This window comes from Lacerta agilis, chromosome 14 (genome assembly GCF_009819535.1).
Source record: "Lacerta agilis isolate rLacAgi1 chromosome 14, rLacAgi1.pri, whole genome shotgun sequence".
NCBI classification, from domain to species: Eukaryota; Metazoa; Chordata; class Lepidosauria; order Squamata; family Lacertidae; genus Lacerta; species Lacerta agilis.
The window spans coordinates 14497673-14637227 of record NC_046325.1 but is presented as its reverse complement, the minus strand read 5'-3'; the positions used below and the strand labels follow the sequence as shown (position 1 = coordinate 14637227).

The 139555-nt window shown below is 46.9% G+C and overlaps 9 protein-coding genes across 11 annotated transcripts; 4 read left to right on the top strand and 5 right to left on the bottom strand.

The window, feature by feature from the left end:
- Nucleotides 1–24424: 24424 nt before the first annotated feature.
- Nucleotides 24425–25224, bottom strand: LOC117059197. Its single transcript, XM_033170755.1, is given in 4 exon segments — nt 24425–24585; nt 24587–24781; nt 24783–25118; nt 25120–25224. Coding segments are annotated over 4 exon segments (714 nt in total). The 5' UTR covers nt 25215–25224; the 3' UTR covers nt 24425–24497.
- Nucleotides 25225–28178: 2954 nt separating this feature from the next.
- LOC117059198 (coiled-coil domain-containing protein 167-like) lies at nt 28179–28478 on the bottom strand. Its single transcript, XM_033170756.1, is given in 2 exon segments — nt 28179–28305; nt 28308–28478. Coding segments are annotated over 2 exon segments (291 nt in total). The 5' UTR covers nt 28474–28478; the 3' UTR covers nt 28179–28180.
- A 17400-nt stretch (nt 28479–45878) lies between these two features.
- On the top strand, nt 45879–51003 carry TNFRSF12A (TNF receptor superfamily member 12A). Its single transcript, XM_033170501.1, has 5 exons — nt 45879–46044; nt 48393–48494; nt 49405–49539; nt 49673–49727; nt 50925–51003. The coding sequence occupies exons 1-4, from the start codon at nt 45969–45971 to the stop codon at nt 49723–49725; spliced, it is 366 nt and encodes a 121-aa protein (XP_033026392.1). The 5' UTR covers nt 45879–45968; the 3' UTR covers nt 49726–49727; nt 50925–51003.
- Nucleotides 51004–63603: 12600 nt separating this feature from the next.
- On the top strand, nt 63604–69902 carry LOC117059317 (zymogen granule membrane protein 16-like). Its single transcript, XM_033170950.1, has 4 exons — nt 63604–63822; nt 67556–67640; nt 68172–68304; nt 69149–69902. Exons 2-4 carry the CDS (start codon nt 67580–67582, stop codon nt 69507–69509), a joined length of 555 nt encoding a protein of 184 aa, XP_033026841.1. The 5' UTR covers nt 63604–63822; nt 67556–67579; the 3' UTR covers nt 69510–69902.
- Nucleotides 69903–70825: 923 nt separating this feature from the next.
- Nucleotides 70826–75258, top strand: LOC117059316. The gene is made up of 7 exons (XM_033170949.1): nt 70826–71562; nt 72188–72269; nt 72724–72747; nt 72891–72953; nt 73679–73943; nt 74342–74492; nt 74814–75258. The coding sequence occupies exons 1-7, from the start codon at nt 71041–71043 to the stop codon at nt 75225–75227; spliced, it is 1521 nt and encodes a 506-aa protein (XP_033026840.1). The 5' UTR covers nt 70826–71040; the 3' UTR covers nt 75228–75258.
- Nucleotides 75259–75870: 612 nt separating this feature from the next.
- THOC6 (THO complex 6) lies at nt 75871–83972 on the bottom strand. Its single transcript, XM_033170948.1, has 12 exons — nt 83857–83972; nt 83696–83760; nt 82057–82160; nt 81925–81962; nt 81780–81828; nt 81615–81686; nt 81121–81223; nt 79615–79664; nt 78793–78855; nt 78143–78253; nt 77764–77892; nt 75871–76123 (listed from the first exon to the last, which is right to left on the bottom strand). Exons 1-12 carry the CDS (start codon nt 83970–83972, stop codon nt 76040–76042), a joined length of 984 nt encoding a protein of 327 aa, XP_033026839.1. The 3' UTR covers nt 75871–76039.
- Nucleotides 83973–85260: 1288 nt separating this feature from the next.
- HCFC1R1 (host cell factor C1 regulator 1) lies at nt 85261–90070 on the top strand. 3 transcript variants are annotated; one of them, XM_033170946.1, is made up of 6 exons: nt 85261–85426; nt 87133–87323; nt 88383–88433; nt 88845–89009; nt 89084–89243; nt 89346–90070. In XM_033170946.1, the coding sequence occupies exons 2-6, from the start codon at nt 87133–87135 to the stop codon at nt 89382–89384; spliced, it is 606 nt and encodes a 201-aa protein (XP_033026837.1). In that variant the 5' UTR covers nt 85261–85426; the 3' UTR covers nt 89385–90070. The 3 variants fall into 3 exon arrangements, with proteins under 3 accessions (XP_033026837.1, XP_033026834.1, XP_033026835.1); XM_033170943.1 differs by having other exon boundaries at nt 85270–85426; nt 89084–89257; XM_033170944.1 differs by lacking the exon at nt 85261–85426 and adding an exon at nt 85769–86027 and having other exon boundaries at nt 89084–89257.
- Nucleotides 90071–90132: 62 nt separating this feature from the next.
- LOC117059314 (ras-related protein Rab-35-like) lies at nt 90133–104135 on the bottom strand. The gene is made up of 6 exons (XM_033170947.1): nt 103451–104135; nt 96252–96302; nt 94857–94980; nt 94442–94566; nt 92142–92266; nt 90133–91529 (listed from the first exon to the last, which is right to left on the bottom strand). The coding sequence occupies exons 1-6, from the start codon at nt 103503–103505 to the stop codon at nt 91401–91403; spliced, it is 609 nt and encodes a 202-aa protein (XP_033026838.1). The 5' UTR covers nt 103506–104135; the 3' UTR covers nt 90133–91400.
- Nucleotides 104136–110494: 6359 nt separating this feature from the next.
- BICDL2 (BICD family like cargo adaptor 2) lies at nt 110495–126604 on the bottom strand. Its single transcript, XM_033170643.1, has 9 exons — nt 126263–126604; nt 121975–122190; nt 118505–118621; nt 117478–117624; nt 116778–116960; nt 114993–115169; nt 114759–114889; nt 112192–112312; nt 110495–111274 (listed from the first exon to the last, which is right to left on the bottom strand). The coding sequence occupies exons 1-9, from the start codon at nt 126569–126571 to the stop codon at nt 111101–111103; spliced, it is 1575 nt and encodes a 524-aa protein (XP_033026534.1). The 5' UTR covers nt 126572–126604; the 3' UTR covers nt 110495–111100.
- Nucleotides 126605–139555: the final 12951 nt, after the last annotated feature.

The following is a 139555-nucleotide window of genomic DNA, read 5'->3' as shown; positions in this document are numbered from 1 at the left end:
GGGGGTGCAGGGTGTATGGTTCGCCCCAGGTGTCATCACTGAGTGTGTGACAAAATGAGTTGTTGTTGTTGTTTTTTAATGGACTCACGAAACTTTTTAGGAGTGATGTGGTAGCTTAGGCGCCTGCAGATTCCGTACTGCCTGAAACGGCAACGTGGGACTTGTGCCTGCCTACTGCCTCTCCCTCAGCCACCCTACAGCTCAGGGGGAGGCGGCGGAGAGGCTCCAAGTGTCAAAGTCTCGCCCCGCCCCCACGGGCAGATCACCCTGCCCCCCACTGCAGGACACGCCCCACACCAGGCACCCCAGCAGCTAGCTACGCCGCTGCCCAGATGAACCACAACCATCTACTATTGTTTTTAATTTTGGAGGGGCCTGGTGTTTTAAGTCTAGGCGTGCTCCCCTAGAATAATTTGGTCAACATAATTACTTTTCAAACGTGGATTGTCTTTGTCTTAGTCCATAGCAGGGTATACAAATATGTCCTGTTGCTTTGCCTGTTTCTTTGCCAAGTGAGAACACATTTCTTTGTTTTCCTTTTTTATGTCGTTGGTGGTGTGATTTGTATCGTGTGTATAATAATGTACCATTGTTGTTTGCTTTGATGGTATTATAAAATTTAATTAGACAAAACTCAAAGCCACACCCATGGAAGATGCGATCCTCCGGGAAGTTTGTAAAAGAAGAGGAGGAGGAGATGTGAGGCAGGAAATGCATGACGAGATGAAAGGGAATCTGCTGATTCAATGACATGAAGTAATTACAATCAAGATTCGGGCACCAATGACCAAAGAGTGTATGGAATCTTGGAAAACGGGTGATCTTTCAACAATCGGAATATTGTTGTTGTTGTTCAGTCGCTCAGTCGTGTCCGACTCTTCGTGACCCCATGGACCAGAGAGCACGCCAGGCACGCCTATCCTTCACTGCCTCTCGCAGTTTGGCCAAACTCATGTTAGTAGCTTCGAGAACACTGTCCAACCATCTCATCCTCTGTCGTCCCCTTCTCCTTGTGCCCTCCATCTTTCCCAACATCAGGGTCTTTTCTAGGGAGTCTTCTCTTCTCATGAGGTGGCCAAAGTACTGGAGCCTCAACTTCAGGATCTGTCCTTCTAGTGAGCACTCAGGGCTGATTTCTTTGAGAATGGATAGGTTTGATCTTCTTGCAGTCCATGGGACTCTCAAGAGTCTCCTCCAGCACCATAATTCAAAAGCATCAATTCTTCGGCGATCAGCCTTCTTTATGGTCCAGCTCTCACTTCCGTACATTACTACTGGGAAAACCATAGCTTTAACTATACGGACCTTTGTCGGCAAGGTGATGTCTTGCTTTTTAAGATGCTGTCTAGGTTTGTCATTGCTTTTTTCCCAAGAAGCAGGCGTCTTCTAATTTTGTGACTGCTGTCACCATCTGCAGTGATCATGGAACCCAAGAAAGTGAAATCTCTCACTGCCTCCATTTCTTCCCTTCTATTTGCCAGGAGGTGATGGGACCAGTGGCCATGATCTTAGTTTTTTTGATGTTTAGCTTCAGACCATATTTTGCGCTCTCTTCTTTCACCCTCATTAAAAGGTTCTTTAATTCTTCCGGAATATTACTAATCCTTAAAAATATATTAAAAAATGACACTAATTGATCTATATAAAGTTCATTTTAACTGAGTAAGTATACCTGACATTAGAACCCTTAATATTGAGACCCTGCCATGGGAGCAGAGGGTCTTTAACCTTGATCTGGAGCCTGCCATTTGCATTGTCAAAAAGGATCCATTTAAACCATCTGGATCACGATTCCAATGGGACAGAGAAGTTTTTTAAAATTATTTTTATTTTAGTATTTTTATTTTATAAAAGCCATCTAATATTCATAGCTGTCAACTTTTCCCTTTTTTAAGGGAAATTCCCTTATTCCGAATAGGATTCCTCGCAAGAAAAGGGAAAAGTTGACAGCTATGATATTGTTATGAGTGCCAGACTCCCCATAATTCCTGGGTCCAGTGGGTGTTAGAAATTAATTAAGGCTTGGGATGCTAAGCTGTGTGCTAGACATTTCTAATCCCTGGAATTAGCAAGTATTTGAAATAAATTAAGGCTTGGGGTGCTAAGCTGCATCCCATTCAGCACGCAGTCATATGCACCCCACACGCCCATTTCCGGCCTATGGCAGGGGTGTTTGTGTATGTGCACACACACACTCACTCACACACAGTGATGACAAATAAGACTCCCTCTGGCATCTACACACCTCTCCTCTTCCAGCTGTTAAAGGCCATCTACCTCCTGCCCCATGTTGGGGTTCCAACCCAGTTTGGAGGGACCATCTCTTACAATGTCTTGTTTTCTCCCCCCACCCTCCTGTAGCCAGCATGGGATTTGAAGAGCAGTGAGAGGGACCAAGGAGGGAAGACCCTTGGAAAGGCTCCAAAGGCCACATCCAGCCCCAGGGTCAGGATGCTCCCTGCTCCCTGAATTAAAAGAATGCTTGGTTGCAAGAAATAAATCTCCCAGATTTCACAGCCTACAATTCTGTATCCGAATTCTGCAAATGGCGGGAGATACCCCCCAAAAATCTGTAATTCCCAACACTACGCTTCCCATTATTCTTCAGGGAAATCCATGTGCTTTCAACATATTGCATGGAGTATGCAGCCTCCGTCTCGTGGTTCCCAGTCTGGCCAGTATAATAACCAGTTACCAACCCATAACCCGGAGCAGGTACGGCTTCTGATTGGCTGCAGGAAACTCCTGCAGGCAATCGGAAGCCGCGGAAGCCCCACCGGACGTTCAGCTGCCAAAAGAACATTCGAAAACCGGAACAGTCACTTCCAGGTTTGCGGTGTCCAAGAGCCAAAACGTTCGAGAACTAAGCTGTTCAAAAATCAAGGTACGACTGTACTTGATGCATTGTGACTTGCAGTTCTTTTTATTGATCAAAGTTTAAGTAATTATTTATTGTAATTGTTAAGAGTGAATTTCTGTTTTTATTATTTGCTGGTGTTCTGAGTTAATTTTATTGTGTGCTGTATATTTAATACTATTTTATTTGATATAAATCCTTCCATTTTAAAGCTATGTTTTATTAGGACGTTTTGTATGGGATCAGATTGTTACATGATGTGTGTTCTTCGTTGTATATTTTGTTGCTGTAAATCACCTTGTGTATAGGTGATATAGAAAGGCAGTATACAAAAGTGAAGTGAAGTGAAGTGAAGTGAAGTGAAGTGAAGTGAAGAAAGAAACCTGCTCCCACCCAGTTGCAAGATCAGCCCTGAGTTCAAAGCATACTCCTTGTACAGACCTTCCAAGTGTCCCGATTTTCCAGGGACAGTCCTGGAATTACAGAAATCTCACTCAAAACAGATGCAATGCAGACAAAAATCGGTGCCAATGGTGGCACCACTTCTCTGCCGCTGGCAGAGATGGTGGGGCAGGCGGAGCACTTGCGGGAGTGCTGCCTGTGGGTTTCTGCCACCTGAGGCAGTGACCCTACTCTGCCTAAAGACTGGGCCGGCTCTGCTGTTTGGTCCAATTCAGTGGGAAACTGTGGGTTTTCCCTGGGGAAAGCAGCGGAGAAAGCAGAGGTGAGAACGAACCTCAGATAACAGGACTTCAGCTCAGTGGCAGAGCTTCATGCTAGGGCACCGGGGGTGGGAAGCAGGAGGGGGGCGGGGCTGACACGCGTTCTGGGGGTGGGGCGCACTGCCCACGGGGCGTGGTACATTCAGGGGGCGAGGGGTGCATTCTGGGGGCAGGGCGCGCTGAGATGGAACTCTATTGGGATCCCACTCCCCGGGGCGCCCCGCCCCCTATGCCCCGCCCTACCGCCAGTGCTTCAACTGGAAATGTTTTTGAGGGAAATAATTATGCCCATGGACTCATTGCATAATTATTGGCACAGAAAAAGATGCTGCACCTGATATCGCGGCAGTCATGTACGGCTAATAGTACCCAGTTTGACCTTCAGCTCAGTAATTGGCACAGGATGGATGCCAGATCGATAGGAATCTTTAAAAGAATGGCGTCCTTGTTCCTCCCAACCTTTAAACTGTTAGACGTCATTATTGTTATATTTTGACAAGGATGATTTTGAAAAGGGGGCCATATGGAAGAAACCTTTGGCGTGAAACATTTTGTCTGTGGTTTAGTTATCACCTTTCACAACAAGACTCATGTTTTTCAGATGAACGACATAACAACAAAGCTTCAAATTAGGAAAACCCAACTCCATCGTTTCTATATACGAGTCAATTTTGCAGTCACCTTCTTTTTTTAAGAAGGTGTCTTCCCCAGCCAGGATAACTGCATCTTCCTTCAACTGGGTTAAAAAAAAAATCTTATAAGGAATAAAGGATAAATAAATATAGAAACAACGTGGAAGAATGGTTTAAGATTTAGTACTTACACTTTATTTAAATCATGGGGTATTATCATACCCAGGTATTTCAAGAATTCTAAATAATTAGTTAATTAGTTTGTTAGTCCACCCCAAGCTTCCACAGAATCACCAAGTTGGAAGGGATCTTGAGGGTCATATAGCTCAATCTGGGGTCATTCTAGGAAGCGAAATGTTAGAAGGTTTCAGGAGACGTAAGGTAGAACTTCTCCACACGTCACACAGTTAAGCTATTGAACTGCCTCCCACAGGAGGCAATGATGACCACCAACTTAGGTGGCTTAGATAGGATTAGACTAGATTGTAGAATCTAGAATCGTCAAGTTGGAAAGAATCCCAAGGGTCCTCTGGTTCTGCAATGCAGAAATCTCAACTCAGGCATCCATGACAGATGTCCATCCAACCTCTACTTCAAAGCCTCCATTGAAGGAGCGTTCACAAACTTCAATCCCATGGTCAAAGAACTCCTCGAAAGATTCCATCACTGGTGTCTCTGACAATTTTTACACATCACTTGGGAAGGCATGCGAATGAACTGGAAGAAGCAAAGATTACTAATGATTCTTCAACATCAACTTCGTTGGGCTGGTCATGTTGTGCGGATGCCTGATTATCGTCTTCCAAAGCAACTACTCTATTCCAAACTTAAAAATGGAAAGCGTAGTGCTGGTGGCCGACAAAAGAGGTTTAAATACTCTCTCAAGGCAAATCTTAAAAATGTAGTATAAACACTGACAAATGGGAAACACTAGCCTGCAGTGCTCCAATGGGTGAACAGCCTTTACCAAAGGTGTCATGGGCTTTGAAGATGCTCAAACTCAGGACGAAAGGGAGAAACGTGATAAGAGGAAGGCATGCTTGGCAAAACCCATCCGGAAACCTATGTCCCCAGTGTGGAAGGATGTGTGGATCCAGAATTGGCCTCCTCAGTCACTTACGGACTCACTGTTAAAACCATGTTCATGGAATCTTACTTGGCTACGAATTATCACCAAAGAAAAAGACTGTCAGAAAGTTCGGAATCACCTTTCTTGTAACTTGAACCCATTGGGCGTTTACGCCCTGATTCTGTGTTGAAGAGCCAGTTTTCCTTGGGGGGAAGTGGCGGTCAAGTAGAAGTTGTGGGTGAACCCATGGCTCTACTCATTGATTTCAATGGGTCTAACCTGCGTACAGTAGCACTAGCATTGAATACAATCCTGGCGTTTAAACTTGGAGTTCCCTTCCCAGTGGCCAACTTGGGGCTCTCCAGTTTCAGTGGTGCTAAAATTTGGTGCTTCTTGCAGTCTGTTCTACAGCGTTATTTCTGCGCGATGCCCGGTGCACCTCCCCACCCTCTTAAACCACCTCGGCCCTTCTGGCACATACAGACAAATAAAGCTGCTGTTTCTTGATCTATTTATTGAGAGCAAGAGGAGTCTTCTGCCCCAGGAGTTTAGCAAAGCCCGCAAGGGATTGCGCAGGAAAAGCAGCGGTGGCATCGTCTGATCTGCTGTCCCATTGGCTTTTGTTACCTAAAAGACAATAACGGTTGTGAAACAAGAGCATTAAGTTGGCCTAATGCAGTCCACTCTAAAAGGCTGCAGCCTCTCTCTCCCTTTCCAGCACACCACCTTTTGGACGAGCCACAAACACCCATTTTGACTTCCAAACCGAGCAAACTTCCATCGGGTTTCTCCCAATGGATGTTTGCTCCAATTCAGCGGTCAATAGAGCGTTTCCCCCAGGGAAAGCGGTGGGGCAAATGAAAAACTGCTCGGCTCCGTGCTTTATAGACGTGGGATAAGCCAAGTGTGGACAAGCCCTGACTTCCTCAGTGCTTGACCCCTAAGTCAGGGGCTGGAAATGCGCTCCCCTCTGGTTGTTGCTGGACTCTAGCTCCCACCAGCCCCTGCTAGCACGAGGTGAGGGCAGCTGGAAAAAGAACATCTGGAGGGTGACAGATTCCACCTTCCACACTTTTTAAAATATTTATAATTTTATTGAGATTGTTCTAGTAGATTAAAGCAAATAAAAAGGGGGGGGGTAGAATAGAAAAAAGAGGCGGAAAGAATATATTATAAACCTTTTAAAAAGCAGAGGAAAACAGCAATGGGGGAAGCATAAAATACAATTAGGCACAAAACTAGATAGTATATATGTAGATGGTAAACCTATTGTATATGTTAATCCATGTGTCACTGTGGTTTCGACAAATACATTCCAAATATCAGTAAATTTGTCCATGCATCTTCCTCGCCCATAGGCTTGCAAGAGTCCATTGCTTGCAAGAGTTGTCATATCATCTGTCCTTTGGTCGACGAGGGCCATATTTTTGCCCTTAAAGGTAAAGGGTAACCACCATTGGTCCAGTTGCGGACAACTCTGGGGTTGCGGCACTCATCTCTCTTTACTGGATGAGGGAGCCGCATACAGCTTCCGGGTCATGTGGCCAGCATGACAAAGCCGCTGCTGGACAAGTAGAGTTGGATTTGGATTTGATATCCTGCTTTATCACTACCTGAAGGAGTCTCAAAGCGGCTAACATTCTCCTTTCCCTTCCTCCCCCAACAAACACTCTGTGAGGTGAGTGGGGCTGAGAGACTTCAGAGAAGTGTGACTAGCCCAAGGTCACCCAGCAGCTGCATGTGGAGGAGCAGGGACACGAACCCGGTTCCCAGATTACGAGTCTACCGCTCTTAACCACTACACCACGCTGGGCTGGATTTAGAAGGTGATTGGGCCAGATCCGGCCCTGGGCCTTAGTTTTCCTATCCATGGAGTAAACAAACAAACAACAACAACCCTCGTTCTCTAAGATGTGGATCAAAGGATTGGGCTCTGCCTGCCCCCAAATATCACTTTTTAGGGGCATTTATTTAAAGTGATATATGTCCATTTATTTCTTGCCCATATTCTGCCACCACACAAACACAAACCACATTGAGTTGCAAAAGGGCCTGTTCCTTTTTATGCCTTGGCCCTAAATGGAATCGATGCCTTAAAGAAATCTCACCTATTGTCTTTATTCTCTACAGGCCACTGTGGAAACAAACCAACAAACAAGATTATTGCACCCGTCAAAAATTACTGGTGGTCCAAAGTGGGGGAACATCCTTTGCTTATTGCTGGATATTCCGGTGCCTTCGTAGCTTAGAAGGCAGCTTGTGTGTGACTCACCCAGCCCAGCCCCAACCCAATGGCCTCCAGCTGGACTCCCATCATCCCTGAGAGTTGGCCAGGTTGACTCCAATGGCTGATGGAGGTAACACCTGGAGGACACCTGTCTCGGGAAGGCGGAAACAGGGCGACATGACAGTGAATGAACTGGCGAGTTCTTTGTGCAAGAAAAAGGGCAAAGAGATGCAGGAATTCTCCCCATGCACAAAATCACATTTTTACACCAGTCTTCACTTCCACAGTTCTTGAATCTGATATCTCCCTTCCCCAAAACTGAGGCCCCCCTGGAAGTTTTTTTTAATTTCTAACCCAGTGGAGTTCTGTTCCTTAGTACCTGACAACGGATGTTCTCCACCTCACTGGGACATACAAGAACAACTTCTCTTAGGTCTTACCTTGTGGGGGAAATTGTACCAAAGATTTCTCTTCCAAGCCCATTTTTGCAAACTGGTTTGCAAAGACCTTCTTGGACTCTGCTGTGGGAATTTTTTCAATACCTGGAAAAGAGACAGACCTGAACCCTACATGCGTTTCATACCTCCCATCGCTAGAAGGCAGCATTTTGTGCAGCTAAAAAAAATGCATGAAAAATATTGGAAGGGGGAGAGGAACAAGTGTGAATTTCTGGCCAAGTCTTCCAAATAAGGAACGTGAGGTCATGTTCAGGGCACAATTCCATCCTCTCCCAACATCGCTCCAATGAAAATAGGGACATCCTGTTCTACATCAGGAAGCTTCTGCCGCACAAATAGCTGTCACGGACACGTCAACATCGGTCACCTTGAGCCAATTGCAACCTTTCCACCTCACCTACATCACAGGAGTGTGGTAAAAAAAAGTGTGAGGGAAGGGATGTGTATAAGACTTTCCACAGATGGGAATGAAATAAAAATTTGCGTAAGGATTTAAAGCAGATTGGTGACATTTTCCTTCAACGTTATAGGAATAGCTTTGTATTCCAGCTTCACCATTTCTTCATTTGGTGTGGAATTTATTTTCAGGGTGAACAGGATTCTGTTTTTGCACCTATACACACCACTTTGAACTGTTCCCCAAGGCGAGGAGGAAAAAGGAAGACGGGACATTTGGGATCCAAACAGAGACCAGTACGGCTTCTGTAACTCTGGGGCTGTCCCTGGAAATTCGAGGTACTTGGAGGGTATGGGAAAAGGACAAGCGCGACAGTCTGGGATCAAATCAGAAACTGGGGCAGCTTCTGTATTCCGGGGCTGTCCTTGGAAAATCGGGACACTTGGAAGTTTGCTAGCTAGGGTTGGTGGGTGTTGTCATCTGAAGCCTCTGGAGAGGACCGAGCTGACACAGGCTGTCATACACCATTATTTTGAATTGTAGATTTACAATCCCCTTGACTACATGGGCAGAATGGTGATATGTATAAATGTGATGACTTAATAAATGTTCTCTCTCTTCTCTCTTCAAGGTGAGGGTGAGAGTCTCATTGGGTACATACCATAAAGTGTCAAAAAAATGGACTTGGTGCCATCCCGTGTGTGTGCAGCCGTGACAATACAGTAGGTCTTACAATCTGTCTTCCCATCTAGGACGATGCCTTTACCCCATTCTGGAGGGGGGGGGAGAGAGAGGAAGGCATGCGCAATGAATTGGGGGCTCTCCAATCGGTGAGAAACTTAGCACAAACGGGAATGTTTCCCTTAAAAGTAAATAAATAAACTTGACTCATCCGTCCTCTGGGCTGTAAGCTGTTAAAAGCGCACTAAATCGTCAAACCATTAAAAAAAGAAAAGAATGGATAATACTTGATATACAGGTAAGTGCGTGTGTGTGTGATTGAATAGTTCGTGTGACATCACACGCACAACGTCTTGCATGTGACATCACACGCACAATGTTGTGCGTGTGACGTCACACCCATTACGTGCAGCCCTGTGCGTGTGACATTGTATGTGTTGCAGCTGTGGGAGAGAGAGAGAAAGTTCAGCTCTAGTCTCCACCGCCAGCAAGGCACCCTGTTCCATAGGGAGGAAGGGTCCCCCCCAGAAAGGTTGATTCTCTGGCTGTCTGCGAGGGAAGCTGAACTGCTTCTCTCCCGTAAGCAGCACCGCAGAGGCCAGCTGGCTGCCTCTATTTGTCCATTGACTTTTTGGGTGCCCAGCCCCCACAATTATGGAGTTGGCTCCTATGGGCTCTGGCGTGGGTGGCTCAGGGTCGGCAGTGGCAGAGGGGCTATTGGGCGATTGCCCTTAAAAAGCTCAACAACTTTTTGTGAGCAGTTTTTTTACTTCTTAGAATATGGTAACCCTAGGGGAATAAGGTCTCATAAAGATGGCTGCCTGTCACCACTGCTTGTGGTGATCAATCTGTTTGGCTGCTGTGGAAACTGGGATGCTGTGCTCAATGGATGTTTGGTCTAATCCAGCAACGAAGCTCCTCCGTATGTTCCTAAGACTAAAGAGGATTTGGGGGCCTCTTTTGGTGCAGTCCTCTATTGGAGCCCCACGTTGCGCAAAGGGTTTCTGCATTGCAGGGGGTTGGACCAGATGACCCTTGGGGCTCTTCCACCTCCTATGGTTCTGTGGTTCCAGGATTCTATGGAAGGTGTCCTTGTTTGATGGGCCGTCTAGTCCAAGTCTGGCTCAAAGATAACCCTAAACAATTCCTCGGTTTGCATCTACACATTTCCTTTGGCTGTGCCAATTGGCGGGTGGCGCTGTGGGTTAAACCACAGAGCCTAGGGCTTGCCGATCAGAAGGTCAGTGGTTCGAATCCCCGCAACGGGGTGTGCTGCTGTTGCTCAGTCCCTGCTCCTGCTAACCTAGCAGTTCAAAGCATGTCAAGTGCAAGTAGATAAATAGGTACCACTGCGGAAGGTAAACGGTGTTTCCATGCGCTGCTCTGGTTCGCTAGAAGCGCTTAGTCATGCTGGCCACATGACCCAAGCTGTCTGCGGACAAACGCTGGCTCCCTCGCTAATAAAGCGAGATGAGCGCCGCAACCCCAGAGTTGTCTGCAACTGCACCTAATGGCCAGGGGTCCCTTTACCCTTTACCTTTAACTGGCCCATCTGCCCTATAGGAGGGAATCCATTTTCCTGCCACGGGAAACATCAAGCTGCTGCTGAAGACCACAACCACATTTAACTAGTAAACGTGGAAATTGACTTAAATTACAGAAACGCCTTCCGTTTCCCGCCTCTTCCCTTCCAAAGTGAACCCAACTTCGGTATGCCCCTGGGGCTTCTCACACTGCTGAGGGAAGCAGGCCGAATGGCTGTAACAGGTTAAAACTGAGCGAGATTTCGCTCATACAGACCGTTATAGCAGGTATACATTCCATCTTCCCCTTTGGTAAAGGCCACATCCATGTTGAGACAGCCGTAGGGCCTGTGAAAGGAGACAAGGGGGAAAGGGGTCAGAGGAGCAGTGGTGCAGCTGCAAATCTGAGGCTTCGGACTTAGTAAGGACATCAGAAAAGTCTGGCTGAATCGGGCCAGCCTCAGGCCCTCCAAACGTCCCAATTTTCTAGAGGCAGTCCTGAAATTACAGAAGTCGTCGAGGTTTCTGATTTGACCCCGGAATGTCCCACTTTTCCTTTCAATAGGATGTCCCTAGGTCATCAGAGAAATGTTGAAGGGGATGGAAGAAACAGGAAATAAGAAATGTTGGAAGTGTAAGATGAAAGATGGGGACTTTTTCCATATGTGGTGGGGGTGCGAGAAAGTAAAGCAATATTGGGAAGCAATACACAATGAGCTAAAAAAGATGTTGCAATATACTTTTCACAAAATACCTGAAGCCTTTTTATTAGGATTAATGGGAAGTGACATCATAAAGAATGACCAAAAGATATTTCTTTATGCTACCACGGCGGCAAGAATTTTGCTGGCCCAAAAATGGAAAACGCCGGACCTACCTACAATTGAAGATTGGCGGAATAAATTAATAGAATATCTGGAATTGGCTAGACTAACAGGAAGGATAAGAAACCAGAGAGACCAAAAGGTCACAACAGATTGGAGTAAATTTATTGAGTATCTAAAAAAGTCTGGTAATAAAATGATAACACCAACAGGTTTTAACAAAATACTTGCAATGTGAGAATATTCGATAACAGATGTAGATATGAACAAATTAAGAATGTACATATGGTGAATGGACAATAATTAAAGCGAGAGAATGATGAGAAGACTGAAACCCAGGGATGGAAGGGAGGGAAGTCACAATACTCGGCAGAGTATAGGGATACACAAAGAAAATGTTTGAATACACAATTGTTTGTAATAAGTCATGGAATTATCTTTATTATTATGTGAATTCGTTGATGTAATTAATAAAAGCAATAAAAAAAACTAAAAAAAAGAAGGGGATGGAAGAGGATGTCCTATTTCCCCAGGGAAAAATCTCGGAGGGAATGTAACAGAGGTTTCGTCACCTTTGGCTCAGAAAGTGGCCGCCCAACTCAAGGTTATCGCAAATCCGAATTTGCATTGCAGGGGGTTAGACTAGATGACCCTTGGTCCCCTTCCAACGCTACAATTCTTTGATTCTAACATATAAGGACGTGAAAAGAGCCTTCTGGATCAGGTCAATGGCCCATCTAGTCCAGTGTCCTGTTCTCACAGTGGCCGACCAGATGCCCATGTGAAACCAGCGAGCAGGATTCAAGCCCGAGAGCAACTTTCTCTCCTGTGATTTCCTGCAATTGGTATTTGGAAGCCTAATTAGCAGCCATCAGTAGCCCTCATCTCCATGGTCAGTAGGTGCATAACCGCAGATTCAAATTAAAACTTGCTCAGTGGATACATAGTGCTGCTCTAATTCCGTCTCATCTCTCAAAATCACAACGGGGAAATCTTCAAATTCACACGTTCAAATTCAGAATTTCTACCTGGTGGTGAGCAAAAGAACTCGCCAGAGCAACCACACCCCCCAGGGTTTTCTTCTGTCTGTAGGCGAAGAATCATCAAACAACCATCAGCAAACAACAGGCAAACTTACGTTGGCAAAGTGGAAGACATTGAAGTTTCCATCCTTCGTGATTGTTATGTTGGCAGCCACCATGCTCATGCCATCTAAATAGTCGGAAAGCATGGTGCTGTTAGTGGCAAAGATCTGTGTGTACCAGGTCTTGGGGAACTGCTGTAGACAAAAGACGGGTGGCCCTTTAAGAAGGTGCAGCAAAACACTGGGGCTCCAAGCAGAAATTGCTGACTGCCTACCTGGTACAAGTGTTCCCTTCCAATAATGGGATTTATCTGAGGATCATGAGGAGTTCCTGTCCATGCAGATGGTAAGCAGAAATGGCCAAGTGTACACATCACAGTGCACACCCTCCAAAGACCCTAATGGACCCGGAACATTTTCTATTTGTACAGAAACAAGTGTCCATTGAGGAATGGGCCATCTGACATTGCAAAATTCTTCCCCAAATGGTGTCTCCCCTCCCTGGGGTTGCCCCGCTAGGTTGGAGCTTGACAGAAGACCAGAGCTGGTCGTTACCTTATTTGGGTCACACTTTTCAAAGTCATAAAGCGTAGCATGGGCAGCGTAGAGGAAGGCAAGACCCAAACCAGTCACCCAGAACTTCATCTTGAGTCTCTGCTTTCTCGCTTCTCGGTGAGAGAATATTCTGAGACAAGTGAGGTCAAGGTATGCACGCTTCCTGGCTTTTGTAGAGCTTTACTCTCTCCCTGCCAGCCACACCCTCTGAAAAGCTTGCATCAAGTCCATCCGCCGTCCTTTCTTGCCCACCAGCCACGTTTGCAGCTGCAGATACAACAAGGTTGTTGTTGGCATGGGAACAGCTGCCCCAATGGCTCCTTGTGCAACACAACGAGGTATTGCGGTTGTCCAAACAGAGGAGGCATTTGCCTTGGCCCACGATCCAACTGGCATTTGGACAACACCACCCGGAAAGGTCACACTCCTCTTATCTAAAGCAGGGGAAGAAGAGTTTGGAGTGGGTGACCCAAGGTCAATATGTTGCTTGGAGTGCAATAAATAAATGAAGGAATGATGTCCCATGTCAGGAGGGATGATGGGGCCCTCATGGCATAACATCCAAGTGTCCCAATTTTCCAGGGACAGTCCCGGAAGCCATCCGAGTTTCGGATTTGATCCCTGAATGTCCCTCTCATCCTTTTCCTTCTGCATCTCAGAGAGCAATTAAAAGTGGTGTGTGTAGGTGCAAAAAATGGAGTATGGTTTATGCTGCAAAATAAAATCCCTGCGACAAATGAAGGAAACAGTGAAGCTGGCATACAAAGCCATTCCTGTAATGTTGAAGGGGAAAGTGACCAGTCCACTTTAAATCCTTTCATGGCAATGTTTCCACAGCCAGCCATTTCTTAGGAAACACGGGTGTGAGGGATCCTATTCCCTCCCTTTCAATACTTCCCCAACAGTGACTCTCCCTAAGTTTCACTGACAACTAGGATGAATCCTTCAGTGTTCATATGGGAGTTGTCTCTGGGGTACCTCAGGGCTCTACGGTTGAAAAACTTTTGCCACCTATGGGATCTCCCTACCAGGGTTCCCAACTACTGCAGTTTGCCTCCCCTTTAGGCAAATAAGTGGCACACTTGGCTTCACTGTCCAGCCCTCTGTATGACAGGAGAATAAGCAAACAGGAAAGCTTTGTTCTCTCCTCTTAGTCACACCTCTTAAGGTACTGATACACTGCCAGAGTTAACGAACGTTTAAGCACATTTAACTTTATTAGGTAACTTGAAAACATGGATGTCTCAGGTTATTACTGGTACAAATTCTTCTCATGTAATTCAGCTTTGTTATAATATTTCCTGCATCCCTTTAGCAATGGTAATGACCTTTCCTCCCATTCCCCAAAGCCTAACCTCGCATTTTCCCTCTCTAATCCTCCACCCCCACTGCCAAAACCCCCAACTGCCTTTTAATGGTTGTTCCCCCTCCTTTTAGAATGCCAACTACCCTGTTTCTCCTAAAATAAGACATAGCCATAAAATAAGCCATAGCAGGATTTCTATGCATTTGCGAAATATAAGCCGTTCCCCAAAAATAAGCCATACCCCGAAAATAAGCCATAGTGACGTGGTACCTCCCATTAAAACAGCCTGGAGAGGCGTGGCTATGCAGTGTACCGATGTGACGCAGTTAAAATAAGACATCCCCTGAAAATAAGCCATACTGTGTTTTGTTGGGTGAAAAAAAATATAAGACGGTGTCTTATTTTAGGAGAAACACGGTAGCTCCGCCTCCCAGGGAACACCTACCTAAAATGGGAGTGATAGGTTAGCCCATGATGAACCTGAAACATCAGCAGGCATTATTCCGCCACAACGGGGATGTTGATTCCTTTACAGTCAAACCTCGGTTCTCGAATGGCTCCGTTTTCGAACATTTTGGCTCCCGAATGCCAAAAACCCGGTAGTGAATGATCCGGTTTCTGAACGTTTTTCAGAACCTGAACGTCCGACACGGCTTCTGCTTGAGTGCAAGAAGCTCTTGGAACGTTGTCGGACGTTTCGGAAGTCAAAACAGTCTTCCAGAATGGATTATGTTCAACAACTGAGGTTTGACTGTATGGTAAATGGAGCCTGACACTGTCTACTCAGAAGTAGGCCCCTTTATTCAATGGAGCTGACTCCCAGGGAACTGGGTCAAGACTGGGCAGCCTTACACTGCAATCTGAAGCATTTTGACTCAGAACTAAGTCACACCGAGTTCAACAGGATTTTCTCCCTGTTCTGATCATTCTCACAGTTTCCTATTATTAATATTTATTCTTTTTCCCTCAGGGGGCTCAAGGCAGCTTACAACTACAATTGTATTTCATTGCCTTGCACATTTTTTATTTACACAATTCTGCAAGGTAGGCTTGGCAGAGAGGTTGCAATAGGCTCGAGGTGACCGGTGTCAATGCGTATATGATGTCTATGTGTACAGGAGATCCACACATGATAGGATTCCTGATGGGGAAGAGGATGTCACTATTTTCATCAGAGGACTGTTGGAGGGCCTAAGAGCTGGAGTGGACCATAGGAAGGATCTTTCTTCCCCCTGCCCAGGAGGATGAAGAGCCAAGCCTGGTCTGGGAATTCAGAACATCAGAGGACATGGCTGTCTTTGAATCCCTCTAGCAATTCTCAATCCTCGTTTCATCCCAGGTCCCGCTGGAGCAAATGCTTGCTGTCCCTTGGGCATTTCCAGAGATTGGGTGTTAAGTATTGGCAAGGATATCTTGAGCACTTATCTGGGAGAGAACAATGGGATTCCGTTGAGGGATATTAGCCCAGTGGCTTCCTGAAGCACCCAGAGATTACCTGCTGAGGCATTTCCCTGTGTACATGGTTTCTTGCCTACTGGATCATGGCAGAGAGTTGGGTTCCCTTAAGGGCAGCACTCCGTACCCCAATGAGTTTACTCGGAAGAGACTTTGCTTAGGTGACCCCCCCCTGTAATTTCCGTAACAGCAGAGAGCCTGGACAGCATCTCCAGCAGTGGTCCGCAGCCCAGAGGCAGACGAAGTGAAGTTCTGCTAGGACAACCATGAACTCAACTCATCCCAAGGCAGGGGTGCCAACTAGAATAAAATATTGGGTAGGCCCCACCCTGCATCATCAACCACAAGACACCATTTGAAGGGCAATGCCCAACAACTGGAGTGTTGGTGGTGGTGGTGGTGGTGGAGGAAGCGACCTGGTCCCTAGGAGTTGGCGCCTAGGCCACAAGGTGCAAGTGATCTCCCAAGGGTGTTGGGCAAAATAACTCCCTTGGCAGCTCTTACCACAAGAAAGAGCAACAAACAGGTTTAGCTGCTCCCAGCCAGCCCCTCCCCTTCTTGATGTTGCCCATTTGAATGGAGGAATTTTTAAATGATCAGTGTGCTCACATCAAGTCCTTCCTTGAATTCTCCCTGTCATGCTTCTCAGTATGACCTCTATATCTTTCTCTTATTAATTACCCTGGCTACGATTACGATTTTGAATTTATTACTGTACATCACACCCTTCCTCCCGAAGGAGCCCAGAGAGATGAACCACACGAACAATAAAACATCTTAAAAATGATTCCGATGTGGATGCAAACTGGGAAAGGTCTTGTTGGAAGAGGGCCATCTTCAACAGGGTGTCCCTGTTTGAGGTCCTGGAGGTACCCAGTTCCGTGGGTAAGTACACTGCTAGCCATTTGGGCAGGAATAACGACAGCAATGAAACCAGAAAACGAAGCTACTCCAGGCTTTGTCAGCTCACGCGCTGGGTTCGAAACCTGCCCTTTCAGCACATCCCGGGACACCTGCCCCAGCCCCAGAGCTGCGTTCAGAGGGAGCACCTGACAGGGTGCAAACAACATGGGTGGAAGGTGAAGCCAGCTTTTAAAAACATTTTTTTCCAGCGTACAGATCCAAGGAACCCTCGGCCAGACTATAATTTTTAAAAAGGAACAATCACCAAGGTCCTCCTCTGGACTGTGAAAAGATCAACCAATGCCGACGGAAAGAACCTGTTGTGACTTAGGATGTTTTCTTTGCCGTCCAGTCATTAGGGTTGCCATTTTAATTGTGTTCTCGGTAAGCAATTTACAGTGTTTCAGAATAACAAGCAGTCATAGCAGTTTTTGCTATTTCTAATTAGTCACCTAAGTGATAGAATCTGACTGACAGGTTGACTTTGCCGGCTAATTAGAATCAGGCTGGTAATGTAAAAGTTTTGGGATTGTTTGCGTGTGTTCTTTTAAGACGAAAAATAAAAATAAATAAATGCAGAACATTAGAAAATGTCGGAAATTGGGTCTGTGTCAAGCTAGCTGCTGTTATTCCATCAGGTTGCAGAAAAGAAGAGAGAATTGTGGCGGCAGGACTGCCCTGCACCAGCTCAGCTGAGAGACCAGCTGCTGTTTCGCTCCTTCTCTCCCTCAACTGTTTCTGTTAACTCTGGCCATCATGAGAACTATGCAGCTTTTAAACATATGAAGCCTGACTCTGCTCATTTTCCACTTCCCTTCCCACCCTTTTCTTTTTGTGCCATGTCTTTTGCAATGCAGCTCTGTTTTTGATCTGGGTTTGTTTAGACATCATAATTCATGGACAGAATAGCCACATGAGTGTTCATAATAGCCTAATGATTCAGTTCAATAATGCATAATAATTCAAGCGTACAGGAAGACGTGAGAACTATTAAGGGAAATAGGATTGTTAAAGCAGGGGGTGTGGAGGAAGGCATAGAAACATCTCCCTGCCAGACACAACAACTACTGGAAATTTGCATGTAATGAAAGCACTGAAGAAATATTTACTGGAAAGCCATGTGCAGTACACCCTGTTGCATAAATGAGCGCTGTTAACAAGGCTTAAACCACTGAGCCTAGGGTTTGCCAATCGGAAGGTCGGCGGTTCGAATCCCTGTGATGGGGTGAGCTCCCGTTGCTCGGTCCCAGCTCCTGCCCACCTAGCAGTTCGAAAGCATGTCAAGTACAAGTAGATAAATAGGTACCGCGGGAAGGTAAACGGCGTTTCCGTGCACTGCTCTGGTTCGCCAGAAGCGGCTTAGTCATGCTGGCCACATGACCCGGAAGCTGTCTGCGGACAAACACCGGCTCCCTTGACCTATAGAGCGAGATGAGCACACAACCCCAGAGTCGTCCGCGACTGGACCTAACGGTCAGGGGTACCTATCTAAAATGAGAATGTTGTTGCATTTTATTGCCATCACAGTTTATTGCAGGGATCAGGCAACAGGGATTCTGCAGCCAAATCTGGGGCCCTAGAGGAATACCACCCATCCACTCCAAAGCAGGCATTGGCAAACTCCGGCCCTCCAGATGTTCGGGACTACAATTCCCATCATCCCTGACCACTGGTCCTGTTAGCTAGGGATGGTGGGATTGTAATCCCGAACATCTGGAGGGCCAGAGTTTGCCTATGCCTGCTCCAAAGCACAAGAGAGGTACATAGGGAACTGCCTTATACTTGGACCAATAAGCCATCTTGTTCAGTATTTAGCTGCACCTGACTAACAGCAGGCTCTCCAGGAATTCTGGCTGTTGGCTTTCGTCTGTCTTGAGACGAAGGTGCCGCCCAACCACTACATTAGCAGTCAAAGGATATTTCCATTCCTACCTGTGTTGGTACAGGGGGGAAATGTATAAAAGGAGAATTCCTGGGTGCCAAGATCCAAGTTTGGGGCAAGCACACTTTGGTGAGAGAACCCCAGCAAAGCATAGAATATGTGTGCCCGCCTGCCCACGGCTATCCTGGATGCCCCCGCACCAGTGCAGGCTGCCTCATTAGGGCAGGTGGGGCTTTGCCCTACCAACTTCAGCCTTGCCTTGGCCAGTACTGTACCACCTGCCTGCCCTCTTAATTGCAACCAGCCCGGAGGGTAGGACCAGCTGTCTTCTTCCTCCCGCTCAGTCTCCGCAGTGCCGCAACAGAACTCAGTTAGGGAGGAATAGGAAGAAGGAGGCAACATGAGAATTAATTGACCTCTGCCTGCACTTGCTTTAGCGCCACCTACTGTTGACCTCCCTGCCCTCTGCCCTACCAATCCCAATGGGTACCAGGCACCGCTCCAAATAAAAGGCACACGACACACACTTTTTTGATCTTAAGATGTCTGTGCATTTACGGCCGCGCCAAAAACCCAATAAACAATAAACAATAATTGCAGGCAGGAGGGAGGGTGCCTGGGAGTATTTATCTTGGGGTTGAAATATCTACCAGCTGCAGGCCATCACGCTTCAAGCCAAGGCAAGAGCTGCCAGCCGCCAGTCCCTAGGAGGACTTCTCCTCCTTCGCCATAGTGGCAAAAACCGCTTGGGGTTTGATGATATACATGGCAAAGCAGTGGAACCTGGCACAAATGGGAAATGCCCCACAAGCCTCTGTTGCCCCTCCCGGCCTGCTTTCTTGCTTACAGCCAGTCCAGGGGGTGGGGGTAGTGGCTGCCAGCTTCTTCCTCCTAAGTCTCAGTGTTGCCTCTTGTAGAACTCATCCAGGGAGCGCATGGGGACAAAGCTGGAATAGGCCTGCGGCGCAGGTGCATCAACTTGGGCCCCACATTAGGGGGGCTGTCGCGCATGTATGACATCACACATGCAACGCCCCGCCCCCGGCGGGCCACACCTGCTGGGATGCTCTGGTGATCGCAACAGGTGGCACAGAGAGTGAGAAATGCCCTCCCCCAAGCAGGGATGGCAGCCCCTTTAATATTGGGGTGCGATCGGCGTCCCCTGCCTCAAATATTGAGGGGGCCGAAGCCCCTTGTGCCTCATATACCTGGCACAGCTGCTCCGGTGGCGCAATGGGTCAGTGTGTCTGGCTGTGAACCAGAAGGTTGGTGGTTTGAGTCCACCCAGGGACGGCTGTGGGCATTGCAGGGAGCTGAACTAGGGTCCCTTCCAACTTACAATTCTTTGAGAAATCTACAAGGTTGGCCCTGACAGTCATAGGCTTACCAGTCCCAAAGAGCACCCACCGCCTGCTTAGATCTCTCCCCACAATGCCTCGATCTCTGAGGAAGGCCACATACAACGTTGCTCCGAGAAGAGCACTGTGAGGTGGCTTCTGAGGCAGCCCCAGCTAGGCATTACCACAGTAGGAAAAACCACTACCATCATCATGTTGCCGTAGGTGGAAAAACTGGTTTTTTAATGCTGTGTCTGCAGAAGGAAGCAAAATAGAATGGGCCGGCCCCGGCTGGCAAAGACTGATGATGGTGAAGGTGATGGTGAAGGTGACAGCACCTTGAAAGGATTTTGTATTTATTGCACTGTACGTGCTGCTTTCAGACTTCTTACCAAGCCTTGCAAGTGGAAAGGCTGCCCAGCCCAGTATCTATCTGATCATCTTATGATATAAACCTGTTTTCAGAAGGAGGTGGGAGGGAAAAAAAAAAAAACCTTGTATACATCAGGATGTGTTTCGGCAAGCTTTTGTTAGGTTTGATTGAAGATATAATATGCATGATATGAAGGAACTGTGACCACAGATAGCAAAAAAAAAAAAAGAGAGGCAGCACTCCTGGGACTGCGTTGCAGTGCTGCTTTGACAGCTCTCTGTCAAGAAGAGGTGTAAGGTGTCTAACTGTATGCACAGATTGAGGCTTTTCCTAAGATTCCCTAAATGTTTCCTCTTCCCTGCCGAGGTCTGTGATGAAGGAGGAGGAAGCTGATAGGCAGTACCTGCTGCAAATCTCAGGGGAGATACCCCCACGGTGATAGTTTCTCTCAGTGCCGGTCACCACCCAGAAACAGAGAAAGTTCAGTGAGTTCACTGTTGCAGAAGATAAGGCTCAACAAACCAGTGTGGATATAGATACATACAGCTTGTAGGCTTTTGCAGATACAGATATATGCAGTGTCGGGGACTGGTTGGATGCAAAGGAATGGGGGAAGAACCGGCTGGGGAGCCCCCAAGGGAAGAAGGCCCACCCAGAGCCCAGGGTGGTGGTGGGACGACCATGAGTGGTCAGAGGGAGCAGACTGGGGGGGAGAGGTGTCAGAAGCGAAGAGGTAGCAGGACTTAGTGAGCTGGGAGAGAGTCTGTGGCAAAAAAAGCCCAGAAGCTGAAGCAGAAGAGGAGGAAGGCCTAGAGGCAGAGATGAGTCAGGCTGGTGAAGAGTCACAAGGGTCTCCCCTCCTACTGCAGCAAGCTCCCCTCCCCTCTGCTCTCCTAGGACCAGGAGAGGCATGAAGTGGGAGGAACAAAGGTAGACATGCAGGTACAGTCTCAGTTTGCAGCAATACAAGCCTAATGGAGTGCTTGTAAGTAAGAAGACAGGCGGGGCTGGCTGGCTGGGGGACGGACTTTAGGTTGCTGGGGCAACACCCTATTCACCCTGAAAACGGAATTCAGTAAACCTGTTTCTCTGCCTGTAGGAGGCTTACCGGGAAACCCATATAAGAATCTAAAAGGTAACCTATCAGTCAGAGGAAGCAAACTCTATCAACCATGATCAAGTCGGAGCAAAGTGGCTATTAAACCTGATCTTTATTGCTGCTGTTGCAACAGGGCACTCGCTCACCCCACGCAGGAGGGAGGAGGAACCCAGAACAAAGGTGCGCAAGCCCTTATATAGACTTTTTAAACTGCCCACTCTGTAGCTCAAGACCACCCCCAAAAACATCATACATACATAACAGAAGGCAGAAATCCTGTTTGCCAGGATATCTGTTAATGGTCACTGATAGCTTTACCTGGGCAGCCTGGCCATTCTTTTGTGATGGTAAATACTTTAATTCCTGAAACCTGGTCACAGGCTCATCCTATTCCTGAACAAATATGCCCTTAAGACAGGCAAGCAAAAGACAATGGAGAGGTTTTCCCTTTTCTTCCTCCTTGCAGAGAAACATTTGAGGTCAATTTGGGAGAGTCAAAACAGTTTCAGGATTGCGCTCCTGTACTATTTCAGACATGTGGTTTATATACATATGCATGTGTTTTGCCTTTTAAATTTATGAACATTAAATTTATATGCAGGTAGGTAGCCGTGTTGGTCTGACGCAGTCGAAATAAATAAATAAAATTAACAAATTGTCCAGTAGCACCTTAGAGACCAACTAAGTTTGTTCTGGGTATAAGCTTTTGTGTGCATGCACACTTCTGCAACAGTCGTCCACAGGTTTACCATACCCATTGAGTCAATCACCCATCTCCTACTACCCTTCTGAGAAAAACCCCACCCCACCCTCCCACTATATATATAAGGGTCTGGCGACTACTGTTTCAGTGTATCTGAGGAAGTGTGCATGCACACGAAAGCTTATACCCAGAACAAACTTAGTCGGTCTCTAAGGTGCTACTAGACTTTTTTTAATTTTTTAATTTAATTTATATATTTGAGACCTTAAATTCTTATAACAACCCCTTAACACACCAGGCTCTGCTGTTCCTACAGCAGCAGTTGTGTGCATAACCCTCCTCACTTTATCTTTCCCCTGGATGCCTGCAGAGGCATCCAAGGTTCACAATTAATTAAGACTGAGTGGGGCATTGTAATTCATCACTTTTAAAATATAAAAATAGCCCGTCTAGTCCAGCATCCTGTTCTCACAGTGGCCTACTGAATTTTGCCATGTGCGCAGAGAGCACTTATTCTGGTCCCCAGACAAGAGCCAGTTTCCCAGGTCGTGTCACATTCTGGCACTACCAAGGAATGGAAAACAAGGCCATGAAACTGGCAGGAGTGATGCCATCAGGTCTGGAGCAGGTGAGATTCTTAGGAGCTTTACCTCTGAAGAAGAAAGCACTCAAGACAGCTCCAGACTGTTGGTGTTTGACAGGGAGGATTAAAGTGCTTTCTACGAAATGTTGGTTTGTGCAGTTAAAATGGATTATGTCGGAGAAGGAGGATTAAATCTGTAGATTAAAATGTAAGCCTCCTATCCCATGCGAGAAAATACAAAAAGTAAGCAGGGTGTGAAGCCTTTTTAGCAGGGTAAAACACTTAAAACCTTTGCAGCTTACTAAATTTTAGGAATAAAGCAATTACCTTTTAATCCCTTTTCTATGTGGTCGGCTGACCTCCCCCTCTTCATCCCGTTGCAGAGAACGAACCGCACGTTTTAGAAAGATAAACAAAATGGTCAACTGACACGTCAATGCAAGCAGCAAATATAATCACAGCAAAGAAAAATTATCAGGTACAAAATACAACAGTTGGCTTCAAAATGGGAGGCAGGGGAAGAGGCCACACAGAGGGTCCTCTCTAGGAAATTTAAGAACTCTCTGTGTACTAGCCCTGTGCTTGTCTAGCAAAGCATGCATTTGTGATTTGGCTGCAAACCCCACAGATGAAAGGGTTTTGTCACCTCGATGTAACAAATCCACTTCAGAAAAGAAGCAAACTTATTGCAATTAGGAGGGTAACAGGGCGATAATAAAATAGGAAAAGCCTGCTGGCTCAGGCCAGTGATCCGTCTAGACCAGCATCATTTCCTTACAGCGGCTGACTAGACATCTGTCAGAAGCCTGAAAGCAGGACCTGAGTGCAAGAGTAGGCAAACTAAGGCCCGGGGGCTGGATCCGGCCCAATTGCCTTCTAAATCTGGCCCGCGGACGGTCGTGTTTTTACATGAGTAGGATGTGTTCATTTTTTAAAATGCATCTCTGGGTTATTTGTGGGGCATTGGATTTCGTTCATTTTTATTTTTTTCAAAATATAGTCTGCCCCCCCCCCCACAAGGTCTGAGGGACAGTGGACCGGCCCCCTGCTGAAAAAGTTGCTGACCCTGTGCAAAAGCAACTCTCCTCACTTGCGATTCACAGCAACTGGCATTCAGAGGCATCCCACTGAGGCTGGAAGGAGAGCATAGTCATTGTAGCTGTAAGATGCTGATAGCTTTACACTATCGATGTCCACCACTAAGGAGGGGGGGGATTATATTCAGATTTAAAGGCAAGCCTATGAAATGTGCGCTTTCCATAACAACATGAGAAGTGAAAGACAGCCAACCTTTGAAAATAACACTGTCCATATTTTAGGATGTAGTAAACAAATGGTTACCAAAATGCATTACAAAAATGAACATGTTAGTGAAAATGGCATACAGACATGCATAGTTGACCTTGGAAAAACGTGTGCATAAGTCAAACTGCATACAAATGTATGTTTACTGGTAGAAATTCAGACTAAAATGCTGATAAAAGTTCCCCGACATGTTAATAATCCACGTGGATGGGCAGTTCCAGAATATGTCATTGGTCTCCTTCACAGCCCCCTTTCTTGCATTCTCTTCTGCAGGGCCAGCTCAATAAATTTTGTCACCCAAGGCAAATCACAAAATGGTGCTCCCATCCCCCCAGGGAAAAATGAGTGAAGATCTACCTCAGGAACATGGGGGAATAAAGAACTTCATCGGACCTGCTGCCCCTGTGGATCCTGCTGTCTGTCTGAGGCAATCACCTCACTTTGCCACATGGGTGGGCTGGCCCTGCTCTCTTCTTTTGCTCTGTCATTTTCCTCTGTGGCATCGGGAAGCCCTCCCCAGAGTCAGGAGAGGTAGGCCAGGCAAGCCGCCATGTTGACAAAAGCTGTGAAAGCCAATGCCCACAGTGCCATGTGCTTGTCGGCTTGGCCCCAGGGCACATTCTAGTGCCTTGGGACAGGAGTGTGCTCCTGGAAGGCATAAGAAGGTTGTGCGAAGCACCAACGGGATCTGCAGAGATATCACAACCCAGAAGAAGCCCAGTTCCATGGCCAGGAGGAGAAACACGCAGAAAACGAAGGCCACCAAGGGCCAGGTGCAACGGGGGGACATTGGGTTCCGACGGAACCATGTTGGGCAAAGGAGCCATGCTGGATCCGGCGGCCATGTCGTGGCTCACACTAGTGATGTCAGTGAGCTCCTCGTCTCCTCCCTTTGCTGCCTTTCTCCGGTGCTTGGATCCAGTCCTTATGAGCCCCATTAGCCCCACTGGGAGCAGGGCAGCCAAAAAGGCAAAACCCCACGCAGAGGAGACGGGGGCAGGAAAGTGGCGGTTGAAGCAGAGCGCGCTGCAGAAAGGCCGACTGTCCGCTTCCACCATGGTCCAGTTGCAGACCAGGTCGGGGTTGGGAGAGGACCAGGGCCCGTCGGCAATGAAAAGGGCCACCAGCCGTAGCCCCAAAAGGATACCAGGGGGCCAGGCCTCGGCAGCCAGGCTCACCTCCAGGGAACATCATGGCTGGCTGTAGGAGCCGAGCCAGGCCAGCGACCACAGCAGCCATCTGCTGAGAGAAGGGAAGAGATGAGAGAGAGAAAGATGAGTTTCCTTTCTAAACTTTATTGTGCAAAAGTTGGTTGCTCTGTGGTCTTCAGAGGCATGAGAGAGTTAAGAATGGCAAACAGGCTTTTTTTTTTTTTTTGGTTTTGAATGAAGGGAACTGCTTCTTCTTTTTTTACCTTTTTTTTTACACGTACATTTTTTTTTAAAAAACTGGTTTTTAGGACCTTTGTTCATTTAACAAATACATAATACCGAAATTCATCAAATGACGTTTCCCCCATTACGGCATCTTTATGCTAGGAAAGGCCTAACCTGTTGAGTTTGTGCCTGTAACACACCTATAAGAGACACGGGGGGGGGAGGTGGCAGGTATTTTTCCTTTAGAAAAATAAATTTTCTTTTCTTTTTCTACTATTATACATCACATATCCATAGCATTCATATTACAATCCCCCTCCCCTCCTCTATATGTTGTCCCTCCCCCCCCAATGTTTTAAGTGACAATGCTTCAATAGGTGATAACCACCAAGGTGTCTTAGATTCTAATGGTATATCTTTATATTTTTTCCATACTTTCCTTATTATGTGATTGTGGAATCCTTTGTGTATTTTTGCTTTTCCATACCATAAATGGCATGCCATCCGAACCTGGTGGCAGGTATTTTTCCAGCCATATTGGGGTGGTGGGTCTACAGAATTTGGTCCAGCTCCTTTCCAGCATCATCCACTCCCACCCTTTACTGAAATTTTAGTGCCCCGGTCCTTTTAAGTACCTGTACTTAAAAGTTCTGTGACAGGTGTGGGAGCCATTGGCCCGCCACATATTGGGGAAGTACAGCTCCCGCAACCTCAGCAAACATGGCCAATGGGAAGGGTGATGGGAGTTGTAGTTCAGCAACAAATGGAAGACCAAACGTTTCCCACACCTGCTCTATGGCTTTTAGATGATAAATTATTATCAAGGCATCACTTTAAAATGAAGGATTTCCAACAAGATTAACCCTGCATCTCACCTGTAGGTTGGGCTATTATTATCTTACTGTTATTAATCATAATCTACGTGTTAAATCTCTGTTTTACCTTCCTCTGGACTCTGCCCTGTTTCTCCCGCCTGTATCTACACCAGCCAGATATCCTCCAAATATTATTCAAAGCGCTTCGGTTCGTGAGTCAACCTGAACTTATTCTGTGGTTTAGATCAGGCTTCCTCAACCTTGACCCTCCACATGTTTTTGGCCTACAACTCCCATGATCCCTAGCTAGCAGAACCAGTGGTCAGGGATGATGGGAATTGTAGTCTCAAACACCTGGAGGGCGGAGGTTGAGGAAGTCTGGTTTAGGTCACGGCACAGGCAATAAAACTGACATCACTCTAAAATGACAGGAGACCCTCCATCATGAACTTTTGTGACCCTGGTACCAGCCTGGTCTCAAACCATGTCCTGAAGGCACTCAGGAAACATATTGTGTTCCTCACACCTTGCATAAAGGTGAACACATGTAATTTAGTTGCCAGTGTAGTCTATTTACCACCTGAATGGGGCCATCAAGATAAAGGTTAGATGATTTGAAGGCAGCAAACAAACAAAGGATGCCCGGTTTAGCCAACACCCACCAGGTGGTTTTATTTAACACAATTAATTTGCAAGATGGGAGAGATGAAAGGCAATAGAATTGCTCATCTTAAGGGCCCCTTCCTTTCTCCATGAAGAAAAGGGTATAAAAGAACCCTAAGATTTGTAGTCAGTGGCATTTCTTAACTTTTATTAAGAAGTGTGAGTTCTGGGACAAATTTTTCATGCTCACTGCTGTAGGCTTTTTTTTCCCCCCAAGCGGGAATATGGTATTTATTCAAATTGTGGAATTAGTTTATTTTCCCTTTGCCAACCCCAGGAAATTATTCTGCCCTGTACTATTCCCAGATGCTCCACCTATGCTCCTCAGTGGGAAAGGAAGGAATTGAGAACCTTGGAAATAGAAAGAGAGGGAGAGGGAGAGGCTTGGTGTCTATTGAATGGGGGGACTGGGAGAAAAGCTTTGTAGTGGCAAAGGTTTCATTTTCAAATTGCTTGAGCTACTGAAACAATCTGAGGGACAGGTGGCTCTTAAGAACAGGAAATGGCAGCAACATTACTGATTATTCACCAGAATAACGGGACGGCTCCAACCATACTTTAGCCTCTTCTCCAAAATAGCTTCTGCTGTGCTAATTTTCCTCAGACTTCAACAGCAGGGATTGCCAAGGCCATTATGATTTGGAGGTGTCTTGAGAGCACTGGCTTGGAAAGCCGATCACGCCCTCGTGATAGTGTGGTGAGGGAAAGAAGAGGTTATTACAGTCACGTCATGAGGGGATCTCTGCAAAAGGGCCATTCCGTGAAAAATGAGCCTGATAAGAATGCTAGATGAGCACAGCACTTTGGTGAGGAAGATTCCAAACGTGCAGTCTAACCATTTTTTTAAAAGCTAAAGACAAAAGAAGTTTATTTTATGGACCTTCTTTTCAAAAGTCCACCCACGTAGTCTTCACAGAAGTGTTCAAGTTTAAAGTTTTCTGATGATTGTCCCACCCGTGACAGCATTTTTTCCTTAATTTTGTATCGTTAAATTTCTTAAACTTAATTCCTGATTGCATAGTTGTAACCAATAAACATTGATTTAAACAGATATGCTGAGTTTATCATTGATTCACCTCCCAACTCACAGAGTTTTTCCATAAATCAAACTTATCTCAAGCTCCATGTCCTTTTTTTGTCCCACCCGTGACAACACTTTTAACATTTAATAAAATTGTCAAAAATATCCATAAAAATAATAAAAAATTAATAAATGTTCAGTATCTTATTAAGAACATAGTTTAAATTTTGGTTGTTAATTTTTATGTATATTACATTGTTACACATGTGTCAATACCAAAAAACATGGTCAAAGTGTCCCACCCGTGACAATGGAATGGCCCAAAAGCTGCTACATCGTCCAGCAAGTGTAAATAACGACAAGCAGCAGCACGAGGGCCACTGAGAGGGCTGCGTTCTTGGGGTTTTCATGGCGAAGCGCTTTCAGTTCTTCCTCATAATTTTCAGCTTGGTTGCTAGCAGATTTCTCTCTCTTTCCAGTGACTTTCTTCCCTCAGGAGTCAGTTGTTCTCTCCGTAGCTTAAAATCCAACTCTTCCAAGTTCTCTCTGCACTGGGACAGCTTCTCCTCCAGGGTGTCTATCTCCTGAGCTACGCCCACGCGCTCTCCCTGCTTCTTAGGCATTTCCCCCTCCCACGCTGTAGGCTTTTTGAGAATGTAGGGATTCTCCCACTCTTTAGTTCAAGGTTTTTGTGTCTGTCTCTGTGTGTGTGGTGTGTGTGTGTGTGGTGGGCTGCCTGCTTAAATTGTAATTTTTCTGTTATTCTGTTGCTTTCATTTCATAGAATAAACCAAGCTTTCTTTGCTCCTTTGTATAAGAACTTCTTGTGGGCGTACGGTTAAGGGTGACACATATTCAAAAAACAGATGCCATTATAATTCCAACAAAGTATCGAAAATCTCTTTGGTAGTGTGATGTACACATATGTGGGTTCAGATACATACTTCCAACAATTCTGTTATGTTATGTAAGACACACAGACCCTTATCTCGGAATGGAATCCAGTAAACTGGTTCCAAATATCTCTCTGGTTTTACCCTATAAAACAAGACCCAGAAAACTCCAGAGTCTTAAACAAAATCATCACCTGCAACGAACACTCCAGCTCTTCCCCACTCATCCTAATGCAGGCTGCCAGGAGTCTAGCTGCAGTTATTGAGGGGGAGTAAAAAGCACTCAACACATGCTCAGAAACACACACACATTCATTTTGTTCCAGGACTTAAGCCCTCGCACTGAACACGGAGAGGTGGGGTGGGTGCGAATAGGTTCTTCTGGGGCTGAACCTAGGCTAAAATTAAGCCATGCCTGTGTCTTTTCAGAATTGGGTTCTGTCTTCAGATTCCTGAAGTCTGTATGAGGGTGGAGTTAAAGCAGAAAGCCGGACTCCTGGGTTCTCTAGGAAGAAGGAAGCAGGGCTGCAAAGGACTGAGGATTTGGCCGTGGGGCTGAGGGGTTGCAGCAGGCAAGTTAGCAAGACCAGTCCTGCAAGAGCCTCCCTGACAGTCGCCATTTGGGAGGGCTACACTCACTTCCCTGTGTTGCCCTTTGAGGATGGTCCCTAACAGTCCCTGTTTAAACAAAATAAAAAAATAAAAAATTCCTTCCAGTAGCACCTTAGAGACCCACTGAGTTTGTTATTGGTATGAGCTTTCAGATACACTGTTTAAGCAACCGCTCATCATTTTCAGGCCCCCCCCCCCCCGTGTTCAACCACCTTCCTCTGACAGCCTTTTCATTCCCCTGCCTGCACTCACTCCCCCCATGTGTGCAGAGAGGAAACATTCACTTTTGTGTCCAATGATAAAAAGACCCCTTGAGAAGCATAAACTATAACTCCAATGCTGTCTGTTTTAATTTTACCTTCTCCTTTAGAGTCGCCTTGACACTTCAGTTCTTCTGTTTGTCCACCCTCTTCTCCTTAGTCCTCTTGAATCTGTTCTGCCTCTTGTGTTCTGCTTTAGGGGGGGGGAAGGGTTTTTATTTTTTTGTTTCACATTATCAGGAACTCCCCTGCACGGAACAGGCCGGCCGCAGCCAAACAGAAAGCTGAAATGAAACTCCCAAGAGAGATGGGAATATCTGCCAGAGCTAACGCCTCCACACAGCTGCATGGACATCCCCCTGATGGACCACCCTTCTCTCCCCCCCTCTGGCTTTACTTCCTCTGCTTTCTCAAAACGGACTGATGACGTCTTCTCTGCATCAGCCAACCTTGTGCCCTCCAGATGTTTTGGACTCCAGTTCCCATTAGCCCCTGCTGATGGGAGTCGTAGTCCTCCATGTGGAGGAGACGAAGTCGACAAATGCATGGAGCAGAGGTGGGAAACTTGGGGCAAAACGGGGGCCCCCAGCCCTCTCTATGTGGCCCTCAGAACTCTCCCAAGCTACATCCTTATTGGCCCTGCCTAGCACCCTTCCTTGATTGTTGTTTTGCCCGACTGGAGGCAAAATTTACATTTGCTGCTCCGTCTGGGTTTAACTCTGACGTGTGGCCCTCAAAAGGCTTCCCAGAAGGAAACGTGGCCCTCGGACTGGAAAAATGGTTCCCCACCTCAACCTAGAAGCTGTGGCAGCAATTCTAAGTACAGTTGCCTGCTCCAGCACCAGGAGCGGCGTACATCTGGGGGCATGGCTGGTGCACGTCCCAGGGGGCGTGACGCGCCACGTGCGTGTTGCACGTTGGGTGTGTGTGCAGCAAGCAGCACGTCCCGGGGTGCGCAGCGAGCGCCGAGAGGGAGACCAGTTCAGGAAGGGCCTAGAGCAGTGGTTTTCAACCAGTGTGCCGAGGCACCCTGGGGTGCCTTGCATGATGGTCAGGGGTGCTGTAGGCAACACTGGCCTCTGTCCCTCTTTCCTTCCCTCCCTCCTCTGATGCCCTCTCAAGTCTCTGCCTCCCAAAGGCTTGCACAGCTGTTTGTTGCAGCAGCGGCAGCTGCCAGAGGACTCCCAAGGAGAGAAGAGAGAGGGGAGGCGGACCACAAGGGAGGGTGTTCGAAAAGAGGCTGCCAGCTCTGCAGGCAAGGGGTGACACAACTGGGCTCTGAGCCCCCACCAGAAAGTATATGCAATGGTCAAGGGAGCTTCTGGGCCTTTTGGAAAAACGGTACATAGGAAGCTGCCTTAAACTCTGTCAGGCCACTGGTCCAGCTATACAATGATGGCTCTCCAGGGTTCATGCAGGGGCATTCCCAGCTTTAAATGGAGATTGAACCTGGGACGTTCTGCATACAAGTCAGATGCTCTTCTGATGGAGCTGCAGCCCTTCCCCAAAAGGGAAAGTAAAAATGTGAGGAGAGATCCACCCGTCAGGCTGGAACGTTACTTTTCACAGTAGGCTGCAAATGAGCAAAAGAAATCTGCCCAGAACAGAGGCTCTTGTGTTGTTCCAACAAAGGCGAGGATTCAAGAAACTAGGAATGCATGGTGCTGCCTTACCCTGAGTCAGACCAAGATGGTCGACTCTGATGCTGTACCTCCAGGGCAGCAGTCAGTCTTTCCCATCACAGGAACTTCCTGCATAAAAATGAGGTGCTCTGCTAAGCGGTGCTGTGATCCTTTCACAAACCCACATATTAACTGCACTCATTTGATTGCATTGCTATAGAGCGGGAGGTAGTGATGATTTGGGGTGATATTTGTGGGTCCCATCCAAGCCTGTGGGACCAGTCTCATGGTGAAGTTAATGGCCCCAGCTAAGCCTGTCAACCCCGCTTTTTTTAACATGTCTAAAGAGTTGGGGCAAAATGTGTTGCCATAGAAACAACCAGCTAGCAATGCCTTCAGGAGGAGTGGGCAGGCCTCCCTCCGCACTAAGTTGGATGCCACATTATTCTAGGGGAAGGAGAGCAATAGGCCGGGGCCTAGTTCAGGCTAGTCACATCCAGAGTAGGGAAGACTGTTAAGTACACAGCTAGGATAAGAGGCAGAGTCAGCATTGGTTCCAAATGTCCTTTATTATTAACAACGGAACTAGAACTCAAGAACAACCCATACTGCGTGTGAGCCTGCCCGAGCCAGACTGACTCGCTCCCGCCTAAAACTGTGTACAGAGAAAAGAGTCCTAGTTAGCTTGTTTCTGATAGGAGTGTTCGCCCACCTAACTCTTCTGTAATTGGCTAGGTCGCGCCAGGAGGTGGACCCTGTAAGGGGTTGAACAGCTCCTATTGGTTCCCATACATAACACCCCTTCCCCAAATTCCAAACATTATGAACAATCAAAATCTTTAAGGTGTGTTGGCCCATTTACGTTCTCGTTGGGACCGTCGCGGTTCCTGGGTCTGCACCTGCGACTGGGGAACATTTCCAAGTCCCTGTTGCTAATTGGTGCGATCAACGGAGGCGGCTCTGCAGGTGTTGCTGGTTGTGGGGCTGCTGTGGGCCCAATATCACTCTGTTGAGGTGTCTCAGTTGGCGTCGCACCTCCGTTTCCCCACTTGTTCCAGTTGCCAAGTCGCCAGCTGTGTCTGTCGCACTTACCATACATAACAAAGACAGAGAGGCTTGAGCTGCTCTCTTTGCTACAACCAAAAGTATAGCTTGGGGAGGATCTCCCTGAAAACTTTACAGGAAAGCAAGATTTATTGGAGTGTCAATGCTATGAGCCCTTCCTTTTTATGTTCAGGCTGTATAGATGTGTGATATGCCACTTGACAAAAGCCATTTCCCCAGGTCCTGTCACACTCTGGCGTTACAAGAAATTGAACTCAAGATGGCCTATACAGATAACAGGGAGGAGCAGGTGAAACTTTAAAAAGCTTTCATCAAGGAACGAGGCATGCAGGTGTCTCTAGACAGATGGTGTTTCATGGGAAGGAAGCACATTGCAGGAAACATGGGGCTGTGCAATTAAAGGGAATTAAAGGTTTCTGCCACTGTGATGCAGCAGAACTGCTTCTAAAAGAAGCAAACCTGAATCCAATTGCTTGTTCTCCTGCCTTGTCAGTCGAAGAACAGGATTTTAGAGCTGGACCAGTCTTTGGAGATCATCTAGTCAGTGATGGAGGAACCCTCTCCGGCACCCAGCCCGTACAGCCTGCGCATGTGCGGCACCCCCCCCGCGCGCACACTCCGTATGGAATGCCACACATGCGCAGTCCATACGGGATGCTGCTTGTGAGCAGCATCCTGCACAGACGCCTGTACAGACAGCGTGCGCGAGCGGCGGCAGCCTGTACAGACTCTGTGCAAGCACGCGCCCTCGACCACTCTACAGCTGGGGGGAGGCAGGAGCCATCTTGTCACCCCTCCCAGAGTGGAACCCGGGGCGGCCCGCCCCCTCCGCCCCTCCCTTTCTACGCCCCTGCATCTAGTGACCCCCTGCTGGTGGAGAAAGAGTCTGATCCGCTGTCCAACAGCTCTTGCCTTTGGACCACTTTTTAATTTCTTAGTCACTTTTTCTGGTATGGCAGCTCAAAGCTACTTAGAAAATGGCTTGCCCAAAAATAATAACGCATAGGTTAAAATTGAGGAGGATACACTGAAACATTCCACCCATAGGCCATAGATAGTTAAAAGCCAAAGGCCTGGTTAAAAAAGGAATATTTTTGTCTGATGGCTGAAGATATGTTTCAATGGCACCAGGCAAGTCTCCCTGGAGAGAGCATTCCACAAATGGAGAGCCATCGCTGGAGCAACCGAGAACAAGTCTGCCCCGTCTTCTGTGTGATGACCCTTTCAAATATTTGAAGGATGCTGTTGCGCCTCCTCTTCATTTTGTCTTCACCTGGCTAAACTGTCCTGCTCTTTCAGCTGTTTCTCACAGGACTTGGTTTCCAGGCTAATCGCAGCTAGACTTCAAGGACATGTTAAAACAATGCTAGTAGCCGAATAGGGACAAGAGAAAATGTTAGACAGAGAAGCCTTGCGTCTCTAACACGGGTGGGATTGGGATCCCAAGTTGTTCCAGTGGCATTTTCCCTAACGGTGAAATCTGTTTCTTGAAGTGCTAAGTACCGATCAGCAGATTGGAAACCTCCAGGGCTCCAGTTTTGCTCCACGAAATTGGATTACACATTAAGCTGGTTTTCTACCTGCCTAATCTGCTTATTCTGAGTCAGAACTCAGTCCTCTGTGCTATAGTATAGGGTTTCTGGCATTAGTGCCAACTTCCGCAACTCAGAAGTTCTGAACGTAGCAGAATTTCCTGCCGCAACTTAGAAGCAGCTACAACAGCAGTGTGGACTTCCAGGGGTGATCAAACACACAGGTTGCTTTGGCTGCAATGTGTTCACATTTCCCTGTGAGTAGATACATATACAGCCTTGGAATCACACCTGCTTTCTCTATCACGTCTACCCTTAACCTTCTCTTGGTAGCTCGGTCGGTAGAGCATGAGACTGAAATCTAGTGGGTAAATCTCCCTCTGATGACAAACAGTGATTTCTTTAAAGGGGGACAGACAGATCCACAGAGGGCAGGGCTGTTTCCAACTGATATTAATTTATTTTACTTATTGGGTGCATTTATATACCGCTAAGCACACCCCAATCTCAAAGCAGGATGAGATCACCAAGGTCTTGGTGCAAAGCAGAATTTTGGTCTCCTTGGAATTAAGGTCACTGGAGGCTTTGGCATTTTCTGCCATAAAATATTTATTTTCACGTATATACAAGCTGGAGGAGACTCTTGAGAGTCCCATGGACTGCAAGAAGATCAAAGCTATCCATTCTGAAGGAAATCAGCCCTGAGTGCTCACTGGAAGGACAGATCCTGAAGCTGAGGCTCCAATACTTTGGCCACCTCATGAGAAGAGAAGACTCCCTGGAAAAGACCCTGATGTTGGGAAAGATGGAGGGCAAAAGGAGAAGGGGACGACAGAGGATGAGATGGTTGGACAGTGTTCTCGAAGCTACTGACATGAGTTTGGCCAAACTGCAAGAGGCAGTGAAGGATAGGCGTGCCTGGCGTGCTCTGGTCCATGGGGTCACAAAGAATCAGACACAACTAAACAACTAAACAACAACATATACAGGCTGAATGGCAGGTGGAAGGTTCACGCAGCATTAACACCCCAACAGATCCTTCTCCTCCATTAGCTTTCTAGGAAGGGACCCCCCCAAGCCATAGATTTGCACTCTCACAGAGAGCAAGTCTGGTCTCCGTGTCTCTTTCTGGTCCAGTTCCAAGACTGACATGCTAACAGTTCACCTTCTGGTCAACCTGTGTGTTGAGCATTTGTTCTGATTTGGTTGTGGAGAGATTAGATAACTGTTGTCTTTTGAATGAGCATCCATCCTGAACTGCTTGCAGGGAGTTTAATTAGACAAGTTGCATCGAGCAAGTGGCGCCCCACACTTTCCAATGAATCTCCATGTCACTTTTCTCATAGGAAAAAGTTCGGGTTTTCAAGGAGCAAGATTGTTTCACCAGAGCTCCAAATCAGCTTTCATTGCATCCTCCCTGAATTTGCCGGTTAATTTCCAGCATGCCGGTTGAAAACAGTTTGGAAGCATCGAAGACACAGATACCTTGATGACATGACCTCCAACCAGAGGAAAGGTAAACAAAGGACACTTCCAGGCTGCCATTACTTTGAGGCTGGCAAATTTAGGTTCTGCAATTAGAGTTGATTGGCAGGTCTTGTGCAATGAAGCCGCTTCTCTGAAATGATGCACCTTTTGCAATATGGAAAGTGACAGGGCAGTGAGGGATTACATTCGCAGTGAAGCAAGGGTAATCTAACTTCCCCACAAACAAATAAGAATACTGTAAGTGCTCATTAAATTGCCTTTAATGAACAGGATGAACGCTCAGTAACGCTCAGTAAAGACGCAGGATGCATGACGTCTCTGACGGAGCCATCCTTTTCCTTTGGAATGAGGCACAGCAGAGACGGTGATGTCTTTACGATATCTGGTTTCTTTATGCATACATACAACCTGAGCCTACGCTTCCCAGCATGCTGCTTCCAGCTTCCAGCTTATATCCTTTCACTCTGGCCTTTCTCTTGCCAGAGAGTTGAGGGACAGAAGGGGGGCACCCTTTGTTCCCTTAATGGCCCATTGCCTCACCAGGAATCTCGCCTGGCTATTCCAGAAATTTGAATCCTTAAATTTTAACACTTGCTGGATCCAAATACTGGTAGGAAACCGGAAGGGCCTCAGCTTACAGCCTGCCCTCCCTAAACTCATAACAGAAGTAATGAGTGGCACCCTCACAACTCGGTAGTGGTGCCCACCCTGTGGAATGGCCTCCCATCAGATATTTCTTACAACCAGTCAGGAATAGGCCTGGGCGATATATCATTGCAGACCGCAATGTCAGCTTCACTCGGTGGTATATCGCTGGCAAACCCTCCACTGCTCCTGAGTGCCTCTTCTGACACTGCTGAAGGGAGTCAAGATTCTTGACTCCCTCCAGCGGGCGCTGCTAGCAGGGGGACTCAGGAGCAGACACGGTTTCACCAGCGATATACCACTGAGTGAAACCGCCACCCCACTCTGCCCTCATACCATGGGCATACCCAGGGGGGGCAGGTGCCCCCCCCAGAAGCAAAAATAATAATAATTAAATGGTTATCGGCAGCCTAAAAGAAAAAAAAAAAGCTCAAGACTGGTCTTTCTCCCCCTCCCAAAATCTCAATAACAATTGAGCTCTTCCGCTCTTGCCGAGGCAGTTGGCCACTGTGTGTGTGTGTGTGTGTGTGTGTGTGTGTGTGTGTGTGTGTGTGTTGCGCCGGCTGTTTCCCCCTCCCTCACGCTGACAAAGAGCTGGTGTGCCTATCAGAGACCGGATCCTAGCCTGCACCCTGCTTGGTCAAATGGGGATGCAGGCTGAGACTTGGGCAGTGTCAGGGGGCGAATTCATCGTTGCCGGGATTCATCGTTGCAAGGGAGCTTGGCAAACTGAGTTCCCTTGCATGGTGAGTAGTTCCTTTGCGAGGAATGAGGATCCTGGGAAACTGAGTTTTTCAGCCATTTGGGGCTTTCTGTTGGGGGGGGGAGTTTTTCTGTTTTTGAAGCTGTTTTTGTTTTTGAACCTGAACGACCATGGCTTGCCCCCCTCTAGTTTTGATCCTGGGTACACTCCTGCCTCATACTGCATCTGTTCCTCCCTCTGCATCTTTAAACTGCTCAGCTGAGGAGTGTGCCGCTCTCCTCAGCTGAGCAGTTGAAGGATTCCCCAGCCCAGATCTGGCTTCCACGCCTTCGCTGGGGACGGCTCCCCCATCTCTAGCAGAGCCACAAAACAGCCCTATAGTGCGCAGCAGCACTATAGTGCACAACGACTCAATTAAGTCATATACTTAGGTGGGAAGCAGTAAAGTCATATACTTAGGTGGGAAGCAGTAAAGTGGTTCTGAACTCCTTGAAAACATTTCCCTTCCTCAGAAATGGAAAATGAGTGAGGACCCAACTAAAGAAGAATGGCAACTTAAGCTGATGGGATATGCGCAGCTTGCGGACTGAACATATAGAATAAGAGGACAAGAAGGACATACATTCAGATTAAGATTGGAAAATGTTTATTGAATATGGGGGAAAATTGTGTACACTTGAAAATGTGGGCAGCATTAAGATAAATTCCAGAGTGTAAATAAGTTTTGATGGGTGTAATAATGGAATACTGAATGGTTTGGTTTATGTAAAATATGCAGGGATTTATGATATGTAAAATGAACCATGGAAAGAGAAGGAGGGAAGTCACTGATATTTTAAGGGTGTTTAAATGAGCATTCTAAATTGTAAAACATAAATTTACATACTGGTATACTGTATATGAGAAAACATTTTCCTTCCTGAGGTTGAGCACCAAATCCTCTGGTCACTGAAGCCAATGTTTTAAAGAGTTTCACTGCACCATTCTGAATTCAGTTTCTTGCTACCTTCATCCATTCCACTAAATTTAATCTCACTGCATGGTACAGCTGGCCCTGCATTGAAAGCCAGATGTTTGGAGGAACACCATCAACACGGGTTGCCATTTTCAAGGCACAGGTGTAGCAATTTGATTTTATTAGCTATTGTGTAAAACCCAATGTTTGTTTGTATTTTAATGTTGGTGACTGTTGATGACAATCTTTTACAAATTTGTTTTCTGAGCCGCTAGGCCATCTTCATTTGAACTGATTTTCACACGTTGGTCATCACTAAGTCCTCCCACACTTGCCTATTATTATTATTATTATTATTATTATTATTATTATTATTATTATTATTATTATTACCAGCACATCTTGGGTTAACTCTGCACTCCACACTGGAGTCTACAGGTGTGGAAGCAACAAGGAGCAATTGAAATATTAATCAGCAGGTGGCGCCAAAACACTTCTCAACGGCAGGGTGGGTGGATGGGGGAAGCCTGTGAATGGGGATCGCAAGGAGAGGGCTCCGAATTAAGGGTGAATGGCAGTGAAAGGAGCCAATAGGGAACGGTGCTGCCACTCTGAGTCCCTCCCACCATTACCTCCATTGCCCAGTTTGGTATGGATGTATTTGCAGGAGGCTGAGTTTGGGGAGCCGAGATCTCCAATAAAGGACAAGCCAGGAGCGCGCGACTTTCTCAGTTCAATCCGGTTCAGTTCAAAGAGTACTAGGTAGGCCTGGCCACACATACTGAACCGGACTTGGGTATCCCAAAACCTAGACTTTACCAACCTGGTGCTCTCCAGATATTTTGGATGATGTGGTGCTTTTTGCTTGTGATCCGGCTTGTGTGTGATGTGTCTCCCCAGTCCCCATCCCCAACTGGTTGTGGGAGTCTTTAAGGTTAGGTGCTCCTGGCATGAGGCAATTAGGACACATTTGGGATTTTGCAGGTTTATCGGCCACCTTGCTGCCCAGCAGTCTCTCTCCCTGAGCTGACAGATCTGCTCTCAAAGGTGGTGTTGAGGACTCCCAGACTGCTGGTTCTGGGAGCGACCTCAACATCCATGCTAAGACAACTAGCTATGGAGTGGCTGCCAAGACGACCATGGAGCTTTTAAGTGCTTTTTTCTGGGGGGGACGCAGGGGGACACATACCCCTAAACATTTTTTAAATCTAAGTTTGGCCTCATTGAGGGGCAGTATTTCAACATGAAAAGGAAAATGAGAGTACCCCTAAAGATTTTTTTTAGAGAGGGAAAAAAGTACTGAGACTTTTACAACATGTCACTGGCCCAACAACACACCCTGCACCTCATCTTCTCAACTGGGCAGGAAGAGAGCGACTTGAAAGTGGGAGTTATTGACATCAGTCCCTTGCCCTGGTCAGATCACTTCCTGTTGAGATTTAGGCATTCAGCACCTTCTCCCCTCTGCAGAAGCAAGGGACCTATTAGGATGGCCTGCCCTCAGAGACGGATGGATCCAATGGGTTTCCAGATGGCTCTGGGTGATTTTTCCGGTTGATATGACAGGCACTCGTTGCCCAAAGCCCTGGCTGATCTCTGGAACACCTGGATGGCTTGGGCCACTGACACAATTGCCCCTGGGTGCCCTCTCCCACTTCCTGGAGCCCATTTGACTCCCTGGTGCACTCCAGAGCTTAGGGCAAGGAAACAAACAAAGATGGCTTGAACACAAGCAAAGGAAAGATCCAGTCAAATACAATCAAATACTGGTTTGCAGTATCTAGTGCAGTGAAGGCAGCAAAGAAGGCCTCGATTGTGCTGCCCAGCAGAGCTTTCCCAGGTATTGCGGGGGCCTTTTGCAGTCTGGCCCAAAGGAGTTTGCAAAGCATTTTGAGGACAAAACCACCAGAAATTGCTTTGGTAGTCTTATGACCTTTGTTGGGAGAGAGAGACAGGGGAAATATGTCCCTGTTAATTCTCCTCAGCCTCTCAGTGGCTTTCAATACCATTGACCACTGTATCCTTCTGAATGCTCTTTGGCCTCATGGAGCCTTCAATGTGGCATTCCTCAAGCCTCAATTTTATCCCCTATGGCCTATGCTATTTAACATCTACATGGAACCACTGACGGGTTATCCAGAGCTTTGGAGTATGTTGTAAGCCAGTGTTTTTCAACCACTGTTCCGCGGCACACTAGTGTGCCGCGAGATGTTGCCTGGTGTGCCGTGGGAAAAATTGAAAAATTACTTTATATATAGTCAATATAGGCACAGAGTTAATTTTTTTAACAGTTTCTAATGGTGGTGTGCCTTGTGATTTTTTTCATGAAACAAGTGTGCCTTTGCCCAAAAAAGGTTGAAAAACACTGTTGTAAGCAATATGCTGACGACACACAGCTCTACTTCTCCTTTACATCTGCAGGTATGGCAGGAGATATGCTGGACCACTGTCTTGCCTCAGTAATGGACTGGATGAGAGCCAACAAAATAAAGCTCAATCCAGATAAAACAGAGGCACCGTTAGTGGGTGGTTCCCTAGACCAGAAGATGATGATGATGATGATGATGATGATGATGATGATGATAATAATAATTTATTATTATAGTCCGCCCATCTGGCTGGGTTTCCCCAGCCACTCTAGGCGGCTCCCAACAGAATATTAAACAGATGAATGGGAGGTCTTCTGCTCTTCGTGGGGTTACACTCTCTCTCACGGAGGTCCATAGCTTGGGGGTACTTCTGGATCATTTGCCATTGCTTGAGGCTCAGGTGGCCTCAGTGGCCTGGAGTGCCTTCCATCAGCTTTGGCTGGTGGCCCAGCTACGCCCCTGTCTGGACAGGGATAGCTTAACTGTTGTTGTCTATGCTCTGGTAACCTCTAGGTTGGATTACTGCGATGAGTTATACATGGAGCTGCATCTGAAGACGGTTCGGAAACTTCAGCTGGTGCAGAATTTGGCTGCCAGGTTTCTCACCGGGGTCAAGGCGGTTTGAGCATATTACACCGATCCTGGCCTTACTGCATTGGCTACCCATTAGTTTCCGAGCCCAATTCAAAGAGCTGGTTTCGATCTATAAAGCCCTAAATGGCTCAGGATCGCAATACCTCAAGGAGTGCCCCTCCACATATGACCTGACCCAAACCCTGTGATCATCCTCTGAGGCCCTTCTTTGTGTGTCTCTTCCTTGAGAGGTCCAGAGGGTGGCAACATGAGAACAGGCCTTCTCTGCAGTGGCTCCCCCTCTGTGGAATGCTCTCCCCAGCGAAGTTCACCTGGCGCCTTCATTATACACCTTTAGGCACCAGGCAAAGAAGTTCCTTTTTAACCAGGCCTTTGGTTCATTTGACTGACATCCTATGCCCTTTTAAAATGTGCTTTTTCACAAGGGAGGGGCGCTATCGGGTTGTTTTTATTTTTACTATGTATTTTGTGGTTTTATATCTTGATTTTATTCTGTGAACTGCCCTGAGGACACACACCCCCCCCCCCGGGTATAGGGCGGTATATATATTCAATACTACTACTAATGATGATGTAGTATTCTTTTCTGCAGTGGCTTCCTGTCTGTGGAATGATCTCCCCAGAGAGTCTCATCTGGCACCTTCATTAACATATCTTTAGGCTCTAGGTGAAAACATTTCTCTTCAGCCAAACACTCGGCTGATTAACATTGTGTGTGTGTGTGTGTGTGTGTGTGTGTGTGTGTGTGTTTGTGTGTGTTTGTGGAAGAGGGTGTTCTTGATTTATTTTTGTTTCATTATGTATTATGTATTTTAATTTTGATTTTTTTCTGTTGCGAACCTCCCTGGGATCTTAGGTTGAAGGGCAGAACACAAATTTAAAATGCAACAAGTTTGTTTCACCCACCCTGCTACATTTAAAGTCACATCATGTCTTCACCCAATGAGCATGACCTATTTTGTTTCCCTGCAACGCCCCCACCCTGAACTCCTATTCATGAAGCTGACATCTGTACAAGGGGAATCGACTGCACATGTACAATGGCTGTCTCAAGTGTACACACCTCAGCTTTACCATGCAGAGAATGCAGTTGGTAGAAATATCTGCTTGAAATGTAAAGAAAGAGAAGGCACCTTTTATCATATGTGGTGGTCTTGTGAGATAATAAAAACATTCTGGGAAATAATATATAATGGAGCTGGGGGGAAACGTCCAAACTAACTTTTATTTAAAACAAAAAACCAGAGTCTTTTCTATTAGGTGCTGATATTCCAAGGGATCTTAAAAAGCAAAGATATCACCTTGCCGACAAAGGTTCGTATAGTTAAAGCTATGGTTTTCCCAGTAGTAATGTACGGAAGTGAGAGCTGGACCATCAAGAAGGCTGATCGCCGAAGAATTGATGCTTTTGAATTATGGTGCTGGAGGAGACTCTTGAGAGTCCCATGGACTGCAAGAAGATCAAACCTATCCATTCTCAAAGAAATCAGCCCTGAGTGCTCACTAGAAGGACAGATCCTGAAGTTGAGGCTCCAGTACTTTGGCCACCTCATGAGAAGAGAAGACTCCCTAGAAAAGACCCTGATGTTGGGAAAGATGGAGGGCACAAGGAGAAGGGGATGACAGAGGATGAGATGGTTGGACAGTGTTCTCGAAGCTACTAACATGAGTTTGGCCAAACTGCGAGAGGCAGTGAAGGATAGGCGTGCCTGGCGTGCTCTGGTCCATGGGGTCACGAAGAGTCGGACACGACTGAACGACTGAACAACAACAACAAATTCCAAGGGAGCAGAAAAGACAGCCGCATGGATGCCCCTAGCCCAGAAATGGAAAGAAGATAAACTTCCTTACCAGAGAAGAATGACAAATTAAACTGTTGGATTATGCCAAAATGGCAAAACTGACCAGAAAGCTCAGGAGCCAAGAACACCAAAACATGGACAAAGAATGGGGGGGGGGAATATAATTTATCTTGGAGACCACTGTGAGCAAATGAAAACTTTAGCAGCATTGCAATAACACTTGTAACGTAGCAAGCACTATGGAGACAATGGAGTTATATATAAAATATGGACTGTTGAAAAATATGCAGTTGAAAAGATTAACAGTAGGACCCATGGATGGGAAAGTGGGAAGTCCAGGGATTCGGAGGAATGTTTAAATGTGGATGTGTATGGTTGTATTGTTAAAATTTTATATTTGTAAAATCAAATATATATATATATTTTTTAAAAACAAACAAACAAATACCATTCATGGAAGAATTCACCCTTATGCTGGTGGAGACCAACCTAAAGGGTGGACAGACCACATCTGCACAGCCTGGCAGCAGCTCTCTCACCTGCAGATGCCAGAGACTAAACCTGGGACTTTCTGCATGCAAGGCATGGGTTCTGCCACCGAGCTCTTGGCCTTCCCACCTTGGCTGGAGAGTCCCTGTCGGTCCGGGAAGAGTCCGGCTACAGGGACCCTGTGGTCCTCAGGATGTTGCTGGCTTTCAACTGCAAGGATAGTGGGGGCTGGTAGGAGATGGAGTCCAGGAAGGGCCTGATTTAGGTTTGATGAGGCCCTAAGCAACTGAAGGTAATGGGGCCCTTTATGTGTCCAGCTGTCCTTTGTGTCAACAACAAATTGTCACTGTTTTTTGTGTTGAATATATGTAATATGAAAAAAATAGAAAATTCTTTCCAGTAGCACCTTAGAGACCAACTGAGTTTGTTCTTGATATGAGCTTTCGTGTACATGCACACTTCTTCAGATACACTGAAACAGAAGTTTCTATTTTGTTTCGAATATGTAATATGGTAATTTAATAGGTATCTAACCAGTGATATTTTAAGGAGCAGGCTAGCAGGCGGGGCCCATTACTTACACCATAGGAGCCTACACAACACAAAACACTGTCGCTGTATGTAGGTTTTATTTTATTTGTTTCTTATCTTATGTTTTGGAAATGTACATCCAGGTGTGTGTTTTTTTCCTTTAATTTTTTTTGGGGGCCCCCAAGAAAGTGGGGCCCTAAGCTATAGCTTGTTTAGCTTATACATAAATCCGGCACCGAGTCCAGGAACACCTGGAAGGTAATTTCCCCCATCTTTGGAGTAGTCAGTACCGGTGCTGGTAAACGTGCCCTCAGGGTAGCATCCTATGAAGGCATAGCCTGGGGAGAGTTGTGGTTATTTAGCAGCAGCAGAGCAAAAGATTTAACTCCCATACCCCACCTCTACATTTTAAATGGCTCTTGGGCTTTCATCCCATTAAGCTCTGGCTGTTCATATGCACTAAGTGGAGGGTATACCAAGTACTGAGACTTTCCTGCTGGTTGTACAGTAGTAGCTCTTTGGCAGGCAGGCAGGCAGGCAGGCACCCCCCACCCCCTTGTCCTCTTTCACTGGGGAATTCCTGGATTGCACAACCGTCTCGCTAGAGAGTCCTGCCTATTGAAATCCTGGGCATTTCTGCACTGTGGAAGTGAGATGTTGTATGGCAACAAAAAATGTACACTTTTAGGACACCTGAAGCATAGATTTACGGACGCGGGTGGCGCTGTGAGTTAAACCACAGAGCCTAGGGTGGCTGCTCGAATCCCCGCAATGGGGTGAGTTCCCGTTGCTCGGTCCCTGCTCCTGCCAACCTAGCAGTTTGAAAGCATGTCAAAGTGCAAGTAGATAAATAGGTACCACTCCGGCGGGAAGGTAAACGGCGTTTCCGTGCGCTGCTCTGGTTCGCCAGAAGCGGTTTAGTCATGCTGGCCACATGACCCGGAAGCTGTACGCCGGTTCCCTCCGCCAGTAAAGCGAGATGAGCGTCGCGACCCCAGAGTCGTCCGCGACTGGACCAAATGGTCAGGGGTCCCTTTACCCTTTTAAAGCATAGGTGTGTCTTTCCTGAGGGGTGTTGGAGAAACTGTGCATGGCAAAGTCAGGATTTCAAACATGGGTTGGTGGGGGCACCTTTGGCACTAGTAGAACAGCCAGGGAAACGGCTTCCACTTTATTTTTTTTTTAAAAAAAGAAAGAAAGAAATTTGCTTAATGTAAGACACATGTACCAGTTATTCTCTTTGGAATGCAGAGGGGCAAATATGCATTTCTGAGCCCACAAAGCAATGTGGGAGTTTCAAAGTTGCATACATACTCTCTCACTTTGGTATTTTTAATTTTGAAAAAGTGATACAAATGTGTGATGAAGAAAGGAAACCTTTTGAGCGTTGAAAGCCAGGAAGTTCTAACCAAGTGGATTCTTTCCTCCAATTTCCAGAGAATTTAGGAAGGCTACATCCTGGGGAAACCCCCCCCCCCCACCAAGAACCTGCTCAGAGTTCCCAGAATCCAGCAGAGGAAAGTCTGGATGAAGACGAGGGTGCCTCTAAGCATGTACAGAAAGTCTTTTCATAGCCACCCAGTAACCACAAAGCTCCTCTAGGGTGGCTTCTCTAAAATATCTCCTTCAATTTGTTTCCACTTGCGTTGGGGTAAAAAAACAAGAAGCAGCCGTCGTGCTTCTAACCGAGAGTGGTTCCATTCGTTTAGCGACAGACTAAACCTCTCAGACCAGACAGTCCCGGAGACGGAGTTTTCCAAAGAACTCAGAAGCCCCAGTTATTTCCTTTAACCCAGTAATACGGTATCCCCTCCCAACCTCCTTCCCACAGCCATTTCCTACAGGAGCTCTTTGTATTCATTCATTCTCTATGCACCGTTCTCTCTCTCTCTCTCTCCCCCCCCCTTTTTAAAGTAACCTTATTAAAACAAACAACCCGCCTAGAGCAGCGGTCATTTCAGAGCAGCTTTCGGCTTCTGACATATCCCCTTTGATCTAATGTCTATTTATCAGAAATATTTTTATACCGTCCTTCGATCATATTCCCCGGGCGGTTTCCAAAAGGAATAAAGCAAAGTTTACCTATTGAAAGAAAACCCCTAAGCACAATAAACTTAAAAGCCACAAAATCAAGGAGCTGCGTGAAACACCGACTGTAGGGTTTGTTTTTGTTAAAGGAAAAATCCAAAACCTCAGCGGGACCCTCTTTCTGGGGAACCCAGGCGTCCTGGCACCCAGCTCTCCCGCCTCCCAGTCCCCGGTTTAATCTAGGCGACTCGTTGCCCTGCCCAGAAAATCCACAATTTCTCGCTCTGAGCTTTTCCTGCTTTAACTTGCTAGACACTCCATCCCCCCCCCCGCGCCTCCCTCGCCCCCTTCCCACATCAAAGGATGGAACCCAGGAGTCCTGGCTCCTTGCCCGCCAATCCTGGCCTTCCGGATCTGCGTGGGCGTCTCTATAGTGAGCCGAGGAAAGTCTTTGGAGTTGAGTCACAGACAGGCCAGCGGTTCAGTCGCTCCTTTTTCTCATCCTCGGAGGCAGGGAGAGCGGTCGAGAGATGCTGCCTTTGGGAGCCGTCCTGGTGGGGCTTTTCCCCTTCCTGTACAGGATAGCCTCGGGAGAGCCGGTTCCAGGTAAAGGGGTATCCGGAAGCGGTGGGGTGGGATTGTTTGGCGTGGTGTCCTCTCATCCGCGGCAAAACCCAGCCGCCTTCACAGCTATAAAGCCAAGGCAGGCAGGAGGCAAGGAGGTGAAACTTCTTCTCCCGGGCATGGAGATAGGGAGGCTGTACCGGTTGAACGTCCCCTGTCGGCTGCTAGTCCATAGATCTTACTACTGTCTACACTGACAGTGTAGCGGCTCTCCGGCGTCCCAGTCCTACCTGAAAATACTGGATCTTTGGCGACGGGGTGGGCTAGGGATGGGGGCTGTTGGGCTCTCCCTCCGAGAACGTGAAATGGCAAACAGCCCAGGTTAGCAGATACGAAGGGGGCCAAATGAGTATGTCAGCTTTCGAATCACACAGAACTCCGTTCGACAGCCCTGTGCCTAGACGTAGCGGCGCTTCCATCCATTAGAGAGGGACTCTGCGTGGGTGTAAAGCTGTCGCCCTCTCTTGTGCCTCTCTAACAGTTGCTCTCCAGGCAGCATTTCAACAGGTGCAACCTTTTAAACCATTCGCGTCTGGGAGAGGGCTCGACCTGTTGAATGTTTGCGTGTCGCGGAGCTGCTAACGACACATAGCTGCGGGGACAGGGAAAGTGACGAGGCCAATGTTTGGAACGGATCCCTCCAGCCCGGCTTAATCCACAGCAGAAGCGATGGGGAGAGGGGGCGGGGCTGTAGCCCGCCTTGGAAGGGAAGGCCGTCTGTCCATGCCCAGAGGCGCTTTCGACTCTCACCGATTTCCGCGAGTTAATGGCGCGGAGCCCCGCCCCCCGCGAAAAGAAGATCAATGGCAGAAGCAACTCTGGTCCGCGTTGGAATTTCCATGAGTTCGGTGCCACGCCCCCTCAGCCAGCGCCGCCTCCCCATTGGCTGCCTTGCGGGTGAAAGTTTCCTTCCCCCCCCCCCCGCAAGTCACAAGTGAGAAAACTGGGACTGGAGAGCAGGATCCCGGCAGCGAACAATTGGGGACCTGGGGGGTGGGGAGACAGAAATCTGACGTCCGCTGCATCAGGCGACCCACATGGTGACTCACCCACCGGCTCCGCCCCACCTTCTCTTTCGTTCCACTTCTGGGCCCGACGCCATCTGTTTGCTCGCTTGCACGGGGCATATTTTATCAATGAAGTCACTTGAAAGCGGGGAGAGGGACCCTTGCCCTCCCCCGCGCCACAACTTAGCCACGTGATGCTCTCAGTCTTGACCCCCCGATGCTCTCATGCTGCTGCTGCTGCTGCTGCTGTTGCTCGGGGCTGGTTCAGGTTTCGGGGCGAAACACGACACCCCTTTCCCTAATGACGTTACCCCTCTGGAAATAGACCCTCATGTCATGGGGCGGAGGGAGGGAAGGACAGGAGAGCCTCGTGTATGGATCTTTTTCTTATTTTTCATTCAGCTGTTAAGTGTCTTCATGTTCTGACTTGTCGCTTGCTTGATTGCTTTCATTCATTCAGCTTCTTCCTAATCGCCCTTTTATCCCTCCCACCCCGGCTCGTTTTACAGCGCGGTCCTCCTAAACCACGATTTGCTCTGGAGTCGAAAGGCTGCAATGATCCCAGCGGGCCTGGCTTCCAAAGAAGCCTGCTTGCGAATCCCAGCCCCCCCCCCCAAACCCCTTCATTTCTCCCTGGATTATATAGCCTTTCCAACTTGGTTTTGGAGTGCAGCAGAGCCAGCCAACACGGATGTCACATCCACACAATCCATTTAAAGCACATTCATACCACTTTAACACTCATGGCTCCCCCCCCCCCAATAATCCAGGGAACATAGGAGCCAATTCCTAGGGACTGAGGTCCTTTCGTCCCCCCAAAAAATATTTGAGGGGGGCCATTCCCCCTCCAAGAAAGGTGATGGGCTTTTCCATTCAAATAGTGTGCGTGTGTCGCATCATGTGATCAATTATGTGGGGCGGGGCTTACCTCCCCCCCCCCAATATTTTATTCAAGTTGGCACCTTTGCCTGGGAACTGTAGTTAAGGGTGTTTGGAATTTTAGCTCTCTGTATGTGGGTAAACTACAGTTCCCAGGATTCCTGTGCTGGGGGGAGTCATGACTCTTACAGTGGTATAAACGTGCTGGATGTGACTTACCAAAACATCTGTAGCACACCAGATGTACTAGCAACATTCATGTTTTTCATGTTTGGTGTTTCATTATATTTTTACATATGCTGTAAGCTGCCCAGAGTGGCTGGGGAAACCCAGCCAGATGGGATGGGTATGTGTGTGAGCTTAGGATAATACAGGTGTCAGTGCTTACACAGCCAAGAGGCTCCTGTCTGAATCTTCCTTTTCTCTCTCCCCCCCCCCCCCCAGCTTCCGTGTGCCCAGGAGGCCAGTCTTGGAGCCCAGACCTGGAGAAATGCATGGATTGTTCTGTCTGCCAGCGTCAAAACAAGAATGACTTTTGCACCACATGTGAGTGGCCGACACCAACCCTTACCCATCATGCACTGGGGCGGGAACCTTGGGTTGCTCCAGCTGAATTGACTTCTTATATCGACAAGCCATTTGTGAGAGTAGAACCGGGATTTTGGGGTGGGGGGTGGGATTGAGGGCAGGAAACCAGGGATGGTAGCTTTCCACCTGCAAGGGTGATCTGCACCGAACCCCTCTCTATTTCATGCCCCTCCTTCCATTGCCTTCACAACAGCCCTTTAAGCCAGGCTGTAAGACAGTGATGGGTCTGAGTGTCACCCCTCCACCCTGCAAGCTTTATGGCTGAGTGGAGATTTGAACCCGGGCCCTAATCTAACATTCTCTACCCACTGCACCGCACTGACACTGAAGGCTGCAGGACTCTATGCATGTGTGTGCATGATGTGTACATGAAATCTGGCATGAATCCAGGGAGAGGAGGACCAAATATCAAATGTACGCAGAAAGAGATCTTCATCGCATTAAACAGAATTTGAAAAACATTATTTTTTTCGTTTGGGGTTTTGTTTTGCTTCTATTCCCCCTGCACCCGCCGCTCCTCCCACTTGGCACAAGTGTGTGCTGAAATCCGGTCCCCAAAAAGCCTGCGGCTTGAAAAGAAAAAGTTCAGCGACATTCCCCAGCCTGAATTCGAAGCTGAGATTTGCAACTTTTTATTTTTGGCACCGTTTCGTTCCTCTTCCAGCCGTGGGTCAACCGACTGGCCTTGTGGGAAATGGTTTAGCAGGAAGGAAAAGGGGATGTTGTTAAAGACGAGTCTGGTTCAAATTGTTAAGAGACTCTCAGTCTTAGGGGAGCCCCAGGAGGAAGTGCTGGGATAAGAAGCGGATCAGGCCTTTGGGAAGCTTGGCTGAGTTTTTAACCCTTCCCTCTCCCTTCTCTCTGGCAGGCGGAGACCCTCAGCTCCGAGATAATTTCAATATGTGGCTTCTGGTGGGAGCGTCCCTGGGTGCCTTAACTCTGGCGGTTTTGATAGGTGGCATCATAATCTACGCCCGCTGCCGACGGCGGGAGAAATTCACAAGTAAGTCGCTTCTTTCCCATTATCTAGCCCTAAATTGGGAGTCTCTCCTGGGAGCATCTCAACAGCAGAGCCCTCCCACCCTCTCCCTCCCCACTTATTGCTAAAACTCACAATTTGCCTTCTCTATTTCCAGCACCAATTGAAGAGACTGGAGGCCATTCAGCTCAGGAATCGCTGATACACTGAAGGTAAGAACGGATGCTTCCGGTCTGTAACCACAGCTCCATCCTACCCCACTCATGGCCTGACCCTGCTCACTTCTGCCAGTTGCATTAACTTAGCATCTTTCGCTTAAAAAACAGAGCCAAGTTTATAGTCCTCAAGAGCTGTAGGGGGAAAGCTGGGTAATGTCTCCAGGCTCCTCCTCCATTCCCATAATCCCAAAACTGGGTTTAAGAAAACTAGGGTGTGTGTTTGCAGGAGTATTTATTAAATTAGCAGGACTGATGGTTGCAGATAGGGTTTTCTTTAACAAGGCATAGATTCAGTTGTGGGGATCACAGAATCATAGAGTTGGAAGAGATTCTGACGGTCTTCTAGTTCAAACCTCTGCCATGCAGGAATCTCAACTGAAGCATGTATGACAGATGGCCACCCAACCTCTCAGCGTCCAGCTCCCCTGGCCAAACTGGGTGGTTTGTTTCTCAAATCTCAACCCTTGGGGGGGGTGTCTTTTTATTTGATAAGTAAATAAATCCTGCCCTTTCTCGGGGCAGCGTAAATGGAACTCTCTGCTCTCTAACCCTCACAACAGCTCTGGGAAATAGGATACCCTGAAAGATGGTGTCTGGCCCAAAATTACTCAGTATGCTTCAGACCTGGGTCGCTCTAAGCCAGAAGTCGGCAACCTTCGTGATGCCAAAAATCTCACCTGCGCAAAAGCGATTTTCGGCGTCTGGACATGCGCAGAAGCGATTTCTGGCATCGCGCTGCCCATGTCCGGCCCACGGACACTCTCCGTGGGCTTGATCCGGCCCATGGCGGGATAACCTTGCCAACGCCTGCTCTAAGCCCTCCTTTCCTAACCTGGATATGATGGGAGTCTTATAAACCAGGATGGCTGCGTGGCCTAAGGCGCTGGGTTCAAATTGCAGCCTCTCACCTGGAGGCACGGGTTTGAATCCCGCTTCTAACAATACGTATTTTTACATGGAAGCAGTGCTCTGCCTCCTCGGTCTTGCTTGCTGGCTTCCCAATGCTGAACTAGATGAGCCCCTGACTTGATCCTACAAGGGCTCATCCTGCATTCTTAGTTGAATAACACCTGGAGGTCAACAAATTGAGGAAGGCTGCTCTCACCCACTACATCCCTCTTTGTCTCCATGCCTTTGACAATCCATTATTTTTTTTTACATCCATTCATTCTTTTCTCTCCCGCCCCACAGATCATCTTGGTCGACATTTCAAACGCAAGAGAAGAGATCAATCCAGCCTCTTCATTACCTCTGACTTTTCCTGAAGAATCCGGAAAGGACGTTTTCCTTCGGCCCTGAGGGGGCCTTACACTTTTGCACACATGCCAACTCACTCACTCACTCACTCACACCTGGGGGGGGGGAGAAACGTGGTGTGTGGGGAGGTCTTACGCCTTCTTAACCTTCTGTACATTTCGGGAAAGGAAAAGAAAAGTATTTGTTTTCCCCCCTTTGGAACGGCACATCTGTCTCCCTCTAAATTTTTCAGTGTTAGGGGAGAAGCAAGGGGGGGGATGCCTCTCTTCCCCCCTCCGGTGCCCCACGATCTTAAATGCCCCATATTGGGGAGATGAAATTTCATGCTGGGGAGCCAGCTGCAGAGAGAGAGCTTTTCGGCTGCCAAGTCTTCCCAGCTGGGTCACTTTTTGCTAGGAAGGTCACAGCATCAACTGTGCTGTTTCCCGCTGCGGAGCATTTTAGGGCTAACAATGAATGTGATTCTTAGATTATCTGTATATAGAGATGTCTTATTTGGGTGCTAAGGCTCTCCAGGAGAGCAGCAGGGACTGTCTTTTCAACCGAGCCTCTTTGCGTGGTGGCTGGGCCACGACGCAAGGAGCCACAAGACCCCCCCCCCACTACCTTCAGTTCTTCCTGTTTTCTCCTCTGCCCTTGGTGCTCGAGCAGAGAGAGACTGCTATTTATATCTCTAACGTTTAATTTTATGGGTGTGATTTTCAGGCACGGGGGAGGGGTGGGGGTGGGGAACAGCATGTCGTTTCATGAACCAGAGTTTGTGGATTTAAATAAAAAATAGAATTAATTATCGATGAAACAAGAGGCGTGCTTTATTTTGGTTAGAGCCAGTGTGGTGTAGTGGTTAAGAGCGGCAGACTCGTAATCTGGGGAACCGGGTTCGCGTCTCCGCTCCTCCACATGCAGCTGCTGGGTGACCTTGGGCTAGTCACACTTCTCTGAAGTCTCTCAGCCCCACTCACCTCACAGAGTGTTTGTTGTGGGGGAGGAAGGGAAAGGAGAATGTTAGCTGCTTTGAGACTCCTTCGGGTAGTGAAAAGCGGGATATCAAATCCAAACTCTTCTTCTTCTTACGAAAGCGTGTCAGCAGGACTGAATACTTGACAGCAGCGTATTAATGCGGGCAACTCCCCGTTTACACTTGCGTCGCCCCAAACCCGGAAGTGGCACTTAAGGAGGCAAACAAAAACAGCGCAGAAACGGTGCCCAGCAATCCCACAAGCCTTTGCAAGTGCAATCTCAAGAGCTCTGCTGGTTTCTTAAATGGTTTCCAGAGGTTTAGAGGGTGTTTGCAGCCTTTTTCAATGGTGTCCGCCATATACACGATTTCACTTAAACGTGTGATGCCTTGGAACCTAACCTAACCTAAATGGGAAGCTGCCTGAACTATTAATTTTTTGAGTGCTCAGAGCATTTTTTATATAATGAAGGACGAATCCTTACAGCAGAAGTGGGCGCTCTGTGGCCCTCCAGCTCCCATCAGTCCCAGCCAGCGAAGCCAGTGGGTCGGGAATGATGAGAGATGTCATCTAGGGACACCTAGAGGGCCATTGGTTTCCCTGTCCCTTGTCGTATGACAACACTGTCAGGTGGATGAGAATGAGGAGGACTTTGCAGGCGGGGGGGGGCGCAGGTCTGAACTGTCCCCATTCCTTGGACTAGGAAGGGAACCAGAAGGCAGCATAGCTCAACTGGCAAAGCCAGTTTTGGGGGTCCTGAAGCTTGAATTGCTATGGGGGGCCCTTTCACAACCAGCAATGAGGTCTGGGCAACCCCTGTTAAGCTTCTTCAAGGGGGTTGTTCCATGACAGATCACCACTACTGACTCCCAAACTTTGGGGTTGTTGAAACAGAGACAACAACAAAAACAATCCGTTGTGAGTGGCGCGACTCGAATGGGGTCTACTAGAACCATCATTTTATAAGTCGCTTTTGGGGTCCCTCTGGGATTAGGGGCCTTGAAGCTTTAGCTTATAGTAGACCCACCCCTGATTTAAAAAAAAGGAAAAATACTTGCCTATTCTCAAGAACTCATTTTCCCCTTCTTCCCTTCCATCTCCTGGCTGCCTCATGCTGAGCTCTGGCCCTTTTCATATTTTTTTTTTTATAAAGAGTTTATTGGTTTTTACAAAACAAAGAACAACATAACACATAACACATACATCAACACAAACCCAAACACAAACCCCACAATTAAACCATAATAAAACAAATCACACCAATAATTCTTTTTCTTGTTTGCACAAAAAAAAAAAAACTTTTCTTGTTCGAATCATTACTCGGTGACTTCCCCCGTTTTCTCTCCTTTGGTTCCAATTCTAATTTTACTTTAATAACTTCTCATCTCTGAAATTAAATAAGCTCTGGCCCTTTTCAATCCTTGAGTGGTCCCAGATACGCAGTGCAGAATCAAATCACTTGAAATCATTGAAGCTTCGTTCCCTTTGGATGGGGAGGGAGGGGGTGGCTGGGAATGCAGCTGTTTGGGTGGTTTCCTGTCTTCCTTTACATCCAGAGCGTAGCCTGAAGGCACCTTGATGTAGCTCTCTCCTGAGGAACGGAGCAGGCCTGAACTTGGCCGCTGCTCAGATGGGAGACGGCGTGAGCTGCTGTCGGCACTTTGAAAGGCTGGGGTTGGATGTAGTAATTGCTTTTAATCAGCTTCCTCCGCTGACAAAGCACAGCGTCTAATGGATGACTACCTGCACTCACGGAAATTTGTGTGCTTGCACCCCATTACCTTTCTGGGGCGTATCTCACCCAGTGGCCCCCTCCCAGCTCTCATCATAGGACCTCTTCCTGGTTTCCCATCCCCCCCTTGTGTACCTGGAAGGCTACAGTCTCCCAGGTGTACCTGCCTGTTCTTTTCAAAGGTCAACGGAGGCCCTGCTCTGGGTCGCTGCACCTTCAAATGTCAGGCAGGTAATGGCGGCTGGCGGGGCCTTAGTAGTGGTGGCACCTCATCTTTGGTGGCGATTTCTCGCCCTGTAATATTGGCTCAGCAGCACCCGCAAGGTTAGCGTTTCCCCACCAGGCAGCAACTTGTTCTGATTCCCTGAGCAGTGGCGTCTTTGCTACGGTTTCTTCTGATTACAGCTTCTCCAATTATTACTATTATTACGAGGCTGTGTACACACGCTGACTATCATACATGCAAACCCCGCTTGCATGTATAGGACTGCAGCCTCAAGTTTAATTTTCTCCTGATGCACATCGCTCAGCTCAGTTGGTTACAGCTGCTTTAAGAATTTTAAGGTATTTTATTTATATATAATAATTGTTATTAATGTACCAAAACAAATAAGGCCACATGTCTGAAAAACAGCACAGGAAGACAGGCCTCACTCCATTTTGACTCCCAACTGACCAAGTATTTCTTTGTCTCAGGAACAAAAGGGGGGGGTTGCCCCTCCAGCTACTCAGCAGCCCTCTGCCTGAGTGATAATCTCTGGCATCCTGATACCTGAGTGCCAGACAAAAGGGTGTGATTAACTTGGCTGGGAAATAGGGAAATGTAAATATCTTTTGTTTCACTTGATGGGTTTTTGGTGGAGGGCAAGAGGAGACATGGGGGCAGGGTCCAAGATGCTCAGATCACTGCTACCAGACCCTCCCAATTTGTGATGTAATTCTGATGTCTGGAGGGGTGGTCTTGAGCTGGAGGGGGGCAATTTCAAAAGTCTATATAGAAGCTTGCACGCCTTTGTTCGAGGTATTTTGCTTGCAAAACACCCTGCTGCAGCAGTTTCTAATAAAGGGCTATCGCCTTGCTTTGGGAGATTCTGTATCGTCTCTATTTGTTCTTAGGTGCTCTTGACAGGAAGGGAGCCCTGCTGAGGCTCTCCCTCAGGTTCGTGGACTCCCTTCTGGGGCTGAACCTAATTTTTTATTACACAGCGTAGCGCTGATAACGCCAAGCTTGCAGGTTCGATCTCCGTGTGGGACAGCTGCATTGCAGGGGGTTGGACTAGATGACCCTCGGGGGTCCCTTCCAACCGTACAATTCTATTCTTCTAATTTTTTTTACCACTCTGCGTCTCCTAACACTGCTTTCACTTGTTCTTCCTTTATTCTGATGTTGGGATCACTTGGAAGACAGCCAAGTTGCCGCAGGGGGAGGCCCTGTAGGTAAGGAAATGCTTATTAACCAAGCCACATAATAACCACTGAATGCTCCTGCAATCTCCCATCTCTCCCCCCCCCCCTTCTCTTCTTTAATTTTATTCTTCACTTCCTGATTTTCTGTCCTTTAAAAGCCTTTGGCTGGGTCCTCCCCTCCTCCCCCATAATTTCCTTTCTCCTCTCTTCCCCCCCCCCCACCTCTCCCTGTGACTCACCCTCTCCCTCTTTTCCTTGCACTTACCCTTATGGCCTTGCTGGCTGCACATTCCTGTCCCCTTAGTTCATACCAGCCTGTCCTCTGACACCACCCAGTGAGTCATCTGAAGGTGGTGGGGCAGCTTGAGCCAGAGAGAGAGAGGGAGGGGGAGCATGACTTGGAGGGGGGGCAGAGGAAGCTCTCAACACCTGAGCCTCTCTCCAACTCCAGAGATCAGTCCAAAGTCTGCTACAAAAACCCCTTCAATCGGTCTGGTTCCCGCCATCTCCCCCAGAGATGTTCTCTGTGAAGGAGATGGAACCAACCCTATTTAAACTCCCAAGGTGTGTGCGATTTAAAAATAAAAAATAAAAAATGAGGTGATGTTGATCCACTGAGGGAACGTCTGTTCTGTATTGTAAGAGAGCTTAATATAGCTCAGGGATCGACAAGTGTAACTCCATAGCGGTGGAGCTCGGATCTTCAGCAGCAGAGAACTTGAAAGAGGCAAGAACAATTTAAAAAAAGCAAAATCTTAAAAGAGGGTCTTAAAAAAGAAAATGAAGCCACAACTGGCCCTAACTAGCCCTGGTCTCTCTGGAAATAAGAAAGTGGGGGGGGGGAGTGTTGGTCACCAGTTACTTTAAAGCACCAGGGGGTTCAAACACCCAAAATAGATGGAACTCTTTTTTTGTGGACTTTTATAAAAAAAATATTGCTTAATTCTCAGTTCTTGGCTGCTTCCAGATGGCCTGTTTATTGAGCATACATGATCCTGAGTCGTTTACAGGTTGGTGAGGCTACACTGGATATTTTCATCCTGATCTGTTTGTGGGGAGGTTAAATGTCATTGTCCCACATTTACCACTCTCTTTCCCCATCACTTTCCTTATTGCAAACTGTCAGGTCATTGCTGGGCAAAAACTCTCCATTGTAATGATGCAACCTCAATTTGCCAGTATTTGGTTGAATCTCACCCAAAAATAGCAGAAGTCTGAGAGTGCCCTTAGTAACATGAGTAAAGGACCACTTTGATCGGATTGAATTGTGGGAGGGATCAAATTTAAGAAGATAAGACTGTGTAAAGAAGGAACAGAAACAACGTGGAAGAAACAGCCTCAAGCATCACTTTCACAAAAGTTTCAGATTGCACTGAAGGATAAAGGTAAAGGTAAAAGGTAAAGGACTCCTGGATGGTTAAGTCCAGTCAAAGATAGTAACAAGAAAAATAAGAGGATAAGTGTTAGTTTAAAGGTTTGTATATGTCTCTTTTTATTGTAATTGTTTGATTGTATTTTTGTGTTGTGTTTATGCATTGTATTTTTTGTATTGCTAATGTTGTTGTTTATGTTATGTTTTTCATTTGTCTTAATAGAAAATAATAAAATCTTATAAAAAAAAAAAAAAAAGTCCAGTCAAAGGCAACTGTGGGGTTGTGGCGATCATCTCACTTCAGAGGGAGCTGGCGTTTGTCCACAGACAGCTTTCTGGGTCATGTGGCCAGCATGACTAAACCGCTTCTGGCGCAACGGGACACCGTGACAGGAGCCAGAGCGCACAGAAACGCCGTTTACCTTCCCGCCACAGTGGTACCTATTTATCTACTTGCACTGGTATGCTTTCGAACTGCTAGGTTGGCAGGAGCTGGGACAGAGTGACGGCAGCTCACCTCAGCACGGGGATTCGAACTGCTGACCTTCCAATCGGCAAGCCCAAGAGGCTCGGTGATTTAGGCCACAGCTCCACCCGCGTCCCCACTGAAGGATACAGAGTGGTTGAACAATCACTCTGTCTTCGTTGGGAACTTTAGGAATTGTAGCTCTGTGAGGGGAATAATGCTCTCCTAAAATCTCTCAGCACCCCTAACAGACTACAGTTGCCAGAATGGTTTAATGAGTGCTGAAAGTGGTATCTCAGTGTTTTAAATGTATGGTGTGAATGTGGCCTAAGAGAGATATTTCAGCGTTCTCCAGCATACATCCAACTCCCAAAATTTCTGGGTTGACACCACTTTGAAGTGTCAAGTGAGCTGGGTTCTGCTGCCCTCTGCCTGGGGAGGAAACCCTTTTCATGCATTATTTTGGTCAAGGCAAAAATGTGGGGGCCAATCACCCCAGGGGGTGACATCCCTATCCAAATAGAGACAGCTTGCTCCCAGTATTCAAGAAGATACTATCCAACATCTCTAACCCCACTGTGTTTACAGATACGGGGATAATTCCCATGACTGGCTGATTACTAAAGGCGCTTCCAGACTGTCGCTATTTTTGGATAAGATTCAATCACATACCAAAAATTCAGGACAGAAGAGGGTTGTGAAATACCAAACACAAGTTTAATATGCAGCAACCATTGCAAGGAAGTATATACTATGCAAAAACATGGGAAGAGAGCTCTACAACGAATAGGATTAATCAGGAAAACCTGGGAGCAATCGGAGATCATAAAATTAACCATTGTGATGCGCCTGTATAAAATTATCAGAGAAGAAATGTTCGAAACAGGTGCCTGCAGTAAATTGCATTGAAAAATAACTGGGCATAATAGGCATAGGGTTAAATCAAATGCTGCCATTAAGAGTTTTGAGTGTGGCAGTGCAAAGAAGTTGGGGTTTTTTTTAGAAGTGATTTATGCTTATTTATACAGTAATATGTGCCTATGGCGGGAAAGTTTTTTTATCTGTGTTTTGTCACATCGATAAAAGTTAAATAAATAAATAAAAACCGGGTTGATTTGGAGGCCTTCACTGCATAACAAACCTGCTTCCTTCCCCTCCAAATTTGACTTTTAGCAATAAAGAAATTGATGGGGAAACGGACTGGAAATTGCAGGGGGGGGGGAATTTGCTCCCAGCTTCTATCCCAATAAATCAGAAAGAATCCAACAAACAGCCGGTGCTATCTAGTCTCTGTGCAAACAACTCAGGATTAACACTCAGTAAACAGACTGTCTGGAACAGGTTGAATCATCATAACTGTGAACTTACTCATCACCTTAAGCCAGCCGTCTTCCGCCTTTGCACCTCTTACCCCAACCTGCAAAATGGTATACACTTAAAAAAAAAAAGTATTTATTTATTTCCATTTTAACTGTATGCTTCTCTCCCATTCCTTTGATGATTTTTTTTAATGTTAACAAAAATCCTCTCTTCCCCCCCAAAAGTGGTGCAGTTGGTGAAACCCATCACTTAGAGACCAATAAACCATCCTGTTATTTGTACCAGAGGATGAGTTAAAGCATAAAGTTTGCAAATTCTTCCCAACCTTGTTTGCCTGGAGTCAGTTCCTACTTGCCAGCAATGAGTGGCCATTCTCAAGCCTGGATGAGTCTTTGTCAACCTGCCCATCATCCCTAACCATTGGCCATGCTTTCCTAGGCTGATGAGTCCAAAACATCAGGATGGTACTGTTGTAAGAATTTAAGGTCTTTTATTTATATATATAATATATATTATTAATTTACCAAGCAAACACAGAAAAAAACAGGCCTCACACCAATTTTCACTCCCAAACTGATAAACTGCTTCTCTGCAAGGAAGGAGTGGCTGGGGGAACCTTCCCATTATCTCAGGAATTAAAAGTGATAATCCCTGGCATCCTGTTGCCTGAGTGCCAGACTGGGTGGCCATTCCAAAGATGGCAGGGTCAGATGGAGACAAAAGGGTGTGATTGGCTTGGCTGGGAAACAGGGGAATGTAAATATCTCTTTTGTTTTACTTGATGGGTTTTGGTGGAGGGCAAGAGGAGACATGGGTCCAGGATGCTCAGATCACTGCTACCAGACCCTCCCAATTTGTGATGTAGTTCCGATGTATCTGTGATGTATGTATGATGTATGGAGGGGTGGTCTTGAGCTGGAGGGGGGCAATTTCAAAAGTCTATATAGGAGCTCGCGCGCCATTGTTTGGGGTCTTTTGCTTGCAAAACACCCTGCTGCAGCAGTTTCTAATAAACAAGGTCTTGCTTTGGGAGACTCGGTATTGTCTTTGTCTTTGTGCTGCGTTGTCGGGAAGGGGCTCTTAAATTATAGCGCTCTTCCCGGGGTTACGGACTCCCTTCTGGAGACGGACCCAGTTACAGAATTTTTATAACAGTACCAGACTGTAGGAAAACTAACCTTGATTATTCATGTTCTGACCTTCCAGATTTTGTTGGAACTCCAGCTCCCATCAGCCTCAGCTCATGCAATCAGTGGTGAGGGATGATGGGAGCTGTAGTCCATCAACATCTAGATGGCCACTGCATTTGAGGAGAATGGTTTTTTCATCTCTGGCCACTTTCTGCACCGCTAGGTGTGTGTGTGTGTGTGTGTGTGTGTGTGTGCATGTCTGTCTGTCCGTCTCTCTAATATGATATATAATCTGTAGAAAGTGGATTAAAAAAAACACACCAAAAAACCTATAAGGAAGCATCAACAAAAGAAAAGCGACCCCTGTGAAATGAGACTATTCGTTCTGCCAGTTTAATGGTGAATTTTGGACACAGTGAAGAGGTAAAATATTTGGATTATTATAAAAGATGCAGGAGGGAATGATAAACAATAGGACCCACAAAGGGGAGGAGGGAAGTCCAGGAGGTTCTTTGGAATCTTGTTTCTATGTTGTATGTTGGATATGCGACTGCAAAATGTTAATCTGATATCCCCTCATTCTGCTGCATATATAGACCAAGGTTTAATACAGACTTAATAAGGTGGCAACAGAAATTAAGACCCTACTGATCATTACAATGAGCTTCACTTCCGAATAAACACACTGTCACGGATTGTAGTGTAAGGGTTGCTACTATCCTCAAAGAATCATAGAACTGTAGAGTTGGAAGGGACACCCCAGGGGTCATCTAGTCCAACCCCCTGCAATGCAGGAATCTCAACTAAAGCATCCGTGGCAGATGGCCAGCCAGCCTCTGCTTTCAAAACCTCCAAGGAAGGAGAATGAACACATGCATCCCATATGGGAAATCCTCTTCTTCTTTCTTTTTTGCTGTTTTTTTTTTAAGGACCATAATTTTAAATTGCACTTAAAAATCGGGAGAGGCAACCACGAGAAGATTAAAGAGATGGAAATGCAGAAGAGGAGGAGAAAGCTCAGACGGGATAAACTCATGGGGAAGGAATGTGTGGGGCTGTGTGTGTATGTGCTGGGAGATCGGAGCTAGCCAGCCGGAACAACAGAATGAATCACAGATTGAAAGGAGGAGAGTCGGCCGGGAGTTGGAGAGAACAAATGACTCTCCCTCCCTCTCACACACAGAGGGAACCCAGGAGATCGGGCTGGGAATCCGTCTGTTCTGGTGTGCGACCCTCCCTGCCTAGCCTATCGCGGGGGGGGGGGTGGAGGTGGGGGGGGGCTGGTCCACTTTCCCCTCCCAGGCTGTCTCAGGAGTGCTGGTGGTCCCCTCTCACCCAAGCCGGTCCCCGCGGTGCCACTTGCTAGTCAAAATAATTAATTTCAGACATTCCAGAGGAACCCGAGCCAAAAAAGAAAGAAAGAAAAGGGAGCGAGGCTCCTTTGAAGAGGCGGATGAGTCAGGCAGTCCAGTTCCGGAGCGGAAGCAGGGTGGGGAGGTGGGTCTTTAATCCTGCAATGCTCCTGTGCCCTTAACCGTTGCACTGCAGGCAGAAATTCAACAGGTGAAGCTTCTGCCCTTGCAGCTAATGCTAAGCTTGGTTCGGCCGTGCATTCGCCAACAAGCAAGCCTGTGTGTGTCTCTCAACTTCACTGTGCCCCTGCCAGTAGCAACAAGGTGAAGGTAAACGGTTAAGTCCAGTCAAAGGCGACTATGGGGTTGCGGCACTCATCTTGCTTTCAGGCCGAGGAAGCCGGCGTTTATCCGCAGAGAGCTTTCTGGGTCATGTGGCCAGCATGACTAAACTGCTTCTGGTGCAACAGAACACCATGACGGAAGCCAGAGCGCATGGAAATGCCGTTTACCTTCCCGCCACAGTGGTACCTATTTATCTACTTGCACTGGTATGCTTTCAAACTGCTAGGTTGGCAGGAGCTGGGACAGAGTGATGGCAGCTCACCTCAGCACGGGGATTCGAACTGCTGACGTTCCAATCAGCAAGCCCAAGAGGCTCGGTGATTTAGACCACAGCTCCACCCACGGCCCTTTTTACCTTTACCTAGCAAGAAAGACCTACCTTACAGGGCTGTTGTGAGAATCTGCTTGATAACACAACAAGCAGTGCCTATAGGGAAAAACCAACAACAAGTGTTTCGTTGCTCTGATTTCATTTCTTGGAAGTTCAGAAAGCTACAAAGATTATCGCTTTTATTTCCTGGCAGGGCACTTGCACCCTCAGGGAGCTGCCTGAAAAAGGGAAACATTCAGCTAGTTAAGAGTTTCTTAGCTTTGTGTCTCCATGCCAGGAGGAAAATATGCACATTTTGTTTTCTGTTTTGCCTGCTGCACAAAGGCTGGAGACATGGGAGCCCTGGCAGAAAAAAAGTGGTGGCAGCAATACTTTTCAGCAACTCCACTTTAACAAAAAATAACCACACTTTTAAAAGCACTGTTCTGCTTCACAGGTAAAGAGGCAAAGGGAGAAGACACAAAAGAGATGGTCTCCTATTTTAAAAGAACACAGACTGCTACTCCCCAATGGCTTTTTTCCGTAAGAGCATTAGCACCAGGTTGCCAACTTTTTTACTGCACCCTACTCCTGTGCTGTATCGTATTCACCAGTATCAAACACCAAAAAACCTAAGTTACATATCACGTATAATAACCATACACCAAATGTAACTGGCTGAAGATAGTATCACTGTTGCATCATTTTTATCGTAACCTGTGTATATTTACTCACACCAATAATATAACCTAGAATGAAACAAAATGAATCTGCAAAATCTTTTGCAGATTCATTTTGTTTCATTCTAGGTTATATTATTGGTGTGAGTAAATATACGCAGGTTACGATAAAAATGATGCAACAGTGATACTATATTCAGCCAGTTACGTTTGGTGTATGGTTATTATTGGTGGTATATTCACCTGCAGGTTAGCAGATGACTTTTCTGCACCACAAAAAGCTTGCTCTGCTTTTTCCTGTATTGAAAAGCAAATCTAAAATCAAAGCCATAGGTCAGTTGGCAACCTTCACTGCTACAGTCGTGCACTTTCCCTTCCACTGGTTGCCAAAATTTTGCCCCACACAGAACATTTTAAAATTGCTGAGGGTCATGGCAGACCACTTATATTTTTTTCCTGCTTACTGTAGCAATTGTAATGTGCTGGATTATTTTTAATTGCATTTTTGCAAACATGCCACAGACCGCCTGGATGAAGCTAGGTTTGGGAATCCCTATACTACACGCTGGTCAAAACCACCTGCAGGGGATGGGAGAGGTCAGGATCCGGCCCACTGACCAGATTTTGTTTCATAACTCCCTCTCTATGGCGCAGACTCTATGATTTCACAGGGGGCCTCCGTTCAAAGCCAAAACACTCTGTGATTCCCCTCTCCCTGTCCTCCAGCGGCGACGTCACAAAACATGCTTCTCCTTGTGGTTTAAAATGAGGAAATGCACATAAATAGTGTTCATGAGGCTGGCATTTTTTCCCCTTACATACAACAGCTACAGACCAAGTCACATTTCCTTCTGGCCAGGTGCGTAAGAGGCAGAAATTCAACCGGTGAAATTATTCCCTCTACAACCTCTGGGAATAATTCTCCTAGGGCAAAGCAGCTCATGTTGAATGACAACCCATGTGGTGCAGCACAGATTACACCACATGTTGGTAAAGGTAAAGGGAACCCTGACCATTAGGTCCAGTTGCAAACGACTCTGGGGTTGCAGCGCTCAGCTCGCTTTATTGGCCGAGGGAGCCGGCGTACAGCTTCTGGGTCATATGGCCAGCATGACAAAGCCGAACCAGAGCAGCGCACGGAAACGGCGTTTACCTTCCCGCCGGAGCGGTGCCTATTTATTTACTTGCACTTCGTGCTTTCAAACTGCTAGGTCGGCAGGAGCGGGGACCAAGCAACGGGAGCTCACCCCATCGTGGGGATTCGAACCGCCGACCTTCTGATAGGCAAGCCCTAGGCTCTGTGGTTTAACCCACAGCGCCAACACCACATGTTGGACCCGGGTTCAAATTCTTGTTCCCGGACCAGCTCTAGATTTGAAGAGTCCCTGGGCAAAGCACCCACTGGTGGTCCACCTCCTCTGTCGGTGGGGCCTAGCGGACTCATACATTTAAAGCTAATTTAAGGCACATTTCCTCCACCTCTTCCCAAAGAATTCTGGGAAATGTAGTTAGCAACAGTTCCCAGCACCCTTCGCAAACTACAGTTCCCAGGATTCTTTGTGCTTTAACTTTATGGTGTGTTTCCACAGCCTCAGGCTGCCCCACCTCGCAGGCTCCTTGTGAGGATAAAAGGGCCTTGAGTTTCTTAAAGGAATGACAGGATAAAAATATTGCCAAATATTACCTGTTAACTTTCCAGTCTGGAGGGAATTGTGATCATTTCTACAGCAGAAGATGGCTTATCTGTAAATCAACTCAGGTGATGTAAAATCACCATAAGGTCGTTTCAAGTCCTTAAAAGGCTGCTATTCATATATTATGTCTATGAAGTAGCTAATATAACTAATATAGACACAGACTCTTGCCACCCAGGTTATATAGCAGCTCTGCAGTGTATGCTGCCACCTTGTGGCATTTCTGTGTCTCTGCAGAAAAGTGTCACTGAGATCTGTGTTGGGTTTAATGCTGCATATACTGTCTTCTGAATATGGTCTGAAGCTCAACATCAAAAAAACTAAGATCATGGCCACTGGTCCCATCACCTCCTGGCAAATAGAAGGGGAAGAAATGGAGGCAGTGAGAGATTTCACTTTCTTGGGTTCCATGATCACTGCAGATGGTGACAGCAGTCACGAAATCAGAAGACGCCTGCTTCTTGGGAGAAAAGCAATGACAAACCTAGACAGCATCTTAAAAAGCAAAGACATCACCTTGCCGACAAAGGTCCGTATAGTTAAAGCTATGGTTTTCCCAGTAGTAATGTATGGAAGTGAGAGCTGGACCATAAAGAAGGCTGATGGTCGAAGAATTGATGCTTTTGAATTACGGTGCTGGAGGAGACTCTTGAGAGTCCCATGGACTGCAAGAAGATCAAACCTATCCATTCTGAAGGAAATCAGCCCTGAGTGTTCACTGGAAGGACAGATCCTGAAGTTGAGGCTCCAGTACTTTGGCCACCTCATGAGAAGAGAAGTCTCCCTGGAAAAGACCCTGATGTTGGGAAAGATGGAGGGCACAAGGAGAAGGGGACGACAGAGGATGAGATGGCTGGACAGTGTTCTCGAAGCTACTAACATGAGTTTGGCCAAACTGCGAGAGGCAGTGAAGGATAGGCGTGCCTGGCGTGCTCTCTGGTCCATGGGGTCACGAAGAGTCGGACACGACTGAACGACTGAACAACAATACAGACACAGGCTCTGCCACCCAGGTTATATGGCAGCTCTGCAGTGTCTGCTGCCACCTTGTGGCATTTCTGTGTCTCTGCAGAAAAGTGTCACTGAGATCTGTGTTGGGTTTAATGCTGTATATACAGTACTGTCTTCTAGGGAGGGACTGCAAATTCCACTTGCCTGAAGAGAAGCTAAAGTCCTGCTTCAGCTTCTCACACTGCAAACCTGGGTGTGGCTGCATGACCTGTCCCTGATGGGCAGATCAGGGAGACCTTTAATCTATTAATAATCATCTCTGATCCACGCTCATTGGAGTCACCAATTTTTATAACCGGAAAACTGCCACTCAAATATTGTTAATTGATGTATCTGAGAAATGCTGTATGGTTTCCAAAATCACATCCCCTTCCCCATCCCCCCTTTATTTTCTCCCCCCCTCTCTTTTAGGTTTTCTTTTCTTGTTTATACTTAAATATTTATAGTATTATAATGTTTCAATCAGAAATGTTTCTTAATTGTTTCTGTATTATCTAGATAAGAAGTATAAGTGTTATGCGTTGTTACATATTGTTAAAAACTGAATAATATTTTTTTAAAGGACCAAATATTGCCATATTTGCGGAGGAGTTGCTAAATAGTAGAAAGGCTCTGGCTGTGAATGTTTGATGTAAATGTACATGTGTCAGTTTATATGTAGAGATGCAAATTCAAGCCAGCTCTCAGACAGGGACTCCGACTCTTAACACTGCTTGCTCGGAGCTATGGGGTGCCAGCAGGAACATCTGGATCTCGTAAGCTGTGTGTGAATTGCGGGCGTCGCTCCACCCACAATCAACTGGCAAGAACAGCTGGTTGTGTATAGACCTGTATATTAAACCTCAAACAAACAAACACCTGGGCAGCTGAGTCTTGCCTCTGCTCTGCTTTTCAGTGGGCTAAGCCTCCATGTAGGCAAGATGGTTTAAGAAGAAGAAGAAGTTCAAAAACAGGAAAAGGAAGGGCCTAGAGTCTTTGGCCCAAACATCTGGAGTTTAGGGTGCTTGGTTCACGCCTTAACAATACACAGGCTGCTCTCAGCTGGTTGAGTTATAGGACCTTTCCTGGGGTTTTCCTGGGTCAAGGATTGCCAAATTCCCTCCCCTTTTTTTTATACCGACTTTGTTCAAAAATGAAGCAACAAACTCTAATCATGAACACTGACGTGCAGCCTACAAGGCTGCAGAAAAAAGGACCAGGAGCTGGGCCAGTCAGCAATCAAAGGCTGCCTTATTTTCTTTCCCTTTTTTAAAAACCGATGAAGACTGTGCTTGCTTTGTCTTTATAGATTTGGAGGAGTGAGTGTTGGTGCCAGCTTTCAAATCCACCCCCTCTGGCTCTCTGGGAAAGGACCTGTTCAATAGTTAAGGGCTTAAGTGCATTTCTGCATGCCCTGAAAAACTTCCAGCGGCTGGTTTTGTGCTGCCCCAAACTGCTGTTAAAAGCACATGAACAGGTCAGACCACTTTGTTTTTCTTGATAAATTGGTAACCTTAGATTCGGCAGATTTCATTTATGTTGTCTTTATTGCTATTTAAGTTGCGTGCATGGAAATCTTAAGACTCTTTATTTTCTAATATGTCAAGGCAATAGATTTTGTTTTTAACCCTAGGCTGCAAGGAGATGTCCATATCTTTTATTTGTTGTAGGAGTTTATAAAAAGAAAGTTGAAACCTTTGATTGTTTCTGTTCTGATTTCTGGAATCCATCTCCGCTCTCTGAACATCGAACAGGTAGCAGGAAACATTAGATCACAATAGAGGAACTGTTTGGTAGCCCAGGTGCCTACAAGCAGGTAAAACGAAACTCCCAGAGTAAGATAACCCGGTGCCAAACCAATAGGAACTACTTTTCTCAAAGAGAAGGTTGCCTTTTCTGCAGGAGTGACAAGTTTCAAGAACTTGTAATGCCTTCTTGGGCATGTAAAGTAGCAGACACACAAGGAGGGGTCCACCCTGCTAACACGCTTCCATTGTCAGATGCATGTCCGCCTGAACAAGGTGATTTGCGGGAGTTTTGCTGCAGAAACAAGCATTGCTGTAAGTAGGCTCACCAAAGCGACAAATTGCAAGGCTGAATCTATACATAATGCAGCGTCTCTCAATATTTTTCAAGGGGGGAAATATGGAATAAATAAATATCTCTTTTTTAATGGCTATGGAAGCAAGGGGGAAGGAAGCAAGTGTTAAAAACAACAACAGTAACAGCGAAAGCCAGTACAGCTCTACTCAAAAGTAAGCCCCATTAACATCAGTGGGGCTTGCTCCCAGGTAAGGATTGCAGCCTAAAGAACCTAGGGTGCTTTTTCTTTTTAAAGTGTGTTTTAATACATTGTTGTTAACATGGCATTTTATTCTTTAGCTTCGGGTGATTTTTTTTTTCCTTTGAAAACTCTTTTGACGTTTGCATCTAAAACAGAAGTTACATACACCCAAGGCTGTATTCAGAGCTTAGTCATCCGTAAGCAGAGAATTTGATTCGAAAAGAATAGTGTGGCTTGAGAGCATTAAAAGAAAAAGAAAAACCCTCCTTAGAGGATTGTATTTCCTATTTTCAATACAATTCTTGGAGTGAATGATTCCCTCTTTCAATGGCTTCCGCCTCTCACCCTCCCCTAAAATAAAAAATCTGGATTTGATTTGCATAAATGTTATATTCCCTGCCACAGATTCTCACAGGCTACTATTGCCAGTCATGAGAAGAGGTGACAGCCCAGTCATTTTGCTGTCTGGTTAAGAAATTGATAAGCCCATGTGAGCTGTAACCTTGTCTCTTTTAAACCTCCAGACCTTCCCCCTTTCAGCTTCCAAGATGCCGGTGTTCATTCTCCTGAGCCTCCTCCTCCTCCGTGATGTTGTGTCTGGTAGTCCAGGTAAGGTCACAAAGGGGCCAGGTATTACTGCATTTTGCATCTAGAGAATTAAAAGAAATGTTGTGATAATATGCAGCAGTGTGTGTGTGTGTGTGTGTGTGTGTGTGTGTGTGTGTGTGTTTGTTTTGGCTGCAAGGGAATATGTATTGGAAGGCTGGACTAAGGCTGTGTATATGCCTTTAAATCTCATTTGAAGCCCATTCTTTCCCTCAAAGAATTCTGGGCCCTGTAGTTTATCCCTCACAGCAATGCAATTCCAAGCAACCCTTAACAAACTACAGGACCCAGAATTCTTTGAGGGAAAGAATGGGCTCCCAAGGTATAGCATGCACAGAAGTTTAAAAGAAGCAACAGCCTGTGCCGCTAGGTTGGAAAAGATTCAGAAAACGGCAGGCAAAATGATCCAGGGGATGAAGTGAAAGGTTGTAGCTTCTGGGACTTTTTGAGTTTAGAGAAAAGGGTCGATAATGGATTAAATCAACCTGCCTCTTAATTCGTTAACCTGTTGCTCATCCCTGTTTGTGGATCCAGCCCAGGCAAGTTCCTCGTCTTACTCCGGAGAATATGGCGGCAGCAGTGGGGAACATTTTGACCAGTCCAGCAACCAGCTGGATGGTCCCATAACAGCTCTGAGGATACAGGCAAACAACAAGTATATACTGAGGTTTGTGTGTCTTTTTGGATGCTACCTGTGTTTGGCAGATTCAGCGAGGTTAGCAGAGGGGACCTTCAGTGACTGGGGAGCCTCAATGTCACTGAAAACAGTGGTGCACGTTTCTGAGTAAATAGCATGGGCAGGATCAGTCCTCCCAAGTAACACCTCATCTGTAAATACAGAAGAAGAAAAATGCTGGGTAAGTGTGAATAAACCCACATGTGGATAAACCCACAGGATATACAGCAGCAAAGGCTTTACGGGAAGAGGAGTGGTTCTTGCCACTAGATTTGGGTTGGGCAGAGGACCCAAGCCACAGACAGCAGGAATGGGGAATTTGATCCAGCCAAGTTTTACAGGAAGGTGGGAGCCGCAGACCTGTCAATCGCTTGATATCACAATGATGTCAGGGGACCCGTTTCTACTCACCTGGAAGATCAGCTGAGTATCAGGATTCTCATAGCTCCCTGAAGCGCTGGGGGTGGTGGTACTGCATCCGGCCAGTGGGTGGCACACTTATCTCCCCCACCTCCTTGCGGGGCCACCGAGCTGTCAGTCGCCTGACATCAGATCACAGTGACATCCGGTGACCCATTCACCTGGTTGTCGGGATTTGCAAAGCGCCACACTGAGACCTATGCAAGCCCCTGGCTCTCTCTAGTGTAACCGGGCCCAGAAATTCCTGTGTGACTTCCCTGCTGACTGAGAACTGACGATGTACAAATGGTGGCGAATCCTGGGTGGTAATTAAAAGTGGTTGTCCGTTGGTTTCTACCTGAGATGCAGCTGTTAAACACTGTCCCTCAGAAGGTGGTGGCCTTAATTAACCGCAATCCGTCCCTTGTCACTGCAGCATCCAGGTCCGCTACGGTGGCCTGTGGTCCAGGATTGAAGGGAACCCCTCGGGGAGCCAATCTGTGATGCCGCTGTTTCCTGGAGAAGGCATCGTGCAAGTCTTGGGCCGCTTCGGAAGCTTTGTGGAGTACATTGCCTTCCGCACCAACCTCGGCCGTGTCTTTGACTATGGGGCTGGCTCTGGTTTGGGGGTCCCCTTTGACGCTGAGCCTTTGTTCCCAAACACCGTCCTGCGCTACATCAGCGGCCGCTCAGGGCCTTTGGTCAGCGCTGTTGGGTTCCACTGGGACAAAGAAGGAGGAATTGGAGGGTGGGATCAATCCACTGGCTCTCCACACACCAAGAATAACAGCCCATAGGACAGAACTCGGATCCATCTGCCTTCAGCGTCTCCGTGGGTATCAATAAAAGCACCCGAGTTTTCTTGCCTTCCTCAGAGGGATTATGGGAGAAGGTAAAGCTGGAAGTCAAGAGAACTGGAAGTGAAGTGGCAGGGAGATTCGTGCTATATATATTTATATAAATGTGTAGAACACATCAACCAAAACAGAAGAAGGAAAGAAGGAAATACAATACGTATGGTATTTTCTCCCTTATAACAGGACTGTATTATTCAACATTAGTATCCTATCCATTATGGAGCATATTGTGGTAAATAACAGCCCCTGTTTTTTGTCTCATCCCATTGTGTCCATGCAATGATAGCGGTTGCCAGTCATGTTCCTTATCACCTACGTACACAATAAAACATTGCCAACTCTTACAGAATATGTCCTTTGTTTTAACGGTTTTACTTAAAGTCTGAATTTGCTAGGATGGTTCGTATTTTGTATTCCACTGGTCCTGAAAGATCTATATCGGCTCCCGGTACGTTTCCGAGCACAAACTCAAGTGTTGCTGTTGACCTTTGAAGCCCTAAACAGCCTCGGCCCTGTATACCTGAAGGAGCATCTCCAAGTTCATCGTCTGGGGGGCGGTAACTGAACATGATTGACAGGGACCACCAGAGCCCAGGTGGGATGAGGGCAAGGGGCAAAAAGAAAGTGTCTCACTTGCCAGGCAGCCATGGGTTGGTTTCTCCTTCCATTTTGTGAGGGGGCGCAGTGCTCCATGCCTGCAGTAGGAACACTCCCTGCCCCCCACTTCCAGATCTTTGACATCTGCTGGGAGGGCATCCCACAGGGCAGGAGCAACTATGGAGAAGGCCCTCTGCCTGGTTCCCTGCAACTTCACATCCTGCCATGAGGGAACCACCAGAAGGCCCTCAGTGGGCGATACGGGGGGGGGGGGCGGCAAAATGATGATGGCGCTGTTGTGTGCCACACAATCTGCCCTCTGCCCCCTAAGCTGAGCCTGCTGCCCTCAGGCGTGCTGTCCCACTGCCAGTCTGGAATGGGCCAGGGAGAGGGAAGAGGGAAAAGAAACAACTAATCTCTCACCTCGGGCTAATCTCTCACCTCGGGCAGCAAAATGGGTAGAAACTCCACTGGCACGATGCCTGGTTCCTATGTTAGAGAATCGCTTCCAGGCAGGAAATTTTGGTGTGGCTTCTTCTAACTCTTCCGGCTTGTCATTTCCCCTCCCAGGAAGGAAAATGAGTGGGAGCGACCAGCACAGTTTATGGGGTTGGCTCGGCTAATAATATCCACCTAAAATCAGGGGAAGAGGAGGAGGGGAGATCTCTGTTTGGAGAGTTTAACGCTTCACTTTCACTTTGCAGGAAAGTAAAAAAGCTGGTTTCTGCGTCCCACCCCCTTCCCATCTCTGACAGCCAGGAGCAAAAAAATGTCTGTGAATGAACAGACCTCGGCAGGAAGGGAAAGTGAAAGCTGAGAAGGGAGGAGAGGCAGGCGATACAACAGCAGAAGCAGCAGGATTTCAGAGGGATCCATGGCAATGAGCGGGGAGGGGGATCCTCCCGGCCAGAGAGAGGGGATCCTGCAGCAGTTCTACGCCGACAGGGTCTTCCTGTCCGGGGACAAAGGCTGGAGGGTCGGGAAGAATTTCTTCGTGGTAAAAAGCACGGTGGAGAAGATGGTAAAATGGGCCTATGAATCCAGCAGCGGGCTCTACCCCAACGACCCCATCCCGGTAGGCAGCCACAGGGAAGGGCTGCACCTTCAAGTGGAGGGGAGTTCCAACGGTTTCGACTTCCTCATCCCCGCGAGGTATAACCCCAAGCTGGCGCTCGCAAGTGGGGGCGTCGCCAAGGAGCCTGGCAGCTATGAAAGGAAGCTGCCCACCTACATTTTCCGCGAGCAAGGGTTGCCCGTGTTTCGATGGGGCACCAAAGTCCTTGTGGACCTCGAGGCTTTCGGGGAGACTTACGTGGAAGTCCACTGCCACCGGCAAGCGGAGCGCCTGGAGGATGAGGACGACGAGGAAGACCTGGATGTCTTAGATGAGTGCAAGGTACATTTCGACAGAGTGACTGGCACCATCCCCATTATTTTAATTTGATGATGATGATTAAGTAGTAGTTTATATACCACTTCATACTTCAAAAAAGTCTGTAAGACAGTTTAGGACATTATAAAAGTATCACACATATTTACAAAAAAGAGAACTAAAAATAAGCATTTTGAAGTGGTACAAAACAATTAAGTAAAATCCTCCGGAATATCAATATAAACTAAAACTACCATCATACGGGTATCACTAACTTGGTGGAACTTCTGATACCTGAATGTTCAGCTCACATTTTTAAGTCAGTTTAACTTGATTTATTTGTACCGTACCTTTTATACTGTGAAACCACCTAGAGATGGGCAGAACAATCCAAGGCTATGGGAAGCTGGTAAAATTTCCACTGTCTTAAATTATGCCATCTAAAATTAGGCTGGTGTAGTCCGAGGTTGGGCTTTATGCTGGCGTGAGCACAGCCAGGGAGTGTGGGTTTTACACTGGTGTAGTAGCCCCAGCTCAGCTAAGACCTGCTGAATCCACACCTCACCCTCCTGGTGGATCTGGGGGTTTCCTTTCTCCAACTCAAGAGGATGCAAAATCCAGCGACCCGCTTTGTTTTCTCTTTGCCTAGGAGAGCCTCAGCCACCACCACCTGGACCCTGTTCAAATCTTGGTGGACTTTCACCAACATATAGAAATCGCTTTGGACCCAGGTACAGCCACGTCAGCGCAGGTGGTGTGCTAACATTTCCTTTGGTCTGAGGGTTGCTTGAGAGAGGGGCAGATTGAACTCCCAAACTTAGTCACCCCCGTTATAGCATGCTATTCTGTAAAGCTCACAATCCGACCCCTCAGAGACCTGGACTTACAGGTGCTTTTCCTCTAAGGAGACCCGGCAGCCATCCTAAAGAAATTCAGGTTGCCACCTTTGTTCTGAACAGGTACCCTGTATTTATGCAACAGGAGGAAATTCAACAGGCTTAATATCCTATCACCACGCTGTTGAAAGCTGCACCCGTTGAAGTGAATTTCCACTTGTCATGTAATTAAAAGCAGAGCGATCCTTTTTAGGAAACAATGGAGTAGGGGTTTGGGAGCCTGAATGTCAGGCCATTCGCAATTCTCCATTAACTCATTTTCTCGAACTTGTCTTTCCTGCCTTCCCAGAGTACACCCATCCCCGGCAAAATGGTAAGTCCAAAAACATGTAGAAAGTATTTTTCCCATTGGGAGAAGCCATTTGCAAGGGGGGCTGGATTTGGCCTACGGTTGCTTATTCCCAAATATATAATTGAACTTAGCAGCATTCCTTGAATTTCCCCCTTGACCCTTAGATCCTGTGTTCCGGCAAAAACTCTTCCGCTCCCGTGTACCCAAGATAGACAACAGGATGAGACGTGAGTCTATTTTTTTGAGACATATGTTTATTGCCGATTACCTCAAATGTAAAAACATCAGAGTACTGTCCTTGCCAACACCTTCCTTCAATAATTAACCGGTGAGATATGAATATATTTTAAAATTGCATTGGAAGAGCTCTGCGGACAGAATATGACCTCTTCTGGAGTGGAGACAGGTAACCAGATCGCAGATCTGCCACCTATCCTTCTGTATAAGGGACAGACTTTATACCTAAATAAAAATATTTCTGATCACCTAGCCTTTTGGATTCTTGGGAGAGTAACAGGACTGCCTTGCTGCTATTACCTGTTTGCCTGTTACAGGTGGGTAGCCGTGTTGGTCTGCCATAGTCAAAACAAAGTAAAAAATTATTTCCAGTAGCACCTTAGAGACCAACTAAGTTTCTTCTTGGTATGAGCTTTTGTATCTGCAGAAGTGTGCACGCACACGAAAGCTCATACCAAGAACAAACTTAGTTGGTCTCTAAGGTGCTACTGGAAATAATTTTTTTATTTTGTTTTGACTGTTTGCCTGTGTTTCTATTACACTGTTGTAATGCCATGACTGCTTTACCATTAAGATTCGTAGGCTGCACACTGCTGTAGGTATCCCCACAACCCTCAAGAAAGGCACTGAAGAAATGAAAAATGTATTAAATAGCTTTATTGTTCCTTCCCCTTGATTCCTGGGGGCAATTGTGCTTTGTCTGTGCCCTCTGCAGAGAACATCACACTGGAGGCCCTGAATTTGGGGAGTCCTGCCATCCAGTTGGTTTTCCTTGAAGGGACTGAAACTGTCCCAGTGAAGCTGGTCCCTGCCATCCAGGGAGCCTTCAAGCTCTCCAACCAGTGGCTGAGAGAAGACCTCGCCCACCTTTCTGACTGGTGGGATGGGGACCTGGCCAACGAAAAGAAAAGCTTTCTCCGGAAAGCAGCCGTCGTTCAGGAAGTTGGACCGGAGCTGATAGCCAAGGGAGGATTTTGGAGGTAAAAAAAAAAAAGCAAACAAACTTAGCAGCCGAGAAGGAGCAAAGGAATAGTTACCCACTGGTGGAAAAGCAGCGCTTGGCATGCATTCAGAAACGGGCAACTTTTTTAGTAGTCAAAGTTTGACCTTTTGGCTCAATTTTTATTTTTGAAGTTTAATAAAAGGGGTCCCCCCCCCAAAAAAGGCCCTTTATCTTAAGGCAAGATATGTTAAGCTTCCACTGAAATATCAAACCTTTCTTTTTAATACAAACCTTTCATTTTTAATACCATCTCATTTCTGCCTCCTGCAGTAACAATAGGAGCTAATGGCTATTAGGAGTTCATTCAGCTAAGGAACTGTTTGCTTTTCCCATAAACTGTGTGTTCTAATGGAGCCCATCTTGGCCTGGGCCCAGGCTCTCTTTCAGCCATGCCGAGACTGTGATTCTTGAGGATGTCGACGCTGATGGCGGGCAGAGGAGGGCGGCTTTGAGACTGCTTAAGTTTGTCAACCTGACAAAATGGACGCCGGAGTATGGCAAAATCTTGACTTCCTACCACCTCAAGGTGAACCTCCTAATTAAATGCTGCACCGACTGGTGAGGTAAAATAACCGAAATGAAAGCAGTGCTATCTGTCCAGGCCAGTGTTTACCATCCCCTCAGGGGCCTCTTTCACAAACTTGGAACCTGATATCAAGGCCCTTATATTTACTTCTACTCAAAATGGAGGAAAACTTAACCAAGGAGTCAGCAATATGATGCCCTCCACATTCCTTTTTCCCAGCCTCCTGTTGTCTTAACATTGAAGCACACCAGAACTGCCCATGCTGTTGAACCTCTAAGAGCCACAAAGACCTAACATTTCCCTCCTCTCTTCCTCTTGCAGACCATTTTGCTGTGGTGCTGTGAAATCTACCCGCAGAAGGAACAGTGGGAGACTCTACTGTCCTCCCTGGAAACCCTCTTGAGGCTCCTACGCCACACCCTCACCAAGGGGAATCTCCCGCACTACTTCCTGCAGCCCGTCAACCTCTTCAACAGGTGCTACAAATCCAGCAGCTCCACCTATGGCCCCTTGGCCTTGGAGGTCCTGTGCCGTGAGGTCGAAGTGATGCTGGCCGACCCCGTGGGATACCTTCTGCCGGATCACGAACGGCAGGACCACTGTGCCGGTGGAGAGTTTGAGGAGAAGATGGCGGCTCTCCGGGAGTTTAAAGAAAGTCACCAGGAAGATCTGAAGGAGCTGAAGAGGATGCAGGATGAGCACCTGTATGAGGAGGTGGAAATATCTGAAGCGTAAAGGCTGAGTCCTGTGTGAAGGACTAGAAATCCAGAAAGGAACTGGCCTTTCTGCCATAGCTTTCCCACAATTCCAGACCTCATGACCACAGAGGGGTGTCAAAAAGGGAGGACATCTGAACTACTCCTTGACATTCTTGCCCACCTGCTCCATCAGCTCCATATGAGTCACTGCGATGTGATGCCTTGCCAGGATGAGGAACCTGTAACCCTCTATATGCTGTGGGACTAAAACTTCCAGCACTGCCCAATGGTCAGGGATGATGGGAGTTGTTGTCCTGGCCCTCGAGTCCCTGTCCCCAGGCTTGAGTGCTGGACTGGAGAGACCCGAGTTCAAGTTCTGCCACAAAGCTGAACATTGTGTCAGCCATCGCCTCTCGGATTCACCTACCTTACACAAGGTTTTTGAGAGAACAAGAAGGGAACTTTCTGTGCTTCCTCGAAGGAAGGATAGGACAAAGACATAACAACAAACATCCCGAGGGCACCCATATTTCAGTCTTTAAAAAATTGTTTTAATGCACTTAACTCGAAATAGATTCAACAGCTTCTTCCCTTGTGATGTAAGGTTTATCCTGACTGTGGAATTGGGGATTGCTAGTTACAATAAACACAGTTCCCAATTCCTTTTCATTTTTTTTTTACCACAACTTTAAAACCCATGAAGTTCATTCCCAAGCAAGTCCAGGGGTTTCTTCCTCCTTAGCGAAGAGCCTCCTTTTCCCAACTGACAGTCCAGCTAGCTGTGGCTCACTCATCCCTGAACGTAGCAGCCCAGGCACTCCTCTAACAGGAAACGGAATCATCCGAGCCTTAAGAGAAGGTGAGGGAAAAGGCCCGGTAACCAAAGTTGGTGAAGACGTCGATGCGGTGGCTGCTTCCGGCAGCTGTCAGCACCTGATGGCGAAGAGGAAGGGAAGATGAGAGGTTTATCGGGTGTGGGGAAGCAGAAGGCCCACCCACTCTGCTTCTAACCTTGGCCCACCCCTTTGCTCTCTACCACCACCAGCCACGGAAACAAAACCATTGTTCTGCCCATCAGAAAACAGCAAGTACTCAAGCCCAGGGCTGGGGAACCTCAGGGCCAGGGACCACATCCAGTCCTCCAGGTCTCCGATCCTTGGGATTCTCCCCAGGCCACATTCCTTCTCCCCAGGCCACACACCTTCTTCCCAGGCCAGGCCCTCAGTGGTCCTGCTTTGCACCCTTCCTTGAGTGATTTATTTTATTTTATTTTATTGCCTGGCTGGGATGCGTCCTTGAACTCTGGCAATGCCTCTTGTTTGCCTGGAGGGGAGTATGAGTGCGTGTAGGAACTAGCCTAGGGTAACAATTACATTCCTTGCCCCCCACCCCAACTTTTAGTCTCTAGTCCCTGCATATGACCCTCCGAATGTTTCTTAGAAGGGACCCCTGGATTGCAAAAGGTTCCCACCCCCACCCCAGTCCTAGTAAAATACCATCTTCTCCCACATGCCTCTGCCTACCCCAAGTCAGACCTGATGGAGGCCGAGGAACGCAGAACAGGCAAGTATGCAGGGCAGGGTCTTCTTGGTTGCTGCACCCAGACTGGAGAACTCCCTCTCTTATGGAGCACATATGGCTCCCTTTCTGTTGCTATTTCAACACCTCTGTTCAACCTCTTAGGTTCAATGGGCCTATGGGGCACCCCCTTATTATTGTCTGCTTCTCCAATGCGGTTTTGGTTTCTGTGCCACGGATATCGCTGTTAGCAAATGTCCCGCTAGGGCAAGTTGTGAGACTGACCCGCAGGGACGAAGCCTGAGTGCATTCCTGGCTACTCGAGTCCAGTGGCACATTGATATGCGATTGTTCCGCAGCGTGAAGAACAACACACACAAGCCATTAAGGCTAAACTATTTTATTGTAGGTAAGAGGCAGAGTATGTCTCTGCTTGCTAGCTCAGTAAGTCAGAGCTGTGCATAACACATCTAGCATCTCTTGAGCCAGAACTGAAAGTGAAAGTAAAGATATCACATGGTTGAGAAAGCAGACAAAACAGCTGTCTTTCTCATGGGAAAAACACAAGTCATACCAGCCTCGCTGCTGCTTTTGCAGCTCGGTCTGTACCAATATCCTAACAATCGCTTCAGGTTTGTTTGTATTTTACATACTTTTCCCAAGATAATTTGCCGTTTACTGATAGCTGTGTTTTAAATTTGGTTTGTCGGCTGCCTTGAGAGAGTTCCACTTTATACGGCAAAAAGATGGGATATAGTTGCTTTCATTTCCTGGGTGCGAGGGTCCCACAAACTCACCATTTGGCTGTCCAGACCTCTGGGTTTCTACAAACCGAAGCCCAAATTCACTACTTCTGCAGGTCCAACCCCAAGTGACAACCCGCCTCTCATTCACCAAGCCCCCCCTTGCTCCTGGGAAGCTTGGCACATTCTTATTTTAGCCCCTCCCCCATGTCCAAAGTCCTACCTGCCAAAGTTAAGCCCTGCCCCTTCCAAGCAGAATTCGAGCTGCCTCACTTTGCAGGCCAGACACCCTCCTGCCTCCCAGGAGCTTACCTTGTGCTCTGGCGAATGTTCGTTGATGGAAAGAGAGTGGATGCAACGTGGGATGCAGGGGATTTGGGCCTTCACTTCCCCACTGATCTGTAAATGGTTAATGGTGGGGCTGTGGCCAGCTGAGAGAATCTGCGGAAGACAGATCATCAGGGTGGGGAAAGAGGGTGCTGAGTGAAAGGGTGGGTGGCAATGAAACCATTTTTATAAAAAAAATAAAATTGAGCGCAAAAGGGAAGATCAAAGGAAGGGGAAGTAAGACTGGTTGGATGAAGGAGTAACAACAAAGGAGCAGGGGGAAGAAATGCAGGAATCAAGGGAATGAGGAAGCCAGCAAGATGGGAGGCTGCGTGCCCCCCAGCCCCCAGGGGGGATGACTCACCAAGTCCTGGTAGAACATGACTTGTTGCTGACACTGGGGCACAGGGAATATCGTGGTAGGTGTGACGGACCGCAGGTGCCACAGAGTGAGCGCTGGGCCTCCACCACACACCTGTGGAAGGAGCAACAGGAAAAGGGTTGGGCACCTGAGGGGAGGGATCTTAAACCAGCAAGTCAGAGCCCTCCATACTAGGGCCAGGGCCTGGTCTAAGGTGAGTCACAACAGCAGGATGCAGCCACCATGCAAACCTAAGGGAAACATTAAGAAACGGGTCCCTCAAATTCATGTTAAAGCGGTGTCCCGGATCTGAAAAAGTGAAAGACGGCTGGCTGCCTTAGGGAACCTACAACCTGCCGGTGACAAAAGCTCTCTCTGCAAGAGCCCTTTTGCCCGCCCAATGCACCAAACACTTGTCCATTGCAAATGTCAGCAGCCCCCCTTGCTTCCAACGCCAGTTTCATAAAATATGGGCAGAACAGGGAGCTCCAAAGAAAGGGGAAGCCAACATCTCTGGACATGCCATGCGACATCCGAGAACCGCAAGGCTCAGCGAACAACCTCCCTCCCTCCTACACTGCTGCACCCCAGCTCAATACATCTTGGGATATTTAGGCTGTTCTCTTTCTGCAGCCAAGAGTCAATGAACTCACCATCCAGTCGGACTCGGTTGCCAAGCAACGGATCCACTTCCCGTTCTGCGGCCTATTGCATTCCTAAGGGAGTTGAGGGGAGCATTAGGGGAAGGTGGCTGAAGGAAGCAATGGTTAAGTGGTGAAGCTGGTCACACTGGTTATCGGAAATGAGTAAGGGCTCCATTTCCTCAAAGGTTTCTCTTCGATAAACTATGAGATCGTAAGTGTGAGGTGGCCTACTGTTAATATAGGTTCCTAGTTTTTATTAGGGACTGTTGTTTTGAGAAGTTGCAAACACTTTGATGATAACAGCAGCTTAGTTTGCATGTTTTTCTCTACTTCGTGAATTTTATAAATATGTTCTGGATAGATGGAGAATGGAAGAACGGGGAGGCATAGGAAGGCACTGTGTTCCCTGGGGCAGATGGAAATGGGATAAAACTGCAATACCTCATAAGGTTATCTAAAAGGGTTTAGTCCTGGATGGTGATTTGGAAATGGGATATTAATCTTTCTCACTGCTGCTAAGATCAGTATAGTGGTCAATCAGACCACTATTTATCTGAGTGGTTTCATAAAACATGGAATATAATAGCTCCATTATCTAAACTGACATATTACAGGAGAATGCATAAATAACAAGAGTCAACCTAATCTATGGAACAACAGAGATTATTTATGATGTTTTGGAATGACAAACCTCAGGAAAATATCCAGCCGTATACTTAATTTTGCTTTGATATAACTGACTAATTTTTTATTGTTTGTTTTCCTTTATGATTATTGTTTGATGCCTTCTTATATTAAAAATAAAGATGTTGATGATTATTATTACATCACCTCATATTTATGTACTTCAATTGATTGAACTTGACCCCCAGTACGTACATCTGCAAAGAGAGAGAGAGAGGAGAAAAAGGGGGGGGATCCATGGTTTGTCTAGTCAACTGTAGCTCAGTGGCAGATCATCTGTTTGCATTCAAAAAGACCCAGGTTCAATCCTCAGCATCTCCAGCAAGGGATGGGAGGGACCCCACCTGAAACCCCAGAGAGCCACTGCCATTAACTATAGCCAACATGTAGCTAGATGGACCGCAGGCCTCAGTATAAGGCAGCTTCCTATGTTGCATATACACCATCCCAGTCCTAGAACACAAGCCAAAGGGGGTGTCAGCAACTGATCATCTAAAGAGATTGGAAGAAAATGGAGCAGTGGGATCCCTGTAGCACTGGCTCACCCAAAACATTCTGAAGATACTGTCTGAATCAGCTTTAAATAAGTGACATCCACCCTGTATTTCAAGAAACTTCTATGAGCAAACAAACATGGAATCTAAGATATAGAATCATAGAGTTGGAAGAGACCACAAGGGCCATCCAGTCCAACCCCCTGCCAAGCAGGAAACACCATCAAAGCATTCCTGACAGATGGCTGTCAAGCCTCTGCTTAAAGACCTCCAAAGAAGGAGACTCCACCACACCTTGGCAGCAAATTCCGCTGTCGAACAGCTCTTACTGTCAGGAAGTTCTTCCTAATGTTTAGGTGGAATCTTCTTTCTTGTAGTTTGAATCCATTGCCCCGTGTCCGCTTCTCTGGAGCAGCAGAAAACAACCTTTCTCCCTCCTCTCTATGACACCCTTTTATATATTTGAACACGGCTATCATATCACCCCTTAACCTTCTCTTCTCCAGGCTAAACATACCCAGCTCCCTAAGCCGTTCCTCCTAAGGCATCGTTTCCAGGCCTTTGACCATTTTGGTTGCCCTCCTCTGGACTCTCCAAGAAGAGTTAGAACAAACCTTACGACCATTAGCCATATAACAGAGAACAGAAGTTTAAAAGACACAGATGGGATGCCCAAAGATGGTTACATCCACAGCATACATTTAAAGCAGTATGATATCGCTTTTAACAGTCATGGAGAATCCTGCGCACTGTGGTTTGCTCAGAGTGCTGACTTCACATAGCTACAGTTTCCTGCACTGTTGACCAACTACGGTTCACAGGGTTTTTTTTATATCTGTTAGAAGTATCACAGCGCTTTAAATGTATGGTGTGGATGTTGCCAAAGTCATATTCAAATCGATGAACATAAGTAACCAAGGAGCCTGTTTCATGACTGCGGGGTCATCACCACTGACAAGGCCCTACCCTGACAAGGTTCAGATTTGGCTTCCTTCGGAGATGGGACATTCAGCAGGATCTGCCCAACTGATTTTAAAGCAAAGGGTGGGGATTATATGGGGAGACAATCTCTCAGAGAAACAAATGCAGGTATCTGGAGTCTGAGGGAGGTACAGAAGGAAAAGAAACAGCAGGCAGCAAGGGGGCTGCAGAGCCTCACCCCAAAGGCGCACAGTGCCATCCTCACTCCCTGACAGGCACTCTCTGAGCTGGTCTCGAAGGGCCAGGCAGTGGATATAATCGGTGTGGCCTTGATATTCATGCTGTGACAGAGAGAGAGATGAAACAGAGTATAACTTGCAATGGATGGAGGTAGGACACTTTCTGGAGGTTGCAAAGATATGCTACAGAATAACTGAGAAATTGTATTATGATACTCTATTGCTGTTGCAGAACAACACAGAACCCTGAAAAGCTATTTTTATTAAGTTTTCAGTAACCATAGGCAAGGGAAAAAGCCTTGGAGTCTGGAAACTGACTAATGAAATTGAGAACTTGACAGATCAAGAGGATTTATTTCCAGTTTATAATAACAATTTGGGGGTACTCTAATGAGAAGCCCCTGTAGCAGATGAGAAAGAGCTGCCTTAAAAAAATAAAACCTCCTCTCTCCCCGCATTTCATCAGCCCCATGATGCTAGAAGCAGGACTCACCGTAAAGGCGCCAGATTCCAGATCCATCATGTGAATGGAACAGTCTCCCCCAGCCATTAGAAGACTATTATCCTGAAGGAGGAAGGAGGAGAAACGGCAAGAATGAGGCCGAGGCAGATGACTGAAACATGCCGAACCCTCCCAAATATTGCACTGTGCCTGTACCTTGAGGTTCAGCTGAAGGCTGTTGATTTCTGGCACCTCCAAGCTGCTCCTGAGCAGAAAAGCAAAGAGAGAATTTTTGCCATCTGTACATGCATAAAGAGGAAGAAAAGATGGCAATGGTGAAAGGGGGAAATCAAAGTTATACCCATAAGGCGGCCTCCTGCTCCAGGCTTCTTTGCAACCCTGCGGCAGAAGGAGGAAGAAGGTTAAGAGGAACACAGTCCAAAGGAAGTAGGGAGAGATGTGGGAGGGGAACCGATAAGCCAACCACCCTTACCTTCTTCACAATCTCACTCCAGTTCCAGGCCTTGACTTCCCCATTGCCGGCACTGAGCAGCTGCCTGTCTGTGGAAACCAGGGCATAGACGGGACCTTCGTGAGCTGTGGGAAGAAGAAGAAGCACCTGAAATGGATGGATTTGGGCATGGCAGTGGTGAAGTGCATTCTGGGAAACCCCGGGCCTGCCACCCTGAAGTTTCGGAGTTTAACTTTGCCAGGAACACATTTTATTTCCATCTCATTTGCAGAGGACTTGCAGCCCATGGCCAGATTCAAGGGGGCCTTGGGGCAAGGAAAGTCCTGGAAGAGCCCCCTCCCTTGGTTAGCTTACCAATCAGCAGGGGCAGGACTACGACAGGGAGAGGCCATGATGACCACTTGGCCCACTGCTCCACTCAGTGAAGGGCCCTTAAAATTAAAGGAGTCATGCTACGTATGTCAACACGGCAAATCATCACACAGGCATCCAGCCACCCATGCCAAGGCAGGGAGAGGGTCACCAGATTGGCACTTTAGAGGGATGGCAGGGGCAGGCGGTGACACTGAATAATGGCACTGATGCACAGGCCCCTCCAGACTGAGGTGTTGGGTTTTTCCCCCCAGGTGTAGGCTGCAACACATCATCGGCGCAATAATAGTGTGTTGGATTTATACTGGATCATCCACACATCCTTCTGCTTTATTAGTTCTTCTGTAATGCCTCCCCAATGATACTGTATAAAAGGCCCCGGCCCAGTATACCTGAAGGAGCGTCTCCACCCCCCATCATTCAGCCAGGACACTGAGGTCCAGCTCCGAGGGCTTTCTGGCGGTTCCCTCACTGCGAGAAGTGAGGTTACAGGGAACCAGGCAGAGGGCCTTCTCAGTAGTGGCGCCTGCCCTGTGGAAAGCCCTCCCATCAGATGTCAAGGAAATAAACAACTATCTGAGTTTTAGAAGACATCTGAAGGCAGCCTTGTTTAGGAAAGTTTTTAATGTTTGATGGTTTATTGTGTTTTTTAATATTCTGTTGGAAGCCGCCCATAGTGGCTGGGGAAACCCAGCCAGATGGGCAGGGTATAAATAAATTATTATTATTATTATTATTATTATTATTATTATTATTATTATTAAAAGCAGGACTGCGAACAACCATCCTGATACCATCATAAGCACAAATAATCATGAATGCACAATAAATATGACACATGGAGAGGCCCTTTGTAAGGGCCCAAAGGCTGGGGGCTTTTTGGGGTGGAGGGTGGAGCAACCCAGCCCAGTGCTTCTAATCTCAGGGCCAGGCCTTTAATTTATTTATTAATTAAATGATGCCAGCATTAGCCACAGCAGGCTCTCCTGGGGCCCAGCCAGTGCTGCATGCTGAAGCTGGGCCTGGGGACCTGCTTTATGGGAGCTCCTGGCATTGTCACAAATGGCCAACCATAATAAACAAGCAGGTTGGCATGGGAATGAATGCTCAATTCACCTTGGGAGTTCCTGGGCTCCTTGCAGTTGTTGTTGTTGTTGTTGTTGTTGTTGTTGTTATTTGTTTATATCCCATTAGCTTTCCCAAAGGAGCCCAGGGCAGCAGCAACAAGCAATAAAACGATAAAAGCACCTTAAAAACAATTTCAGTAGAGGCTATGTTTTTCACCTACCTACAAAGGACACCACCGGCTTCTTGCTCTCCTCCTTGGCCTCTGAACTCAGTGCTGCAGAAAGGCTGGAGAGGAAGAAACACAGAGGTGTGAGAAAATGCAGGGATACTTCCTCCCTCCCCCAATAGAGCACAGTCTGTGTTAAGAGGCACCCGGATTACCTGAAGATGGCAATCTCTCCATAGTTGTTCCCGGCTGCCAAGTACTTGCCACATGGAGAGACGCTCTGGGAGTAGACAGTCATGTGCAAGAGTTCCAGGGATCGCTGAATATCCATCTGGCAAGAGGAAGAAGCAGGAGAAGTCAAGGCAGCAAGTGCTGCCTGGATAGATGCTGGTTCTTGCTTTCCTAAGAAATATTGTTCTATTTGCCCAGGCATGTCCCACCCCAAGCCATGAATGCACTACAGTACAGTATAAGCAGATTCCGTCCTTGGCAAAACAAAAATCCACCTGCTGCGGAGCTTGACCAAGCTCAATTTTTTGTACAACCCAATTCTGCTAATTCCTGCAATACTGTATACAAAAGTGTAGAAGATCTAGGCAGCCTGGCCTTGGATGTCAATAGGTAAGATGTGAGTAAGATCTCCCCAGTATGACACACTGGTCTCACCAGCATCCCAGTGCAGTGCATGGAACCACAGAACAGGCTGCCATGTCCAATGAGCTTCACACAAGGGTGTGACAAATGATCCCAAAGTATGTGGGGTTTCCAGCAAGGCTAAATAGGGTACATCAGGAGTAGGGAACCTGTGGCCCACCAGATGTTGAGGGGGGGCGGAATTCCAGCTCTCATCAGCTCCAGTGAGTATGGCCAACGATCAGGGTTGATGGGAGTTGTAGTCCAGAAATATCAGCAGGGCCACCAGTTCCCTACCCCCACAATCATCTGGCTCCCTCGACAAAAGGAGATGTAAACACTGCATCTAATGTGAGTTTTTAAAATGCCCCGTGGGTCAACATAACGCTTTTGTTTTGCTACTGCTTGTTTAATTTGGTCACGATTTATATTTTGATGGTAAGCTGCCTTGGTTTTGAGTTTTAATTTTGCTGCGGTACTTATATGTTTTTTTCTATCAAGCTACCTTGAGTTTGATTTTATAATAAAAGCAGCTTGACAGAAATGCAGAGTTCCCTTTGAAATAAAATTAAAAACCACTTGATAATGCTGAGCGCGGAGCACAAAGAGGAGCCGCATTGCAGCAAATGTTAGTCCAGGCAAAGCGCACACTCTATGCACACTGTCCGGGGAGCAAGCCCACTGAACACAATGGGACTTACTCCTAAGTATGCACGCAAACCGCTCATCCAAACCCGCCCCGGTCAATGGGAGCCAGACGCGCCCGCGCTCCATTCATTCACCGGCGGTGCAGGAGCGACGCGCTTTCCTTTATCCTTCGCTTAACGCCGCCAATGCCAAAGTCGGACACTAGGGGGCGCGCGCACGAGCCCTTGAGACTTTGTCTCGTCTCTATGATTGAAGAGCCGGAGCGGCGAGAAAGCGCAAGGCACGACGGGATTCGGAGGCTCCGCGGTCGAAGCAACATTGACCGAGTGTAAAAAGGAACTACGTTTCCCGGCACACTTCGCGCTAGTATCGGAGAGTTTCCCCCCTCCTCGCTCGTCACGTGAAAACGAAATTTGGTCGCTGGTTTACACCCTGCTGGTTCCCCAGGCTGCTGTAGAAGCGTCGCCGTTGTGAAGAGCAGCGTGAGCAACACACTTCCGAACGGTAAATATTTTTTAATCCCCTGCTGCTATATTAACGGCGCATGCGCAGACGCTATCTCCAGACCCGCATTCTAACCCGCCTTCCCCCCCCCCTCGCGCGTGCTTGTCTGCACCGACCGTTATTGGCGTCACGTTCCTTCCACCGCACAGCGGCAGCCGCACGTGCCTCAGAGCATCAAGGGGCCCCCAGCAGCCCCACCTTGAATATAACCACGCCCTTTCCTGTGGAGTGGACACGCCCACCAGGTTGTGGCAAGGCTCCGCGAGCGCAAAGCATTTTGGGATTCCGTTATTTCGGTAGCCCTGTAGCAAGGCATCATGGGAGCGCCTTTAAATGGCTGCCTGTGAGTGCAAAGGCTGCTGGGATTCCCAAACCTTGGCAGGGAGAGCTAAGCGCTAGTCGGGACAAGGCAAACTTCCTTTATCCTGAAGTAGCCTTAAAGATCACGGGAGAGTGACCTGCTGTCCTTTTTATATCATGAGCCTTTAGGACAAAAAGGGGCAGTTGCAGAGTTATCACTAACACATTAGCAACCTTAAAATAAAAAACACACACATAACACTTTTAAGGATGGTAGAGCTGAATCCTACACAACCATCAGGTATTACTTTGATCTGACACACTGCGTTCTAGATTTATGCACAACTTCTAAGAGTTATCCAATATAAAGACCACTGCTTTCTGATGGAAGAATTGATGCTTTTGAATTAAGGTGCTGGAGGAGACTCTTGAGAGTCCCATGGACTGCAAAAAGATCAAACTTACCCATCCTTAAAGAAATCAGCCCTGAGTGCTCATTGGAAGGACAGATCCTGAAGTTGAGGCTCCAGTGCTTTGGCCACCTCATGAGAAGAAAAGACTCCCTGGAAAAGACCCTGATGTTGGGAAAGATGGAGGGCAAAAGGAGAAGGGGACGACAGAGGATGAGATGGTTGGACAGTGTTCTTGAAGCGACCAGCATGAGTTTGGCCAAACTGCGAGAGGCAGTGAAAGATAGGCGTGCCTAGCATGCTCTGGTCCATGGGGTCACGAAGAGTCGGACACGACTGAACAATAAAAATCTTATGGAAACACTTTGCTTCATTAAGGTGTTGGAAACCTAAAGAGCGTCTGCAGAGAACTTACCTGATAAGAGACAGGAAGGAGCTTTGTATGTTGGATTCAGCCTTACATCTCAAAATGAGCAGCTTGAAAAGTGCCTGAAGACAACAGAAGCAACATCTAATGCAGTGGCTTTTCAAAGGATTTTATTTATGCATGCACCACCCCTTTTCCCCGGTGGAGACTTGAGGCAGCTTACAGATAAAATAGGAACAAATAGGATTTAACAGTACGCAATTGGCCCACTTAATAAAACGATCACGTGAGACCAGCTTCCTTGCTCATATCAATTGCCCCCTAAAGTTCACAGCTTCAGAGGATCATTGGCTATGCTCAGTCATACACAGGGTAATGGGAAGGCTCTTAAGGCCTGGTCAGTGTTCTGCATGAACCAAGTATATCCTAGGATGCTCTCTTAAATCCTTTCTAACACACAACGACCCACTTCCATCAATATACAAGCTCCACTTTGCATCTTTTAAAAATAGACAGCTTTTTCACAGGTTAGTGCGATTCAACAGCTCCCTTGAACTAACAGTGTTTCAGGGCAGGATTAGTGCTACAGAGGAGAGTCAGTTTAACCCCCTTCATGTTTTACCTCACAGATGGATCAGACAACTGGCCAGCAATCACCACCAATTCCATCCAGCCCATCCACATGCTGCTCCTTCTTGATTGGGAGCAGGGGTTGGAGTCACACCATGCCCTCCGGCAGGCAGCGACACACAGCACGCAGAATGCCATGGATAAGGCAAAGCCAGGGCTTGGTGAACTTCAATAAAATACAGCAGCCCCGGTAAGCATGTGCACAATGAGGCTTTTTGCTTGGGTGAAGAGGGAAGGATGCATTTTGAGAATGGGTTGAGGGAGATAAAAGTCGATTTTGATAGCACCCACCTCTCTGGCATTTATTCACAGGCAAAAAGGTGACCAACCTGTTGGAAGCTTTCAAAAACATGCCCGGGAAGGAAAATGCAGCCATTTTGTTGGGCTTTTTATATTGAAGCTTAGTTCTAGAGGAAAGAAGCAAAAGGGCAGACAGTGGGCTACAGTCATAAACTTGCAGGGAACTTACTTAATTGATTACAGGAATTTATATATTCTGAAGGCACTTACAATACAGTTCACACACAATTTAGGTAAAATAACCGTAACAAGGCAGTGAAACTCAGCAGTGTAAAACATTTAAAATGTATTTACTTGCCAGCAAAATAACAAAGTAGGCACTAGGCAAGCCTCTCTGGGGGGGCGGTATTTCACTCCTGCTGTCTCATACCTTGTCTCAGATGGCAGGTACACTTGTAGAAGATTCTTGGCTAAAGATCTTAAGGTATATAAAGAAGTATGCAGTCCTTCAAGCGTTCTGGTTCTGTAAAGGGCTTTAAAGATCATGGGGTGGGTGCAGAGCCGTAGCTAGGTGATCTTGCGCCCCTGGCAGAACCATCCAGATTGCGCCCCTAGCCATGGACAAATTAGCTCTTATTTCCGCCTCTCCTCCAAATGCCCCCACCACCAATTCAATTCACACTTGTATTTAAAACCTTTTCTTATGAGACAATAATCAATATTTTTTAGCCAATTTTCGCCTCCTCTTTGCCTGCGCCCCTAGCGGGGCCCCACCTCACCACCCCACAGCTTCGGCCCTGGGTGGGTGTGGGCGGGGAGAAGAAAAAAAACATAATTCAGTGCTGTGGGGAAGGAAGGAGGGGCCCTGCAAACCCTTGGACTTTGGGATCTGCGAAGAGGAAGAAGCACAGCTTTTATAATTATGGTAAAAGAGTAGGCCAGTGGGAGAAGAGCAGCTAGCGTGCAGAGATCTTTGGGTCTCGAGTACAACTGTAGCTTTTTGTTTTAGGTGCCGGTCCACATCCTTCGCTTTCAAACGCCATCTGGAGCATAGAGATCAGTAAGTGTGACGTAAGATGAGGAGTTATGGTGCATGAAGTGATTGGGGCTAGAAACTTCCATCTTCATATTCCACTTTCTTCCATATACAGGTTGCAATTGCATCATGTTTTCTTAAGAGGTTTTTTGTTTGTTTTTTGGCTGATTAAATATATTCCATTGTAGTTTTCTGAGAACAATTAATAAACTATTGAACATGCAATTTTCATTTAAATGTGTGCTTTTTGTATCCGACACTAAAAATGTCAAATGAATTTTGAAAGCTCACCTGTTTGCCTTAATGTGCTGCAGTGCATGATGGGCCATGATGAAGGGCAGAGTGGGGAAAGCGAGCTTGGCATGAATTGGTACAGGACAGGATTGGTGTCACTGGACCCTGGACTCCTTGCCATTGCTCTCTGTGCCTCAACAGGGAACCCAGTTCCAAACACTTCCTCTCAGAGGACAAGATGGCTGCCCGCTTCAACTCTCTTAGCCTGGACAATGACCATGTCTACAGCTCCAACGGTTTCCCTCTCTACGATGAAGATCCCAAGTGGCAAGAGGCATATGCACGCCTGAAAGAACTGCAGCAGAGGTACCGGGGACCACTGCTTTGTGAGGGGGGCAGTCAGGGAAGCATCATTGTGTGATATTTTTTCTCTCTCTTAGGCTGCACCAAGATGGAGCAAGTGAAGAAGTCAGTTCAGATGAGGATGAGCACAACAGTGTACTTGTGGATGGGGAATTCATTATGGCAGATTGCCCCATACTGGCACATCCTTCCTTCCTACAAGAGCCTGTTGGAGGAGTCAGCCTTGTGCCTGAAGAAGTATTTCTTTCTCTGTAAGTATAGCACAAGACTTGGGAAGCAAAGAGGAACACTGGAAAGCATAATCATTTGCATCAGTAACTAGCATTCCCATTCTTACAGGAATCCTTGTACAGAAGTGGTCCTTTGGAGCCCTCCTAGTAACTCAGGCTTTCACAGTATCCGGACATTGATGGCTATCCCATCTTCCCTCAGCTCTCCTGCACAGCCTCAGCAAGAAGCAGGGGCAATACAGGAGGAAATGGAAATATGAGCTTTCACCCATCTTGGTCTAAAGCCAAAACTCTTTTTTTCCGGTTGGCCTGTCAGACTTTCAACAAATGACATCATTATCCAGCATCAACACATTTGATTGCAAATGTTTTTACAGCAACATAGGAACACCCATAATTTTTCAACCGACTGCAATAATCTGATCCTCTCCCCTCTACTAGATGTAAAAATGTGTGTGGTCGTTTCTGGTGTGTGTGCATATTGCTGTTTTCTTTTCCATGTCTACAGCTCCAACCGTTTCAATAGGAAAGATGCCAGGACTTAGGAAAAAGTGCAACTGTGGTGTCTCAGGGTGCTATGACTTAAAATATTAATATTGCTTTTTAGAAGCAATTTCGTAATGGGCTTTCTGAAGTTCCCCTTTTTATCTTATCAGAGAGCTGATATTTTAACTTCCATCCCACCCTACCAAAAAAAATTGTGTTTGTGTGAAGATCAACTAACATTTTCTCTTTACTTGCGGGAGCAGCATCTTGACCTTTTACTTCCAGAGAGCTGAAAACAAGATGTTATTCCAGAGGGTAACAACAGATGGCAATATGACAAAAAAAAAATCCCTCTTGGCAACAAAGGATGGGTAGCCATGTTTTGGAGAAATAAAAAGAATAAGAGGTAGTTTCATATCTAAATTTCTTTATTGAACAGTGGTGTCTCCTTAACAGGTTTAATGCCATTAGCAGTGGGTTAACACAATATGTTTTAATTATGTACATAATTCATTTTTGTGTATATAAAATAATTCATGAAGCAGACGTATTGCACAGTCAGAAGGTCCCCATATTTAAAGACAGAGGTGGGAGGGCAGATACAATTTCAACCCTGTTGTACCCACCATTTTGGAGTTGCGGGGTGGAGACCCACCTCCCAGATCCAGACAGTGTTTCATATTCCAAGTTTGGCATGTAAACACACCTTCTGATTAGTTCCTCAGTTTCAGAAGGGACAGGATGGTATCCCAATTGCTAATACAAGGCATGGAGGTTTCAAAGAGACCTTTCCAACCCCAACCTTGTTTTGAATATGAATATACATGACAATTTGCTCCGAGACTGGAGGGGGGTTATGAAGAAGAGATGAACTATTCCAGACCCAAGTAGGAGAGGTTTGCATCCTGGTTTTTAACCCAGACCTCAGGACATTATTCTGTCCACATTTCTTAGCAAACGCAAACCAAGAAGAAAATTGGGGCAATCCCCACTATTGCTAGGTGAAGTATTGTGAATTGCGGCACTGGATTCCCCCAGTCTCATCCTACCCCTCATTAGTCACAGGTACGGCTGTATTGTCCTCCCCCCTTAAAAAGAAATACGCGTCTTTCTCCCGCAACACACACACACACACACACGTATCACAGTGACCCAACAATGGATACTTGAGCTGCACTGTGCCATGGCAACACAGGGTGGGAATGGAGGGCAGAGGAAGACAAGAAGTACAAAATACATGAGAAGAGAGTTTATAGGCAACACTGCAGAGGTTATTTTTGTTTTTGTTTTCTGGAAGGGGATAATGCCCCTCATCCTCCTATTCATCACCTTGATGCAATTTGTTTCAGCATTAATTGTTTTTAATGCTCTTCAATGTTCCCCGCCTCTATCCACAACACAAGAAGGGATTTCAGTGCCAGTATATGGATTTTTCCATTCCAGCAACTCAACCTCTCCAAGGGCTGTGGGGAGGGGAGTGCCATTGCAGTGCTGTGGGCGTTCATTCACACAGACTCCCGTGCCCTCCCGCCAGGATTCCAGGCCCGCCCTTCCCCCACCACACATGCGCACATAACGGCAGCTATTTTTACCCACCCACCCAGCCCTTCCACAGTCCAGTCAGTCATTCTCAGGATTTTGGGGCGGGGAGGAAAAGGAGAACACGGGGGCTGTCCCTTCAGCAGCATTTCTTGACAGAGGGTTTCTTTTTGGGCTTGTTGATTTTGACAACCTCATTCTGCTGTTGGAGCCGTGCCAGATTTTCCTGTTTAGTCCGGAGCACCATGGCTGTGATGGCATTAAACATCTGTAGTGGAGGAAAAATACAGAGTGATGAGCCTGCCTTTCCCTACCAACAACATGTGCACCCCCCAAAAGTAGGCACAGAGGTGTTTCTCTAATAGGGAGTGGGGGACATTCTTGGCTCCACAGGTCAAATCCTTATCAGGATCTGCCTCACAGAATAAAGTGGGTGGGTGGCTAAGAGAGCACCTACCTGTCAATCACATTACTGTGTTTCGTGACTGACATGCAGCAGGGGCACCCAACAGTTAAAACCCCTTTTGCAAGCTTCTTCTCCCACACGCTTAAGGTCGGAACAAGCTCTGGAGCTGGAAGGGGAGCAAAGAGGCTTGCAAAGGCTTTTTGCCAACCTCCCTCTTCTCTTTCAAGTCCCCAAGATCAGGAACTTAAAAAGGAAGAGGCTTGCAAAAGCCTTTTCAAATCTCTGCCCACCCCACTTCCCATTTAAGGTCCCGATATTTAATTCACAGATGACTGAAAATTAAATCCTGCCGACTAGGCTACGCAGTCCTGTTCACAACCAACGCAGGATTAAATCCTATCCTCCCACCCATCAGTTGACCTCACTGGTGGGCAAGGGGGCAAAGTTGGGGGAGGGGGCAAATTGGTTCAATACCTCTTCCACATTGAGGTTTTCCTTGGCGCTGGTTTCAAAGAGGCGGACTCCCATTTGCTCACTGAACCGCCGGGCGTCTGCTGTCTCCACTTGCTTCCGCGATGGGTCCTCGCATTTGTTACCCACTGATGACAATTTGGGGGAGAGGAAGAAGGAAGAATCAGAAGCAGAATCAAACGCAACAAAAAGGGATCCAACAGCCTTAATTATTACCGGACGAAATACTGTAAGAGTACCAGTGGTATAGACAAAAGGAGTACGGCTAATTCGCAAACCAGAGTATTCAAATGGCCCCATAAGCTACCAAGCCAAGGCAGTACAACAGAAACCAGATTGTCAGGTTAGATCAGAGAGCCATTTATTGCACCAATTTAAGTTGTTAGGAAAAACTTTCCCTAGAAGAAGCTTTAAAACTGCCTGTGACCTTAGCTCAGTTGTACAACACATGCTTCCCACGTGGAAGGTCCCAGGTCAAGCCCTGGTACCTTAAGGTGTTGGTTTTTTTTAAGGACCAGGAAGGAGGTGATGGGGGGGTTTCTCTGCCGAAGACCCTGCTACCCATTAAGTGCACATGGTCTGAACCCCACTCCAAGCAACTGCATGCAGGGTGCGTGCTTCCCCTCTCCCTAAATGAAAGAACACCGTGCAACACCAGCCAGGTGACTTAGGGCTGCTTGAAGGCTATACCCCCTGCTGCCTCCCAGAAAGAACATCATGGCAGGCCGGGGGACGGACGGACCATCCTTTGGCTGCGCCAGCATTTGCTTTAATCTCCATTCCTGTCTCTTTTATTATTATTATTATTTTATTCATTTTTTAGCAGAAAGAAAAACCAAACAGAAAAGATAAAAAAGGGAAAAGAACGTAACAAAGTTCTTTACAACATTCATACATTTCTTCACAATATACTTAAGTTCTATTACTTAACAATAGCAAGATTTAAAAAAATATATAGACATTGAAGGCCAGCTCAATATATTCTACAGTTTTGAGAAGCCATTCTTTTTTACTAGGAAGTTTGTCACTCTTCCAATATGATGCCACCAAAATTCTCCCTGCAGCAGAAGTATATAAGAAAAAGTTCCGAATTTTATTTGGTATGTCTGGAGTTGTGGTCCCTAATAGATAAGCTTCTGGAGATTTCAAAAATTTGGTTGTTAAGATGGCTTCCAATTCTAAATGGATTTCATTCCAAAATGATTCGATTTTGTTACATTTCCACCATCATGTATCATCATGTCTATTTGCTTGTGAGCCTGCGGACAGAGCATCTTGCCTCTTAATATATGTGCAGCGCTTAGAAAATGTTAGGCAATTTCTGGGGGTTAAATCATCACCCCCACAGCCTGTCCCATCCACAAATGAAGCCACAGCTGTCCAGAATCAACTTCCACCAATGGCTCAGAAGTGCATATTTGCTCCTAGATTAACCAGAATGCACTATAAGATTCTGACTCTGTGATTCCAGCCTAGACCTTGGCATATGAGGACACCACCTTTGGTTTCCTGTTCCCCAAACCCACTGGTATATAATGCATACCCCCAAGTTAAAATACAAGTCATGCTTATCTGGGGTATTACCGTATTTTTCGCTCCATAAGATGAACTTTTTTCCACCTAAAAAGTAAGGGGAAATATCTGTGCGTCTTATGGGGCAAATGGTGGTCCCTGGAGCCGAATTTTCCAGGGGCCAAAAGAGGATCGTGCTTTTTATTTTACAAAGAGAAAAGGGGGTGTTGAAAGGACCCCGCTCAGCAGCTGATCAGCAAGAGATCGGGAGAGAGATAAGAGTCCCAGCTCCCTTTCAGCCCCGCCCCCTTGCCCAGGCCTCCATTGTTGAATGTGCTGCAGAGGGAGGTTGTTTCCCCAGCGACATGTGATTAGATTATCTGTCTGGAAACTGTAGAAAAGGCTCCCTTTCCTTTAGAAGCTGCAGAAATGTGAGTTGAACCCCATAAAAACGGGGCTTTTCCTCTTTGCTTTTCCCCCTTTGCAAAAGGAGCTTTGCTTTTCCCACTTTGCCAAAAAAAGCTGCAAAACTTTTAGCTGATCCTCAAAAAAACAGGGCTTTTCCCTTTGCAAAAAAGCTGCAAAACGTTTAGCTGATCCTAAAAAAAACCAGGGCTTTTAGAGGAGGAAAACCAGAAAAAAATATTTTTTTATCTTGTTTCCTCCTCTAAAAACAAGGTGCGCCCTATGGAGCGAAAAATACGGTAATGCTTCCACCTGACCTGGCATGAATAAGAGCACTGCATCTTGGGAAAATCTGGAAGCTCGGATTTCAATTCTGATTCACTCACCCAAGATCTTGCAGACGCTGTCACAGTTCTGACCAATCTCATGCAGCCAACGCTTGACATTAACAAAGGACTCTGCGTTCGTCACATCATAGACGATGATGACACCATGCGTGTTACGGTAATACCTGTCACAGGAGAAAGAGAGACCATAAAATGGGTTCCCTATCCTAGAATAAACCTGCACCTCTCACAGAAAACATGAAAAAAGGGTTATTTGCTCTGAAACCAGAAATCCTAAACCTTCCACATCTTTTCATTGTGGATTTATATCCCACCTGTTAACCAAGTTTCAAAGCGGCTTGCTCCCCACATACGTGCATCGGAGCCAATCCAAATCACTCAAAAAGAGTTCAAAATAACCTCCAAACCTGCTCCAAGAATACCCAGGCATACCCCACATCTGTGCCATGCTTACGTGGAAGTGATGGTTCGGAACCGTTCCTGTCCAGCAGTGTCCCAGATCTGCAGTTTCACTCGCTCCCCATTTATCACTAGCGTCCGAATCTTGAAATCTACCCCAATGGTTGTGATGTAGCTGCCTGGGAGAAACATGTGGAAGGGAAAAGTTAGAGCAGGAGGTCAGAGGAAAGGAGGAGAAAAATACTGGCAGGGAGATTTAACAAAACTAGAAATTTTCCAGTGGGAAATCACCCCCCACCCCCAATATGGAACTACAGATAATTGGAAAATAAAAATATGTAGAACACAGTGATAGAAACAGGTGTCCATAAAAACAGGCAACTCATAATTCTTGGGAGTCGAAGGGCACTTACGCTGTGGTGGCTGAAACACCAAAGGACATTGCAGTCATCACAGTGGATAAAACTGGGATGAGATACAGGTTAGATCTAGGGGGTAATCCCACCTTTAGTCACGGATTCACAGGGTGGCTTTGGGCAAGTGTCTCGTCTTCACCTGAATACCTGCAGTGAGGACGCTGCTCTACCCAAGTAGACTCTCTGCATGGTTTAAGACTGCAGGAAGATCTGGGTTCTACGTTACATGGGGAGCCTTTTCCAGTAGCCCCTTCTACAGACATTCAACCCCCCAACACATGCAGAGGGGCTGCATGAATGGGAACGTGCAAGCAGTGGGGAAAATAGGCTTGTCCCTGCTCTCCCTTTCATAAGACCTGAGGCAGGGGTAGAAATAATGAGCGAATATGGCTGCTGTTGCAATATGCTTGATAGGTTGGCGGTTTTGGCTCCTACCTGATCCCTGTGTTGAGAACGCCTCTTTATTTATCCCATTTTCTTCCAAAGCACTCAAGTCAGCATATGTGGCGCCAGTGTTAGAAACTCAGATCTATAAGCTAGGTGCCAAATAGCTGCTTAAACCAGGGTCACAGTCGTAAAAAATGGAGTGCCTAGTTGCCATTTTGGGGCCAGACAGTTCAAAAGTCATATTTTTCAATACGACTTTTTGGCTCCTGAAATTCATTCTGATGGTGCAGATAAAATAGAACAGACAGAATTCTACAGGACGTGTTGCTGGTGTGTGAAAACAGTCAACCCCTAGTCATTCACCTCCAGATGGTGGAGACATCAGGCGCCATCCTGGCACCGGGGCATCTTCACTTGGTCGCAAGTGGCCGATAGCCAGGTGCAAAATGCGCCTGGCAAATTTCAAACACTGTGCGGGTTCTCTTCCTCCCCATTTTATTCACCCAAGAACCCTGAGAGGCAGGTTAAGCTGAGACTGTGCCTGGCTCACGTTGACCCAGTGAGTTTCGTAGCTGAGCGGGGATTCGAACCCTGGTCAAGTCCCACACCGGCTATCTAATGAGTAAGAACGGAGGGCAGCCACTTACCAGAGAAGGTGTTGTCCGCAAAGCGAAGTAGAAGACTACTTTTCCCCACCCCTGGACAGGAAAAGAAAAAAAGAAACAGGTTGCACAAACTTTATATACGATGGATCTTTAACATCCTCCCGGCTTTGTTTTCGACAGCCTCTGATGCAAACATAATCACCTCAGCAAAGGTTGCCACCCAAAGCAAACACACCTGACCGGTGTATTTGCTCAAGACGGCCACTCCCACCCAAAGCTATTGTATCCCATTCAAGGGCAGAGAGCAGCAAGGGATTATGGGGGGTGGGGAGGCACGAGGACTCTGGATTAGCTCACATGACTTTCTACATTGGGGGGAGGTGGGGCAGAGAAGAGAAAATGGGATATATACAAGTGAATTTATTTGTGCGGAGTCACTGAGCACACTACACCATCCATAAATGGGATATGGAGCGGGAGGGAGTTGCTCTGAGGAGGAAATTGGATGATATGGAGGCTTCTCTCAAGGCTGCAGTTGTAGCCGTGTCAATATTACCTCATGCGACGTAACTGGGCAGGGCCACCTCCACAGGTGTCCATGTGACAAACCCAACCCTTCTAATGCATGATGTCACCCGTTGACGTGACCCCAAAAGAGCGCCTTGTCCGCTTAGCTCTGCAAGCCCACCCTTTCTCCTCCTCCTCCGCCACCACCCTTTCTTCAGCGGAGTCACAGCAATACTTTAAAGCTCCTGATGCATGCTGGCTTCCCCGCAAAGCGGTTGCAAATTCGATAGGCCCCCTTCGTATACAGAGTGACGCCTTTGGGCCCTCAAGGAGATACAAAGGCCTCCCTGCGCCACTCCTCCAAAATGAAGAACGCCCTCGCGGTTGCCATTTTGCTACACGCAAAGACCGGGTGGCGCCAACAGCAGGCAGTAAGAGAGGAAAGAATTCCAAGTGCCAGAAATTTATTCCAGGCCCAAAGCATTTTGGGGGAGGAATCCTTCCTCAGGGCACTATAAATATACAAACAATACATATAAGAAATGGGATAGCAAGTCCAAAATATAGTACGTAAAACTTATGTTTGGTTCAGGTGCCATTATCAGAGTTCTCGACCACACAGAGTTTTCCTCGCGTTTGAGCAAATGCGAACCAAATCCCTATGCAGTTTCCCCATGAAACATCATTATCAATTAAATTTACTTAACTTTTTTCCACAAAAGCAGCTCAAAGCGAATTACAAAGCAGAACACGGTGGCTGAGCAACGGGAGAGCAAGCACAAGCAAACAGGAGTCAGACCTGGCATGCACACACACCCTACACAGTTTGGCATTCACATGTTCAGCTGAATGCCTGAAGAGACCTCCATTCACACTATCACATACTGAATATATGCCAGACAAAAGTTTTCAATCTAACACTTGCAAAAATAAAAAGTTAGTAGCGGAATTGAAGGTGTGTAAACAAAACGTATAACAAAACCTTGTTGAAAGCAGAACACATAGAAATGAGGCAACTCATTTGAGAACTACCAAAAATTCCCATTAGTGAGGCTTAAAAGTAACCAAAAAACCCAATATACACAAACCATATATATCAGCTGGAACCCATTATTATACAGTATTTTGTACTCATTAGCCGATTTCCTGTGTTATGTTACTCATATATTTACAGCACTCCTGAGGAAGGTTTTTGGGTTTTTGGTTTTTTTTTTTTTTTTTTTTTTACAAAATACTGTACATCAGACCTGGAGTAAATCTTATTTCTAGCACCTGGTGTTCTGTCTTTTTTCTTTTCTTTTTTGGCCTGCCATTACTACATACGAATAACTTTTAAACTATTTTGTGCCTGGTTACATGTTACACATTTTTATATAGAAAATATATATCCCTACCTTTGGTTTTTCTCATACAAATAAACACTGTGCCTTACAAAGTGCTTTCCCCCCCTCTGTCCTGAATCTTCCAACATTAGCTTCACTGAATGTCCACAAGTTCTGGCGCGGAGAGACTGAGAAAAACCTTTGTCTATCCTTTTTCTTCATGCTATGCATAATTTCGTCAACTTCTGTCAACTCTTACGCACTGTTTCTCTAAACCAAAAAGTCCAAAATGCTGCAACCTTTGTTGGAGAGTTGTTCTATCCACACCCCCCCCCCCCAATCATTTTGACTGCCCTTTTCTGAACCTTTCTAATCCAGATTAAAAGGGGGGAAATACAGACTGGCGTTTTGGTGTATGGGTGCTGCAATGAGGAGCACAAGGAACACCTGCCTAGAAACAGACCAAGAACCCTAAACTCTGCACCAACCATTAGAGAATGCCAAAAACCAAAAGGTTCCCAATTCTTTTTTTTTATTATTTTACAAAAAGATCTTCATGAGACGGAAATATCAGGTCACATCCACACCATTCATTTAAACTCTTACACCATAACAGAGACCTACAATTCAGAGCACCCTTAAACTACAGTTCCCATGATCCTCCATGACTGTCAAAGTGGTATGAGTGCTTTGAAAGTATTGTCCCACCAAATGCACCTCTAAAGATGAAACAGGGAAGAATATGGAGATATCCCTATATGAACCCATAAACAGGCTTGTATGGGAGGAGATAGGGGCTTGTTATGCTGCCATCCCTGTGTCTAGCTTTCTACAGAGAAACACAAAACAGGAAATCTCTGCCCAGAGAAGATTAAAATTTGAAACTCGGCAAAGAAGTGGCCACAGAGAAAGGAGGAGGAGGAGGAGGAGCTGAGCAAGGGAAGAATGCATAGTTAACCCAGGGTTAGCATCAGCAGGTGATGGAGACCACCTGGGAAGTATCACTGAGTGGCAAACCTGACTGGTGGGTGCTGACAGGCCATTAAAAAAAAAGATGTATCAGCAGGTACAGGAGAATTCAAAAGTTTGCAGAAGTACCAAAATTAAAACACCAGCCATTTAGGGGAAAACGCCTACGAAGGCAACCCAACAGGGACAGAGCATGCTCAGTGCTCCCACTGACTATGTGTAGAAGGGAATGGAAACTGGGGCAGGAGGAGGGGGAGAGAGAAGTAGCTACTAGTTGTGTGTCTCCAAAGGCAGGCTCCAACGGTTCCCCAGAGAAAGCTGGAGGGGATCAGAGCCACTGCTTGGCATCTGCATACTCATCACCTTCAGAGGAGGATTTTCCTGGGGATTTGCAGCAGGAGAAGATGGGAAACAAAGAAGCTGTAGTAGCCCCTCTCTCATCCTTCCCCGCATGTCTCCAAGAGATTCTCGAAGGTGCTCGTTATCAAAGCCGGCTTATTTTTCATGCAGTTCGTGTAATGAGGCAAAAAGTTGCATATTCCACCTGACCCCCCCCCTTGGTGGTTGTCCGTCAATATTGACATCACCATGTGGGGTAGAAAATTACCTATTAGGTATTTCCGTCCCCAGAAAAGTGTCGTTAATTAAAACCATTGTTTCATTGAAAAAGCAAAAAAAGTAGGAGCCTAAGGAATGGGGTCGGACGCCAGTCCAAGGCAGTTTCCGTGTTGTGATCAGCTCTCTGCAGGTGAGCCCCATAGCTTTTGTTTACTAAACCAGATTGCAATTTGGGACTTCCGGGGAAAATCCAGAACATTTCCCAGAGATTGGAATTTTAGTTCTCTGGTTCCATCAGGATACCTCAGAAGTACCACGCATGCATGGGAACAGTTGTGGCTGGTGAATCCCTTTCCCCCTTTCTGATCGAATCAGGCCTTCTGCCTGCCAGCCGGGAAAGGTTAGGGAGGGCTCTAGCTCCCTTCAGGTATTTCATTACATCAGCAGGTGCACACAAGAGACACAAAGGCCTCAGGAATGCTTGTGCCACACCAACCCCTTTTAACCCTATTTCTGAGCCCCAGAATTTCACCTGATCTCCAATTTGTTCTGTGGGGGGAAGCCCCCTCCCACATACCAAGCAACCAGACCTGCTAGTTGTACAGCCTGATGCTATGGCTAGTAAATTATGTCTGCCTTAACGACCCAGTAGACAGAGGTGCTGGTTTAATTCCAAGTCACTTCTACCTCCTGCTTCATTGCCTCATGTGATTGTAAGCAGCCTGGGGCAGGGAATCGTGCAATTCCTTTTTTCCCCTCTGCACAGAAAACTGCTACAACAACGGGATTCCTTCCAGAGCCACCACCTCCTCGCTTCTTTCCTTCAACCGCTTTGGGCTTTGGATGAATTTTAAATCTCAGCACGCGCTTGGGATTCGGGAAGCCCCAGGCTCAACCCTGAACCACACAGGGCTGGGAAGGGCAGCTTCCCACGTGCGTATTCACATCCAGTCTGGAACCGCATGAAAAAATGAAACAAAGATAAATATCAAACGAGACAAGGCCTCCCGGCAGGAAGCAATAAAGGACTTTAAATGCCAAGAAGCTGCACAGGAATGATTGGCGGAGCTCTTTGTGTGCAACCTGAAGGAGAGAAGGCTGGGGAGGCGAGATTTGCTACCAGCGAGAAGAGAACTGCATCCACCCCTTTGCAGGAAAACCACCACAGCAAGGAGCCCGGCCTGGCTCCAGCCATCCAAGAACAGCTGCAAGGAGCTGGCTTCTCTTCCCCCACCCCGATCCCTCAGAAAGAGCTCTGTTTCAGCTATCAGTGGACCTGTGACTGCAGAGGCAAAGCGGGAAGCACCCTCTCCATCTCACCCCATTCAAGGAACAAGGACTGCCGGGTCAGTTGCACAACTCCTTTCCAAGCAAATAATACCGTCAATTGGGGGGGGGAGGCAATCAGCCAGGCCCCAGCCTGATCGTAAATCCTGATCCATTCATCTCTTCGCTCACTGTCAAACCAATCCCCTTCCTCTTCCACGTTTTTCTTTCCACTTCCCTCGCTAGAGTCTTGTAGCCCCGAGGACAGGGCTTGTCTCTCATTTTCATCTGTGTACAAAACACCCACAAGCAACCTCGCATGTTGAATTTGAGTGACAGCAAGGCATTTGGGGAAATTATATATATATAATTTGCTAGTAGCAGTTTCCAATTCTATGGAAGAAGTCGGCATTCACAAGACCGCCTCAAAAAATGTGATATGAGGCATACAGGACTCGGTAGCAAAGTTTATGAGCTTTGGTTTTCAATTATTTTTTGGGAACTGATGGTAGGAGATGAGGACTCAAAAACACTGCAGGGCAACTGGAGAGACGCCCGGCCCTACCTGCATAATGGGTTGAACAGAATGGTTTGCCACATGGGGGGGGGGGGTTAAAAAGTAAGGTAACATTTCTTAGAAGTCAGTCCCATGAATCACGTTGGGCTTACTCCTAGAGAAGTAGGTGTAGAACTGAAGTCTGAAAGGCATTTCTTAACCATGTTGTGTATGCTCCCACTGAAAAGGTACTGCTTTAAAATCACGGCTAGCTAACATGAGGCCCTTCATATGTTGCTCGACTACAACTCCCATCATTCCCAACCATTGGCCGTGAAAGCTCTGGCTTATGGGAGATGGAGTCCAACCATATCTGGGGAGGACACAAGCTCCCCACCCCCATTTTAAACAATGGCTTAGCAACTAGGAGCCCTCCCTGCATCAAGCTACTAAGGGTTGTATCCAGTCTTATACTAAGAGTATGGACTAACCTATTATGGAAATGACTAATTTAGGTCCATTCTTTCAATGGGGGTGTCTTCCAATTTGGGCTGCAATTGCTCAGGTGGCAGAGCGTGACAATCTTAATCTTGGGGTTGCGGGTTCAAGACCCACATTGGGTGAAAGATTCCTGCATTGCAGGGGGTTGGACAATATGACCTTTGTGGTCCCTTCCAATTCTATGATTCTATCATTTAAAAAGCTGTGATATCGCTTTAAACAGCCATGGCTTCCCCCAGAGAATTCTGGGAGCTGTAGTTTAAGGCTGCTGAGAGTTGTTAGGAGACTTTTTTATTCCTCTCCCCCAGATTAAAATTCCCAGAGTTTCTTGGGAAGAGGCATTGCCTGTTAAACCACTCTGAGAATCGTACACCCGATGAATAGAGGGGTCTCTGTTAAGCATACCGAGAGTTGTTAGGAGGAGCCCTATTCCCCTCCCAGGGCTATAATTCTCAGGAGTATTTTAATGCCTCTTCCCATAGAACTCTGGGACTTGTAACTCTCAGCATGCTTAACAAACTACCACTCCCAGAATTCTCTGGGGGAAGCCATAACTGTTTAAAGTGGTATCACGATGCTTTAAATATATGAATGTGGCTGAAGTTTGAAACAGTCTTAAGAAAGTTGCAAAGAGAGCAAGTTGCTGACCAGGGCCTGAAGCACAGCAGGCTAGATTTGAATGAATGTGAAGAGTATTGGAAACGTACCCAGGTATATAGAATGACTTAGGAGCATTCTGGGAAGCCATTTTGAGGAGCATCACTCTTGGTTAGCTTTAGTATAAGTACTATAATAGTATAAGTACTATAATTTCCTCCTACCAAGTAGCAGCTATACACCTTGTTCCCCCCCCCCAAAAAAGCTATGTGTGAATGTTTCAAGGTGGCAACCCTCACAAGTTGGCGCAACTAGGCCCCCAAAGGATGCTGGGAATCTTATAAATTAGCACAATGGAGACTCAAAAAAACTGCTTCTGTAAGCTTGCCATGCAGCCAGAATAAGCTCTTGGTACATTGTGAGTAAGCTTCCCACAAGATAAGTCTCCACGGGATTATGGGATGCTAAAACAGTGAGAGAAGGCAATATAAAGCCAGATACTAATGGGGCAAAGTTAAAAGGCAAGAAAGCGCTATCAGTCCTATCACAGTTACTTCCAAATTCATTAAAAAGTAACCTTTTTATTACCTTGTGCAAATTTATTTTGCATGGGAATGTTTGCAGGTATGAAAGAGAAACAAGGAAAGAGCTGTGTTACAACAAAAAACAAGACTACAAAGAGGAAGAATGACAAGAAATAGGTTTAAGGTGGGGGGGGGGAATGCTGAACCGATATCAGCCAATTGGAATATATGAAACAAGGCAGAAGACCAAAGGAGGGAAAAGATGCAAGAAACCGAGACTATTAAAAAAAAAAAACAGATAAGGAGAAACGTGTTGAAAGAAGAGTGTGGAATGAAAACTGAAAAGAATAAGATCAGTTTAAAGAGAGGAGCATAAAGAGGAATGAAAAAGACAGCGGGACTAAATACCCAAATATAAGATGAAAAAGTGGGCTGGGGGGGGGGGGAAGAGAGGGAAAATGGAAGACTTGGGGAACAATGTTTAAAAGAGCCCATGCTTACCAGAGTCCCCAATGATGAGTAGTTTGAACAAGTGGTCATAATCCTTGGCAGCCATTCATGTGCTGGGTCAGCTCCTCCTCCTGTGTCTTTCACGCTCCCTGCAGGGATTCTCCACTTACTCCCACACTTTCCAGTGGGAAATTTGTTCTGCCTCAATGCCCCATTGCAGTTAATCAGGACGCGGTGTTGAGCATGCCAGTCCCGTGTCCAGAAGATCCTGAAAAACTTCCAAATGCAAGATCAGGTCGATTTGACAAAGCAGTTGTTTCCTCGGAAATGGGAAAGTTTAAGGCTGTCTTTCTGCCAAAAGTCCCTCCAGGTTTTGTTTTTTTTTTGGAGCGCAGATGTTACAAACTTCTCTTTCCAGATCTTTGCTTCCTTAAAGTCAAATGACAAAAAGGAACCCGCTTGAGCCTGCCAAGAGTGTTTCTTCCTATGTCAACAATCTGTAGAATGCAGTGTCGAAAGCGTATCCGCTCTTTTTTGGATTTTTAAAAGAGAGGGCAGTCCACAGATGTAGCACAGACCCACAGTTTATTAAGACCTCACTCAGGCTTCCTCTGATGGGATGGGACAGAGCAAAAAGATTAGGAAGGTGAAAAAAGCATCAGGAAATGACAGAATATATATATATTCCAAAGGAGCTGTTTTTCGCACATTCAGAAGCGGGGTGCCAATGGGTGTTGCAGTTTACAAAGAGCTTGATGTTGAGGTCTCCAAAGGAAGGAATTCAGAACTTTAAAAATAAATGCAGGACATAAGATTTATTCCAAAAGGTGGCCTTTAAAATTAAGAAAAGGAAACCCAGAGGGGAAAACACAAATCCTCAGACCAAAATTTGTGGTTCTGCCAAAAAAAAGAAAAAAAGGAATGAACTGATTAAGGACCACAGAAATTATTTAAATATATATATCCAGAAAAGAAGGGGAATTTAGGTCCTTCCAAAAGCCTTCCTGTATCCAAAAATAAATGGTAAAACAGTGGTGACAGCCAGACATTGACAGATACTTTCAATTGGGGTAGGGAAGAAGAGAGAGATTAGTGAAATAAGAGAAGGGGGGGGGGGAGAGAGAGAACGAGGGTCAAATAAAGCAGGGAGTTTCGCCCCCACCCAAGGGATCTAAGCCAATAGGAAGGACCTTAAAGTTTCTCTCCAAATGACCTGGCAGCCTTTTCTTTTCCTAACATTCGCTGGGGCGGGGTAGAGAGAGGAGGAGAGCCACGAAAACAGGCGAGAAAGGGAAGGAGGGAGAGATGTGCCGGGTCTGGAAGCACGAGGAAACCCCGGATCTCGGGAATCAATGAAGGATCGGGGGAAGGGGAGGCTCAGGCTGGGGAAGGGTCGCAGGGCGCATCTGCAAGGGGAGGGAAGCTCTCGCGGGGTCCCCCCAGGCCAGGCGGGTTTCGCGGCTGTGCGGCTGCTGCCCTCCGTCCCTCTCCCGGCCGGACGCTGGGCTGGGATCAGATGACCGTGGAGCTCGCAGGCGGCCGCTTCCTTCCTGCCTGCCTCTCCCCTCCTGCTGCTGCTGCTGCCGCCGCTTCCTCCACCTCCTTCCCAGGCGCAGCAGCCGCCGCCTCTCGCGCCCGCTCGGGCCGATGGAACGCCAGGGCGCGATTGGAATCAGCCGGGAGGGGGCGGGCCTGGGGGCGGGCCCCGGCTTATAATGGGCGGTGCCGGGAGGGAGGGCGGGGCTTCCATGGGAGGAGAGGTGGCAATAAAGAATGGGCGGGGCTTAATGGCGACAGGGCGGGGCTGGGGATCTGAGCTCCATCGAAGCCAGTTTAAGCAACCTTTATTATTATTATTATTATTATTATTATTATTATTATTATTATTATTATTATTATTATTATTATTATTAAACTCAGACCTCGGGGTTACGGAAATTTATGCTGATATGCATTTAGACGTAAAGCAAAAATATAAATATTCGTGGGTGGGTCAGTCAGTGCAGCAGCCCGAGAGCCTTCAGCAGGTTTACGCGGGAGTAAGCCGGGCATAATTTAATTAGGGCCCGTTTCTGCGGAGGCGAGTGCCCCAACAGGATTACAGCCTGAAAATAGTCCGTGAAGGCTGTAGCCCGGTCCCCGCCGGTGCACTCGGGGAGTCGGGGAAGCAAATCCTACGGAATGCATATTTATTTCTAGCAATCGCCAATCGGGCATAGGTCATAGGATCGGCTTGCCAGGGAATGAGCACGTTCAACTCCGCCCCGCCCCGCCCCCCCCCCCCGCGCCAGGGAAATAAAGACCTAACGAAGCAGGGGGGCTAAATTCCGTGCAGAAAAGTGCCAAGAGCTGTGCTGCATTTAGCACTACGGACCAAAGGAGACGGGGGAAGGCGATTACTAAATTAATGATAATTAACTCAATGATTTAAGTTAATTTCAATTCATGATTAAATTCATAATTACGACGACGACTTGGTAATACGCAGCTCGGAGACCTCCGTGTAACAAGCAACGAACAAGTCTAATAAATTTAATGTTCACACCAGCAACACCCCTGTGCATATAAAGCCAGTCCGATACAGATACTGTAATATATGGCTTAACTAATGCCGGCGCTGATGGGAAACAAAGCACAGTGGGAAGGATGAAGGGCGGATGGAGGGTTTGAAGGCCAGTAGGAGGGGCTTCAGGTAGGAATGGAAAAGCAGGATTGGAATTGGGGTGGTGCTTCTGTTTGCTTGTTGTGGTTTCTCTTGTTCTTACAAGGCCCCTATGTTTTAAAGCAGTTGCATAGCAGGCAGAAATTCAACAGGTGCAGCTTTTCCTTGCATGGTGATGCAGCGATGCCACTCTCTCCACTTTCCTGGGAGAAGTGACTGGGAGATAGGTGCTCTGCTCTTTTGGAGTAATGGTCTTGGGAGGACTCTTAAGCTTCCAGCCACTTCTTCTTGCCTACTAGTTAACCACGCCGCCTCTCAGGGGGCCGAGGAGGACTCCATCGCAAACTGCTGTTCCACCACTGGGGCGGGGGGGGGGGAGGGGAGGCTGGAAGATTGGCAGCTGCGTCCTCTGTTTACTTTGTCCATCTGCCTCATCTGTCTGTTCTGCATTCCTCTCTGCAGGGTTGAGATGCCAACTGCAGCCACCCCCTCAGCGCTGCAAGAAATGCTCATATTGTTCTCTTGTTAGGCCCACTTGCGGGTAGAAAAATGCCACCCAGATGGGCACAGCTGGTGTGTGGTGGGGAGGGCATGAAAGGAAAGGCCAAGGGATCCTCTTTGCTAGAACAAGGGGCACCATCTCTCACTGGCAGAATAAATAAATAACAAAAACTTTGCTTATGTTAGTTTAAGTGAATGCAAATTATAATAGTCCATGACTCAGGGTTGGAGTCCTATTAAAAGTGAAAGTGTACTCTGATCAAAACAAACCCTCTGCAGTGCCACAAACCCAACTCAATGGTGTAATGTTGGAAAGTGTCAATGACTTATCCTACCTGGGCAGTTATCTTTCCACAAGGGACGACATTGATGCTGAAATCCAGCATTGCCTGAGCTCTGCGATTGCAGCTTTATCCCGATTGAAGACCAGGACATTCGCAGGGAAACCAAAATGCTTGTTTACACAGCTATTGTACTACCAACCTTACTGTATGCATGTAGAACATGGACCACTTATAAACACCATCTCCAACTCCTTGAAACATTCCATCAACAGTGTCTCCGGGAAAAAAAATTACACATCACCTGGGAAGATAAGCGAACTAATGCCAGTGTACTGGAAGAAGCAAAGACCACCGTTTTCGAAGCAATGATTCTTCAACATCAACTTTGTTGGACTGGTCATGCTGTTCGGATGCCTGATTATCGTCTTCCAATGCAACTACCGGTACTCTATTCCAAACTTTAAAATGGAAAGCGTAATGCTGGTGGTCAACAAAAGAGTTTTAAAGACTCTCTCAAGGCAAATGTAGTTATAAACATCGACAATTGGGAAACACTGGCCTGTGAGCGCTCCACTTGGAAAACAGTCTCTACCAAAGGTGTCATGGACTTTGGACACTCAAACTCAGGATGAAAGGGAGAAATGTGTTAAGAGGAAGGCACGTTTGGCAAACCCTCACCATGATCAACTCCCGTCCGGAAGCCTATGTCCCCACTGTCGAAGGACGTGTGGATCCACTTACGGACTCACTGTTAAGACCATGTTCATGGCAGACAATCTTTCTCGGCTTCAAGTGACCGCCAAAGAATAATACTCTGATCAGATTGGTTTAAAATTCCTTCTGATGGTAACAGGAAATATAGTTATTCCCCACCCCTACCTGCTGAGGGGTGGTGGAAAAAAGCAGTCTGCCTATTAAAACAGAAACAGCATTTTTGTTAATCTCACCAGTTTGGCTTTCAGACGGTACAAGTGAGGGCTCCCCCTGCCCATAACAAAATGTTGCAGCATGTCACCAGCTCACAACTTTGAGCACGTGCAGCTTCCAGCCAACATCCAAGGCCCTGATTACAAGTCGGCTGGGACAAAGTTTTGCCAACTTAAGCACGGTTTCCTTAGAATTTCTTAGAATTATTGGTTCCCCAACCTTCTCTAGGCTTCCCAGCAACCCCTGCTCTGTGCGAGCAGGCCACAACCTCCTTCCCAAAGAACCTGCTTCCCAAGAGTAGACAGTGAGGGAGGCGTGAGGTTCAAGAACCATACTTCTTTATTTAATAAACAGAATAGTATTCAATCTGTATTAACAAAATATACAACCAAAAATATTCTATAACAATATACATCTTCTGCTTCGTAGATAAATATTTTCTCTGTCTTGGCTCTTCCCAGCGGCTTGGCTTTGCAAATTGTTGCCTGTCCTAAGCAGCTGAAAATTGACACTGGCAATATAGTATCGGTTTGGGGGTTCCCCCCTTTATTTTTGCAACAGTAAGGGGAAAGGGCGGAGGAGCTGAAAGTAGGGCAATACCCTCTGCTGGCGGAGCCCATGTGACAAAATATTAATTGTTCATTTGCATAAATGTATGCACAAGTCACCCACTACTGAGCACAGTTTATTCATCCCGCCCTTCCCCCAAAAATGAACAGCAAGGAAAATCTAGATAAAGCAAGGCCCCTAATGCTCCATGGGTAGTAATACTGCTGCCTACTGAAGGGGGTCGTTGTGCCCCTGCTGGTGTGCAGAGTTCGTAAGGGATATTTTTGCAAGGCTCCACCTTATGCCTCTCCTCATAGCAACTGGCTCCACCACACATACAGAGGGTGCCCCACATTTAGGAAAGCCCAATCTCAGAGGAAGGCACGCCTTCAGAACCTCTCATTTTCAGTCATATCCAGAATGTACATTTAAAGCACATTTAAATTAAAGAAACAGAGAATTGTAAGAGTTAGTAGACAGCCCCGAGGGTCATTTAATCCAACCCTCTGCAATGCAGGAATCTTTTGCCTAATGTGGGGCTCGAGCCCACGACCCTGAGATTAAGAGTCTCATGCTCGGCTGACTGAGCTACCCCCCAAAAGAATTCTGGGAATTGTAGTTTGCCCACCCACAGGCAGAACTATACTTCCCAGCCCCTTTAACGAACTGAGGTCCCAGGATTCTTTGGGGGATCAAGTGTGCTTTAAATGTATGGGGTTGGTGTGGCTGTCAGTGCACAAAAAAGCATGGGGAGCTGCCCCCAAAACAGCAAACCAGGGTTTCGCAGGGAAGTATAGTGCTAGTACAGTTACAACGTTCAGAGGGGTCATCAAGTACCACTAATCTCCTGTGGCTAACAGTTTGTCAGCCATTTCTCCCCAGACTTCTAAGAAGTCAGCATTGATTCTTCCCCACTCACTGCGGTGGGAAATATTATTATTCTAGCCAGCCCCAGCCCCAGAGCTTTTAAGTCTGAAAGGGAGTAAAAGACCAGTGAATTTATTTTTATTTTTTACAAATGGGAAATTTGGACGATGTTGACATTGCAGGTTTCCATCTGCAAGATCCTCTAGAAAAATCCACTTAGCTGAATCATGGCTCTCGCTGGGCAAACCTGGAACATCTGCTGGAACATAGACAGGCCAGCTGGCATTGGAAGGTTAAAGGTGTTTTTTAAAAAAAAAAAAAAGCAGAGAGGTGCAAAATAAGCTAGTTTATTTATATGGCGAGCAATTCCACTGGCACTGGAAACTGCATCCAATCATGTGATTGTTTTTAGTTGTCCCACTGTAGCTATTTGGCCGGCTGATGCCATCCAATCGGTGGTGGTGGCCTGTGGTAACTCTTATCACCAGTTGGGTACAAGTGCCCCGATTTCAGATGAATCGTTTTGTTAGGTACTTGGGGCCCTGACTGACGGGGCCGGCTGATCTGAGGGCGTAACTTGGAACCCGCAGTTGTTCCAAGCAGACTATTAAAATGCAAGGAAATATCTTGTCACCGCATTAGTCACATTAGTGCTTGAATTGGTCTATCATTAGAACTCAGATGGACAGCTCAGCGTGTCAGTCTCGCTGACGGAGAAATGCCATGAAACCTCCCTCCGTTGCTGGAGACAGGATGCCTCTGAATACCACGTCCTCAAGTATGGAGAGTAGTAGTACTTGCACACTTCCCACAGGTATCTGGCCGGCCGCCGGGAAAACAAAACATTAGGCGGCAGGGGCCTTTGGCCTGATCCAGCAGAGCTCTTCTGGTGTTCTTAGGAACCCAACTCATGTGTTGCAATGGGAACGGAGTTGCACTGCTGGGCCAGCTCCCAGCATCATATCCTGCACCTCCTGCCTGCGCACTGAGCACAGAAGTCTGTAAAACGGGGGCAGCTGACCTTTTTCTGGCTGAGGGCCGCATTGCCCAAAGGCCAGCACTCCGGGGGCCACATGTCAAAGTGGGCATGCCCAAAGGGCAAAAGTGGGGTGGACCAGAACCCCAAACTTCTTGCCATTATTAATTACTTTTTATTCCTTTCCACCTCTTCTTTCTTATCAACTTACTCTTATCAACTTTCTTTCTTTCTTACTCCCTTCCACTGCCAGCACCCCATATTCCTTATTAACTCCTCTCTTTTTCTTTCTTTCTTTCTTTCTTTCTTTCTTTCTTTCTCTCTCTCTCCTTCCTTCCTTCCTAATACATAGGGCTTTCTGCCCTACTGCAATGGACATTACAACCTCCCTGTCTTTTTCTCTCCCTTTCTCTCACCTGTAAAGCACATCTCCAGTACAAAGGGACCCCCTGACCCTACCCCTGACATCGTGGCCCCAGGCTAGCCATATGCATGTGATATCCACACATTGCGTGCAGATGCCTGTAAACAAAACTCCTGGGCCCGCCCCTGACATCATGTTCCGGGCTAGCCCCGCTAACAAGATCCGTGCAAGGAGCATGGACCCCTGTGTGTCTTGCATGCTGGTTCCTTTACACTCACAGATCTCCGCACTCAACGCTGCGCTATTGGGACCGGCAGTGTGGCTCTGCTCCTATTACAACATGTGTGAGTATCCTCTGTGTGCATAGAGTGTGAACAGGGGACCAAGTATGAACAACGTAATGGAACCGCAGAACAAATTCCTTTGGCCTAGAGTTAGCTGACAAGCTGCTAAGAGGCCCAGAAGCCATTTCAGCCCCGGCCACCTCAAGCCTTGGTCTCATCGACAGCTGCCACTTCCGCCCTCAATGAGTTCTGGCGTTTATATTTCCCTCTGCCCCCTGTCCAGGTCCTCAGCTTTTCCGGAAGAGTGAGAAGAAGCCAGTGCCGTTTGGGATGCTGGCGCCACGGCGATAGAAAGGAGGGTTCTTGCCTTCCGCCGGGCTTCTAGGCGACGAAGTGATGGGGTGGGTCTCTTCCTGGTGCTTCTGCAGCAGTTGCTGGTGAATGATATACTGAATATCATCCTGTGTGGCAGGAAAGAAAAGCGGATGTAACCACAGCAGCTCTCCTAAATTGTGAATTTTTCTATTCCTCTTTTAAAGCCATCCAAATTGGTGGCCTTCCTTACATCACTTCACAGTTTCGCTAGGTGCTGTGTGAAGAAATGCTTCCTATTTTTCCCTGCCCTGAATCTCCCCCTGTGCATCCTCATCGGATGGCCTCAAGTTCTAACATGACAGAGGAAGAAAAACACCCCTCCTTTCTTCTAAGCTTAAAGAGCCCCATATGTTTTAACTTTTCCTCATAGGGGCAGTGGCTTCAGCCCCTTGGTTGCCCTTTTCCATCTCTACAATATCCTTTTCGAGGTGAGGTGATCAGGTTTGTGAGTCTGATGGCGGTAGAGGCTCTTCCCCTCTTTTAATTGACGTGAGCTGCTTTGGGAGACAATCGTTGTCTGAAAAAATGGGACAAATACCCCATAAACAAACAAACAAATAAATACATTTTTGTGTTTGCTGCCCTGTTCTTCTTATTCGTCCTCTCCCAGCTGCTGCTTCTGCTACTTCTCCTCCTCCTCTTCTTACCCTGTCATGGTCTCTTTCCCTTCCTTTCTTTTCGGTCCCTGTTCAGAACTGGAATGAATCCATAAAGCAAACTTGGAACAAATTGTGAATGCAGGGAGAGAATCAGAAATTCTCACGCTCATCCCATTTGTGTCACTGCGCAGATCTGGAATTTATTAAGCACGGCAGGAGCCAAAAAGCTGTTGTCTGGCTTGCAGTTTGGGATTTTAAAAATGTTGCGTTTGCTACTATGAAGTTCCCTGGGCCCTTTTGGCTGCTTCCTTCGGCTTCCAGCATATAAACTGGAAGGACAATTGGTTGCAGTTTAAAATGTTCTGGGTTAAATTTCATATTTCCTGGTGTTTTTGCTTACTCACTTGCCAAGCTTCCAGCTCCTGGGAAAGGGCCATCTTCTGGCGAATGACACGCAATAGCTGCTGGCTCATGGAATCCCGTTCCAGGGAGACTTTTGCCAGCTCCAACTCCATCTCGCCTTTCCTGATAAGACAGCGGATAGAGAGACACACACAAAAAGATAAATAAGGCTGCAAGCCTAACCATGTCTAATCCGTGAATTCACTGGGTGTTTTCGGATGGCTTGTTTATTGATAATTCATTCTGATTTGGTTTGGGGGAGGTTAGCCGATGTTGCATCACAGCAAGTGTTAACCCGCAATTTCCAGCTCATTTTCCCTTCGCTTACCCTATTGCAAAAGCCCATACATTTTTTTGGGAAGTGAGTTTGTTGTGCAAGCCCTTCCAACCACCTTGGAATTTCCCGGGAAGTGATTGAATCCCATCCCAAAATAGTGGCAGTCTGGAAATGCCCTTACTCCCAGGTAAGAGGGGGGTTAGGATCACAGCCTAGTTCATTACAAAGGCCTCCAGGCTGTCACTGTTCCATGGGAGGGATTCAAGCACATACCATACATTTAGGTCTGCCTAGCTGAAGTGGCTTAAAGAACCTCACCACCCCCAGCACAAGCAATCCAGTCTAAAACAAGAATTAAACTTTTTGCTGTTTGGAAAGTGACAGAGAAATGCACTGAGAAGTGTGGGACTAACAGGAAGACGTGTAAACACCCCACAAGCAAATCAGAAAGCACGTCCATTGTCGAATAACCACCCCACAAACAAATCAGGATAAATGCTCGATAAGGACTGGATATACTATCTAACGTCTGCGTAAGCTTTGTGCAAGCAAATCAGGATGAAGGCTCAGTAATTAAGGAACAGTTTTACATGCAGTTCCCAGTTCAGCCTGAAGGTGTCACACTTCTATGGTTTAAAAACTTTCCCCCTTCCCTATTGCCTGCAGTGGGGGTGGGGGTATAATCCATGTGGGGCCCTTCATCAATGACTGCCGGACCAGACTTTCCTGAATGTCTGGCGCCATTTAGGATCACCCCTTAAACTGGACAGCTGTAAAGGAGTGTTCTTAGTGCTCCAAGGCAGATTCTCAAATTACACAAGGAATGGAGGGACCCTGCATAAACGGAATGAGTGTTCTAGGAGGTTCCCAGAATCCTCTCTGGCTCACAGGGGTTACAATAGCAGACATACAGGGTTTTCCTCTGAAGAAAGGGTGTCCTGGAGCTAGAACATTCGCTTTAAAACACTGCAGAAGAGAAATGTGAACCGCTGTGAACGGATTAAGATCATTTGAGTTAATTCCCTGCCCTTAAGGTTACCCATTAACCTGCGGGAGTAAACATTGCAGCCTCTCAAACAACAGTAGGTATTTTGAGGATATTTAATGCAGGCGGCAGGTTTACTCTGGGCAGGGGTGTAGCAAGGTAAATTGGTCCTTGATAATTTGTCACCCCTTTCATTATGGAACCCAGGGGGGCCTGCCCCCCTCACCCCCCCTTGCTACGCCCCTGACTCCGGGACGGAAGCTGCTGATTTTTGAGCATTCGCTCTGATTTGTTTGCAAGGAGGTTGTGTGACATTGTGTTGTCATCCCACACTTTCCAGTACAATTTCCTATCACTTCCTTTATCACAAAAAATCCAAACTTATAGAGAAGCAGGTTTGCTGTGCAAGAGCACCAAATCAATAGCACCAGTCCGGAAGCGCCCTGAATTACACTGACCAAAAAATAGGTGGAGGTGCTTGAAAGACTGAGCATCTGCCATGTGTGCAGAAGGCAATCTCCAACTCCTCTAGGTAGAGGGCTTCTGACAGTCATAGTAGACCAAGTTTTCCCAAACTTGGGTCTCCAGCTGTTTTAGGACTACAATTCCTATCATCCCAGACCACTGGTCCTGCTAACTAGGGATGTTGGGAGTTGTAGTCCAAAAACAGCTGGAGACCCTCCAGTAGATGATACTGTGGTCTGACTCAATAGAAAACAGCTTCCTATGCTCCTTTGAATTATAGGGTAACTTGTCCGGTTTTCTTATTTTTTGTACCCATCCCTTTAAAGGTTTTTAGAAGAGAACTGAGGGTTTGGGGAGAGACAATTTGACAGAAACTGGAGGTTATCAGGGATTGGAACTTTCTGCCTCCCCCTCACTTCACTACCCCAATAATTTGCATAACTGATGAAGGAAGAAGCCATTATGAATAAGATGTTCTGTGGCTGGTACTGTGGTTCAAAAAAGCAACAGAGATAATATATCTTACATATAATAAAAAGGTAAGGCTGTCATCACATGGCAGTTCATGTGTCTGCCAACAGGTGGCAATGTGAACTACAGTGTGATGACAGATTTCTGAGAGTTACTGGGCCCATGATGGAGGGAGATGGAGGCAAGCAGGCATAAAGGGAGGGAGGTGGTTTTGGCAAGATTTAAGAGATGAGGGAGATTGGCAAGTGGGGCAGGATGAGGGGCAAAGTGAGCAGGGGTACAGCCCTTAGTATGTATGTATGTATATGTGTGTGTGCATATATACATTTATACACACACACAGAGAGAGAATAAATATGCAATCAACTCACTTTATTATAGCCTCATCTCGATCTACTATGGCTAATTTCAGTGCTTCGTCCCGGTTGCTCTCTTGATACAGGCACCTCTGGCTCTCGATCTCAGTCTTTAAATTGCAGAGTTCTACATACTGGAGTGTGATCTGAAAATGGGGAAAGAAATTTTAAAAAAATGCTTTTTAGAAGGAAAACCCTGCCACTCCACAATATAGCATCCTCTGGTGGGGAAAGCACAGCACACACTACCTGATCCTGAAGTTTCATGATCTCCGCTTCTTTCTGCCTCAGCAGATCCTGCTCCTGGTGACTCAAGGCTGACACCCGTTTGGCATAGTCAATTCCTTCCTCTTCCAGTCTCCTTGAGGGGTTCTTTGCCGCTGTGGGGGTAGGACAGGAGCCATTGCAGATGCCATTGGCCATCAGCTAAAGCAGACAAAGAGATCCAAACACATACCCATAAACCAACGAGATCTCATCGACACCAAGACGCAGCTGACGCACAACAGTTGCTTATACAGGACAGTAACTCTTCAAATGCCCAGAACATATTTTTCATGGGAATTCTTCATATAGCACAAACCTCCCATCTGTGTGACTCTGGATGTGTGACTTAAGGTTACAATCCTATGCAGGTTTCCCTGAGAGTAAGTCCCATTGTACGCATGCATGTAAACGTTCACTGGACTGCAGTGTAACTGAGCTTAACTGCAGCACTGCAAAACAGAAGCCATGTACATATTTAGAATCGAGAAATGTTTTTGAAGTGCATTGTGCAGCACAGTTCTATACACATCTATTCATTGAATTCAATCTCACTGAATTCAACAGGACTTACTCCCAGGTAAGTGTGCATAGGTTTGTACCCTTAAATAACTGGTCCAAGGTCACGTGGATGTAGACAAAAGAAGGTAAGTGTATCAATCAGGTTTAAGGAATTTACATTTGGTGAACTGATTCATGAACACAATGCTTTTACACATTTGTGGATTTTTTTTAAAAAAAAATCCTTCTTTTTTAGGTTTTTTGAATTTTTCCAGCCATTAGATAAACTTTACATATCGGATGTATTCTTGTGTCATAGTGAGGAATGTCAGAGAACTCTGGCAGAAATGGGAGCAGAAATTGCCAGTGTTTGCTTATTTGTCTGCAACAAATGATTTCAGTGAAGACCATTTGCTGTTGTTGTTTTCAATCCACAATTGAAAACACTTCCCCACCCCCCACGTGCACTGCATTTCCTTTGGCCTGAAAAGAATAGTGTGGAATAATAGTGTGTAATCCATAATGTAAAATTCCGCCATAGCCAACAGCAAGATGAATAACCTGGGTTTTGTTGGAAGTCGAACTGCAGTGAAAAAGAAACAGTGCTTACATCCCTACTTGTGGTAAGACATAAAGGTGTACTATAAATGTACTCCTCTCCAGCAGTGAGTGGGAGCAGCAAGCCGTAATTATTGGCTTACCTCTATGTCCAAACCGGGGCGGGTATATGTGTCTTGGTTTGTTTTGCTTGAAACAAACCACAGTCTGAAGCCAAAGTTTGTTCTTGGTTCAACAAACCACAACCTCTACAGGTTGGACATAAAGCTAAGCCAAGGATCACTGGCTAGAAGGGAGCAGTGAAGTGGGAGATTTGTTAAGAACACAAGAACAGCTCTGCTAGATCAGGCCAAAGGCTCATTTAGTCCAAAATCCTGAGCTCACAGTAGCCATCACAAGAACACTCTCTCCCCCCTCCTGAAGTTTCCATAAACTGGTATTCAGAAGGATAGGGCTGTATCCAATTCTAGTCCTACTAGAACACAACCTAACAAACATGGCTAACTTAGAGTCATCGGTTTTAATGGGTCTACTTAGAGGAGAACCAGCATTAGCTACAACTCTTGTTGTTTTTTAAAAAGATATTGCGCAATGTAATTCTGTACAAATTGGCACACGGACAGCAATTTTCTTTTGGCATTGGAAACTTTGCCCGTGACACAAACAGGTGAACTCAGACGCCCCTCCACCACCGCTTCCTTTCTCCCATACCTTAGGGGCCTTCCCGGGAGCTCCAGGAGCATCCTCCAAGCTACTTTCGATCTCAGACTGGATGGAGGTGATGGAAGTGTCTAAATCGTGCAGGCGGATCTCCTCCTTCATCTCCTTGACCTGGTGCTGGAGGCGACGGTTGGAAGCCCGGAGCTCCTCAGCTTCCACTTCAACCTGCTGCATCTTGGGAGGAGAAACAGGAAGTGGGTACGGAGGAGCACGAAAACAACGCGCCTCTGTGAGGGGCGCCAACCAATGAGTCCTTCCCTTCCTCATCCTCTGCATTAACCACAAAAACGCCTTCCTCATTCTCTTACACACAAGCCACGTGTCCCTCGTCTTTATTTTCAGTTGACTGTCCCCCGCATCAAGGATGAGGAAATTTCCCCAGCCAGAGTGCCGCATTTCCTTTTTAGGCAATCTCCCGAGGGCTACATGCCGGTGGAGGACGGGGGGCCTGGAGCAAAAGTCAGTGGGGCAATGAATGTCTACGTCAACTGTTGTGCACTAGGATTTTTTACGGCTCACACTCAAACGTCTCTCTCTAGCTTCCATCCAGACAAGCGAGAGGCATTACCAGGGCAAGCATAGGTTGGAAACCACCAGGGTGTGGTTTGAGGAGAGTTCCAGGGGCCACCCCTGCCCCACACCTCCCATTTTCACCCTTGAGCCTCAATGAGCCCCTCAGCTTAGTAGTTACCCGCAGCTCCTTCTCTCGGCTCTCGTTACGGAGGAGGAGGAGGTTGTTGTGCAGTGTGTCTACCAGCGCCTGGATCGATTCATTCTCCTCCCGCAGCTGATGGGTCTGCTTGTCCAGATCTCGCATCCGCTCTTGTAACATAAGGTTCTAGGGGAAAGGACACATGGAATGTGCATGAAAGCAAATGAATGGTCAGAGCTAGGCCCCACATCTTCATTCCCAGATCCACCAACTGGTTGTGGTTCAGAGCTGGCACCTCCCAGGGGGTTCCCGTGTCCTATTCTGTTGGGCCAGGTAAGCAGGGCATTTTCTTGCCAAAGTAGGGATATAAAAATAAAAGATTTGTGGAGCTGGAAGGGACCACAAGGGTCATCTGGTCTAGCCCCCTGCAATGCAGGATTCTTTCACCCAATGTGGGGCTCAAACCCACGACTCTGGGATTAAGAGTTCAATGCTTTACCGACTGAGCTATCTATCCATCCCACTCCCTATCCCTAGGGGGGGAAAAACACATAATAATAACAGCAAATCCTATAAATGCCACCCTTTAATGGCACAAAAAATGGCCACATCTCAAGGCAGCCATTTTGCTAACCTAATGGCAGGGTGAGGCTGGGTGGCAGCAAATAACTCCACAGAGCAGATCCATTGAAACAAATGGAAGTAACTGCCCATTAGTTTCAATGGGTCAATTTAGTTGGTTGCCACGCACTTTCTGTGAGTGTATGGAGAAAATCCTTTTGTTCAGGTGACCCAAGTAGCCACAAGTAGCCACAGCTAGCCCCCTGCACAACTAGGACTCAGGTGTGGGAAATCAAGGAGGGCTTCTGTGAACAACAAGACCCAGCATCACTTCAAAAACTAAGGGCTGGGATTTTGGCCACCATTGTCTTATTCCACAGTAAACCCGCCGGTCTCAGCTTCGGAGACAGCTTCTTGAAGAGGGCTAGAGGGGGAAACGTGGTATTTCCCTATTCCCCATTGCCTTCCTTCCCCCACCTGCCAGTTTGAAGATCTCCTGTCTTACCTCAGCCTGCAGGCTTTGTGCCCGGGCCGCGTTTTCAGCGCTGCCAAGGGACAAGGTCCGATGCTCCCCGCGCAACAAGCCCAGTTCTTCGTGCAGCCGCTGCTCCAGGTGTGTGACCTTTGGAGTGGTTGACAGGTGTTAGGTTTTGGCAAAAAAAATGACACTTCAACCTGTTTTTCAGCACTAGACCTCAGTCCTCAGCTGTGTTGAAGTGCAATCTGCACCTGAGCATATACGGTATATGGCACACATTCACCTTCACCAAATATTCAGTCTGAGTAGTATGTATACAGTGACATTAGAGAAGAGGATGCCACCGAACATATGCAGAGTGCCTTCCCTTCAGGCTAAGAGCTCTTTTTCCTGGTATGAAGTTTGCAGCAAAGCCCCCCACCTCTGTGATCTGTGCACTATACAGTATTCTCCCCTGCCCAGGCTCCCCTAAGTGTGTTGGGGACGAGAGACCTGAAGTTTTTAAAGGAAAACACATCCTTGAAGTTGTAGAAACTTATTATATTACAATGAAGTTTTCTGATATTTTGCAAGTTGCCTTAGATTTTGCAAGTTACTCCACAAGTGTCCCAGAAAAAAAAACTGGGACATCCCTCTTTTTTATTGTGCAGTGCCTGAAAATGCACGTTTTTGGGCACTGTGCCCCCAAAAAGCGCTTTTTAAAAGGGGAAACTGTGGCACAAAATCACACGAGATCACAGCAACCAAAATGGCTGCCATGCTCTCATGGGAAAAACAAAACAAAACGGGAAGATGGTTTTCCAGGAAGATGGCATCCTGGATTTTGGCTTCAAAGTGCTGGAGGGTATGAGAAACGTAGCATATATGTTTAAAAACAAACAAGAGCTACCAGATTTGGTGATGATGCTTCCTGGGAGCCAGTTTCCAGAACAATGTAGGATAGTATCCTAACCCTACACACCTGGGAATAAGCCTTGGTTGCATTCAACTGCACTAACTTCTGATCAGACATACTGGGAGTTAGTATAGTTAGTATCGTGCTGTTAATTGTCTGTTTCACACAGCAGGAAATAGAATGCCAGAAGCTGCCTCACGCTGAGTCAGACCAATGGTCCATCCAGATTAGTCCTGTCTGCATCAGGCATGAGGCTTGTGTGAAAGAGTTCAGCTGGTCCCTGAGGTAACCTGGACCCAAGTTGTTCAGAGTTTTGTAAATTAATACAACTTGGCTCAATAGTAAATTAACTGGGGGTTGGGGTGTGTGGTGCTTTGATGCCAATTAAGTCATGTGGACCATGGGGAAAAAATAGCCCTGCATACCTGACGAACAGACACCCCACCACAAACGCCCGTCTGTAGGTGCCCTAACTGGTTCTACAAGTTCCAAGAATCATCAATCCAGAGCCCATAAGGGCAGAAGGGGACAACCTTTTAGGGGACTGTCCCAGTGACCTTTAAAAAGTCAAATCTGGATTCATTATTATACACGTATCCGACTTTTGCAGCCAACAGAACACTTCGTAAGGTTTGTCTAATTTATTTGACCTCATTAGCAGCTCCTCCCCGCGGTTAGTTTCCTACATTCCTGGAAACCTGCCAGTCCGGGTGATGATGCTATGGCAGTGTGTGATCTCACCCCACATGGCTTGTTTGACTCAATGAATTCCTTGTTCTATCTTGGGAGTTCAAGCATGGTGTGCACCTCTGTCCCTCCTTCTGTGGCGCTGGTGAGCTAGTATTTGCATGGAAGCAGGAAGCTGCATTATATTCTAACCCCCTCCAAAACAATAACAAAAGAACCCCTCTCTGCGCATAGAACATCAGCAGGAAGCATACAGTGCCAAGACAGGCCACTTCTTCCTCACAGACTAGCTCTCTACAGGAAGGGAGTCATCGTTTTGCAGAAGTGTCCAGTCTGCACCACACACACACCTGCCTGCATGCTGAGATTGTGCAGCTCGCCCGGTAAGGCTGTGACACATGCTTTTTTCTGAATGTACACAAGATGGCAATCCAGCCTCCCGTCTGCCCCAGCTTTTCACAGGACCACCACTCCACACACTCAAAACATATTCCAGGCCCCCACAAATATTTGGCTTCCACCCCCCAACTAGTAATTTGCACACAAGGCCATGCCCACACAAACTGCAGCCATAAATCTGGACGAGTGACCTTGTTCCCAAGCTTTTATCAGTGGCATGTTGGGTGAAGCATTCAATGTAACTGCCAAATCAGCGCCTGCTAACCCGGTGCCCTGCAGGTATCTTGAACTATGACTCCCATGGAAGTCCTGTTCCAAACATCCAGAAGGCACCAGGTTGACTAAGGTATGCTGTGCGATGTCAGACCCTCCAGGTGCCCCTATTTTCCAGGGGCAGCCCCGGATTTACAGAACCCACCCCAGTTTCTGATTTGATCCCGGAATGTCCTGCTTTTCCTTAAAGGTAAAGGGACCCCAGACCGTTAGGTCCAGTAGCGGACGATTCTGGGGTTGCAGTGCTCATCTTGCTTTACTGGCCGAGGGAGCCAGCGTACAGCTTCTGGGTCACATGGCCAGCATGACTAAGCCCCTTCTGGCGAACCAGAGCAGCGCACGAAAACGCCATTTACCTTCCCGCCGGAGCGGTACCTATTTATCTACTTGCACTTTGACGTGCTATTGAACTGCTAGGTTGGCAGGAGCAGGGACCGAGCAACGGGAGCTCACCCCGTTGCGGGGAGGACATCCCTATTTCCTTTGGATTAATGCTGGAGGCTATGGAGTTATGTGACCCCCAGGCCAAGGAGATAAGTAACTAGAAAATCATTTTAGAAGACACCTGAAAGCAGCCCTGTATAAGAAAGTATTTTCCCCTAATGTTTAATTATGTTTTTATATATGTTAGAAGCCACCCTGAGTGACTGGGGCAACACAGGAGGAGGAGGAGGAGGAGGAGGAGGAGGAGGAGTTTGGATTTGTTATCCCACTTTATCACTACCCTAAGGAGTCTCAAAGCGGCTAACAATCTCCTTTCCCTTCCTCCCCCACAACAAACACTCTGTGAGGTGAGTGAGGCTGAGAGACTTCAGAGAAGTGTGACTAGCCCAAGGTCACCCAGCAGCTGCATGTGGAGGTCACATGGGCATTAATTAAATATAATAATAATAATAATAATAATAATAATAATAATAATAATAATAAATTATTATTATTATTATTATTATTATTATTATTATTATTATTATTATTGAATAGGACATCCCTATTTTCATCAGAGAAATGTTGGAGGGTATGCTATGTGAATTCAACAGACACAGCACTTCCCAGCATGGGGAAGCAGCTGACGAGAGCTACACCTGCAGAATTCCTGCCGGTCACACAAATGTTAAAAGGCACAGGTTTCCCTTAGGTAAGGAAAAGGGGAAGTACCGGCCGACTTCCCAGCCGATCCCTCTTGCCTCTCTTCCCCTCACAGACTTGAGGAATCTGTGTGAGCTGCCATCTCCTTTCCCCTTACCTGACTGAGCTGCTCCACCAGGCGCTGGTTCTGCTCCGAGAGGTCCAGGACGGCCTGCGAACTCTCCCGGCTAGTGTCCTGCTGCTCCATGCGCTTCTGCCCAAGCTGGGCTCGGACTGTAGTCAGGTCAGTCTCCAGCTCAGCCACGCGAGTCTCAAATTCAGCCGTTCTGGATTCAAGGTGCAGGCGGAGCTCGTGCTTCTCTTGCTCTAGGCGCTGGGAGAGGCCAGAGAGGAGAGTTAGGGCCAAATATAACAGGGAGCTGTGCATTTATTATTGAGTGCAAACATTTCTAAAATGCCTTTCATGCAAGGGCCCCAGGGCAGCGTCTGAAAAGCAGGGATAAAATTATTCATATGTAATATAAACACAGTGGCCATAGCTGCAGTGTACATTTAAAGCAGTATCATACCACAGTCACGGCTTCCTCCAGAGGATCCTGGGAACTGTAGCTTGTTAAGGATGTTGAGAGTTTTTTTGGGGGGGGGGAACCCCTATTTTCCTCTCAGAGCTACAATTCCCAGAGTGGTTTCACCATCAAGTCTTCTTCAGGTCACATGTAAAATTCAGATGAATTTTCATTTGGATTTTTTAATTTTTTTAATGTAGAGATGTGAAGAACTGAATTTAAGATTGTGGCAGGGATGAGAAATGGAAAGAGCTTGAAACAGACAGGTTCCTCCACCCTTCTTGGCTCGATCCCAACTGATGCTATCTTTGGTGAGAAAGCCAAGTTTTGCAAGATACCAGAGAAACCTCACTTCTGCTCTTGTAGTAACCATCAACCGAAAACCTTCCTTGCTCTACTGATAATGGAATCTCTCCCAAGCAAACTGAAGAACTAAAAATACTGATTTACCTTTACAACATTTTAAATTGCTAGCAGTAACATTGAGGTAACTCATAAAGTTGGCTTTATTTCTCCTGGCTTTAGCAATATATTTAACCAATGCTTTATTTGCTTGCCATCACGTTATATAAGTGATACAGAAATTTAGCATGTTCTACTTTTAAGGGAGTGATTGGCCAATATAAAGCCAATACTTTGGAGTGTCACGAGGTTCTATCTTGTCCCGCATGCTTTTTTTTTTTTTTTTTTTTTGCATGAAAAGGCAAAGGAAAGTTACCCGGGACTTTGGCTGAAGTCACTATCAAGAGGACACTCAGCTTTAATTTACTTTTCCTTCTGTTAATCTCAGGAAAGCTCTTGAACTGGTGTCTGGAGGTGGTTTGGGGGTCCCACAGACCCCTTCACTGCGGGCCTTTTTGGAAAGCTCTGAAGATCCATCTGTTTTCTTTGGCCTTCTCACAGAGTGTACTTGTTGGATTGATAGTCATATCTTGTTACTGGGTTTAACATTTTGGGGCCAATTGTTGCTTCATACTTTATCTCTGGTTTTATTTATAAAATATGTTGTGCTATACTGTACTCTATTTTTATCTTGTAAGCCACCTCGAGAGGACTTGGGCCCTTAAAGGTAATCTATATGGGTTTGTGGGTCCAGAATTCCCCTAAATTCCTGGGACCCAACAAGTGTTAAAAGCTGAACCGGGCTAGTTTCACCCTCAGGTAATCGCCTGGGAGAGGAGCCATTAAGAAAACAAATGAAAGGCGATGAGCCATTAAGAAAGCAAAGAGAGGGTGGGGCCCCTCATTCAACTCTTAAGATAGTTGGAAGGACAAAAGCCAGAGTTTTTAGGGTTGGCGGTGATGTGACCTAGGGGGAAAAGGTTGTAGGCTGGAAGAAAAAGCAGAGAGAGAACATGATGTTTGATTTCTGCTTGAATCCAAGGCCATGGCTATGGGAGAAACAAGACCCTTTTGGGGTGTTGATGCTGTGGGCCCCTCCATCGTAAGCTCAGGTTGTATATATGCGGAAATAAACCATATATCATAAAGACACCACAGTCTCTGCTGTGCCTCATTCCCAAGTAAACACGAACCCTGGATAACTGCACGGAACCCCTGGAATGTCGCTCGGAGATTGGGGTGGCTTGCAACAATATTTGAAATTACATAACAGCAACTATGTGCTGTATTGTAGCTAATGGCTAAAAGATAAATCTGGATTAGAAATTCCAGTTTAATGACGACGACGACGACGATGATGATATATTTGTGATGCATTGTATGCCATGATGGCTGAACAATAAAAATGATCTGGAAGTCCCCCTTCCATGCAAAACTGTCTCTCCAACACCAGCCAAGACGCGAGTCACAAATAGTGTCCCTTAGAAGCAAGGGACCAACAACTGGATGCAGCCACCTGCTGGTAGATCATCTAGCTCCGCATTTATCTAGGTGGATATTGAATGAGACAGCTTGCAGGCCCCCTCCAATGATTTCAAGTACCGTTTTGAAACTCCTGGTTCTGGTGGCAACTATTCTGCTCCAGCGTCTTTGTTTCTGTAACATCCACATGCAAATAAGATTGTATGCCACTACTCCCACCCCCGAGCATACTTATTATGAAGGCAAGTATAACTATTATTTCATCTCTTGCATATTGTTTACCTGACGATCCAAATCCTTAATTGTATTTCCCTCAGTATCCAAAGGCTATCCATATAAGACATAAGGATGCCTACAGTCATATGCATGAACAGATGACACAGTAAAGTCTTTAAAAAAGAGTGTTGCCTAGGTTCACAGCTTCCTGGAATCCACACCCCTCTGACCTCAAACCTCAGACCCTAATCTTTGATGCAAAAGACTATTAGTCAGGGTAACTAAATGGAGCTTCACTGTTCAGGTGCAGCCTACCTCTGGGCACCAGGCACTAGGGGAAAGCACCTGCATATCTTGCTTGACTGAGCCCAGAGACCTCTTGCAGATTGATACTGTAAACAGAACAGTCTGGTCTGATCCAGAAAGCCAAGGCAATTCACATGTTCACAGTTCACAAGCCCTGCGCATAAAAACTCCCCCCTCCTGGAGCAAGCCAGTCCTGCTTGAGAAAGTTCCTAGAGAAAGTGCCCCCAGGTGACAGCGAGGACAGATGCCTACACCCCCCAAAAAGGGAAAGCTTTCCAAAGGATTCATTTCCATTTGGACACACCTTGGATTTGGATGGCAACTCTTATTAATGACAGGGTCATGTTAACAAGCTTGGGACAATTTCTGGCTTCGCTTTTCAGCCCAATCGCCCAATTTCAACCCTGGGCCTCCACCCTTGAGGCAAAACAAAATAAATAAATAAAAATGCAAGTGGCTGGCATCCTCCCACCCAGTTTCTGTAAGAAATATATGGGCCTTGGGAGGGTACAGCTGGTGGGTGAGGCTCTTTGTGGGTGATTCATGCTGGGCGCTTTCTATTCCTCCTCCTCCTCGGTTCCATTTGGTCACTCTCTGTTCTTCCTTCCCTCTAGCTGGCTAATTATACCCACTCTGTCACCACAAACTCCACCTCGCCTCCTCAGTGCCCTCCTGCTCTGTGCCAGACTGGTTCAACCAGCTGCCACAAGTATCATGCCCAGAGGTTGCCTGTGCCAACTTCACCCTGGGCCAGGACCTTGGGGATTACTTGAGGGGGAAACGGGTTTAGAGCAAGGTGGTTGAAACTTAACTCTGGAATTTCTCAGCAATCCAGAGAACAGAAGGATCTCTGGAAGAGAAGGTCTCAGGTAGTTAGGAATGGGAAGGCCCCGTGCCTGAAACTTTGGAGAGCTGCTGCCAGTCAGTGTGGGCAATGCTGAGCTACATGGTCCCATGGCCCGACCTGGTACAAGTCCGCTTCCTCTGTCTCTAGGGTTCACATGTTACGAAAGAGCTTCTATGTAATAAACAGCATGCCATCACGGGTTCACACAACAGCAGTTCCCACATACATGTAGGATGGTCCCCAAGCTCTAGAGGAGATACAGTATGTGAGATTTCCTACATGGGCCAGCAGTGCGTGATGTGTAAAGCAAAGGAGTCAGGAAACCCTGAGTTTGGGTTTCGAGGGATGTTATAACAGCAGCAGTGTTGCTTTGGAAAGAGGACAGGACACCCACAGAAAAAATAAAAGCCAGATCCTCTTTGCGCAGAGAGCTGCTGGAGTTCAACAGCTGCCGGGTGCCGCCACCTCAGGTGCCACTATTACCCCACTTTCCTTCTAGAGAACTCGCAGTGACATAAACGGCGGCAATCCCATTTTGTCCTTACAACAACCCTGCAAGGTAGGCCAAGTCGAGTGAAAGAGAGGGGCCCAAGGCCACGCAGGAAGGTTTCTGACCGAGAAGGGAATCCCTGGCCCAGGCCTGACATTCTCCCCGCCAAATCACACCCTCCGCTGTGCCCCCTTACCTCTTTGGTCTCCATGTGCTCCTTGGCTAGTTCCTCAAAGCGCCTTTCCAGCTCCTCATTGCGTTCCAGGAGCATCTTCCCCAGCTCAGCTGCCAGCAGCAGGTCCTGCTCCTTCCTCTGCAGCAGCACCCCCAAGTCTGCCTCTTCAGGGTCCCCGTCCCCAGCAGCCACATCGCCCCCAAAAGTCTGTTGCCGCTCGCCCCCAAAGGGGTAGAACTCGTCCCCCAGGGCAGGTGGGGTCAGAGGGAAAGGGGTCCGGAGTGCAGCCTCCTCCTCAGGGTACATGGAGGGAGCTGTGGTGGTTGCCATGGAGTGGGACTGGGGAGAAATGGGAGGGAAAGGGGGGGGAGGATCCAGCAGGTTAGAGTGGGGAGAAGTTGGAAGCCAGGATGCCAACCTTCGCTGGCAGGGCTGTGGCTTCGAGGAGGTTAAAAGGAAGGGGAGAAAGGCAGTCGACACCAGGGCCCAGTTTCTCCCATGAGAGAAGATGCCTTCTGGGGGAGGGGGAGAAGCAGGTAAGTCGTTTCCTCCAGGTATCCAGGTATGAAGAGGCAACCTGAACTGCTCCCGAGGGAAAGCTCGGGAGGGAAGAAGCAACAAGCTTGCCCTGGGTTCTCCCCTTCTTCTTCTTCTTCTTCTTCTTCTTCTTCTTCTTCTTCTTCCTTCAACTCCCGGTTGGGTTTCGCTGTTTATTTCCCGATTCCTACCTCCACCCTCCAAGAGGTTGTGACAGGTGAGGTTTTCCACTCCGCTGACTCCTCCTCCTCTCATTCACGCCCTCACCTGTCGTTCCTGTTCCCTCCTCCTCCGCTCTGGGAAATTTCCAACTACCCAGTTCTGCCTCCGACTTGTGCTACAGGGCCAGCAGGGACCTGGTCCAGGAATCCTCCTGCCTCCCTTTACAAACCCTTCCCAGTCAGATACAAATACTGTAAGAGAAAGCCTCAGCGTCTTTATATAGCCTGTTTCCTAAGTGATCACCCACCATCACAAATGAATGTACGAAGTTAGCTTGCTCTGAATCAGGTTATTGGATTGTCTCACTATTCTGCTCTGTGACTAGCGGCGGCTGTCAGAGCACCTGCTTGGCATGCAGAAGGTTCCCGGTTCAATCCTTGGCATCTCCAGGTGGGGTTGGGAGAAAGCTCTCTCCGAAATACCAGGGAACTGTGATCCTTACAGCAGCCCTGCAAGGGAGAGCAGTATTACTAGTTTCATGCTCCAGGTTGGAGGCTGATGATGAGAGAATTTAAGCGAATGTTTCAGGGCACCTGTACATTTAAAGCATAACTAGGATTTGAACTCTGAGGCTAAAGGGCTTTTGAGGTTGACTGCTTTGGCTCTCAGAACAAGCCAGCTTCATTGTCTTCTGTATAAACCCAGCAATCCCAGCTTCAAATTTTCTCTTTCCCAAAAAACTCTTCCCTATTTAATATATAATAATAATAATAATTATTATTATTATTATTATTAATTATAAAGCAGGTTGAAATAAATAAATAAATGCATAGCCTTGGAATAGTATTTTTTTCCTGAGTGAAAAAAGAAAGTGGGCAAAATCACACACACACACACACACACACACACACACACACACACACGTGATCAGCCAGGCTGAAGGGGAAGAGTTCCATTGTTCATAACTAAATATGTTTTAAAAGAAGAAGAGGGAAATATTGTAAAAGACGCCTGTGACACTTGGGCGTGTCTCCTCTCTCCAGCAATCTCAAGGTATATTTTATCTTGTGAACTTCTCTGAGGTCTTTTGATGAAGGGTGGTGGTATATAAATAAAATGAATTTGAATTTATTTATTACGGTCGGAGACCAGCTTGTGAAACACAAATGGAACTACAATACCAAAAGCAAAACAAACATTTAAAACAATATACAGCAATGGATTTCAAGTTTAAAAATGCGGTAGGAATAAAAACACATTAAAAACTTTAAGATAGACCAGGGGCGGAAGAAGGCTCCGCGCTACACGAGGCGACGAAACAAGGCACCCCTGGGGGTGGGGCGTCGTGGCGTCACGCCGGAGTGCACCTGCGTGAAATGTCGCACAGGTGCACTCCATCATCGGGCCGCTGCTGCTTCCGCAGTCCCCTTTTAAGCCGCAGAGCGAAAAGGTGGCTCGTGGGGCTGCCGAGCGCTATCGGCGGCTCCCCGCCGATCATGCACGGCAGCCCCACAAGCCGCCTTTTCGCTCTGCGGCTCAAAAGGGGGCCACGGAGGCGGCGGCCCAACGATGGAGTGCGCCTGCACAAAATGTCGTGTAGGCGCACTCCGTCGTCAGGCGGTGCGCTGCTGCTCCCGGGGCGACGGAGCAAGCAGCGATGCGTGGGGGTGACAAGCAGCGGCCCCTCCCACCACTCTCCACGCACCGCCGCTCGCTCCGTCGCCCTGGGAGCAGCAGCGCTGCCAGACAGGGTGCCGGGTGGCGGGGCTCCCCTTGGGGAGTGGCGGGAGGGACCGCTGCTTGTCACCCCCTCTCCCCTGGCACCCGGGGCGTACTGCCCCCCGCCCCCTAGCAACGCCCTTGAGATAGACTATCATAGGGAAATGACCCAGAGTCGCCCGTGGATCCGAGTTTGGGAATTTTCTTAACAAACTAGTTTGAGTCAGGGGATGGTCTGCACCTACATATCTGTGCGCAGAATCTGGCGTCCGTCCGGGTCATCTTGTGGTCTTTGCCTAACAGAAGAAGATCAATATAAATATAATAAATAAATAAAAATATCCTGGCTAGGAAAATATGGTTGCATTTTCCCAGGTACAAAAACACGGTTGCTTGAGTGCTGGGACAATGTGATGCCACTAGAACAGAAGCTCAACCACCAGGGACATGGAACAGACCTTGAGCAGCAAACAGCAGACAAATGCCATATATTTAATTCAGCCAAGAACTGCACAGATGTCTCCGCAGTACCCCGGAGCCTAGGAGCATCTCCCTCAGGTTTCAGACCACATGCCATTCTTCCTCCGGGGCAAGTGTGGGGTGGGAACCTATGGCCCTCCAGATTGTGACCCAACCACAACTCCCATCAACCCCAGCCAGCGTGGCCAATAGCCATGAAGCATGGGAGTTGTCGTCACTGATGTGGTCCAAAGGAAAGCAGAGCAATACGTTTGGCTGCAGGAGTTGCCAGAAGGAGGCATCTAAGGTGCCATCCAACCATCTTAGGGACTCCACTCTGGATTTGTATAGTAGAGCTTACTCCAAAGCCCTTTCTTCTCCCAGAGATATCCTGCAAAGCAGCAGAGGTGGAGGATCAGAGTTTTCCTTCTCCTAGATGGGCTACTTTCCCAAGTCGATGAGCTCTACCTGCCCCTCATTTCCCTCTACAGCACATGCAGAAACTGCCTTGTTGATGTTAGACTCACTATTGGTCTCACTCGCCCAATCCACGTCTTTGAGTGCAGGGGAAGTCCCTAACTTGAGACCCATCGGCTGCCTTCACCTGGTTTAGCCGGCCAGTCGAAACTGTTTCCAGGGTGTGGCCACTGTCGCATGCTTGGAGGAGCCACAGGTGAGAGAGCTGAGTGCAGGGTGGGGACCAAAAGTGGACAAACCACCCCAGGAGGAGCACAATGTGTCCCCCACCAGAGATACTACTCCCCCCTAACACCCCATGCACCCTACAGCTTAAATACCACCAACGAAGGACAGCCCACCAGCTCCCTAGCCAATCTGTTCCACTGCCCAACAGTGCTTAACTGCTAGGAAGTTTCTCCTGGTGTTAAGCAAAAACCTGCTTCCCTGCCATTTCCACCAAAATTAGTTCTGCCTTCTGCAGCAGCAGAGCTCCAGCCTGCCTGCTTCTTCTGCACGACAGCCCTTCAGGTATTTCAATATGGGTATAATGTATAATCTCCAGCCTAAACATACCCAGCTCCTTGAAGCCATTCCTCATAGGAGCTGGCTTCCAGATCTGTCACTACCCAAGTCGCTCTCCTCTCTCAGTATCAATGTGATATGGAAACCAGAAGCGGACAAGCACAGAACAGAGCAAGGCTCAGATCCTTTGGATTAAAAAAAATGTGTGCGTGTGCATGTGTGAAGGGTTGACCTGTGTTGAACACACCACTAGAGCAATTATGAGCTATTGAAAGTCAGCCACAGCAAATCCTTTTTAAGAGGCTATCTAATCTTGACCACATCCTTGCTGATTCCCACCCTCTGCCAGTGCTCAGGAAATGGCTCTGAGCTTTTCACTTATTTATTTGTACACCAAAGATCATAGGGCAGTTCACAACATTGAAATACATAAGAACAAAAAATACAAAATGAAAACAAACCAATAATATCCTCCCCAGCTCCCACAAACACATTGAAAAGGCCATGGCATTATAATTGTTCAGATTGTGAATTAATGAGTGAATAAAATAAATGCATAGCTCACTCGTTCTCACTTCCTTCTCAAGAGAACCAAGCAACCACCGTTCTCTTCCTAACCCAAGAACAGCGCAATCCTGTGCATGTTTACTTTAGAGCAAGCCCCACTGTGTTAAATTCCTAGGAAGTGTGCATCGGATTGCAGCCTAAGGCGACAGACAAAAGCACATTTGCTAGGAAGTGCAAACAGGCTTAGCCTTGCACCGGCAACCACACCCTTGCTCCCCTTATGACAGGAGATTGGGCTAATAGTGCATATGGAATAGAAGCACCTGCCCCAGCCCCCCCCGACACAGCGCCCCCTAGAGGCAAAATGCACATTTCCCTCAGGCCTTCCATTTTGCTCAAGGCACCAGAGCTTTAACAAGATGTATTTTTTTAAAAAAAAAACCTCAGTAAAAACACACACTAGATAGATCGATAGTCATGGCTCCAGGCTTTCCACTTCACCTCCTCCAGGGAGAAGATGGGAATAAGAGAAATAATTTCCGTGAATGCATTGCCAAGATAGTTACGTGCCACAGTGTGAGATGTTTACAAGCCCTTCCAATTTTTTATTCAGATCAATTTGACAGCAAGCAGGGATTTGAGTGGGATCTGTCCTTTGCTCTCTTCCAGGGCAACAAATGCTGGTAAATTTGCTTCCCCCTGTGGGTTTTCCAACCGGCTTGGGGGGGAGAGGGAGGGAAAGGGGGCCCCCTCTTCTGCATTATCACCCGAGGTTGGCTATATATCCTAAGCCTAAATGTCTCTATCAAGCACTAACTCACTAAGTTGCCAAATACACAAGTTGTCCCTTGTGCTTCTGCTTTATTAGGGTTGCCAACATATGAGAACTGTGTTTCTGAAGAACTGTGGTATCTGAAGAAGTGTGCATGCACACGAAAGCTCATACCAGGAACAAACTCAGTTGGTCTCTAAGGTGCTACTAGAAAGAATTTTCGATTTTGTTTTGACTATGGCAGACCAACACGGCTACCCACCTGTAACTGTGTTTAAATAATACAGGATACATTTTTGTCGGAATACGTTTCACGGATCCGCCATAGATTCATATTTATTTGGTTATTTTATAAGTTTTTCGAGGTCTACTTTTGGTATAATTGCGCGCAAAAGCGAAAGTGAAAGCATGAATGAATAGTGTGGTTCACTTATGAGATTAATCCGCCTTTATTTTGTAGATCCGGTCATGTTCAAAGTTGTTAATGAGCGTTAAACTTGCTTCCCGCCTTTTTGGAGGGCAGCAACAGTGATTTTATTGGTTAAAGTACTAATGATGATGTCACGTTTGTTCCCTAATAAAAGGCAGAGGCACCCCGCTTAGGCAGGAGAAGTAGCGTGAGACCGCACGTTCTTTTAGAGGAGTTCGTTCATGTTCTTTTAGTTGGGTTTTAGTTGAAGTCAAGTTTAGTTTAAGGGACTAGGAGCGGGCTGGATGGGTTGGATGGGTTTTTCTTTAGTTAGAGTTAGATCGCGGAAGATTATTCGGTTTTAGTTTTAGATAGGTTCTTTTAGGTTAGCCTAGGGTTAGGCCCGCGGAAGATATTTCGGTTTTAGTTTATTTAGTTAGCCTCGCGGAAGATTGGGCGCGCAGGGTCTTTAAGCTTAGGAGAACTTAGCTTAGGGGACGAGCCTATGCGGGTTCTGCCGAAGCCACTAAAGATACAACCGGTGTCTGTCTTCCTTTGGGGTTAAAGGGGGGAGTAAAGTAAAATTTTAATTTTCAGTAAATTGGTCCGCCTATTCAGAGTCAGTATATATATTTTATTTCACGAGGCAACTGTTCGTTAAAGAAGGCAATTAGGAACTCACACTTCATCGGAGTCGTCAATTGGCTTACTCAACATCCTTCAGACTGTGAGGCTTGGCCGGCGACCGTGCTCAAAAGCACGCGGAACGCTGGCCACTTTCCCCGCAACTGGTACCTCGTGCATAACCAATCCAAGGCCGTGCACGAGGAGCTCCAGCACCCAAACCCCGACAAGTGGTGCCCCGTGTGAGGCGAAGCGCAGTTGAAAATCGCTTCCACAAAGACTCCGGTTAAAGGCAACATATCGGAAGTGGCTCGGAAACAGACATTGAGAGGTGAGGTATAACGGCCCGGTTTATCCAGGATTTCGCTGCAGTAGCGCGAATCCACCGCTTGCCCAAAGTACTGTAAATAGAAATTGCGCGCGTGTATTTTGCCCCAAGGGGTCCCCGGGTAGATCGGCAAGGAGTTTAGTGTAAGCCTACGGGCAGAGTAAGGTCTTCCCTAAAGCCTACGGGTGGGAAGGGTCTGGCAAAAGCCTACGGGTGCCAGGGTTTTCGGTCAAAGCCTACGGGTAGGGCCGGTGTCTCCCGAAAAAGCCCACGGGTGGGGGCGGAGGTTTTCTGGCTAAAGCCTACGGGTGCCAGGTTTTTCGGTTAAAGCCTACGGGTAGAACCGGTGTCCCCTAGTAGAAGCCTACGGGTGGGGGAGGAAAAGTTTTGGAAAAGTGTTAAAAATGGGCTCCTCACTCTCAACTGCTCAAGTTAAATTTTGTGAAGATTTATTGTACCTTTTGAAAAGAAATGGTCACCCTGTCTCTGAATCAGAAGTAGAGCTTTTAGTTAAAACTATTGGGGAAATTTGTCCCTGGGTCCCTAAGGAAGGAACGAAAGATTTAGCTTCATGGGAAAGGATCGGGTTAGAATTTATGGCCAACCCGAAAATCGGAATTCCTGTACAATTAGTATGGAGCAAAGTAAGAAACTGCTTTCAACAAATCGCTCCAAGAAATGTTTTGCTTAATGGAACAGTGAATTTAGGAAATACTGCTTTTAATAGTGCCCCTGTGCTGCCGCTTGCGGTTGTGCCATTTTCGGCCCCCTCGCAGCAGCCAGTTCAGGCCCCGTTGTCGTACACGCACTCGCCCTTGTCCAATTTGTCATTGCCAGATTCATTGCCGCCTGTGCCGGTGCAGCAGACGCCGTCGGCCTTTCAAGCCCCGCCACGGACTGCCCCACCGCCAGTCGCTCAGCAATCATCGCAGGCCTTTTACCAGCCAGCGATCTCAAGTCAGCAGCAGCCGCGGACCTCGCTCCAAGCAACGGTCCCGCTTCCTCCATCGCAAGCCGCGCTTTTGCCAGCGATCCAGCAGCAGCAGCAGCAAGCAGCCTTTTTGCCAGCAAACCCTGCTGCCCTGCAGGCCGCGCTCAAGCCAGCAGCTCCAGTTTTGCAGCAAGCTGATTTCCAATCAACAGCAATCCAAGCTTCAATGCAAGCAGCACAACAGCAATTTACCAACCCTTCAGCACCTCCAATGCCAATGCAGATTCCAAGACAAGAGCAAAGCCAAACAATGATGATCCAGATGCCAGGACTTGCAGTACAGAGCCAACAACCTTATGCTCCAACTTCAAGTCAGCCATCTTGTCTTCATCCAACTTCAAGTCAGCCATCTTGTCTTCATCCAACTTCAAGTCAGCCATCTTGTCTTCATAGTCAGCCATCTTCAAGGCATCCAGATGTCAAAGACTCTTTAGCACCATCTAGTGGCTCATCATTTGGAAAGCATCAAGAAGATTTAAACTCACTGATGCCACCTACAGATCCAACAGCAATGCAACCCATCTGCAGAACTCAAGATTTAGAAGCAGCTTTGGGACAAATAGACTTTAGTGCTGATCCAATGCACATCTTTCCAGTGATTCGTGCCAATGGAGGACAACCTGCAAGATATCAAGCTATTCCTTTCGAGACACTACGTGAACTGCGAAAAGCCATATGCGAAAATGGACTTCAAGCTCCTTATACTAGAAGTTTACTTGAAGGACTGTCCACTAGTAGACTTCTGCCATCTGATTGGAAGTTGATTCTTCGCACCTTCCTGTCGCCTACAGATGCTCTTCTGTGCCTGCAAGAGTGGAAAGAAGTAGCAGCCAGACGTGCAACGCCACTTGCCACAGAAGATATGCTCACAGGATCAGGACATTACTCCAATCTCAATCAACAGCTAGCCATACCTGATGCTGCACTTGTCACCATAGCAGACATTGTGGTCAAGGCTTGGCGCAGATTACCCAATCGCACAGATGCTAGCTCAGTATCAGGATTCGCTGCAGTTAGGCAAGGTCCAAAGGAGCCTTATGGGGACTTCGTGGATCGCCTGATTGTTGCAGTGGAACGCCAGATAGAAGATCGTCATGCCAGAAACATGCTGACAAAACAACTTGCCTTTGAAAATGCTAATGATGACTGCAAGAATGCCCTAACAGCAGTTGCAGCTCGTCCAGATGCCACATTGACTGAGATGCTACGCGTCTGCCAGAATGTTGGTACCCACTCCTACAAAGCACAGCTCTTGGCAGCTGCGGTACAGATGCCACGTCAAGACAGCTCTACGCCAGTCAAGAAGTGCTATGGGTGTGGAGGCGATGGGCATTTCCGGTCGCAGTGCACAACAACGCCAAGGCCTTCTGCCAAGCCGCCAGAGAGATGTCCCATCTGTCAGAAAGGATTTCATTGGGCGAACGATTGTCGTTTGAATCCACAAAATACATCACCTACCTCATCTCCAGTTCAGGGAAACGGTTCTGCGGGCCGCGCCCCGGCCCCGGTAAAACAATAGGGTGCAAGCTCAAGAACATCATGAAGGTTAACCATCCCAGAAAGGTGAACAACGCTACTCCTTATCCAGGTCATCAGGAAAAAAGAGTGATCCAGAGAGATATCTACTCTCCAGATGTCCAGAGAAAAGATGTGACCTCATCAAACATTCAGGTTCCAGAGGTTTCATCATCTGCCTTACCTATTCAAAGGATTCCAGTAGAGAACACAGCATTCAGTTCACCTTCTGCTAACCGCCCTTCAATTCCTGCTGATGTAACCCCCGCTTCACAACAAGCAATCACAGTCAAGTCTCTGATCGCAGAATTGCCTTCAACGTTGAGAAAACATTCTACTGAGGTCAACCTCGCAGCACCTGAGCTTTACTCACCTTTGAGTCAAGGTCAATCTGTCATTGAAGGACATTTGCCCTTGATGAAACAGCAATATCCAGGTAGCAGCCCAGCTGATGATCACTTTCCATGTGGCCAAAGAATGCAAGTGAGTGAGACAGCTCCCTCTTGTGGAAGCTTAAACATCACTCCAGTTAACAATGTCCACACCTTTGTGTCGCCTCCAGCTTTTAAGCTCAGCCCGCCACAATCAAACAATTATCATGGACAACAACTTCAACTGTCTTGTGTCAAAGAAGAAGCTCCATCCTGTCAGTTTGATGCACGACTGACTGAATGCCAACAGGTTCAACAGCATCAGCAACTCTTACCAACGGAAGAACCTCAAGTTTGCCAACTCAACGCAAAGCAGCTTCAGAGTTGCCAACTTCAGCAGTGCAAAAAACCTGAAGCCAAAAAGATGTCTTCAGACACTGCCAATGAAGAACAAGAAGAATCTTCTGTCCCAGGTATACCACTCTTCTTAACAGAGGACTGTTACTTTTCAAATCCATGGTTTGCTCAGCAATTGCCAACATCCATTCGTGGTCCATTCCCAGACACTTCAATTTGCCTTATCCTGCCTAGGATGGATCGCCTCCCTGCCACAGTCACACTGACTGCAGGCCTAGTTCGGATCACAGATTCATCGCAGTTGCTGATTCCAGGATTTTCAACTGTTCCTTGTGTCCTAACAAAAGGTTTGGAAATTGCCAGACTTTATTTGCTTACTTCTACGCCTACAGCTCCTGTAGACTCTTTGCCTCCTCAGGCAGCAATGGCGCTAATCAAGATTACAGAAGAACGCCCTCATCTCGTCTTAGAAATGGGTGGACGAAAGATCAAGGGTCTTCTTGATACAGGCGCAGACGTTACAGTGATCGCCAGAAAAGATTGGCCTGACCAGTGGGCAACGACTGTCACCCAGGAAGTCTTCGGAGTCGGAGGTTTCGAACCCGCCCACCAGAGCGTACATCCGATTACCTTCCAGTCAGACTCAGGCTCCATGGTGCAGCTCCGTCCACTTGTTATGGATGTGCCTATCACCCTTTGGGGTAGAGACTTATTGTCTAAAGCAAGAACTGTTGTCCATACGCATTTTTGATGTGGGCCTTTGCATCAGCGCCAGTACATGCTCTTCCACTCACATGGAAGGAAGGACCCCCTGTATGGGTCGACCAATGGGCGCTGACGTCAGAAAAGCTCGCTGCAGCAGAGGCCCTAATCAAAGAGCTGCTACACCAGGATCGTGTGCAACCCTCTAATAGCCCTTGGAACACTCCAATCTTCGTCATCAAGAAGAAAAGTGGAAAATGGCGTTTGCTTCAAGACCTGAGAAAGATCAACGAAAGAATTGTTCCAATGGGTCCCCTTCAATGTGGACTTCCTAACCCTAACCTCATTCCTAGAAACCATCAGCTTGCAATCATCGATCTCAAAGATTGTTTCTTTACCATTCCACTGGCACCTGCAGATCAAGAAAAGTTCGCTTTCACTCTACCTGTGCTCAATAACACCAGACCAGCTTCCAGATACTCTTGGAAAGTACTCCCTCAAGGAATGGTGAATTCACCGACTCTCTGCCAGAACTTTGTGGATAAAGCATTACAGCCTTTCAGAGCACAATATCCAGCCTTAGAAGTCTGTCATTACATGGATGACATCTTGATCCATGGAGAAAAGGTCTCAGAGCATCATATTGAGCATCTTACGCGCATCCTGAACTCTTTTGGGCTTTGCATTGCCCCAGAAAAGGTACAGCGCACTGCTCCATTTCATTACTTGGGTCACAGACTGCTTCAAGATACAGCCCTGCCAGAGATGCCGAGCATAGTCATTCCAGAATCCTTTACCTTAACACAACTGCAGCATCTCTTGGGACAGATAAATTGGGCTCGAAAGTCTCTAGCAGTTCCAACATCTGAACTCTCGCCATTGTTTTCTGCTCTTAAGGGACATACATCTCCTTCAGATGTTATTCCATGCACCTCTGAGATGCGTCTTGCTTTACAAGGGGTAAACACAAAACTGCACCAAATAGCTGTAGATCGTGTGCCGACAGCTAACTGCGCTCTTTCATGTGCTATCTTCACTACACCAAGATTGCCGACAGCAGCCTTATACGTTCCGGATACTTCCTCAAAGGTGGCAATCGTGGAGTGGATTCATCTTTCGCACACGCCTCAAAGGAATGTGTACCCCAGTATGGACGCTGTTGCTGATCTCCTTGTTAAGTGCAGAGGCCGTGCAATTCGCCTGAGTGGAAATGATCTGCTTTCCATCTACCTTCCTTTCTCTCAAGAACAAGTACTAACTTTGATTCAGTTTTCAGATAGTTTCCAGATTGCTATTGCAGATTTTGTCGGTTCATTCTTGTATAATCCTCCTAAGGACAAAAGATTCACTTTGTTGCAACAAGTAAACTATCACCTTTCATCCATGTTGGTGCTTCAACCTATTCCCACTGCAAAAACTCTGTTCACAGATGGCTCCTCTTCCTATGGTGTCCTTGCATGGCGGGAGGATGGACAATGGAAAACTGTGTTTACAGAGAAACAACTTTCAGCACAAAGATCGGAACTGGCAGCAGTAATTCTCGCTTTTCAAACTTTCACTACAGAAGCATTCAACCTCGTTGTAGATTCTCAGTATGTATATAGACTGTTATCATCGCTTCCAGTTGCTTATCTGTCTCCGTCCATGGACGAAAATCTCTTTAATTTGTTCATGCAGCTTCAAGAACTATTACAGAAACGTTCATTTCCCTTTTTTGCTGCACATTTGCGCTCTCATTCTAACCTCCCAGGATTCCTGGTGGAAGGAAATGCAGTAGCAGACGCTGCCCTCAGGACTCTAGCTTTCTCCTTGTTCGACAATCCTGTGACAAGCCATGAAACTTTCCACCAATCAGCGAAGGTTCTACACAAGACCTTCAACATTCCAATGTCACAAGCAAGGGACATTATTTCATGCTGCCCTTCGTGCTCCAAGTCTCCTATCTGCTTGCCATTTGATGCTGTAAATCCTCGAGGCACGGAGGCGAATCAGCTGTGGCAGATGGATGTGACACATGTCCCAGCCCTTGCTCCAATGTCTAAGTTGCATGTCACAGTGGACACCTTCTCAGGTTTCATTTGGGCTACAGCCCTGAAGGGAGAAACTGCAAGGCACGTCATACCTGCATTCACTAGCAGATCACCTTGATTTGCTTGCTTAACCTCCTTTCTTCTACAGGTATCGTTGGTTCTTCAGAACTCAATGTTTCAGTACTTTCCTGAGCTCCACGAACTTTTCCTGAGTTCCAGGACTATTTCTTCTACATGGTCGTGTGTAGTCGGAGAAGAAGACGACCGGCAACTCATTCATCGTCTTCATCCTCCTCTCCAACACCATTTTGCAGTTTTAAACCTGTCTTATACTTTATATTGTACTTGTAAAAATTGCATATTTACCTTTGTATGCTTCTTGAAATATCCGCCTCGCATGTTACATGTGTTTTCCTTATAGCTTGGTAATTGATGATATGGATGTTTATATATACAAAGCTTTTCTGAAATTATTTTCGTTTAGAGTGTCACAATTTTGATGATATGGAAATGTTTATGTAAGGTCAAAACATTGTCTTTGTGCAGTTCTAGTCATAGACATATTCATGCTTATATGTTTTATTTCGGTAATCCTAAATCTCCACCTTGTGCTTGCAAAAGTTGTAGTTCAAAATGTGGTAACATTTATATACCTTATTTGAAATATTTTCCCTGGTCAAAAAATTGGTCATTCTCGGATTTGTTCAAGATATATATGTCAAGTCTGGTGGTGTCCTACCCTTTTGGTACCCCTTTTTCTTTGAAAAAATCCCCCTCTATATGCTACCTTTTGGCAGTAAACCAGGTTCCCAGCTTTTCCCTTCGCTCTGTTTCCTGCTGTTAATGGGAG

What these genes read in the sequence shown, in the direction of transcription:
- TNFRSF12A (XM_033170501.1), top strand. Translation starts at nt 45,969, where the DNA reads ATGCTGCCTTTGGGAGCCGTCCTGGTGGGGCTTTTCCCCTTCCTGTAC. An exon ending in CTCGGGAGAGCCGGTTCCAG is followed by an intron (nt 46,045 to 48,392) that starts GTAAAGGGGTAT and finishes CCCCCCCCCCAG; the next exon opens with CTTCCGTGTGCCCAGGAGGC. An exon ending in ACGGCGGGAGAAATTCACAA is followed by an intron (nt 49,540 to 49,672) that starts GTAAGTCGCTTC and finishes CTCTATTTCCAG; the next exon opens with CACCAATTGAAGAGACTGGA.
- LOC117059317 (XM_033170950.1), top strand. Translation starts at nt 67,580, where the DNA reads ATGCCGGTGTTCATTCTCCTGAGCCTCCTCCTCCTCCGTGATGTTGTG. An exon ending in TGTTGTGTCTGGTAGTCCAG is followed by an intron (nt 67,641 to 68,171) that starts GTAAGGTCACAA and finishes TTGTGGATCCAG; the next exon opens with CCCAGGCAAGTTCCTCGTCT. An exon ending in AACAACAAGTATATACTGAG is followed by an intron (nt 68,305 to 69,148) that starts GTTTGTGTGTCT and finishes TTGTCACTGCAG; the next exon opens with CATCCAGGTCCGCTACGGTG.
- LOC117059316 (XM_033170949.1), top strand. Translation starts at nt 71,041, where the DNA reads ATGGCAATGAGCGGGGAGGGGGATCCTCCCGGCCAGAGAGAGGGGATC. An exon ending in AGAAATCGCTTTGGACCCAG is followed by an intron (nt 72,270 to 72,723) that starts GTACAGCCACGT and finishes CTGCCTTCCCAG; the next exon opens with AGTACACCCATCCCCGGCAA. An exon ending in GATAGACAACAGGATGAGAC is followed by an intron (nt 72,954 to 73,678) that starts GTGAGTCTATTT and finishes TGCCCTCTGCAG; the next exon opens with AGAACATCACACTGGAGGCC.
- THOC6 (XM_033170948.1), bottom strand. Translation starts at nt 83,972, where the DNA reads ATGGATATTCAGCGATCCCTGGAACTCTTGCACATGACTGTCTACTCC. An exon ending in TGGCACTGTGCGCCTTTGGG is followed by an intron (nt 79,665 to 81,120) that starts GTGAGGCTCTGC and finishes CTCTCTTTGCAG; the next exon opens with ATGTACGTACTGGGGGTCAA. An exon ending in TTGAAGTACATAAATATGAG is followed by an intron (nt 78,856 to 79,614) that starts GTGATGTAATAA and finishes CAACTCCCTTAG; the next exon opens with GAATGCAATAGGCCGCAGAA.
- HCFC1R1 (XM_033170943.1), top strand. Translation starts at nt 87,133, where the DNA reads ATGGATCAGACAACTGGCCAGCAATCACCACCAATTCCATCCAGCCCA. An exon ending in CTGAAAGAACTGCAGCAGAG is followed by an intron (nt 89,010 to 89,083) that starts GTACCGGGGACC and finishes TCTCTCTCTTAG; the next exon opens with GCTGCACCAAGATGGAGCAA. An exon ending in GAAGAAGTATTTCTTTCTCT is followed by an intron (nt 89,258 to 89,345) that starts GTAAGTATAGCA and finishes CCATTCTTACAG; the next exon opens with GAATCCTTGTACAGAAGTGG.
- LOC117059314 (XM_033170947.1), bottom strand. Translation starts at nt 103,505, where the DNA reads ATGGCTGCCAAGGATTATGACCACTTGTTCAAACTACTCATCATTGGG. An exon ending in ACTCATCATTGGGGACTCTG is followed by an intron (nt 96,303 to 103,450) that starts GTAAGCATGGGC and finishes TTTCCTGTCCAG; the next exon opens with GGGTGGGGAAAAGTAGTCTT. An exon ending in TTCCGAACCATCACTTCCAC is followed by an intron (nt 94,567 to 94,856) that starts GTAAGCATGGCA and finishes CTCCTGTGACAG; the next exon opens with GTATTACCGTAACACGCATG.
- BICDL2 (XM_033170643.1), bottom strand. Translation starts at nt 126,571, where the DNA reads ATGGCAACCACCACAGCTCCCTCCATGTACCCTGAGGAGGAGGCTGCA. An exon ending in AGCACATGGAGACCAAAGAG is followed by an intron (nt 122,191 to 126,262) that starts GTAAGGGGGCAC and finishes GGCCTCTCCCAG; the next exon opens with CGCCTAGAGCAAGAGAAGCA. An exon ending in AGGAGCTGGAAGCTTGGCAA is followed by an intron (nt 111,275 to 112,191) that starts GTGAGTAAGCAA and finishes CCTGCCACACAG; the next exon opens with GATGATATTCAGTATATCAT.